The sequence below is a fragment of the Bidens hawaiensis genome, unplaced genomic scaffold (genome assembly GCF_021521415.1).
Source record: "Bidens hawaiensis isolate Kalapana, Puna unplaced genomic scaffold, B.hawaiensis_p1.1 tig00029329_1, whole genome shotgun sequence".
In the NCBI taxonomy this organism is placed as follows: Eukaryota; Viridiplantae; Streptophyta; class Magnoliopsida; order Asterales; family Asteraceae; genus Bidens; species Bidens hawaiensis.
In genome coordinates, this window is record NW_027494850.1 from 134788 (window position 1) to 278966 (window position 144179).

General features: G+C 36.5%; 6 protein-coding genes and 1 long non-coding RNA gene across 10 annotated transcripts; 3 read left to right on the forward strand and 4 right to left on the reverse strand.

Annotated features, from left to right (window-relative positions):
* Positions 1–31057: 31057 nt before the first annotated feature.
* LOC143578732 (calcium-transporting ATPase 1, endoplasmic reticulum-type-like) lies at positions 31058–37474 on the forward strand. 2 transcript variants are annotated; one of them, XM_077062214.1, is made up of 9 exons: positions 31058–31076; positions 32434–33924; positions 33998–34070; positions 34152–34273; positions 34495–34776; positions 35511–35888; positions 36119–36228; positions 36328–36556; positions 36650–37474. In XM_077062214.1, exons 2-9 carry the CDS (start codon positions 32512–32514, stop codon positions 37226–37228), a joined length of 3186 nt encoding a protein of 1061 aa, XP_076918329.1. In that variant the 5' UTR covers positions 31058–31076; positions 32434–32511; the 3' UTR covers positions 37229–37474. The 2 variants fall into 2 exon arrangements, with proteins under 2 accessions (XP_076918329.1, XP_076918328.1); XM_077062213.1 differs by lacking the exon at positions 31058–31076 and having other exon boundaries at positions 31894–33924.
* A 2891-nt stretch (positions 37475–40365) lies between these two features.
* LOC143578743 (uncharacterized) lies at positions 40366–44239 on the forward strand. The gene is made up of 3 exons (XR_013143326.1): positions 40366–40403; positions 43129–43467; positions 44202–44239. It is a non-coding gene; the product is annotated as an uncharacterized LOC143578743 (long non-coding RNA).
* A 5494-nt stretch (positions 44240–49733) lies between these two features.
* On the forward strand, positions 49734–55430 carry LOC143578734 (protein GAMETOPHYTE DEFECTIVE 1-like). The gene is made up of 9 exons (XM_077062218.1): positions 49734–50185; positions 50853–50927; positions 51355–51432; positions 51764–51918; positions 52020–52468; positions 52517–52716; positions 53631–53640; positions 54106–54753; positions 55206–55430. The coding sequence occupies exons 1-9, from the start codon at positions 49760–49762 to the stop codon at positions 55325–55327; spliced, it is 2163 nt and encodes a 720-aa protein (XP_076918333.1). The 5' UTR covers positions 49734–49759; the 3' UTR covers positions 55328–55430.
* A 1025-nt stretch (positions 55431–56455) lies between these two features.
* LOC143578733 (uncharacterized) lies at positions 56456–61343 on the reverse strand. Of its 3 annotated transcripts, none has more exons than XM_077062216.1 (4): positions 60915–61343; positions 59744–60810; positions 56809–58658; positions 56456–56748 (listed from the first exon to the last, which is right to left on the reverse strand). In XM_077062216.1, exons 2-4 carry the CDS (start codon positions 60799–60801, stop codon positions 56588–56590), a joined length of 3069 nt encoding a protein of 1022 aa, XP_076918331.1. In that variant the 5' UTR covers positions 60802–60810; positions 60915–61343; the 3' UTR covers positions 56456–56587. The 3 variants fall into 3 exon arrangements, with proteins under 3 accessions (XP_076918331.1, XP_076918330.1, XP_076918332.1); XM_077062217.1 differs by having other exon boundaries at positions 56457–56658; positions 56782–58658; XM_077062215.1 differs by having other exon boundaries at positions 56456–58658.
* A 2111-nt stretch (positions 61344–63454) lies between these two features.
* LOC143578740 (uncharacterized) lies at positions 63455–65054 on the reverse strand. The gene is made up of 2 exons (XM_077062223.1): positions 64456–65054; positions 63455–63703 (listed from the first exon to the last, which is right to left on the reverse strand). The coding sequence occupies exons 1-2, from the start codon at positions 64771–64773 to the stop codon at positions 63455–63457; spliced, it is 567 nt and encodes a 188-aa protein (XP_076918338.1). The 5' UTR covers positions 64774–65054.
* Positions 65055–74225: 9171 nt separating this feature from the next.
* On the reverse strand, positions 74226–84229 carry LOC143578735 (phototropin-1-like). The gene is made up of 22 exons (XM_077062219.1): positions 83587–84229; positions 83309–83480; positions 81798–81980; positions 80149–80240; positions 79382–79691; positions 78417–78672; positions 78145–78215; positions 77955–78061; positions 77806–77855; positions 77452–77556; positions 77315–77374; positions 76774–76863; positions 76505–76666; positions 76244–76324; positions 76055–76158; positions 75813–75862; positions 75612–75718; positions 75363–75488; positions 75219–75270; positions 75018–75130; positions 74480–74620; positions 74226–74389 (listed from the first exon to the last, which is right to left on the reverse strand). The coding sequence occupies exons 1-22, from the start codon at positions 84107–84109 to the stop codon at positions 74288–74290; spliced, it is 3057 nt and encodes a 1018-aa protein (XP_076918334.1). The 5' UTR covers positions 84110–84229; the 3' UTR covers positions 74226–74287.
* A 19498-nt stretch (positions 84230–103727) lies between these two features.
* Positions 103728–105969, reverse strand: LOC143578744 (putative serine/threonine-protein kinase PBL5). The gene is made up of 3 exons (XM_077062226.1): positions 105660–105969; positions 105379–105568; positions 103728–104293 (listed from the first exon to the last, which is right to left on the reverse strand). Exons 1-3 carry the CDS (start codon positions 105906–105908, stop codon positions 103860–103862), a joined length of 873 nt encoding a protein of 290 aa, XP_076918341.1. The 5' UTR covers positions 105909–105969; the 3' UTR covers positions 103728–103859.
* Between the last annotated feature and the right edge of the window lie 38210 nt (positions 105970–144179).

The window sequence follows — 144179 nt, forward strand, 5'->3', positions numbered from 1 at the left end:
ATCTGTACCAGCCTTTCTCCCTGACATGCACACGATCATGATATGCATGAGAAAGCGCCACTGGTCCAGAAAGAACCCCTTCCGTCTCTGAGTGTCCCCCAAGGGACCAGAGTATCCCATTCTCAGAAACGCTCCATCACGGAATGGAGCCACAAAATCTGTCGGGTCATCCCTCGTCTCATCTCCAAACCGCAAAGCCGCCCGGATCTGTTCAGATGAGAACTGAACAATCTGATTGTTGACCGTTGCTCGCATCACCGAGGGCTCGACGCGACAGTCATACTCCACGGTCTGCCAAAAATCCTCAATGTTAGGCAAGGATATCGGCAGCGTTGTGGTAATCGAGTGGAATATACGCGAGCGTAGAAGAAACGTGATGATTTCGCGGAAATCATCAACTCCGCTCGCCTCCGGGTCTAATGTTATGTACATGTTATGACCCGGAAAGAACTGTCGTTGGTTGTCACCACCATCATCACCGCCTGCGCCACCTGCTCCAGCTACAGCAGCCATATCTGCAACAAACAGACTAAGTTAGATAAACGTCAAGGCAAATCACAAGTTCGCCTGTTACCATGAGCGAAGTTGTGATTTATTCTGTATAGGCGAAGTTAGAGGTGGGGCGAAGTTGGGAACAACTTCGCCTCAACTTGAACTTCGCTGGATAACAGTTAAGTAAAAAGGTCCAGGCGAAGTTAATGATAACTTCGCCTAACCACAACATCGCCTCAAGTACAGTTACATAATTAATTATAAGGCGAAGTTAAACCTCAGGCGAAATTACGGATAACTTCGCCGAATTTGAAACGGCAACAGTTAGGTTTTTTCAAACGAGGTGAATAGGGTCAATTTGGAGAATGCGGACTCCGTAAAACTTGATTTTATGATGATCTAGACGTTAAGTTGAGTATGACCACGTAAAAATAAGTTTAAAAACGGATGTTAAGGTTTCGAAAGTTCGAGGTCACGAAACGAGTCGATACGACCTCTGAATAACATCAATTACGGTGAATATTCGACACACTAACCCTACACACCTTTAATCGGAGTTGAAATCGAAAAAGATTAACACAGATGAGATCGATACGATAAGTTCGCTTAGGGTTTAGGAAGTAAGTTCGCTTGGTTAACGAAAGATAAGTTCGCTTGTTTTTGAAATAATGAACAGTTTGACCTTTAATTTCCTTTATATAGGGTCAGAGTTGTACCGGCGAAGTTATGGATAACTTCGCCTATTGCAGGCGAAGTTAAGGATAAGTTCGCCGATATATTAAAATTTTCAAAACAAACCCCTATAATTTGAACAATTTGCAATTAAGTTTTAAAACAACCTTTAAAGCGTTAAATGATACGATCAAGACCAAGTAACCAGGTATAAAATCAAACAACTACATAAGTAGAAAAATATTTTAACTATAAAGTACACGGGATCAAATTTCAGTCTCGATAGGGACTACCATGTTTTAGAAAAGATCCGAACAGGAATCATACTAATTGAGTGACTGTCACACAGATCCGTGTTCAGCTGTATTATGACATAAAGAAACAGGTTGTAAGCAGGTAAATAACTTAGAATGGTTTTCATTGTTTCTGTGATACGGGTTAGATTCAATTAAGCTCAAAACTTAAATGGGCAACAACTCAGAAATTATGATGCCTCCTATCTATTCTCAAGGCGTATTTGGCTTTCCCCAAGTCACCCCGAGTTGACCTCGACCCGTAGTGTCTGATTAAATAGTAATTACTCTTCGATCTTCAGACTCTTCTTCCCGTTCTCTTTCTTACATCTTGATTGAGAAGTATTAATATTATGAACTCTGAAATGTCTCAATAACACACATTTTTTTTTAAGTATTTACACAAACTTCAGAGTAGTAAACAACTGCAAGTCCCGAATCTGGATCACTGCAGTTTCTTGACACGCTATCTTCACGGGAATCAGAACACTCACGGGCTCGTGTATGACTGGGTAATCGCTTTTCTACCTATCAATCGGAAAGATATATATGGAGACATGCACAACTCGTAAGGAGTTTCCACGTAAAATCGAGTAGATTTAGTTAGTATCACTTATACTTTTACGCACCATAAAAAAGCTACCATGACATACAATTACTGTTCTAAAGTCTTTTAGGCCTTATAACTTCACTAGTTAAGCACACAGAATCAGTATATCTATCACTTTCCAAGGTTGGATCAATTTTCTGTTAAACATAGTAAAGGAACTTCTTACGAAGTAGTAGACTTGAAAAATAATTTCATCTCCCGAAAAAAAAAATTTAACTTCTATCGCCCCGATCAAATTGAAGTTTTCAGGTAAACGGCTATCCTGAAGATCCAATGGATCAGCTGGACCGACCACATACAAGTATGTGTCCTTCTAACTAAGTATGATCGACTAATTTTCAGCGAAAGAATAAAAACACATCATAAACCGCCCCGGTCACTTTCAGTCATCTGGTTAATGACTATCCTTATATTCGACAGGTAGAAATGAGGACCAAACATATCCGATGATATGTCCTTCAAACTGAGGTAACCGACATAATTCTAAGCGATAGTGACGTATTTTTTTTTTTTTTTTTTTTTATATATATGCACAAAAAGCATGGTTACTCGGGATTGATCATCCCATTCAACTCAACAAGGTTTTGAAATCTTGATTTGTCAAACGCTTTAGTATATAAATCAGCGAAATTATCAAGCGTATCCACCTTTTCAAGCACAATCAGTTTCTTCTCAGCACAATCCCGTATAAAATGATGACGTATGTTAATATGTTTAGTTTTACTGTGCTTCACGGGATTGTTAGTTACTGAGATAGCAGCTGTGTTATCAATGCAAATAGCAGTAAGTGAGAAATTCAGACCATAGTCGCGTAACTGTTGTTGAATCCACAGAACCTGGGAGCAGCAGTTGGATGCTGCCATGTATTCTGCCTCACATGTTGAAATGGCGACTGATGTCTGCTTCTTGCATTGCCAGGACACTAATCTGCCTCCTAGAAACTGACATCCTCCAGTAGTTGACTTCCGACTCTGATTGCACCCTCCATAATCAGAATCTGTGTAAGCTACCAATTCCAAGTCTCCTCCCTTCGCGTACCACAACCCCAGCTTAGGTTTGCCTTTGAGATATCGCAAGATCCTCTTCACACCCTTCATGTGAGATTCCTTTGGGTTTTGCCTGAAAACGAGCACAAAGACAAACTGCAAACATAATATCAGGCCTAGAAGCAGTTAAGTACATTAAAGAACCTATAATAGCCCGATACTGAGTTGGGTCCACATCTGCGTCATTGTCTGTCTCAGCACCCAACTTGTGATTGACGCAGACTGGAGTATCGAATGGAGTGCTGTCCTCCATCCTGAAGCGTTTGAGCACATCATGGAGAGCTCGTCAATGGTTGTTCCTTGCTGAGAGTGAAACGGATTGAAAAATTCTTCTTCAGGAGAGGCAGCAGGGGTATCGATAGCATTTGATGAGGAAGGTTGACATTTATCAAACAGCTGTCTTTGCACTAGATTTTCTTCCTCATCAAGGATCATCTTCGTAGCAACTCTTTCTTCTACTTCTGCACTATCCAAATAAAGTATGTTAAAAGACTTAAAAAGTCTATCATAGTCGAAAAACTCAGCAGGTCCGTTGCTTGGTTTTGGCGGTTTGTTACTTGTGATATCGGTGTTACACACCACCTCAACCTTGCCGGTCGATGTATTAAAGACACGTCTGTTGGGAGTCCCAACAACATAACCGACTAAGATTCCTTCATCGGCTACTTCACCAAATTTAGAATTTGTCTTTAAAATCGAACAAGGGGACCCGAATGGTTCAAGACCACTCAAGTTGGGCTTCCTCCCATGCATAAGCTCATAACACGTTTTATTAAGTCTTTTAACAGTCAAGACTCTATTCAGGATATAACAGGCTGTAGCAACAGCTTCAGCCCAGAACACCACAGGAAGCTTCGAATCAGCCAGCATAGTTCTGGCTCCTTCAATTAACGTTCTATTCTTCCTCTCAGCCACTCCATTCTGTTGCGGAGTATACGGAGCGCTGTACTGGTGCTCAATCCCTTTCTGAAGGCAGAAGATCTCCATTTCAAAATTCTTGAACTCCGTTCCATTGTCACTTCTGATGAACTTAACCCTTTTATCCATAACGTTCTCAACTTTGGTAATCAAATTCTTCACCATCTGAGCCGTTTCATCTTTTGATTTCAGGAAATATACCCACGAATATCGTGAGTAATCATCAGTGATAACCAAGCAATAAGAAGTACCTCCTAGACTTTTTGCATTCACGGGACCGAAGAGATCCATGTGAAGCAATTCTAGAGTACTGACAATAGAATTGACCTTCTTGGTGTGATGGGATTTCTTGTGCTGCTTTCCCTTCTTGCACGCTAGACATTTGTCTTCAAAGTTAAAACTTTTCAAGGGAACGCCCAGCACAAGTCCATTCTTGACATTGTGGTTCATCTTCCGAAGATGAATGTGCCCCATTCTCCTATGCCACAATTCGGACTCCGATTCGCTCGCTTTTGTCATAAGGCATGATTCTTCCGTGGCCATTTCAGTCGACCTCATATCCATAATATACGTATTCCTCTCACGTGGAGCCTTCATCACAATCCACTCCTCTGGTATTTGAAAACCAGGATGCAACACAATCGCCTCATTCTTTGTAAAATGTACGGTGTACTCCTTATCACAGATCTGCGACACACTCAGCAGATTGTGCTTCAATTCTTCGACAAAGTTTACTTTCTCTAGAGTCATCTTTCCATTAGACACCGTTCCCATTCCTGTAATCTTGCCTCCACTTTCTCCAGCAAAGCTCACTCTCCCTCCTTGAACAGGTTTCAAATCGTGTAACAAGATTTTGTTACCCGTCATGTGCCGGAACAGCCGCTATCCACAACCCAAAGATTATTGGCAGCCCTGTTCAACTGTTCCTGCACGATTAAAGCAAAAGATTAGTATCTAGGGACCCAAGACCAATTGGTCTTGGATCTATACATCCCGAACTTTGGCTTTCTAAAGTTAGTATCTGTATAATTCCTGTAAGTCCTATTAGTATACCTCCTTGTAGATTGATTGTGAGGCCTTCCAAACCTTTGTGAATTGAAAGAATTATAACTTACTGTTTGGTTATCAGCAGTGTGAAACTGAGATTGGTTTCTTTGAAAACCTGAATTAGTCTGATTTCTGAATTTTGAATGGTTTTCACTTTTACCAGTATTATAATTACCATTAGGCTTAGTCTCAGTTTTGGTATGCCTCACACCTCTGAATCGCTGCTTCAGAGGGCAATCTGCAACTAGGTGCCCTAATTGATTACACCTAAAACAACACCTATGCTCAACTTTCTTTTCAACAGTTGTTTTGGATGTCGAGGCTGTACTACCGCCCGTTCGTCTCACATATGGTGGGACATAAGGGTTTAGCGGAGAACTCTTTTTAGTTGTTTTATCTTTCTCTCCACTATTTGGTAATACAACCTCCTCCTTTGTCTTACCCGACTCGAATGACTTATCCGAATCTGATGAGACCGGACTCGGAACAGAAATTTTAACACTTGACACAGGCGGACTTGTTTCGCCTCTACTAACATCTGGTTCTTTACTAGTTACCTTAATTGGAACTGTCTGAACAACCTCAAAGTCAACAGATTTCTGATTACTAGGATTAAAAGTGTAATTGTGATTATAAGGTGGTGGAACCTCATGATAACCGATTCCTCCCCTCTTAACTGAGGAACCTTGATCACTAACAAGGTGATCAAGAATAGCAGAGGAATTTCTGAACTGCTCAAGTTTTCTATTCAGTTCCACCACTTTCACCTGGTGATCAGCAATCTGTTTTTCTCTTTCAGCTATTAGTTTGGTTTTTTCTTCCAAAACTTCATAGCTTAGATCAATCACTTGAATGTTTCCAGCAAGTTTTGCTTTTAGACTTTTAATATCTTTTTCACAAGCTTTTATTTTAACTTTATAGCTATTTTCTCTTGCTTTTGTAAAATGATGATCTTCTTTTAGAGTTTTAAACTCAGCATCCAAACTAACATACTGATCAGTTATAGTTGCTAATTGCTCAAACAAGTTTTCACATTTAGAACAAGTAGGTTTAGAACATACCTCGGAGAGCTGGTCTTTAGCATCAGCCATGAAAGCTTTTTCTTCTCCAGTAGCTTTCTCACTTTCTTCATTTTCCACATTCGCCAAATTTGCGTGTTCAAAGATTTCTTCAGAATGCAGGTTCCAGTTATATTCACCATCTTCTCTGGAAATCATGGCACTATAATCTTTACTACCACCATTATGCTGTGTAGACTTGCCTTGACCACGTTCTACACGCTCATTTCTGCACTCCTTAGCAAAGTGGCTGTTTTGCTGACAGTTGTAGCATCTTACCTTCGTCTTGTCAAACCCTGGCCTTCCACCGACAAACTTTCTTCCGGTCTTTTTCATAAACCGTTTCACTCTTCTCACGATCATAGCCATCTGCCATTGCAGATCCATTTCTTCCAGATCATCAGCATCAATCTGGTCATAGTCTTCATCCAACATAGCTGGATCAACAATCTTCCCCTGAATGTAGTTCTCATAGGAAGCAATAAAAGAAGCATAGAGAGCAAACTGCTCTTCAGCAGATTTGACACTCATAGGCATCTTAGAGTAGTTGTTGCTAGGAATACTTGGAGAGCAACTACTCTTGCTTGCTTGCGGTTTAGATGCACTAGATCCACCTGCTACAAAGCAAACATCACCATTCGTGTTGACTGACACATGCCCCTCATGTGATGAGTTGGCGCTCGACTCTCCCTTCGAGTAGTAGGCAGCTGATTCAGTCTTCGAACCTGAACTAGAGTTGACTTTAGCACCATACATACCTGGATCTTGAACCTGATCCGTAGGTGTCTCCTTTCTAACCATGTTAAGCTCAAAGGTTCGGAGCTTGTTCACTGCTGTCTCAAGGTCATAGTCAGCAAAGTCTTTATCTTCTCTCATCAACACAGTATACATCTCCCATTTTGGTGGGAGAGCATCAAGAAGCTTCTTAACAAGCTCATCTTCTTTGTATGCAATTGAATAGTTGCTGAGTTCAGTCATCAGATGATAATATCTGGTGATCATATCATCAAGTGATTCGTTTTTCAGATACTTGAAGACCGAGAATTGAGTTTTGAGCAATTTGATCTTCGAAGCACGGATTCCCACATTTCCTTCAAATCGGTTCTCAAGAGCTTCCCAAAACTCTCTTGATGTCTTGTACTTTCTAAAAGTATGAAGGATCTCTTGTGGAAGAGCCATAGTGATAGCAGCATGAGCCTTGCTCTCGGCCTCATACATCTTTTTCTCTTCTTCTTCCATTTTGCTGTACTTTTTGATCTGATCACGACCTTCGTACTCCATAGTTGGTGGAATATAACCATCCTGGATGCATACCCACATTTTCGCATCCTAGTACTTGACATATTGTTCGAACCGATCCTTCCAAGCAACGAAGTCGGTTCCCTTAAGCAACTTTGGGGCCTTAGTAGCTGACCCTGCTTCTACTTCCATCTTAACTAACTCTGAGATGTTAATTGACGACATCTTTCTCAAAAACTAAGAAACCCGAAAAAAAAAAATTCTTCTGAAAAGTACTATAGGCGAAGTTACGGATAACTTCGCTTAAGTCTTAACTTCGCTGATTCTTAACTTCGCTTGAGGTAAGCGAACTTAGGAGGTAGACGGAGTTGTAGAGAACTTCGCTTGAGTTAGGCGAACTTGAGAAGGTAGGCGAAGTTGTGGATAACTTCGCTTAACCTTATATCTTCGCCGAAACCCTACGAACAGTGACGGCAACTTCGCCTGATGAACACGAAGTTTCTGCAGATCTGATTTATGGGTTTTTCGAGGTTTTTGACGGTGTAAAGGGTTGAATACGATGGTAGAAGGTAAGAATGACACAAAAACACAGAAAACACGTCCCGCGAATAGTCGAAACGGGACGACTTCTACACCCGCGTGAATATCCCGAACCACACAATCGAGCAAAAGCTTTGATACCAATTGTAGGTTCCCTGGATGGATCTGCATGGGATATCTCTATCTACACAGGTGCGGAATCCCTGCGTAGGTCGTTACGAGCGTAGAACACGAATCAAACAAACACACAATACGAATAAACACACGTTATATTATAACCGAAACACGTGATATAATCACTGAATACAGACTCAATACTCTCTGGTTCTCACGTCTCTCGACTCACACACGCTGTATACGATTACCTTCAACTACCTTAAACAAGCCGTATAAATACACGACAACTTCGCCTGATATGTTCAGGCGAAGTTGTTGCTAACTTCGCTTGACTAACAAGTTCGCCTGATAAGCGAACTTGTCAGTAACTTCGCTTAAACATAAACAAAACACAATTAACATTACATACTGGTTTGCAGACACTAGACTATGAACTACTGACATTATGCACCAACACTATCCAATCCTCTGGTATCTTGAAACCAGGATACAGCACGATCGCTTCATTCTTGGTAAAATGCATGGTGTATTCTTTGTCACAAATCTGTGATACACTCAGCAGATTAGGCTTCAGTTCTTCAACGAAATTTACTTTCTCTAACGTCATCTTTCCGTTAGTCACCGTCCCAATTCCAGTGATCCTTCCACCACTCTCTCCAGCAAAACTCACTCTTCCTCCCTGAACAGGTTTCCATTCGTGTAACAAACTCTTGTTACCCGTCATGTGCCGGGAACAGCCGCTATCCACAACCCATAGATTGTTTGCAGCCCTGTTCAACTGTTCCTGCACGATTAAAGCAAAGGATTAAAATCTGGGGACCCAAGACCTATTGGTCTTGGGTCGATACATCCCGTACTTTGGCTGTCCAAAGTTAGTATCGGAATAATTTTTGTAAGTCCTAAAAGGATACCTTCTTGTAGATTGACTATGAGGCCATCCATACCTTTGTGAATTATATGAATTATTACTTATGGTTTGGTTGTTAGCAGTGAAAAACTGAGATTGATTTCTTTGAAAACCAGGATTAGTCCTATTTCTGAACTTTGATGAGTTTTCATTTTTACCATTATAGTGATTACGGTTAGTTCTGTTCTCAGTTTTCGAAGGCCTCACACCTCTGAATCTCTGCTTCAGAGGGCAATCTGCAATTAGGTGTCCTAATTGATTACATCTGAAACAACTCCTGTATTCAACTTTCTTTTCAATAGTTGTTTTAGATGTTGAGGCTGCATTACTGCCCATTTGTCTCACATATGGTGGGACATATGGGTTTAGTGGAGATTTCTTTTCAGTTGTTTTATGTTTCTCTCCACTTTTTGGTAACACTGCCTCTTCCTTTGTCTCTCTCGACTCGGATGACTTGTCCGAGTTTGATGAGACAGGACTAGGAGCAGAAATCTTAACATTCGAAACAGGCTTACTTGTTTCGCCTTTACTAACTTCTGGTTCTTTAATAGTAACCTTAACCGGAACTGTCTGACCAAAATCAACATCAACAGATTTCTGATTACTAGGATCATAAGTGTAATTATGATTGTACGGTGGTGGAACTTCATGATATCCAATTCCTCCCCTTTTAACTGGGGAACCTTGATCACTAACGAGGTGATCAAGTATAGCAGAGGAATTTCTGAATTGCTCAAGTTTTCTGTTAAGTTCCACCACTTTCACCTGGTGATCAGCTATATGTTTATCCCTTTCAGCTATTAGTTTGATTTTCTCTTCTAATACTTCATAGCTAAGATCAATTACTTGTATTTTTTCAGCTAGATTGGCTTTAAGACTTCTGATATCTTTCTCACTAGCTTTTATTTTTACTTTGTAACTATTTTCTCTAGCTTTAGTGAAATGATGATCTTCTTTTAATGTTTTAAATTGAGCATCCAAACTAACAAACTGATCAGTTATAGTTGTCAATTGTTCAGACAGATTTTCACATTTAGTACAAGGGAGTTTAGTACTTACCTCGGAGAGCTGATCTGTCACATCGGCCATGAAAGCTTGATTTTCTCCAGTCACCTTCTCACTTTCTGCAGTTTCGATGTTCGCCAAATTGGTCTGTTCGAACACTTCTTCAACATGCAGATTCCAGTTGTACTCCCCGTTCTGTCTGGATATCATGGCTCTATTCTCATTACCACCCCCACTCTGCTGTGTAGACCTGTTCTGACTACGTTCAACACGTTCATTTGTGCACTCTTTTGCAAAGTGTCCATTTTGTTGACAGTTATAACATCGCACCTTTGACTTGTCAAAACCTGGTCTTTCACCAACAAACTTCCTACCAGTCTTCTTCATAAACCGTTTAACCCTTCTCACAATCATCGCCATCTGCCACTGCAGATCCATCTCTTCCAGATCATCAGCATCGATCTGATCATAGTCTTCGTCTAACGTTGCAGGATTAACAATCTTACCTTGAATGTAATTTTCATACGAAGCAATGAAAGATGCATAGAGAGCAAACTGCTGTTCAGCAGATTTAACACTCATGGGCATCTTTGAGTAGTTGTTGTTCGAAACACTTGGGGAAGAACTACTCTTGGTTGCTTGAGATTTAGAAGCATTTGATCCACCAGCTACAAAACACACATCACCATTCATGTTGAGAGATACATGACCTTCATGTGTTGAGTTAGCGCCCGAGTCTCCTTTTGAGTAGTACGCAGACGATTCAGACTTCGAACTTGAACTTGAGTTAACTTTTGCACCATACATTCCTAGATCCTGAACCTGATCAGTTGGTGTCTCTTTTCGAACCATGTTAAGTTCAAAAGTTCTTAGTTTGTTGACTGCTGTTTCCAAGTCATAGTCGGCAAACTCTTTGTCTTCTCTCATCAAGACAGTGTGTAGGTCCCCCGAGGGCGTCGCCGATCGATACGAGATCCGCACGAGGTCTAGGAGTGCGGAATCCTCCTAGACTCGTTAATGGTGTACAGATGAAGAACACAAACACGTACACGAACAAATACAAGAACGGGATAAACAAATCTGCAGATTCTTTATAATAATAATTAAACAAACACGTTACATACCGTAACATAAACAGAAACACGTCCGACCCGAGGTGAGCTCTACCTTGGGTCGTCCCTAACGACACTCTCTCTCTGTTTGTTCTCTCTCTAGCTAATTAAACTTATCACACAATACTCTGATTTCTAGATCCTTAACCCTAAACACGACACACATATATATATATAAACTTCACGGGCTTGGGCCTGTAGGCGAAGTTGTTACAACTTCGCCTATGGCGAAGTTGATATAACTTCGCCTATGGCAGAAGTTGTGCTAACTTCTCCTATGGCGAAGTTGTTATAACTTCGCCTATGGCGAAGTTGTTCTAACTTCGCCTGTGGCGTTCCGCTGGTCAGAATTGCATAGCGACGGTCACAAAATGCACCAACAGACTCCCCTTTGACCGTTGCTCTCAATTTTAACAAACACGAAAGATCATCTGTTACAAAAACATGCACCAACACAGTGTACATCTCCCATTTCGGTGGGAGAGCATCAAGAAGCTTTTCAACGATCTCATCTTCTTTGTAAGTAATGGAATAGTTGCTGAGTTCGGTCATCAGATGATAATATCTCGTGATGATATCATCAAGTGATTCATTCTTCAAGTACTTGAATACCGAGAATTGGGTTTTAAGTAGTTTAATCTTTGATGCACGAATCCCCACATTACCCTCAAAACGGTTTTCAAGTGCTTCCCAAAGCTCTCTAGCAGTTTTATACTTCCTGAAGGTGTGAAGAATCTCTTGTGGAAGAGCCATTGTTATCGCTGCATGAGCTTTGCTTTCAGCCTCATACATTTTCTTTTCTTCTTCTTCCATCTCTTTGTATTTTTTAATCTGATCACGACCCTCATACTCAGCAGTTGGTGGAATGTAACCGTCTTGTATGCACACCCACATCTTAGCATCTTGGTATTTGACATATTGCTCAAACCGATCCTTCCACGCCACAAAATCGGTTCCCTTAAGCATCTTCGGTGCCTTTGTAGCTGAACCCGCTTCCACTTCCATCTTCACCAGTTCCGTAATATTTATTGAAGACATCTTTCACAAAACACAAAGAAACCCGAAAAATAAAAATTTTATTTTTAACAGTACTGTAGGCGAAGTTGTGGATAACTTCGCTTAAGTCTGAACTTCGCTGATTCTGAACTTCGCTCCCCTTTTTTTTTAAATTCGCCTTATTCGGCGAAGTTATGTATAACTTCGCTTAAGGTAAGCGAACTTGTGAGGTAGGCGAAGTTGTGGGTAACTTCGCTTAGGCGAACTTGTGAGGTAGGCGAAGTTGTGGATAACTTCGCTTAACCTTATATCTTCGCCTAAACCCTACAAACAGTGACGGCAACTTCGCCTGATGAACACGATGGTTTTGCAGGTTTGATTTCTGGATTTTACGAGGTTTGTGAAGGTGTTATGGGTTGTTTATGATGGTGGGAGGTGAGTAGGACACAAAAACTCGGTAAACTCGTCCCGCGAATAGTCGAACGGAACGATTTCTACACCCGCATAATAATCCCGAACCACACAATCACGAGCAAAAGCTCTGATACCAATTGTAGGTTCCCAGCCGGATCTACACGGAATATCTCGTTCTACGTAGGTGCGGAATCCCTACGTAAAACGTTACGAGCGTAGAAGACGATATACCTTAACACGATCGAACACACGTTACAATAAGCAAAGACACGTTGTATATTGCAACTGGAAACACGTGATATCAATCACTGATTACACAACTCGTAAACACGTAAACTAAAAACTTCGTTTCTAACTCAGCCGTAACCTAAGGCTATATAACCACGACAACTTCGCCTGGCATGTTCAGGCGAAGTTGTCACTAACTTCGCTTATCTAACAAGTTCGCCTATATCAGCGAACTTGTTAGCTAACTTCGCTTAATACAAAATACAAATCTAAACGACTCGATTACAGACACTATATACTGAACTACTGACATCATGTACCAACAACTTGTCCTTTGATTGCCGGTCTTGGTTTGTATTCGATTAAGTGTTCACCCAATTCTATGGCCCACTTTGCTAGCCGACCGGACGATTCAGGCTTACTCAACACGTTCTTGAGTTTGTATCCGGTTAACACATTTATGGGATGACCCTGGAAATATCTGCGGAGTCGTCTGGCGGCATAGATCAGTGCCAGTACCAGCTTTTCCAACATCGAATATCTTGTTTCCGGGTCCGATAATGTTCTACTGACGTAATAAATTGAAGTTTGGACATTTTTCCTATCCGTCAATAGGACAGCCCCCACAGCAATGTCGGATGCCGACAAATATAGTGTTAATGGTTCACCTTCGTGTGGAGCAGTTAACATGGGTAATTCCATTAAACACTTCTTGACTTCTTGGAACGCTTGCTCGGCTTCCGGAGTCCATCTGAATTGTGCCTTTTTGAGGCAATTTCTCAGAGTTGAAATGAACGGATAAGATTTAACATCGTGGTTTGCCAAAAACCTATTTAATGCTACCAATCTCCCGTTAAGTGTTTGGACTTCTTTGAGGGATGCGGGGGATGGCATGCGGGCTACTGCTTGTATCTTGTCTGGATTAGCCTTGAAACCCGTGCCTGTAACGATTACCCCGAGGAACTTCCCTTCCTCCATCCCGAAGGAACACTTTGCTGGATTGAGTTTCATGTTGATACTTCTCAGTGTTTCGAAAGTTTCCTCTATGTCCCTCAGCATTTGATCTTCTTCGATGCTTTTGATCACTAAATCGTCCATGTAAACTTCGAGGTTTCGACTTATCTGACCTTTGAAGGCTTGATCCATCAGCCGTTGATACGTGGCCCTCGCGTTTTTTAACCCGAAAGGCATCATTTTGCAGCAGAATGTGCCCTGGTCAGTGCGGAACGCTGTCTTATCCTCATCACCAGCCGCCATATGAATCTGGTGATACCCTTTGTAGGCATCGAGGAAGCACTTGAATTTGAATGGGGCCACAACATCTACCTTTAAGTCAATTTCCGGAAGTGGGTAACAATCTTTCGGACATGCCTTGTTTAGATCTTTGTAATCTATACACATCCTCCATGTTCCATTACTTTTTGGGACCATCACCGGGTTAGCCACCCATGTTTGGTACTTGATTTCTTGGATGATTCCGGCGTGAAGAAGGTCTTCAAACTTGCTCGTTCATGGCTTTTGTCTGTTCGGGGCCCATTTTTCGCTTCTTTTGCACAATTGAGGTGATCAACCGATTCACCTTCAACTTGTGCTCTGAAATGTTCCGCAGGACACCTGTCATGTCTGCGGGTTGCCATGCAAAAATGTCGATATTCTTTGTCAATAATTGTTTCAGAAAAGTTCGGACGATTTCGGAGATAGCCGGACCAATTACTACGGTTTGATCGGGAAATTTCTTGTTGAGAACCCATTTCTCCGGTTCAGTCCTCTGGTTTTGTTTGGAAACTTTGTTCGGCCTTGAACTTTCAGTTGTGTAGCAATGTCGGTTAACATGGATTATTGCTACGTCAGTGCGGGTCGGGACCCCTACTGCTCCATGAGCTGTGGACGGATGGGCATTGAAATCACCAATTGCCTCTCGTCCGAGGATAATATCATGTTTAGAGGTTGCCGGTAAAACTAAGAATTCAACCTCTTCAGTTCTTGAGTGAACTCCATCACTAAGTGTGACCGGGAAAGTAATTACACCCCGCGGGAGCATTATTTCCCCACCAAACCCATAAACGGGTGCGTGAATAGGTCGTAATCGTTCTTTCTTCTCTTCCTCAGGCTGTTCAAAGCACTGTTCATACATAATGTCGGACGTACTACCGGTGTCGAAGAACACATATTGTGACTGGTAGTATCCGAATAAGGCAGTAATTATCAAAGGGTTTTTGTTACGTGGTCCTCCTTTGATACGAGGAAAAATGAATGGCTCATTTTTCCACTCTTCGTCCTCAAATTTTTTCCTCTTCCCGCTGGTCTGCTGGCCTCCCTGAATCATATGAACGTTCAGATCTTTTATTTGCCTTTTGGCTGGGCCCTGGTTGTCCTTTGCGGGAGGTTTACCAGCCCCTGGTCTTACATTCTTGACCAAATGGTTTAACTTCCCGTTTTTTACCGCTTCCTCTATTTCATTTCTTAAGGCCACACATTCGTTTGTGTTGTGCCCTATGTCATCATGGTACGTACAACGTTTATTAATGTCAAAGTATGATTTCCTTGGTAATGGTCGAGGCTTGCGGAAAGTCAGATTCTCTGTCGTGAGGATTTCTGATGGAGATTTTGACAACTGAGCTCAACTGTTATTGGAAGAACGTGCGGGAAAGTTACGTTTGTTCTTGTTGCTAATCAATGATCTCGCATCAAATTGCTTTGGTGCTTCTGTACTTGGTTGCAGTCTAGACCAAATTGGCCCCTTGGCCTGTCGATTTGGTCTTGGGGTTTGGAATTCGACTCTTGGCACTTGTTTTTGACTGCCGGATCCCAAGGTTTTCTCAGTTCTTGCGAATAGCTTAACTAACGTCATGATTTCGTCCCAAGATTTGGGCATACCATCTCTTCCGGTTAGAGTACGAATCAGAGCGTCACTATTTACATTCTTTCGAAATGCTCCCCTCAGCATGTCTTCACTAACCCCGCCAATATTAAGGCTCTCATTATTGAAACGGGTAATGAAATCCTCAATGGATTCATTATTTCGCCTTACTACATCAAGTATTTCAGATGGGTCACGAGTGTGTTTCTTTTGTTGACTAAAGTGTTGGGAAAACTTTGCTACGAAGTCTTTCCAACTCTTAATGTGTCCGCAAGGCAATTTTTCAAACCATTCTCGTGCAGCTCTAGTAAATGTCAATGCGAACATATGACACCAGTATGGAAGAGTCCAACCACTGACTCCTCCAACCGCTTCGAACCTCAGCAAGTGATCACTGGGGTCCGTCATCCCGTTATATGTCCCAACGGATGTTGGTATTTTTGCGTTTATCGGGAACGGAGCTGTCGCGATGGCCGGAATAAACTTTGATTTTTCTGCAAATGATTCCGGACGATATGGTTTGGAGAAATCATGTTCCGCGTTGCTATAATATTTTGTGTGGCGAATAGCCGATCGCGGGTAGCTAGCCTCTCCAAATGGAAGAAAACGGTTGTCCCCGTTGTAATAACTACCTCCCGGATGATATGTCGAGTCGTGTCCGTCTAGTTCTTCTTCGTAAGACGGTACTCTCATATTTACGCGTGAACGAGGACGTAACCTTGGAATTTCTTTCTGGTATTGTTCTTATGGATGACTGTACTGAATATGACTTCCTCTTATCGGAGGAGAAACAGATCTCCTAGGAGGGTCGTCATAGCTCAGGGTACGAGCATGAAATCGTTCATTCTGTACCCTTCGTCCATATTCAACGGCCATACTCTCTTGTTGGAGACGGTACCACTAATCTGAAGACAAAAGTTCTTCAGATCTATGGCTTGCTGTATGAGTTTTTGCCGGGGCTGAGTCACCTGAATTTTCCTCGAGGTCCAATTCTAGGTAAGTCCGGCGATTATTTCTCATAACCCGCCCAAGATCTCCCCAATTGGAACCTCTCTGAGCTGTGACTCCTCCTAGATCATTGGGAGGGGTACCAGGTGGTGTTACTACATTTCTCGTACCCACTGGAGCAGCGTCTGCCAGTGGGGTAAAATGTTTTCGAGTTGATGAACCACCCAAAGTAAAACCTCGGGGTGTCACAACATCATCTTGCTCATCAGGAGTAAGATTTTGAGCGAACAATGATGTTACTCTTTCACGTGTTTCTAGATTAGTAACACGTGGAGTTTGCTCTAAGGTCCCCGTCGGCCCTTTAAGAATTTGGCTCATATCGTAACTTCGAAAACAAAAATTATTGTTTTAATAAAAAAAACACGGATGACGCCAATGAAACAAAACAAAACATAAATCTAGAAGAATAATATAATGTTCTTGCATAATAAAACAAAACATCAAAGACTTGGAAAAAATAAAACTCAAAAAACTAGATTAAAAAATAACCAACATAAAAATAAAAACCAAGAAGTTGCCACCTTCAGATATTAAAAAAACGGTGGGTGGGATGCATGGGGGGCTTTGTTGTTAGGCCATAGAGCCCTTTTGCGTGGTTACCGCCTCCATTTCATACTTTATACACTCACAAAGCGGTGGGAAATTAAAAAAAATAAAAACAAACAAACAAAACGACCTACCAACAGCTGCAATATGACAACTGACAACACCGTCAAACCCAGCTAGGAAGGTTGCTAAGCATGAGGCAGCGTGTTTGGAGAATCAGCACGTGCTCATTCCATTTGCCTTCGACACTTTTGGATCCTTAGCCCCCGAGACGGTTCGCTTCTTGGAGCAGGTGCAGAAGGTGGTCCACAGTGACTCGCAAAGCCCGAGGAACCAAGGATTTATATTTAGTAGAATAGGCTTTGCGATTCAAAAGGGGATAGCGGCGAAGCTTTTTGCTCGCTTACCCATTATCCAGATGTAGCTCGGTTTGTGTTATATATAAAAGTTAATTATATTAAAAATCTGTGAATTATAGAAACAAAACCTACCAGGATGATCAAAATTGTATTCATGAACCAAAAAAAGAAAATTACAACTGTTATCCCATTTGTTGTACATAGTTAGAAATATTCAATCAATAGATAACAAAGAAGTCATTTCAAGTTAAAAAGTTTTATTATAAGTTAAACTCCAGTTTTGAATATCTACATGTTACTATGTTAGAATGAGTTCATGACTTCATTCCAACCGAATGACCGATGGGCTGAGTTTTAGCTTTTAGTGGGCCTCAATCCACTTTAGTAGTGAAAATAATTAAAGTTAGGAAAATTGGATTTAAATAATCCCACCTTTAATGGATTGGTCAATAATAATCTCATCTTCGGTATTTTCCGATGGCAGTCCCACCTTTTCAATATTTTTTGTTTTATAAACCAGCGTTAAAAAAACTTAACAGGGTTAAGTTTTTGCTTATGTGACGAGTGACATGGCTTTTTCAATATCCTACCTGGCTTTTCCCTTTATATTTTGTTTCCATCCTTATAGTTCAGGGATCTAATTGCAATTTCTGTTATATTATTATAGAAAACACTTGCAATATAAGAACCCTAAAAAGATCAATCGATTAATCCATTCATTGTTCAATCAATTAAGCATAGGGTTATTAATAAGGAAGAAACGACGATCATAACCATATAAAATAATACATGTAACAATTTTATTTGAAGGGTTTAACTGTTAACAACAGAGCCAACCAAAGAACAAATCAAGAACACCAACTAACGATTGTCATAACGCAATTCGGTAAAGGGGTTTGTTTGGCGATGGCACCAAGATGATGCAGGCCTGATTAATTGAATTATTATTGACGAAATAGGTATAAACCAGTTTTACTTTAAGGTCGGTTCGTTTAAATGAGCAATACGTATCATCCATGATTGTTATTACCAAATTAGAGAGGTCGGTGAGGCTGATTTGGCATAAAGAATAATTCCCCTAGATCAATTCCATAATTTGGACGAGAATTGTGCTTCAAGAATACTAAACGGGTCACGGGTTGGTACTTGGATCATGGGTACGGGCATATGGGTTCTGGGTAAATGGGTTAATAATATAATAATATAACAGAAATTGCAATTAGATCCCTGAACTATAAGGATGGAAACAATTAATAAGCAAAAACTTAACCCCGTTAAGTTTTTTTAACGCTGGTTTATAAAACAAAAAACATTGAAAAGGTGGGACTGCCAGCGGGAAATACCGGAGGTGAGATTATTATTGGTCAATCCATTAAAGGTGGAATTATTTAAATCCAATTTTCCTTAAATTTAAGAAACAATTTGGGCCGCTATTAGTGTAAAGTTTAAATTTTCTATTAACTTTGTTCTATGTTTTTAACTTGTATAAAATTTTGAATTACATAAGTTTTTCATATAAACATTCATCAGAGATCACTTAAATATTATTGTTCAATACATATTGCTAAAAGTAAAAAGTTCATAAAACACATCGAGTCGGTTGTCACATAAGACTTAAGAAATGCAGTTCTTCAAAAACAACCACTCTTGAATTAATTTATCACTAACAACCAATTACATCTTTTACATCTTTGTTATTTTTAATATCTAGTTAAACCAAGTTAAATTCACAAAAGTTGATTTAAAAGGTTGGCTAGTTAAAATCGCCTATGTGGTCGTGACTCGTGACATGGTGTTGATGAGTTGTTTTAACTAGCTTTTGCTAGTTAATCATAACACATAGCCTAATCAACACATGGAGTAAAATGTGAGGAAAATTATACGTTATCTGTTTAATATGATCAATACCACCACTTTAAAAACTTTTATCTGTTGTGAAGATAATTAAAATGAAGATGTGGATTAGTATTTATTGGCATGGTCTTGTTATGACTAACTGCATGCCATCTACTCATCATTGCATTTTCTTAGATTATTATTTATTAAAAAAGCATCACACTAAAATAAAAGGTATGCCATGGCTTTTATCTATAAAAATAGTAAATCTATTCATTTTTAATTTATCTTTTTATACATCTATAATTATTGATGACACACTTATATATTTCTTTCTCGTAAAAATTATTTTTTTTAAATCACAATTACTATTTTTCCTAACTTGTAAGAGCTCTTTTAAAAAGTGAGACTCGTGTAATTCTATCAAGATCTATTAATAATTATTTAAAGAAATAGTTACTCTTGCAAATCACAAGAAAAAAAGAAACAGTTGCATCATATTTAGTATTTTATCATTGTGTTATTCTACCTATGTTTCAATATAAATTATATTGGAAGGCGAACATTGTTACATTAAAGTACTAGCTTTAGAAACTCGTGTATTACACGAGATAAATTAATGTATAAATTATAATGAATAATTTAATATAAATAAAAAAAAGATAACTAAGCCTCTTTATATTATGTAAAAAAAAGTATTACAAATATAGTCGTATTAGATCATCAAATATATTTGACTTTTAAATCGAGAATGGGTTGTTCTACAATCGATATAAGATAATGAAGCAATGCCACTGAAGGAAAATTTAAAACAATAAGGTTTTTCGATGTGAAAGATATAGCTAAAGTTTTTCATAAATTTTCAATATTTAATAAACATGGTTTGTTGTATATTTTTTAATTTCACCAAGTACGTTGTGAAATATATTCTAACAATTTGCATTATTATAATATGTAAATATTTATTTGTATAAAAATGAATAGATATAATACAAAAGTTTAAATAAAAGTGAATAATTTAATTAAACATAATATAAATAGAGTGTAAAAGGAAAGTGAATAATTTTTTTATATTTGTCATATATAAGTTTTGGAGGGAAAAATTATAAGAATTAACCACAAATTGACATGTGTCATAATTATTTTACTTTATTAGAATAGTTAGATAGATTAGATTAGATTAGATTAGATTGGAAGCAAAACTTGTAATTATAGAAGGTAAGGAGAAAACATACGATATGCATAAACCATATGAATCATCCAAACTCGAAATATTATAATTCTACCTATATTAAACTAGGTTAAATACCCGTGTATACACGGGTTGGATAAATTATATTAACAAAAGAATGATACAATGTGAAATAATTTTACTAATTTGGTATTAGATGAATGAATATGAACATGTATTACAATGTTGAATAAAATAAAATTTTCATAAAATAAAAAAAGAAAAGAAAATTAGATGGTAAATTTTCAATAATCTCTAAAAATTTCTTCATATGCAACATTTTTGTAGTTACTCTTCATTGAATATTAGAATATTGACTCCATCTCTAGTATTAATTAGGGATGTGCAAGAAACAAAAAAAAAACGATCCGAAACCGAATTAACCGAATAATCCAAATCGGAAAACCGAACCAAAATGAAACTGACGGTTTGGTTTAATGTTTGTTTTAAAACCGCACTCAAGGTTCGGTTTTGGTTTTGCATGTAAAAAAACCGAAAAACCCGAACTAAACCGAATTCCTAAACTTTTGTTTTTTATATTAAGTAATTTATTAGAATTTAATAAATATGTTAACTCCAGTATTTTTGATCAAATGTATAACATTCTATTAATTTACAATTAACAAAATTATTTATACCTAAATTAATTATTTTTTGCTAACCTTTTAGGCCTAAAATTTTCAAGCTCAAATAGAAAAAACCAAAAAACCAAAACCGAACCGAAACCAAAATGAAAACCGAAAAAACCGAATTTTTTTGTAAAAACCGCACTCACGGTTCGGTTTTGGTTTTACATGTAAAAAAAACGAACTGAACCGAATTCTTAAATTTTTGCTTGTTTATATTTTATATTAAGTAATTTATTATTATTTAATATATATGTAACTCAAATATTATTGATCAAATGTATAATAATCTATTATTTTAAAATTAACAAAACTATTATACCTAAATTCATCAAAATTATTTATACCTAAATTCATTATTTTTTGCCAACTTTTTTTAAGGCCTAAAATTTGCAAGTTCAAATGGCAAAAACCGAAACCAAACTGAAAGCAAAGCGAAAACAAAAAACGAAGCCGAACAGTTTCAAAAACTCCAAAAAACGAAGTTTTTGTTTTCGGTTTGGTTTTAGTCAAAAACCACACCGAACCGTGCCATGCACTCCCCGCTAGTATTAATCTAGAAAAAGTGCGACATAAATCTCTAAAAACTTTCCTTCTATATAATGTTTAAAAACTTTCCTTCTATATAATGTTTAATAATAATAATAATAATAATAATAAATACTACAAAGCAAATTGGAAAGGCAAAAAAAAATATAATGTTTAAAATTATTTAATCAACTTTTGTTATTAATAACATACGATTGTTACTAAAAACATAAATTATTTAATATTAATATTAATTTAATATAAGGATTTATATTTTTAAGAATTATGATGTTTAAAAAAAGATTGATACAATTCATACAAATACTTACATAAAGTGTACTCAAAGTTTAAATAAATATATTATCTTATAAAACAATATAAGCTAATATTTGTGTTTAACATTCAAAAAAATATATATAATCAAAACATCGGATACTAAGAGTTTAAAACAATACTAATCTACAAAAATTGAAAAGGTACTTTAAAACATAAAAAACATTATCTTAAATATAAAAAACCGCTTCACTATTTCAAAACAACAAAACATCTCAAAGAATATGAAACCAATATAGGTTTTGGATAACATCGACTGTAAGATATTTTGGTCATATTCACATGTATTTTCCTGAAGGTATTTATATAGATTTGATGCATGTGAGCATTTTTCATGGCCGACAATGAATATTACCGTTGATGAATGGTTGTTCAAAACTTGTAACATTTAAACATTTGTTTTTTATGTGAAATAAACAAATGTTAATAAAGCACATAAGATAGTAAGATTATATAAAAATTAGTTTCTAAGCTTTTGACCATGATAACTATTATAATTTTTTTTAATATAATAGAAGTTATAATTATAGTCGAAAAGTGAAAGATTTTAAAAATTATAAATGGTTTTTAAAAATTAAAGTGTTAAATGTAGTTTATAGTTTAATTTAATAATAAGATTAAGTATAAATTTAATGCATTCACTTTTTAATATGAAATTATTAAGACTATTATTTGTATAAATCTAAAGAACAATGGAATGTTATATTCAAATTTTAAAACAAATATTGAAAAGAAAAATCATTAAGAACCATTTCATTTATTAAAAGTTAAATATTGGGGGGAAAACATTTATAATTTTGGTGTTTTGATAGGGATAAAGAGATAAGTTATGAAATGTTTTAAATGATTTATATAAATAAATAATTAAAAATTCAAGATGAAAAGCTAGAGGTGACACTTAGCAAATTATTAAGCTAATTAAAAGATATGTGGTTGAACAATCATTTTTGTTTATTATAATAGTAGATTAAAGCATCAAAGAAAGAAATTAACTTGGTATTCTTTTAAAAAATAAAATAAAGTATAACCCATGTGAACGTGTGTATGACTAAATATTACAAAGTAATCTTGTTGATACAGTCATACAGAGACCATTCTTGCTTTCTTAGTAGTATGTCTTTGACTTTATGTATAGAATCATCATTTCTTTTCTTCTTTTCTTTCTTATATTTTTCTTCTTTTTTATTTATTTTATGAGAAAAAGAAATACAAATGAGGGGATCACTCTATATGTATACACGAGAGGGTCAAACATAAAAGAAAAATATAAATAATCGTGGCACCAATCAAGGAGATAATGATGCAAACTATATGTAACTTAATCCCAGAGTAAATCTTGACCTTTGTATATTGACTTACGTATTTGCATAAATTCTTTCTACATGTATAAAACTAATGGAATTCGAGTATTCGACTACATGTTGCAACTTAATGGACCACCATGAACTTATAATGTATAATCTGATGACTAGTGATAAAGTCACTTTAATGGAGAAATAACTTCAAATGGTTTTGTTGGACAATGGAGAGCTTGGTTGGAGTTTAATTTAGATGGTGTATTGATGACTTGATGTAATATTTGTCTTTCTTTTTGACATTTTGTTTTAGGGTTGAGCTCAGTTTTTTGTTGGGCTTTTTTAATTTGCTTTGTGTTTTTTTTTGTTGAAATGAATGCATTGCATTTTCAAAAAAAAAAAAAAACCTTGAATAAACTTTGATCATAATCAAAATATAATAAATCGTTTTAAAAAGAGCAAAAACAAATTTGTGATTTTGGGGTATGAATATTAACTTCTTTAGAGTGGATTGCCCTTTGCAACATGTAAATATTATAATTATCGTTAGTTACATCATCAGTAAAATTTATTATCGATCATCAGTTACTCATAGTTTAGATTATTAAAAATTAATTTCTCTTATATATTATTTGAGTTGTATTAACATCAATAAGCATAAACAAATTAAAAAATAAAAACCATAAAATCAACTTGAAAAGGTAAATAATTAAAAAGAAGTCTAGATCAATATCAAAACTCAATCCACAACATCAACTTTTGTGGTGCAAGATAACAACCTACGAAATATAGAAGCCAAGGCAGCAAACGTTGTCTCCTTAGCCTTCATAACCATCGTGCACTTCTTCCTCCTCCTCCGCCTCCTCTTTCCACCGTTTCTCCGCCGCCCACCACCGTCACTACTCGGTTTTCGACTAACACTAGCACGTTCTCTAACTCTTCCAATACACTTCATGGTTCTCTCATTCAAACTCTCCTTTCTTGAAAACGTATAACTTCTAAGGTAAAGTTGGCGGCATGAGATACTATCCACCAACCTCGGGTGGCCCCCGCTTTCTCTGTTGTCCTTGTGACTGTTTCTACTAACTGACCGGACAAATTCTCGGTTAGAGTCAGGCCATTTGTAGAGGTTTACATATGTAGCCCGCATGGGTACGCGTGCATCATCAGCAATGCATTTTGACATGCATACCGAGGCCATGATGGTTTCGAAGACAAGGGTTTTTGAAGGTTGGTTTTGATGTGTTTAGAGAGAATGAAATTGAGAGAATGAATTGTAAAATGTGAAAGTGTGACTTTATCTCATTGTTTAGGATGGACGATGAGTGTGTAGGATAAAGTGAAAATGATTTGGCCTCATGGGTGTGCATGAGACATCATGAGGCCACCTTTATATATACTAAATAAATATCATGCATTGCTTAGAAGAAAATTTAAGTTTAAATTGTTATTGAAGTTCAGTTATTACAAAACTTATCATTATTGCAAATCATATCATTTGATGGATTTGATTCATTCATAATTGATGTTTTAATTACGAAGTTTCAAGAATTGAATTATATAATATATTAATATGTTATATAATATTTTTAAAAGTAAAAACAAACTTGTGTTAAACTTCTAAAAAAACTTTGAGGTTTGTTAGAAGTGTAGTTATGTGTTTGATATTTTGAAGTGGCTTTTGAGATAAGTTTAAAATCAAGTTTCAAGTAACATGCATCCCAAGATTCTCAATGAATTAGTTTTAACGTTTAACCACTTAAATCACAAACGGGTATATTTGTGAGCCTAGCTTGTTGATGATGAGTAATAAGTACTTGATAGAAATAAGAGCTTCTCCATATGAGGTAGGGGTGTGTTTTTTATCCGTACCCGAATAAGGAACCCGAACCGAAGCGGCCCAAGACCCGAATAACCCGATCCGAATTCACCCGAACCGATTAAATTCCTAACCCGAACCCGAGATAAAATATCAGGGTCGGTATTTGGGTTAAAATACCCTTATGTGGGTTGACCCGAATAACCCGAAGTATGATACATCGATGTATGTATCCTAATTTTTATAGCGTAGTTTAGCGGTGAAGTAACATAATAACCATATGTATTCTTGTTCGGCTGTTCTCAATCCAGTTAATATTTGGATCTATCACATTAGATCCCAATGTATTAATTATCATAAAGCATGTTGAAAATGTATCTTCAATTTAAAAACTTAAATAGTATAGTATTTGAAACCAATATATATCGGACATGTTTCTTCAATCTACACAAGTATTGATCCACACTCCATCCCGTCTAATGCATGCTTGTATGATAAATTTTAGGTTTGCTAAATAATATAATTCATTATTGAATATGGTTGTATATTACGGTTTTATAACGACTTAGAATATGTTTTTTTTATATTGTTAAAGGTGGATAAATTTTTTTAATTTGTTAAACCCGAAACCCGACCCGAATTAACCCGCCCATTTAGCCCGAAACCCGAACAAACCGAACTTGTTTGGGTCGGTTCTTGGATCAATTTGTTTTGAGCTCAAACCTAAACAACCCGATCCAAACAAACCGAAACCCGAATAAATAACCCGAATAACACCCCTAATATGAGGTCCAAACATATTGCCACATAACTACCCAAATCCCAAAACTTACACTCTCACAAGTCATAACACTCTTCCTGATCATATCATATTCTTTCATAATTTCATTCACAAAAGCCCGTTTAATAACATTCTTTCACAAAACCGAGTTTTTCTTCCCTCACCTCCATATCACATCCTCTCCCATTAAAGAATGCACAAACATCGACAAATGCTTCAAGACATGATTTTGTAATCAAATATTATGTTAACTTATTAAAACTCGTGTCATACTCATACCTATTGATTTTCTACAGAAAACTTTCACATGTTTGACATGTGGTGAGTTTTTATTATTTATTTTTATCTTCTGAAAACAATATCATATGATTTGCTTCCTCTTATATATCATATACTTTAGTTTATAAAAACATCTTTTAAGCCATAGTGTGTGTAGTAGCTTTCCCCCCTTTTTTTTAATAAAAAATTGAAGGGATAGAATTGTAGGTACAACATTAAAGAAAACTCTTACCTACAGTAGTAGACTAGTAGTTACACAAATAAATAGGGGATGTACATCCTTTGTTAGCAAAATGGTATTTGACAAATGGGGTTGTTGAACTAGTTCGATATCACAACTTTTGTGAACTTATAGATTATCATTGTAATCCCAACTACAATCCTACAAGTAGATCCTAACTAGAACTCCTTGTTCCCAGGTTCTATTAACAATTTTATGATTGATATTCAATTATCTCTCTCTTGTAGCGTGATTATTTCTGCTGTGATCTTTGTGAATATAAACGTTGTTCTTTTTTACTTAGATATCAGTATCAGAACATGTTTATTTTAATTAACAATACAGTGTGTTATTAAACATGTTTATAAAAATATTCTTCGTATATGCATATATCTGTAGTAAATCATATTTATGGTGCGAACATGGGAAAAAAGGGGGGGGGGGGGGACAGCTTTAAATTATTTATGTAACTTTTATTAGGTACGAATAATATTTTATTAGGCGGGCCGTTCTCGTGTCTTCTAAACGTGGGCTCCTAAGGGTTCAATTGCACCTCATGTTAGGTTTGTCATTTAATGGGTTAAATTATAATTATGAATTCATGTAAAGGCATAGCTTTGAAGAGGGACATATGAATGCATGCTTGGTATGTTGTCTTAATAATATATACTTGTCTTATTCTCAAAAACAAATTTCATACATATTTACCCGTATTAAAACTGTATACACTGTTACTGTTATATTATAAATTATAATACGGATAAAAAACTAAGAGACACATTCATCTAACTTGATTTTATCATACCACGTCATCGTCATCTTCTAAAAGTATCCGATGGTAATTAATGAGAGCCAAATGACTTGTCGACAAGTGTTTGGTACTGACTGATCAAAGAGCGAATCTAACAAGGGGATTCCATAGTATTACGTGGTAAACTAAATGGTGCATCTTATGTATGTCATTGTAAGAATCAACGTAAATGATTATCCAATTAAGGATACAAGATTCACTTGATTTAAAATATGTGTTGACTCTACAATGTGACATCTTTACCTTGTTTTATTAACTTGGATTATGTGATGAAGGTGTGTCGACCATGATGCCTTATGATTAGATTTTATCTATGTAAGATTTTGGATTTTCTTTCTGGAAGTTGTTAACCATATGTCCACAAGATTATTGTTCTGTATCGGTAATGAAACACACACAAAGGTAATAGACCAGTCACTTGTCACTACCTATAGTAAACAATAATCTAACTCATCTATAATATTGTTAGGGCATGAATTTTATACTGATGATCCTTTATCCTTGACTATCTTATGGATAGTTTATCTTTGAAATATGTATCAGGATATAAAGGATCGACGATCCTCGGTATTACCTGTTTACTAATGATTGTGTTTAGTATGGTGATATGTTAGACAGGTGTGACAACTTTAAGACGTACTTGCATTAACTATCCTCACAGAGTACTCTATAGCTGGAGTATGGATCCAGGATCCTAATTCAATGTAGCTGTTAATGGACGAACTCATGTGAAGATGGATGTTTAAATATCAACAACGGCTACAAGACTCGTTCTCCCGCTTATCTCGCTACTGGACGGCTATTGGCACGTGGTCAAAGGTCGTGGAGCGGCTAGTGGAAGACTTCCGGATAGTTAGGGATTTGTTAGTGATATTTTCTTATTTAATTGAGCTATGATCGAGTAGGAAGAACACATGTATTATCACACACACTAGAGCAGAAACAAACATTCTCTCTATTCACTAGCTTACTTTGTAATCTCGATCACTTACTCCACAACGATTGTAACACCCTTTTTATCTAATATAAACGACGGTGATAGTTTTCACCGTCCGGGGTTTTTTGTGTCGGAGATCACGATAATCACATACTCATCGACCAAAGGTTACCTAGTTGATCCTTGATCGAAGATATTCGACCAAAGATTACCTTGATAAGTTTTGACCGAAGTAAGACTATCTTGGTTAAGGGCTTTTCCCTCGTAATCACATCGCTGAGTTCAACAAGATTTCACTTATACATTAGTTATTATCGAGTTAGCACCTTACCTCACATTTACAAATTTGAATACTTGATCCTTAGCAGATTTTTGTCCAAAACAAATATAATAACACCAAGGGTGAATTGGTTGTATATAGACATATAGTTAATATAAAACCACTTAGCGCTCTCACCAACTTTAATGCTATTCACTTAAAAGTTCCAATAACTCAAACCTTTTTAAAAAAAAATAAAATAAAATAAAAAAATAAAAATCACAAGCACATTAAAAGTTCTTTTGTAATCAAACAAATATTCACAAAACAAACAATAATCGTTTCAGTAATCAAATACCTAACATAAACAAAAGACATCAGTGCTATTTTTATTTTTTATATACTTAATGTCAGCAATCAACGTAACATCACAATAATAGTAAACCGACTAACCTGTTAAATATTATAACTTAACACAATACCTGTTTATATAGGATATACATTTCAAATTTGCCAGTGTTTATCAAAGTGTAAACAAGTTTGTAACATATGCTCTTGTAACGTGCAAGATTATCATCGTAACTCGTAAGTCACATCAAAATGAGTTGTAAAGACAAAAACACCTAAATATACAGATTAATCCGTCTTCAACAAAACTGATTGCAAACTATTTTTTTTTTTTTGAAAAATAAACTTCATTCAACAAAAAACGACTTACAAAAAACTCAAAACGCAGACCGCAAGGAAAACCAAGTTACATCAAACGAAAAGGATATTTACACCATTCGCTCCATACTATAGATTTAAATCTAGACCTATTTCGAATCCAAAAATACGAGCAAGATTTAATCTTGGACACCACATCCAAAGCTTTAGCCTCTTTATCCTGAAAAATCTTCTCGTTCCTTGCATTCCATGTACTCCATAAAGTGGTAACCACTATACAATGAGCCACCCTTTTATCGAGTTTCGGCTTCTTTAAACCTTTCGCCAACACAAGAATATCCCGAACTTCAAACAAAAAAATAGGATCCAAACGGCACCACACGGCGATCCTATTCCAAATCTCAACAACAAAAATACAACCTGTGAAAATATGAATAGTGGATTCATGATGCGAGACAAACATTTAGAGTCATTTAGTTCATAAATATTGTATTTTTTTAATGATTGCACATCGTTCATAATAACTATCAATTTATTGTTTGGATGTAGAATACAATATTAGTTGTTAAAAAAATTGTATGGTTATTATTTTAAATCTAACCATGACATATGTAGCCTGATTTTATATGAGTAATAATGAACGATATTACAATAATAAAGACCAATATCAATCTCATTAACTAATTATATCAAGTTTTATTTTAATTTAAATAAAAAGGAATATACGGCGGATCGCCCGATCTGTTGTTTCAACAACTTGCACGGAAGTTTCTACGTCTCTTTCTGCAATTATTATTATAATCATTTATAATGAAAAGTAAAACCTAACCCTGGATCTAAATTAGGAGTTCACACGAGTTGCGCCGCTAGCGAGTTATTTGAGTTTGGATCGATAAAATAACACTAAACAATCAAAACCTGAGCATCAAATAAAACTCGTTTAGTTATCGAGCTCGAGTTCCCCTTGTATGGAAAGCTCGTTTAGGCTCGGCAAACCTTAACGAGTCTTGTGTATTTTTAAATTTTCCCTATTTTGGACTTCTAAGTATTACGTTCACATTGCATGGCTGAGCCAAACTTTGGCTCGTTCAAGGTACTAAATGAGCTCAAGCCAACTTAAGTTCGTTTAAGATTTTTCTCGAAATGTATAAATATAATTAAAAACATGTCTGAATTAATTAATAAATAATAAAATGAACCGAGACCGAGTATGAAAAAACAACTCATTAGTCGAACTCGAGCTTTAGAAAAGAAAATCAAGTTTGAAATGAGCCGAGTTCGAGCCCTTGCAAGTCAAAACGAGCCGAGCACGAGCAAAGCTTTGGCTCGTTTAGGACTCTACATGAGCTTGAGCCGAACTTAAGCTCGCTTAAGATTTTTTTCTCAAGAAATATAAAAACAATATATAAAATACATGTATAAATTAATTAATAAGATAAATGAGCTAGGTCCATGCTTAAAATAACACCTAATGAGTCGAACTCGAGCTTTTAAAAAATTGCTTGAAGTGAGCCAAGCTCAAGCTCTCGTAAATTAAAGCGAGCAAAGCTCGAGCTTTTTAAAAAGTGCTTGTAGCGAGCCAAACTCAAGCTCTCGTAAATTAAAACGATCCAAACTCAAAGCCTATTCAAGCTCAAACCTGATTCGGCGTGCCTAGTTTACACCCGGAATCTAAATTTAAATCACAAAATATGATAAACTTCACCAATGATATTCCACCACGTCACCTTTACCTACGTGTCACACTCTTACCGGACGAATGACACGGCCCACCACAAAGTAAGAGTCAGATGGAGGTCGCTTTCTTTTTCAAACATATTTTAAATTAATAGAATCATTAAATATTATTAACGAAGCTTCAACGAACCAAAGCCATTAAAAAAAATAACCCTAACTTTTTTTGTTGAAGATCGGCCTTTATTATGCAAGAATCAAACTCATAAACTCAAAACAGAGCATCATTTGCTCCAGAAAACTGTCAATTTTAGGTAGATTCAACAGTTTTACTTCTTTCAGTTGGTTATTGTATCATTATATGTGATTTTGTTGCTAATTACAGTATTGACTGTCAATTTTATCCTAATTTTGGATTATCTGCTTGATTTTATTTAGATTTAGGTAGATTTAACTGTTTTACTTGTTTCAGTTGGTTATTGTGTTATAATTTGTGATTTGGTTGCGTAATAGTATAATAGACTGTGATTGCTTCAAATAACTGGCAAGTTTATTCTAGTTTTGTTTGATTTTAGGTGATTATAACGGTTTTACTTGTTTTTGTTGGTTATTGTATCATATTTTGTGATTTTGTTGCGTAATGAACTGTGATTGATCTTATAACTGTCAATTTGATCATAATTTTGGATTATATGCTTTGATTTTAGGTAGATTTGACAGTTTTACTTGTTTCAGTTGGTTATTGTGTTATAATTTGTGATTTGGTTGTGTAATAGTATAATAGACTGTGATTGCTTTAGATTACTGTCAAATTGATACTTATTTTGGATTATCTGCTTGAATTGTGTACGATTTTAGGCGATTTTAACGGTTTTACTTGTTTCAGTTGGTTATTGTATAATACTTTTGAGTTTGTTGTATAATATGTTGTGATTGTTCCAGTTAACTGTCGGTTTCATCCTAATTTTTGATCATCTGCTCGAATTTGTTTCGGTATTAGGTGATTTTAACGGTTTTACTTGTTTCAGTTGGTTATCGTAGCATATTTGTGAGTTTTTTGCATAATCAACTGTGATTTCTTAGGTTTTTTTAGTGTTGATCTTCAGATTATTGGAGGTTTTGTTAAGTTGTGGTTTAGTTAGTTGGGTTATTACCGCGAGAGTGTTTTGATTGTTATGATTTACTATTGAATACGTATTGTTTCACGTTTGATAGTTTGAATCGCGTAAAATAAGCATGTTTTTTGTGTTTTCGTTTATTGAATTTGACAATGTTGAAATAATTGAAAGGTGGCACGTAAGATCTCAAGTGGCGGTCTTGAGGAGATCTGAAGTTCAGGAATCAAAGTGAATAACTTGGTTCCTAAGTTATCTTTTTATTTAAATTATTAAATTAAAAGTCTAGTGTGATTCTGTTTCCTGTTTTTAGCTTTCTTGTTTCTTATGTTTGTAGTTGCCTATAAATAAGGCTTAGAAATTATTTTCCTTGTATTCGGTGTTTGTTTCAATCAATCAAAAAGTGTCAAACGAGATTCTTCAAGATCTTCGTGTTTTCGGTTTGTGATATTAGATTGATAATTCAACATTTTTTACTTGACTTTAGTGATTATTTGTAATTTTGTATTGTTGTTTTCTGTAATCTGAACGTCTGAAGTTTTGTTCTTTGGTGCAGTTTTCTGCAGGTGATTAATCTGAGGAATTTTATTGTTACTGAAATCTGGTATTTATTGGTGATTTCAAGTGAGGATTAATGGGTAAAGGAGCCCAAAATTACAGTAAGAAAGAGAGTACAAGCACATCAGTTCTGGATCCAAATCAGTATCCTGCTTGGTCGAAGGACATTCAAGAATGTGAACAACACTACCAAGTGGATAGCAAATTTGGTCTTTCTGATGGTGAAGTTGTGAAGCGCCTGCAAAAATACGGGACAAACGAGTTGGAAAAGCATGAAGGCCAATCTATTTTCAGTCTAATTTTGGATCAATTTAATGATACTTTAGTTAGGATATTGCTTGCTGCAGCTGTGATTTCTTTTGTTCTAGCTTGGTATGATGGCGAAGAAGGCGGAGAGATGGAGATCACAGCATTTGTTGAGCCACTGGTGATTTTTCTCATATTGATTGTTAATGCAATTGTTGGTGTTTGGCAAGAAAGTAATGCAGAAAAGGCTTTAGAAGCTCTTAAAGAGATACAATCAGAACAAGCAACCGTCATCCGTAATGGGAAAAAGGTTTCTAGCCTTCTTGCAAAGGAGCTTGTTCCTGGTGATATCGTGGAGCTTTGTGTAGGTGATAAAATCCCTGCTGATATGAGGGTTATTAGTTTAATTAGTTCAACTCTTAGAGTTGAACAAGGTTCTTTGACTGGAGAAAGTGAAGCTGTTAGTAAAACTACTAAACCTGTGGCTGAAGAAACTGATATTCAAGGGAAGAAATGCATGGTGTTTGCTGGTACCACGGTTGTTAATGGTAACTGTATCTGTTTGGTTACAGAAACAGGAATGAAAACCGAGATTGGAAAAGTGCATTCTCAGATTCAAGAAGCAGCACAAAATGAAGAAGACACGCCTTTAAAGAAGAAACTAAACGAGTTTGGAGAAGTTTTAACTATGCTAATCGGGTTAATTTGTCTTCTCGTTTGGCTAATTAACGTGAAGTACTTTCTCACATGGGAAATTGTTGATGGCTGGCCTAGAAACTTCAAATTCTCATTTGAAAAATGCACTTATTACTTTGAAATTGCTGTAGCACTAGCAGTTGCTGCCATCCCAGAAGGCCTGCCAGCTGTCATTACCACTTGTTTGGCTCTTGGCACACGTAAGATGGCTCAAAAGAATGCACTTGTCAGGAAACTACCCAGTGTTGAGACTCTCGGGTGTACAACCGTAATTTGTTCTGACAAAACTGGCACTTTAACCACCAACCAGATGGCTGTGGCTAAGCTTGTTGCTATGGGTCATGGTCCAAATGTTCTCAGATCATTCAATGTTGAAGGGACCACATACAACCCGTTGGATGGGAGAATACAAGACTGGCCAGCTGGCAGATTGGATGCTAATCTTCAAACAATTGCAAAGATTGCTGCTTTGGCTAATGATGCTGGCATTGAACGATCTGAAAAAGGTTATGTAGCTACTGGAATGCCAACCGAAGCAGCATTAAAGGTATTGTAACCTTAAAAGGCCTGCATTTTTGTCTTATTAAGGATCATATATTAATCTTGTGTTTTTGTTTTAGGTTCTTGTTGAGAAAATGGGTCTTCCTGCTGGATTTGGTTCCCGCTCATCTACCGATAATAGTGACATTATGGGTTAGTCACCAGTGATCTCTTTTGTCTTTATTGTTCATGCACATTTACTAAAATGTCCCTATGTGATTTTGAGTTATGCAGTGTGTTCTAACGAGTGGAGTAAAGTTGAAAGCAGAATTGCCACTCTTGAGTTTGACCGTGATAGGAAGTCAATGGGGGTTATCGTGTCATCAAAATCTGGGAGAAACTCGCTACTTGTCAAGGTAATACATCATGTTATCTATAAAAAGTTCAAAATGTAGTCAACTGTTTGACATGTGTTGATCAAAATGTGGTCAACTGTCTGACATATGTTGCCAAATGTGGTAAACTGTTTGACATGCGTTGTCAAATGTGGTCAACTGTTTGACATGAATTGACCAAATATGGTCAATGGTTTGGACTCTTATGAGCATATTAATGAAGTAGAAGTTGACTTGTACAGGGTGCAGTTGAAAACTTACTGGAAAGGAGTTCACACATACAGTTGGTCGATGGGTCCGTTGTGGAACTTGACAGCAGGGCAAAAGCATCCATCTTAAATAGCCTTAATGAGCTGTCTTCGTCAGCATTACGTGTTTTGGGTTTTGCATACAAGGAGGACCCACCAGAATTCACAACATATAATGGCGATGAAGATCATCCAGCACATAATCTTTTACTTGATCCATCAAATTATTCCAAAATTGAAAGTAATTTAATCTTTGCTGGCTTGGCTGGACTCAGGGTGAGTTGACTTGTATTTTTTGGTCTTCCAATTAGGAAAATGATACAAATAAGTAAATAAAGATCAAGAAACTGTTGAATAAGATTTCAAAATAATTGTATCTTATATTTTCAGAAATAAGAAAATTTAATCTAAGTAGTTATTTTCAGAAAATAAGAAAATTGAACCAAAGTATATAAAAAAATAAAGGTTATTGCTAGTTTTCATTCCAGTCCTTTGATTCCGTCATACATAGGCTGTAAATGAACTGAATGTTCAACGAACCGTTCATTCACGTTCGTTCCTTTAATAAATGAATGAATGAACATGACCAAGTTACGTTCGTTCGTTTACGTTTGTCCATGTTCGTTTGTTTATGTTTGGTCATTAAAGATTTTTTAAAATTTTTATATTTTTAATTTTTAGTTTATGCCTTTAGATAATTATGACTAGTACTTATGTCTAAAGCTTGACTTTAAGAATCTTGATTATCCTTTTTCAAAGTAAGATATGTTCATTTGTGTTTGTTTATGAACTTTAACAAACAAACAAATGAACACAAACAAATCATTTCAATATTGAACAAACACGAACAAGAAGTTTTGTTCGGTATGTGTCCATGAACCGCCCATTTGTTTGATACATTGGTACATGCTTAATGAATGAACATGAACAATGTGTCTCTCAGTTTGGTTCGTTTACAGCCCTAACTCATACCAAAATACTAAATTGTTGATGCGATTGTATATTTCAAGGATCCCCCTCGTAAAGAAGTTCGTCAAGCAATTGAAGACTGCAGAGTAGCCGGAATTCAAGTTATTGTGATAACAGGAGATAACAAGAACACTGCAGAAGCAATATGCCGTGAAATCGGAGTTTTTGGTCAACATGAAGATATCAGGGCAAGAAGTTTGACCGGAAGAGAATTTATGGAACACCATGATCAAAAAGGACACCTGGCATACAAAGGTGGACTTTTGTTTTCTCGGGCTGAGCCACGTCACAAACAAGAAATAGTGAGACTGCTTAAAGATTTAGGTGAAGTGGTTGCAATGACTGGTGACGGGGTTAATGATGCACCTGCTTTGAAATTGGCTGATATTGGAATTGCAATGGGCATTGCTGGCACTGAGGTAGTTCTTTTTGTTCTTGAGATATCAGTGTTTGACTTGAATGTGTCAATATTGACCTTACTCACTTAGAACGGGTCAAAAATAAATAAATAAATAAATAAATATGAGACTAGATTTTAACCAATTTTTTATAAAGTATGAACAAAACTGTGTTTTAGATCATTCGAACCTAGTATTTTTTACATGTGTAATTTCTTGAAAAATAATATTATTTATTAATTTGTGGACAGGTTGCAAAGGAAGCTTCTGACATGGTTTTAGCAGATGATAACTTTAGCACAATTGTGGCTGCTGTTGGAGAAGGCAGGTCTATTTACAACAACATGAAGGCCTTTATCAGGTGGGACATTCCCTTCATAAATAAGTTAATTAATTAAATAATAAAAACAAAACAAAATTGGTTCAAAGTTATAAATTACTTTTTCTTTCTAATTTCTAGATATATGATTTCCTCAAATATTGGTGAGGTTGCCTCGATATTCTTGACTGCTGCAATCGGCATTCCAGAAGGCCTGATTCCCGTGCAGCTTTTATGGGTCAATCTGGTCACTGATGGCCCTCCCGCCACCGCCTTAGGTTTTAATCCACCTGATAAATACGTCATGAAAAAAGCTCCCCGCAGAAGTGATGATTCATTAATTAGTGCATGGATATTGTTCCGCTATCTGGTATTATTTCACTTTCATGCCAAATTGACATACGTTTGAATGTTCGTCATGTTTTGAGTTTTGACCATAAACTCTTATTTCGTTTACATGCAGGTAATTGGACTCTATGTTGGCATAGCAACCGTGGGTGTTTTCGTCATTTGGTACACACACGGCTCGTTTCTTGGTATTGACTTAAGTCAAGATGGCCATACTTTGGTAGCCTACTCTCAACTAGCAAACTGGGGTCAATGCAAAACATGGGGAAATTTCACGGTTTCGCCTTTTACAGCCGGAGACCGAGTTTTCAACTTTGACTCGAACCCGTGTGACTATTTCCAAGGCGGAAAGGTCAAAGCGATGACACTCTCACTCTCAGTATTGGTTGCAATTGAAATGTTTAATTCCTTGAATGCCCTTTCGGAAGACGAGAGCCTGTTGACCATGCCACCATGGGTCAACCCGTGGTTACTTATTGCAATGTCGATCTCATTTGGGCTTCATTTCTCGATCCTATATGTCCCGTTTCTTGCACAAGTGTTCGGGATAGTGCCTTTAAGCTTGAACGAGTGGTTGTTGGTTCTGGCGGTTGCTTTGCCCGTTATATTGATCGATGAGGTTCTTAAATTTGTGGGTCGGTTGACAAGTGGGAGTCAGACGGGCCAAAGGTCTTCAAAGCGGAAGACAGAGTGATGAATGTACTAAAATACCCTTGATATTGTGGGCTGACAGTATAAGTATACTGATTGTGGTTCGACCTTGGTCGGGTTGAAAACCACAAGGGTAGTTCGGACCATTTAATAAGATTATAGTAATAGTTTTGGTAGACGTTAGCGTAATCTGTTTCTTTTGTTCTTTTCTTTGTTATGTGTTCGTACTCTAATATTCGTTGGAACGAGAACATTAACAAAACCGGATTCATGTTGATCTCTTTGAATTGCATGTGTTTTGAACCGAGTTTTTTCCTTCTTTTTTTTTAAATTGTAATCTTGATTGATCTGTCCATGTTGATATACCCTTTTATAAAATTCACATCCAAATCATTCAAATGTCTTTTAAGTGTTAACACGTAAGATTTAATGCAACGGATGTCATCTAACCTAACACCCGGTTTGTGATCATGAGATGTTCGAAGGTGCATTGACATGATTGAATGATAAGATGTGCGATATTGTCTGTAAAAGAAGCAAATGCTCGTTGAACCATTTGGAGAGGTTTGTTATAAGTGAACGAGTGCAGGCAAACATTTTTTTATTCACATATATAAACGGACGAAAATGAAAACTGTGCCATTCGTGAGTGGTCGTATATGTTTGTTAGTTTATATTTGTTAGTTGATGTTTGTTTATGATAGTTTGTGTGCATAGTCTTATTAAATATATCGCCTTTTCTAATGTTAATCAAAGCCCTTCATATCTTCATGGTCAGCCAGCTTTTGAAAACCAAACCTTATTTTGTAAAGAAGAAACGCATATGTAACATGTGTAAAAGTTCTTCTATGTTATTTTTTTCCCAATTTTCTTTTACTTTTGTTTTTTTCTCTTTTGAGTTCTTTTAAAAAAAATTATTTCTTTATATAAAAAACTTGAAAATTAAGTAAACACGTTTTACACGGTTTCATATTACATGTTGCAAAAGTTACGACACAACTTATAAATGATCAGAGTTAACACGCTGTAACACGCTGCAACGCCTGATAGGTTCAATGCTTTTATGTCTATTTTTCCTGTTTAACGCCTCCCTATTAACACACAAGTTCTCAATAGAATTTTAGTTTTTTCACGGTTTTACACCACACCGCCACATCACGGTCTTAAACTCTTAATACTAGTTTAAACTTAATTAAGCCTTTTGTTGTTTGCTTTATGCCATGTGGAAAATATCAGGCGCAAACAATTATAAATGATGCGAGTTAACACGTTGCAACGCCCGACACAATTATTTCTTTAAACTTCACCAAACATCACAGTTTGTGGCCTCCATTTGAAAATTTAATCAAATTTCTTATTTCAACCATGAATTACTAAACCCGTTTGTGAAGATACATCAACTAATTAGCACTTTCGATTTACTCCAGTGTGTTTTTATGTAATTTACCAACTTCAAAATGAAATTACTCATTTTAAGTGGTTACGTGTAACTTAAACCATTCGATATCAATATTTTTTAATCTTGAGACCTCTCATATGAAACTTAGAATCTTTATGTCTTTAACGATTTTGTTTGGGCATGTATTAATTCCTTAGAATATCTTATTGTTTCTCGCTTTCCATATGCTCCAAAAGTTTAACCCGGAAAATAACTTGAACATGCTTTCTTTTGAGTTTGGTTCCGTCCCAAATAGTTTAAGCATGCTATGACATCACAACTTAAGAAACCATAAAAAGGTGAAAGTTTACACCAACGCACAATACTTTTCCATCCCAAACCCGCCAACGAGCAAGTCATAAGCATTCGCTCGGCCGAATTCCGAAGAAAACAAACAGGCACTCTTCGGTTTCCACATCATGTAGGTATGTGCAAGAAACCAAAAAAACTGATTCGCAACCGAAAAAACCGAACCGAAACAAAAGCCGATGATTTGGTTTTATGTTTTTGTAAAAACCGCACTAACGGTTCAGTTTTGGTTTTGCATGTTAATAAAACCGAAAAAACCGAACTGAACCAAACCGAATTCCTAAATTTTTATTTTTTTATATTTTATGTTATGATTTATAATAATTTAATAAATATGTAACTCCAATATTTTTAATCAAATGTATAGTAGTCTATTATTTTACAATTAACAAAATTATTTATACCTAAATTCATTACTTTAACTTTTTTTCGGCCTAAAATTTTCAAGCTTAAATGGCAAAAACCGAAAACCAAAACAAAAACCGAGACCAAAAAAATGAAACTGAACGGTTTCAAAAACTCTAAAAACCAAATGTTTGGTTTTCGATTTGATATTACCCAAAAACTACACCGAACCACGTCAGTAGAGGTGCACAAATCGGGTTTTCTAAATACCCGGGTTCGGGTATGACCGGGTACGGGTATGACCGGGTATTGGTAATAATCGGGTAGGGTTCGGGTCGGGTATTGTCTCTAAAAATCATACCCTATGCATCGGGTTCGAGTCGGGTATAGAACCGGTATTCTAAAACCGGGTATTTGAATACCCTATTATCGGGTATTGAAAAAACTCTATTTACGGGTTTTTTTCTGGTATTTTTTTATATAGATTGGATTTTTTAAAAGTTTACACTTTTTATGTGTATTATTCGGGTATTTTTAAGGTATTTTTTGGGTATACATAGGGTATTTGAAATACCCGGTTTCGGGTATTGGAAAACCTCGGTTCAGTTCGGGTATTACCAGGTACAAATCGGGTTTTCGGGTATTACCGGGTATAAATCGGGTCCGGTTCGGGTTCGGGTTTTAGTGCCAAAATGCATACCCTATCCGTACCCTACGGGTAGGGTCGGGTTCGGGTTCGGGTATTAAAAGCCCGGGTATTAGAAAAACCGGTTCCGGATATTTATTTCGGGTCCGGTTCCAGGTTCGGGTTTTTTGTGCACCTCTACACGTCAGTCACACCCCTAACATATTGTATGTTTCTCCTCTAGGCCCAACCCATACTCGGTGACCCGAAAGTCGAAAACGATTCAAAAACCCGCCCATATTCCCAACAAAAATCACGCTTGCCACGTCACCGATCCGCGTGACTAATCCTACATATCCACCATCCATTCTTATTAATCGTACGGTCACAAAACGTACACCACATTTTACCCCCACTATATATATATAGTTATACACACCCAATCTTCCATCAAACATAAATCTATCTGCCATTAACATCTTCCGATCTTCAAAGCTTCAGGTTAGCAATTCCTTCAATTATTCCACTTGATTCATCACATTTCGTCTAATTCCAAACAATTTTGTGCATATTTTAAACCCAATTTCGGTTTAATTAATCATTTCTTCAATTAATACTGTTCATCAATTTCATTTAAATTCAAAACAATTTTGTACCCATTTTATAAGCAATTTCAGCTGATTATTTCTTCAATCAATATACCCAGTGTTGGCCCAGATGAATCAAACAATCGAATCAAGCAAACTTAACAAACCAATGAACACGAGATATCGGATGACAACCCACGACTCTTTTCATATAATCAAACGAACATAACAAACGAACTTCACGAACTTATCAAACGTACATGGAGATGAGACTCCTTGACTCTCTCTTAACTCTCTCTCAACTCTCTCTTTACTCTCATAAATAAAACTAATAATCTAGACCCTATATATAGACTTATTAAACTTGCTCACCAAGACATACCTTTCCTAAACTTACTACAATTCAAATAACTAAATTATAACTTAACAAAATAAACCTTTAACTTTACTAATAATTCAAGATTAATCCTTCATTCACCCTCTTAATCTTGAAGTTGTACCACCAAGGTCTTGAATTCCCAATAACGCTCTCAACTCTTCAATTTTAATCACTGGTTCATCTTTACCCTTTCTTTTCAGTTGTTTGTAACAGACCTGTTTAACAGGTTCTTCACGCTCATCATTCAAACCATCCACATTGATCTCACATACCACTTCATTCTTCACATTCTTCTTTTTCACTTTTCTTTTCATTATTTGCTTATCAAAACTTGCAGATGGGCTATTCATTCCTTCTTTATCAGACCCTACTAGGCCTTCCATTCTAAGAATTCTTCTCAACCTTTCATTCGATTCTGACTTTTCATCAACAAATGCTCGATTGTTGACTTTCACATACGCTTCAAAATCTGCAGACTTGTTAGCTGCATCATTCCTTTCATTCAGTATCACATCCTTTCTCTCATCATCATGATCAAAAGCAAATTCATTGCTTCGTTTTTCCTCACTTATCTTAACAGTTTTCTCATCTTCATGGTTGTTTGCCTCAGAACATACCTGAAGATTCACCATATTCTCTTCTTCTTCTTCTGAAGAAATTCTCTCATTTTCTTTATTCAATCTTTCTTTTCCTTCTCTTCTCAAAACAGCTTGCAAAGCTTCTTCATTCTCAACAGCTTCATGAACTTCCTTCTTACGTGTTTGTTCTTCTTGAACAATCACATCTAATATTTCCTTCTCAACATTTTCATCCAATCTTTCTTTCTTAACGGCTTCTTGAGCTGCTTTTTGTTCTTCTACTTTTCGTACATAATCAATTCCTAGAAATCGAATCTTCAAAGCAAGCCATGCTTCCTTAGCATTCATGAGCATGCCAACTTGTACCAAGATGTCTTCCGGTAGGGCTTGACATATGAATCCCAATGCTGTGTACATCTTCCTTTCATCTACAACTATGCCGACTGTAGGTTCAACAACTTCCCAAAGACCATATTCTTTCAGAAACCCCTCCATTGTGGTCGACCATGCTTTGTAGTTCGATTTCGTTAATACTGGAAGTCCCCCAAACACCATAGCGTCTTTCCTATCTTTACTTTTTTATGCTATTCTAGTTGGAATTGACTCCCAATCTCGAAACCAATCTCCAATAAATAACCAAACCTGACAAACTGTTGTTCTCTTTTACTTGATTGATAAGTCGGTTAACTTAGCATGAACAAATTAATTCTTTGCTAGAATCAATTTTATTCTTAATTAATTCTTCGAACTTGCTGTGTTGTTTTGAATCTCACAACAAAAGAAAATAACCTCTGTTGGTTTCTTTATATAATTTTGACTTCTTTTTCAAATTGCAAAGCAAGCATCTATCGGTTTAATAATAAAACACCGACCGACACTATTCCAAATTTGCACCGACTTTAATTAACTTTTTTTGTTGAAAAAGAAACCACACCCTGCTTAATCTTGCTATCGGTTGCCCTTGGTATGAACGTACACCACCCAATAATTTGCTGCTTAACGATTCTTCCAAACTCTTCAAACAGGAAGCCCACAAACTTCTACGAACAACGAGCCTAAGCTCTGATACCAATTGTTGGCCCAGACGGATCAAATAATCGAATCAAACAAACTTATCAAACCAACGAACACGAGATATTGGGTGACAACCCACGACTCTTTTCATATAATCAAATGAACATAACAAACGAACTTCACGAACTTATCAGTACATGGAGATGAGACTCCTTGACTTTCTCTTAACTCTCTCTTTACTCTCACAAATAAAACTAATAATCTAGACCCTATATATAGACTTATTAAATTTGCTCACCAAGACATACCTTTCCTAAACTTACTAAAATTCAAATAACTAAATTATAACTTAACAAAATAAACCTTTAACTTTACTAATAATTCAAGATTAATCCTTCACCCAGTTCATCAAATTTGTTTAATTAATCAAATTTCAGCTGATTATTTCTTCAATCAATCTATACCCAGCTCATCAATTTCATTCAGTTCCTCAGTTTTGTTTAATTCATCAAATTTCAATCATTTAGTCATCCGATCTACCTAATTCATCAATTTCATTACATTAATCAAATTTCAGTTAATTGTTTCTTTCTAGTTCATCAGTTCGTTTAATTTATCGAATTTAAGCCAATTATTAATTTCATTTAATTGTAAACAATTTTTTACAGGTTCCAACCACAATCAACAATGTCATGCAGAGGTAAAGGAGGCAAAGGGTTAGGCAAGGGCGGAGCAAAAAGACACCGTAAGGTACTCCGTGAAAACATTCAGGGAATCACAAAGCCTGCAATCCGAAGACTGGCTCGCAGAGGGGGCGTGAAGCATATCAGCGGGTTGATATATGAGGAGACACGTGGGGTGTTGAAGATATTCTTGGAGAATGTGATTAGAGAAGCGGTTACCTATACCGAGCATGCTCGCAGGAAGACTGTTACCGCCATGGATGTGGTTTACGCGTTGAAGAGACAAGGAAGGACTTTGTACGGGTTTGGGGGTTAAGACCACCCGTAGTGGCAGCTTTGCCACCCACGTTATGGAGGAAAACGCGGGGGGTACACCGCCCCCCCCCTGCGTTATGTAATTTTTGTTTTCCCCGGCGTTTTCTACAAAACGCAAGAATGGCTCAAAAATCAAAAAAGAAATCCGTTATATTACGTGACAATGGCGGTTTGTGTTTGTGAGCCTGAGGATCCATCGCCGGAGATTAACGGTGGCGGTTTTTTCCGGCTTCGTTTTTTCCGTTCTCGATTTTCCGATTTGCTTCATCGCCGGAGGGATTTGAGATCTGGGTGGGGATTGACGGTGGCGGTTTTTTCCGGCTTCGTTTTTTCTGTTCTCGATCTTCCGATTTGCTTCATCGCCGGAGGGATTTGAGATGGGGATTGACGGTGGGATTGTGTTGTGATTGTGATTTGAGGTTTAAAAGTATTTTATATACATAAGTTTTGCGATTGTATTGTAAAAAAACAAACAAAAAAGTGTACAAGTGGGTTTCGTGGGTTTTCATGTTGGCCGGAATAATTAGATCCGGTGAGTTTCGTGGTGGCCGGAATAATTGGATCCGGTGGTGGGTGCAAAAAAGTGTAAACGTGACTGGGCGTCACGTGGTGCTTAATGTCTGGGGGTGGAGAGTTATGACTACAGCCTGTTTTTGTAAAAAATCATAACTCTGACCGGGCGCCACGTGGCGCATAATGCCTGGATGTGGAGAGTTATGACTACACATGGTCTAAGGGTTTAGGCGGTGTGTGTTATCAAGTCTTGCTATCAAGAAAAGAATTAGGAGTGTGTTTGGTTCGGTTCGGGTCGGGTCGAGTTAGGATAGTAGAGATGGGCTGGGTTTGGGGTTTTTGTTGTGTAATTTGATGTAAGAATTGTGTTGGTTAATGATGAATTTACTTTCTTATTATTTTTGTTAGCGAGTTTTGATATTCTAACAAAATAATCCTTGTTACAAGGATAATTGTGATGGGCTAATGCTGGGGTGTTATATGGTTTGAGTAAAAGGTCAACCTAAACGTTGGAGGGGTTGATCGGGTGGTGGCGTTATTCCACAATACATAGCTTATTATACATAGGATGTTAACTTTGTCAGGTTAAATAAGTGGAGCAGACGCATATATTCATTCTTGTGGTGTTTTGTGTTTGACGGACTTGAGGGTAGAGGTGCACAAACCGGTTTAGTTTAGTCAACAAAAGTCAAAACCGGTTTATGATCGGTTTCGGTTCGGTTAACCGGTTTAGATGGAAAAAATTACAAACCGGTTCTAAACCGACGGTTTCAATCGGTTTCTATATAATCGGTTTCAAATTGGTGCGGTTTCGGGTTGGTTCTGTTAACCGGTTTATTTGCCCACATCTAGTTGAGGGTGTGATTCTTGTTGGGTTTTAGGAATGATATTTATTTAGTGATTACTAGGTTACTAACCCGTGTAGTACACGGGTGGAAATTAGAAAATTCGTAACGTAAAGAAATATGATTATATATTTGAATATTATATTATTTATTTTTTTAACCATTATAAAATGTTTTTTTATAGCTTCATATAAGATATATTTTTTTCTATATAATTAAATAAATTTATACATGTTAATTAACATAAAAATAAATTTAGATTGGGCCAAAGATAAAATTAATAAACGTTTGTAATATTAATAAACTTTTGATGAATCCCATAAACAAATTAGAATCTTGAACTATTCATAAAAATTGGAATCACAAAACTGTTGGAAATTTTAAATAACAGATTAATGATTACAAAATGTTATTCGAAGTTAAAAATCAGCCATTAAATATTTTCCAATATCAAAATATTATTAAGACTTTTTTAGAATTCTATTAAAATACCAATTAATGATTACATGATTCTAATTGAATTTGAATTCAATATTATACTATAATAATATGTCAATTATGTCAAAATTATTGCTTAAAATAAAACCCCATGTTCCTTAATTTATGCATTATTATGCGTATAATAGTTGTAATGTTAAAACCTTTTAATTATGTGAAATTGAATGCTTAAAATAAAACTCCCATTACAAGTTTTTAAATCTTAAAATACTTTCCAGGTTAATGTTATTTGAATAATTTAAGATAAAATTAAAATATTTTAATTATTTCAAAAATGTTGCTTAAAATAAAACTACATAATCCTTTATACATAATTATGCATATAATAGTTGTAAAATGAAATTTTGAATCTTTTAAATATGGAAAAATTAATTGTAAAAATAAAACTCGTATTAAAACTTTTCCATCCTCAAAATAGTTTTCATATTTTTATTAAAATTTTATTTAAATACCAGTTAATCGTTATATAATATTGTTAGAATTTTAATGCAAGATTATAATAAAGTCTTTTAATTATGTCAAAATTAAGGCTTAAAATAAAACCATTTAGTTCTTAATTTGTTCATATAATAGTGGTAAGAAGATTAAAACATTTTAATTATGTCAAAATGAATGTAATATCTATGTTTCTTTATATAAAAAAAATAAATGTTTAAAATATACACAAATATTTTTAACTGATCCTTAATTTATGCATAATCTAAGTATACTATTAAAACAAAATGATTTTTCCACATAGCATCAAGAGTGTACACACTGGGATCCACATACGCAATTCCCTTAAATACATTTTCCACCTAATTAACATTTATTAAAATGTATAACAATTCATTAAATGCAAAAAATCCTTCATCCATTGTTTTTCATTTAATTATTATTCTAAAATTATATCAACTTATTCATATAAATTTAGAAAGACTAATCTTTGATCTTTTACAATTCTATATAAAATTCTTCATTCATTTTATTTTATAATAATTTAATTCAATAACTTGACTTATAGCAAATTTCATTTGCGGATTATATAATAATCAATTGAATTACATAAATTGTGAAAAATAAATAAATACATGAATACTAACAAAAATATACATCAATATTAAACAAAAATAAAAGGCATCTTAACAAACAATCTTCTATCCATGAAATTAGCCATATCAAGTTTGGGACAATAACCTGAAATGGTAAAATTAAATATTAATATTAATATCAAATAATAAATAAATTACAAATTATGAAAAATTTGAATCATGTGAAAAGATGTAAAATTGATGTTATAATTTACAATCGGAAAATTTGAATCGCGTTACCGGAAAAACGAAATAGTGAAGATCTCCATTGAATCTTCGATTTTGTTATATAACCTAAAGAGATTATAAGAAAAGAAATCATATAATTATTAATATAAATACAAACAAAAACGAAAAACAAAATTAATTGTAATTGATATAAAACCTTACCGAAATAATATGATAAGAGTATCAAAATGAGTATGAAATATAATTACTGGAATAACATATAACAAAACAATAGAACCTTACCGGAAAATCAAATAACAAAATCGGAAAACAATAGAACCTTACCGGAAAAACATAGAACAAAATCGACCATTACCGGAATATAAGAGACGGTGAAAGAATAAGCTTAATTTAGGAATTTACATATATATCGATGGACCAATCTTCTTCGGGCTTTGAATTATCCTTGAGACGCCAAAGTTTCAGAATACGCACCTTCAGGATATCGTCACTGTTAAGAACATCCAATTAATTCAACACGGTGATGTTTGTTGGCTCCATCTTCCTGGTGGTGAAAATTTAAAAATAAACAAAACATTAATTGGTACAATAACACTTTTAACCAAAAAACTAAAAAAAACGAATGATATAAACAACAACAAATATAAACCTTAGAAACAAAAAAAATCCTTTAAGCTATATTTGGTGTGATAGTGTAAGAATTGTTGTGTGAAAGAGAAGTATTTATATATAGTTCATAGTAAATGATTGAATTTGAGAGATTTGAATAAAGAAGGAATGCATATAGGGAATGAATGAAAAACATAAAATTAGGGAAATTCAATTACCTTGAATCATGGACGAAAAATAAGGTATGATGATTAAGGGATTTTCAAAATTTGAATTACTAAAATTTAATGTTGTTAAAGTATATTATAAATACAAAATAATTCAATTAACATCTTTAATCTTTAAATCGATACTATATTTAAACATACGGAATTAACTAATTAATGTGGAAAATAAGTAACTAATATATTTACATGAATATAACTAATTATCAATTCAAACAATTAAATAATTACCGTATATCTTAATGATAGTTAATTAAATAAAATTTACATTCATTTAGACCATAATTTAGACAATAATTAATTCAAATGGAAAGGAGGGAATATCAAATTTAAAAATATAGAAATCCGTAATTATACATTTCCTTAATAAAATGGGTCATACTTTCCTAATTTCCTTAATCTCCTTACGAATTTGACAAATTTAATTTAAATAATATAATATTTTAAGAATTATAATATTTTATATCGGTATCTCTATGTATATAATATTTTATATTATATGTTATTATTTTGAGTAAATACATACAATTTTGGAGATTATAAACTATTTATCATATTTCATTAAACTATTTATCAATTTTGGAGATTATCTCTATATTAAATCCGTAATCTCTTCTGCTGATGAAATAACAAATAATTAATTAAATTATTTATTATATATTATAGTAAAACTTAATTCAAATAGGAAGGAAGTAATATCAAATTTAAAAATTTACAAATCCGTAATTAAACTTTTCCTTAATAAAATGGGTCATCCTTTCCTAATTTCCTTAATTTCCTTACGAATTTGACAAATTTAATTTAAATAATATAATATTTTAACTCAATTATAATATTTTATATCGGTATCTCAATCTCTATATTATATATATCTCAATCTCAATCTCTATATTATATATATATATATATATATATATATATTATCCGTAATCTCTATATTAAATCCGTAATTTCTTCTATTGATGAAATAACAAATAATTAATTAAATTTTTTATTATATATTATCTATAAAATTAACATAGGTGGTGAATGAAATCAACAAAAAAATAACAAAGGTGGTGAATGAAACAACAAAAAATAATTAATTTTTCAAAAAGAAATTTGGAATATTTCGTATTCGAACTATAGCTACGATTTTAAAATATTACATTAATTAGAATATTTTGTATTGTTATTTAATTAATCTAAATTTACACTTTTAGCTAAATGTAATATTAAAAAATTACATTATTACATTATTATTTAAGTATTCAAAATGAAAAATTAAAAATTAAAGGAAAGAGGAAAGATAATAATTTAATAGCATTGATGAATCTTAATTTAATATATTATTGATTTATTTTATTAACTTGAAAATTATAGAAGGCATTGATATAAATGGAAACTATGAAAATCAACCAATAAGAAGGAGGTATATGGACTTAAAGCTTATTGCTTTAATAGTATAGTTAGATGTAATTAAAATCACTCAAGCTAAAATAAACATCATGGTTGATATCTACTTAATTATTTTTGTTTTTAGAACTTACTATTTGTTCTACACTGTGTAGGGGCGAGTTTGGACGTCATTTACATTGGTACTAACATGCAAAAGAAATTCATGTCAAAATGTTAATAAAAATAAGCGCGTAACCATGAGTTAAAGAAAAAAAAGCTAAATAAACTTTGATAACTTGTTTGTATATGTTTAGATGACTTGTATATTATCACACACAACTATGTTTTGAATGGAAATTATATTGAAATATAAATAAAAATATGGATATTACACGGTATATTCATGGAGTTTTATAAAATCGTATTTTAAAAGTCATAAACAAGAAACAAAAAGAAATATAAAAGGTTATGAGTAAGACGACTATGACAGTGTAGTTGAGAAAAAAAACATATAGAAAAGTATAGGTCTTAAATGGTAAGGGTATTCGGTGTGGTCACCGAAGGAAGCTGACAAGGATCCAACCACTGGAAGACAACTCACGGAAAACCGAAGGAACCCGCTGGCAACTATAACCCGGTGGCGGTGTTACCACCTACTCACGCGCACACATAATCGCTCTTCGTCTCTCCACTTCTTTCGTCACAAAAATCTCACTTTTAACCGAACCCGCCCACTCTACCTGGCGCAGGTGGCAAACCCGCTAGCGGTTTAACGATAGCACCCCTACTCGCAAGGTTAACTAAATATTAAACGAACTTAGTGTAACAAAAACAAATAGAGGGACTAAAACTGGACTCACACAATACTTTAAACCTCTAATAAACCTTATTATTCTCTTCTCTTCTCTTCTCTTCTTCGTCTTCTTCTTTTCTTCAATAAAAATAAAACCCTAATTGCTTAATTTCTTCTGTAACTATGGCGTTTTTCGATCTTAACATACCGTACACAGAATCAACCAAACACAACTCCACCACGGCCAAATCCACACGCTTAAAACTCACAATCAAAGCCATGGAGCTAGGCTACTCCGGCGTAGCATACAACCGCACCATCACCGGCGTAATGTCCGAAGCTGACCGTTGTTCAATCGCTTTGTTTCCTCTTGAATCCGTCCTTAAAGTGTCTCCGTCAATTTCTAACGCCGTCAGTTTTCACCGACGTGTTCTTAATGTGCCAAGTACGACGCCGTTTCGGCAGTATACTAGGATAACAGTGGTTGTGGAGAATCCGGCGCAAGGAGCGTGTTTGAATAGTGGGAATCCGGTGTTGAAAAGTTATAATATTGTGGCGGTTAGGCCGTTGAAGCAGGAGGTGTTTGATTTAGCTTGTAAAAGTTATGAGGTATTGTTTTGTTGGGGGTATGCGTGGGTCAGTTCGGTTTTGGGAGCTTTTTTGGTGTCGGTTTGGTTTTGGGCTAAAACTGAATAAAAACCGGAATGCTGGTTTTTGAGTTTTTATATATATAAACCGTTCGGTTTCTGTTTTTAGTTGGGTATTGTTGGGTTTTGATTGAGCTGAAACTAAACCAAAAACCGAAATTATCGGTTTTTTGTGTTCTTTTAAAAGTGTTCTGTTTCAGCTTTTTTAGTTTTGGTTTTTTGTTTGTTTGGTTCAGTTTTGGGTTAAAACTTTTAAAAACCGCTCAGTTTCTCAGCCTTTTCAGTTTTTTGTTGGGTAACTCATTTTCGGCTTTTTTTGGTTTCGGTTTTGGTTTTCCGGTTTTGACATTTGGGTTTGAAAATTTTGGGCCATAAAAAAGGCTGTCTTTAAAAATAATGATAATGAATTTAGGTCAAAATCTTTTTATTTGCATTAATTGTATTTAATAATTATACTTTTTTGTTAGTTAATTGTTTTTACTTGGGTTGGGTTCTTTTTTAATAAGGAATTGTTTGATCTATCTAGCTTGTAAAAATTATGAGGTGTTGTTTTGTTTAGAGCCCTAGAAAGTAGAAATGTATGATACTGGTGATGTTGCTGATATGCTGTTGTGTATGTTTATGTTTAGGTTGATATAATTGCCATTGATTTCTCGGAGACGCGGTTTAGGTTGAAACAGCCACTGATTAAAGCTGCAATTGAGGTCATTGTTTTATACATCTTATAGATAGCGTTGTAGAACTCACTATCGCGATTAATCGGATTGGAAGTTTATGTATTTTTTCAAACACACTTATACACACATACATGCAAAGTTTTCAAAATTTTATATAATTGTTCAAACTTATAAATTGAATTGGTCTAATGAGTATAATTTTCCAATACTTTAAAGCTTTTGACCAGTTTTGACAATTTTACCGAAATTTGACCGATTTTTGAACAATTTGGGCCAATCTAGACCGGCTTCGACCAACTACTGATTTGTTAGTCCGATTGGGTGAAATCGAATTGGTTGCAATACCAATTAGCGATTATTTGGTGACTAATCGCGATTTTTACAACACTGCTTTCTATTTTTGAACATGTTTATAGATCTGTGGGTTAATATTCATATACTTAATAGTATGCAGAGAGGAGTATGTTTTGAAATTACATACTCAGGTCTTCTGGATGCTCAATTGAGAAGACAGATGATATCCAATGCTAAGGTATAAGTGTGTAGCATGTTATGTTTTCTGTTTTTGAGTGTAGTTTGATGTGATTTTGTAAGAACATAGCTTAAATGAAATGAAAACTTGCAGAGTTTGATTGAACCTGAATATGAATCAAACTTTTTTGGTTTATGAAAACAGTCTTTAACTGTGCATGTTCTTAATCTTGTCATTGTAATCACTCACATAACAAAATGATAATTTGATCAACATAAAGTAAATGCAGTCTTGTTGCATTACACTTGATACAAGCATTAGCTATCTTCATAGCTTGTTATACACACAGACATATAAATACATTATATAACTCACGAAATGCTATTTGCAGCTTTTGGTGGATTGGACAAGAGGGAAAAATATAATATTTTCAAGCGCTGCTGCTTCTGTAACTGAATTTAGAGGACCATATGATGTTGCAAATCTAGCATGTTTACTTGGTTTCTCAATGGAGGGTGCGAAAGTATCCGTTTCAAAAACATGTAGGTATGATTATCATATTATGAACACCGACAAAAGACAATTTGAAATGTGGAATTTGCTAGCACAATTAATATCAATTCATGTTTAAAATACACATCCTGCAGAACATTACTAGAGAATTCTTTAAGGAAGAAGAAGTTCCACAAAGAAGCCATCAAGGCTGAATTAATCTCATCAAACGATGATGGTTTTGATGACTGGCTTAAGTGGGACCCGATTTCCAGTGGCGAAGGCGATTTACAACTAGATGACATGGCAAAATCATTTGCGGATTCGAATAAAGAACCGAAAACGGTCAACAAAGCAATTGACTTTGTTTCAGTTATTAATGAATTGCCATCGCATGGGTTGCAAATTACTGATATGGTAACCGAAACAAAACTAGATTCTAATTTGCATGATTCTCATGAGAAAGATAGGTTATTAAAAGTTGGGAATTGTGATATCTCATCAAAAAATGAAAATCTTGAAACTTTGGCGAGTGTGGAAGCGGATGAAACTTGTTCTATGATTATAGATGAACCCGAGCAGCAAAATCTGTCATTAAAAGTTCGTGAGGATATACATGAAGAAATTGTTATTGTTGAAGAAGAAAGAAAAGGGCATGAAGACATGCATGAAGAAATTGCTATTGTTGAAAAAGAAAGTGAAAGTATGTGTAATGGTGTTCCAAATCCAGTTGTTTTGGTCTCATTTGAGGATAATTGTTCTTCTATTCAGGGTGAGGAAGCCAACAAATTGTCTCCCAATGCCTCTATGTTTCAACCAATGCCGGCGTTAAGTGAAGCAGGTATTAGCAAAGTAGGAGGAATAGTATTACAAATTCATACCCTGATTTCTTAATGCTTAAATAATTGGACATACAAAATTTCATTCTTATTTCTTCCAATAAACATGCACAAAATAGTTGCTTTCATAACAGTGGAAGCTACATAATACATATATAGTTGCTTTCATTTGGTACAAGCCTGCAACTAGGGGTGTTTACAGCTAAGAGTGTAAATGAGCCGAGTCAAATCCAAGCTCGACTAGGCTTAAGCGCGGCTCGTTTAACTTACTAGAGCTTGAGCACGAGCTTGAGCTTGGCTTGTTTCAAGCTCTCTATTTCTAAAGCTCAAGCTCGGCTTGTGAGTAGTTTTTCGTGCTCGAGCTCAGTATGTTTATTATTTATTATATGTTAATTAGTTTATATACATTTATAATAATTTTTTGTATATATATTTAGTATAATCTTTTATAAATGATTTAATTATTTTTTTATATCTAATAATTATTATATAAATATTAGTAAATAATGCTAATAGGCTTGTTTCAAGCTCTCTATTTCTAAAGCTCAAGCTCGGCTTGTGAGTAGTTTTTCGTGCTCGAGCTCAGTATGTTTATTATTTATTATATGTTAATTAGTTTATATACATTTATAATAATTTTTTGTATATATATTTAGTATAATCTTTTATAAATGATTTAATTATTTTTTTATATCTAATAATTATTATATAAATATTAGTAAATAATGCTAATAGGCTTGTCTAGGCTCGCAAGCCAGCTCGAGTTCGTTTATTGAACAAGCTCATTTTTGGGCTCGAGCCCGGGCTCGCTTAAACTCAGTTTGATTTTAGCTTTTAGCGAGCCGATCTCGAGTACGTCATGAGCGTCTTGACTCATTTATTCTCTTATTCAGGGTCCTGTTTGACTGGTTTTGACAAATTAAATAGACCGTGTTAGGTGGGTTATTCAGTTACCAGTTTGGTGGTCTGAACGAAATTTTTTGTTTTTTGTTCTTTTTCAAAATCATTAGTTTGTATGTAAACATTTAGAAATAATAAAGATGGTTTGTGATTATAAAACATAATACATAAAAATAATATTCCAAATATGAAAACAAAACTATAAATAACAAAGGTTATAAGGCTGGTTCCAAGTTCCAAATCGGACTGAACCGTTTGAATCTCAAACCGGTCGAGTTGGTTCGGTTTGGACAGTGTGGTGTCGGTTTCAACGGTTTATGAACACCCCTAGCTACAACAACTATAAAAAAATTAAAAGTAATTAATAAAGTTTAAGCTTCTAAAAAAAGTTTGCTTTCTTCTAGATAAGATGTTCCCTTCCTCTGATGCATGTTTACCTAAAAAGGTTCTAGAAGAACACACGAGTGATACAAAAGAAGCATACTTACCTGAAAAGGTTCAGAAGAACACATGAGTGATACAAAAGAAGCATGTTTACCGGAAGAGGTTTTAGAAGAACACATAAGCAATACAAAAGATGATGTTACGGCTACACCTGTTACGTCATGTTTTGTCTCTTCTTGTGTCTCTTCAAATGAAAAGGTTCTAGAAGAAAACACAAGTGTTATAAGGGAAAACGTTTCAACTGCACCGTCTAGTGTATTAGCCAATTTGAGACCTCATGATGAGTTGCAAATCAACGGTTGTAGTTCAGTTGTTCATGAGCCTTTGGAAGACTTGTCAATGGAAGTCAACACAGAGGTCAAAGATGATTGTCATACGAATAATTTGTCTGCACCACAGTCTTCATCAATTGTTCATGAGCCGTCTGAAGATGTGTCGATGGAAGTCAACGTAGAGGTCCAAGATGATAGTCATATGAATAATTTGTCTGCACAGCAGTCTTACTCAGTTGTTCATGAGCCATCAGAAGATGTGTCGATAGAAGTCAACGCAGAGGTCAAAGATGATAGTCATATGAATAATTTGTCTGCACAGCAGGCTTCATCAATTGTTCATGAGCCATCAGAAGATGTGTCGATGGAAGTCAACGTGGAGGTCAAAGATGATAGTCGTATGAGTCATTTGTCTGCACAGGAGTCTTCATCAGGTAATTAAATTATTATTTCAATCTCATATAAACTGTGTAATTATATCATTAAAACCTAATTTATATTTTATAAATCAAGTTCATAAAGCTGGCTTTTTCTAAAATTATATTTCTTTTATATTATTTTATAGACAAATTAGTGAAAGTGACCATGAGATGCAGGGTGTTAACTCTATACATGAATAGTAATACATCCATAATTCTATACACAACACAAATCTATTCTATACATGATATGGCGCGTGCATCACTTTACTTTTAAGTAATTATTGATGGGAAAAAGTCCATAGACTGTTGGTTGCATTCTGACATCACTTATGCCTACATCGCACCCAAAAAAAATTTTATGCTGATTTTCGTCACAACATTTCACCACTGACGGTCCCAAAAAAAACTTTTATTACCAAATAAGGCCAACAACAAGTTTACTTACTTGAAAAGTTTGTATGCAGGGAGAGTTAGAAGAAAGCATGGAGGTTCGCAGCGACTAGTATCATTTCCTTTTAAAAGTTTGTTAAAACGTTCACATTTCAAGAAAACTCTAAAGATGAGAAGAAAACACATGTTTTTATAAGCGATTTTATAGAAAGTTTAGTTCAGGGAATGTTTTTGATGGAACAGAATTCTAAATTATGTTTTTTTTTTTTTTATCCTTTTATTCATATTCATATTTGATAATTTTTTATAGAGATCCCTTTATTCATATTTGATAATTTTTATATTATTGTGTTTGGTTTGTGAATTTGTTTTAAGTGGCCTTTTAAAAAGTAAAATGAAGAAGATGAATGAATGGATAATACAATACCCGAACATCACCCATATGTATGTATGTATATATATTTTTGTGTAAAAGAACAATCCTAATCCGCACTCTTTAAATTATGTAAGACATGATTTGTTATGCATTTATCTAAACGCGTAGTAATTAGGTCTGTAAATGTGTTAATCGGGTTGATAGATTGTAAAAGTTCAAAATTTGTATTAAATGAGTTAGGTGGTTAGCCTCTTTAGTTGAACAACTCGGCAAGTCGACTGGTTTAATTAAGCAAGTCAAGCCAAACACGATCCTTTTTATTAACCGGTTAAATATAGCATCATATCTCAATTTTGGAAAATAAAACAGTCTCATTCATATATTGGGACTATATGGCTATAGAGTTAAGGGGGGAAATTTATTTACTGAATTTTACATCTATTGAAGAATTACAAACACCATTACTTGAGGAGCTCATAAAACATTTTTGGGAATTCAATATCTTTATCAAAGCTGCAGATTAAGCATCTTGTGATTCTCGTCTTCCGCTTGTTGCTATCAAGACCGAGAAAAATATGGACGATTCCCGTAATATGAAGCCCAAGTTCGAGCCTTGTGTATTTTTAAGTTTTACTCCTTTGAACTTCTATGTATTAATCTCACAATACACAGCTGACTGGAGCTACGTCTTGGCTTGTGTAAGGTATTGCATAAAAGCTCGAGCCGAGTTTAGGCTTTGTTAAAGGTTTTATCAAGATATATCTAATAATTAAAAATGTGTATACCTTCAAAGAATAAACTAAAGATGAGTTAAGCTTGAGTTTGAGAAAAGTATCACGAGCCACGAGTAGCTCGTGCTCAAGCTCTCATAATTCAAAACGAGCCGAGCATGAGCTCTGGCTCGTTTAGTGACATATTAACTATCCCCAACTAGTACATCAAAAATTCATTCCTTTCTGTGCATTTCTTTTATTATTACTTACAAAAACACCAAAACAAACATTAATTAACCAACCAACCAACCATCAATAAAATCATTATTACTAAACCAAAACATCCATTACCTTAAACCAAAACTCATCAAGAAACACAAATCTCAACATCTTCATCATCATCCCCTCTCCCATCCTCAAAATTATCATTGTTAACACCTGACGATTCGATACTCAAATCAAACCCCGTTGGCTTCTCCGTCCCATCATTATTAACACCTCCCGACGGTTCGATACTCAAATCAAACCCTGTTGGCTCCCCGGTCCCATCATTATTAACACCTGATGGGTCGACACTCAAATCAAAACCCGTTGGCTCCCCGGTCCCATCATTATTGACATCAGACGGTTCAGCCACTTCTTTCTTCTGGCCGCGTTTCCATTTCTTAGTAGACGAAGTCCCGTCATCATCGAAATCCTCTTCTTCTTTCTCGCGATGCAAATAAACCCATAGTTTCCGTTCACCGTCAAACTGCACACACGGGTCCTGCTCATAATGCAAACGGTCCAATGCACCACTAATCACTTGGTTCACTTGCGCATCCGAAACATCTTCTACTATGTATTGTGAATCACGAATTAATGTGCAAACATCGGCGCGTGTCCCGATGCTTCCTGGTAACCGTGCAGCCGCGTCCCGAACCAAACAGAGAATGGTCACGTGAGGTGGTCGGTCACGTTTCAACATGAAATGGTCACGGGCTTTCGATGTCGGTTTTCCCGCACCCTTTTTTGACGGGGCCACCGTTGACTTTTTACCGTCGACTGCAGTGTACGCAAAAGCCCGGTCTGGTAGTAAATACCGTAGAACTTCTTCCTTACGGAAATAATCGCGAACTTCATCCGAACTCGGGTTTATCGTGTTGAGACTTTTTTGAGCCCGTAAATCTCGGAACCGTTCTTTTTCGTCTAAGTTGGCTTGCATTAAAGTCAAAGGCGGAGGGGGCAGACTTCCGATTTGTTGCAATGGTTCTTCAGCGCTTTTTAGCCAGTTAGCAAACGAGTCAACTAGTTTGACCAACATCTTGTGTGGAAGTTTCCATGTGTCTGGAGACGTTACTTCTTCGACAAGCTCATGATCGGGTGAAACTTGAGAAACGGGCCCTACCCATAACCAAGTTTTAGCGGGCTTATTATACGAAACAAGCGCTTTCCATCCTTTTGCTCCTAAAGGTGCGGTTTTTGAAGCGAATATCTTTAAAACCCCTCTTACTAACTCTTGAAGCGGTACTTGGGTTTCGAGAATGCACGGGTCGCCCGGGTTTGACTGGACCCGGTTGACTATATCCTTAACGGTCAAAGATGGGACGGTTGGGTTTTCAACTTCCGGTTTTGCCTCATCATTTATATTATCTTCTGGAAGTAAAGTTACCATTGCCATTCTTACGGCTGATAAAAGGTGTATAATCGAGAACGAAAATCCCGTGTGGACAGTAGGAGTAATTAAGATAAACGGTTTCTTCTGCGGTTTATTTTCAAAATTTTCGAAATCTGCATCTTCTTTGGTTATATCAATTACCGCTGGCTCGGGAATCACATTCTCGAAAGAAATATCCTCGACCCATTTCCTTTTCCCGAAAGTGAGTTGACTTTGACCTTCTTGATAGCGATCATCCATGTACATCAATTCATCCTTTACTTTTCGTTTCTTGGACCCCGAATGATCTTGACCATACACGTCAATCATTTGACCTCTTTTGGCGGGCCTTACGGATTCATCAGTGGCATACTCGTTAATGTGCATAAACGGAAGGGTAGAATAGTCATTTTCGAATTCTCCTTTTCTCTTCTTCCCGTACGGTTTTCTTGAAAACATGCCTTCAATATATCCATCCCCATTCGGCTCGTTAAAAAGATTGTTACCGTGCGTTTTACCCTTCTTTCTTGAATTTTGTAACGACCGATCAAGATCTTTAAATGTTCTATTATTGTTATTGCCACCAAGTTTTGGTTTTTTGAATTGTGGCCCGGATTTCACACCACTCGGGTAAGCCCATTTGCTTCTCATTAGAGGGTTATTATCGTCATCTTCACCAAATTGTTCAGATGAATCTGATTCTGTTTCTTCGCCTTTTGCTAACATTTTCATTCCATCAGCAGCTGTCACAACTCGTCCTCCATTTTGTGTATTGACCATTTTACCCTTTTTCATTCCCATCCTGTGGTTCATATGCCAAAAATTAGTAGTTTGCACTGGTCAGTTTGGAGCTCAAACCCAACTTGGTCAAATTGGGTCGGTTTTGGGCTCAATTTAAAAATTCAGTTTTTGGGTTTCACCATTTTGGCTTGAAAATTTCGGTCCAAATATGGCCTAAAATAATGAACTTGGGCCTGAAACTTTGGGCCCAATTTTTTGTTAATTAATGAATGATTGATTATTACACATTTGGACCTAACATTTTTGGGCAACACTATAAATTGGTGCTTATCAATTACATAAAATTGGGTTTTCGTTTTTTTGGTTCAATTTGGTGCAGTTCAGTTTTTGCTAGATAGCGAAACCAAAATCGAACAAGATAATTGGTTTTTGAAAAAACATAAAACAAAACCATCAGTTTTTTATTGGGTTCGGTTATTTCAGTTTGGTTATTCCGGTTACGTTTCAGTTATTTCGGTTTCGTGCACACACCTGCCAAAAATCATAACCTTTAATACAGTGTTTTGGATGTATGTTTTAAAGCCGATTGCTATTTTGAATCATCATCATCATCATCATCATCATCATCATCATCATCATCGTACTCAGTATATCCCACCAATAGCAATGCTCATGGTAGGGTCTGAGGAGGGTAAGATGTAGACAGTCTTACCTCTATCCCATAGGGATAGAGAGGCTGCTTCCGGTGAGACCCCCGGCTCGATAGTAGTTTTGCATCAAGCCTTGGACATAAGGCACATAGCACTCAATCATCAGGGACACCGGCTGATTGGTGCATGTGCCCTTGTCTTTCGGCTATCAACGCCACCACATGATGCCTGATTAACCTTCCGCCACTTTTAACGTTATTTTCACGAGATTAGTAAAATAAAGTCAAAATTAGTGCACTTTTACTTTTGCCCACCCGAGGGTTCACACATATATACATTATATGCGCGCACCGCAAGCAGGGCGTAGCTATTTTGAATAATCAAAATCATAATTCAGTGTTCGTGCAATTTTAACTATTTATGAAAATAATAAATACAATAACAAAAATGACCTTAAGTAAATGCGATGGACAACTTAACATTTAAACCAACATACCCGTATAGATCAACAGACTCCCCTAATGATTGATTCCAAAACATATCCTGTTGATTGTCATACTGATTATACTCCGCCCGTTTGCCTTTCTTCCCATAATTATAACCAAATTTTGAGCTAGACGGTTTTGCAGTCAACACTTTAATATCCGATAACTGATTTACAACCCTATTTCTACCCATAAACGTTTCTTGAAATTCTTCACCACTAAAACCCTTATACTTCTTCCCAAATTTATCATTCAAATTAGCATCTGGATGTACAGTCACATCATACATTGACTTTTCTTCAAGAAACGATGATGAACCCAAAGACCCGTGCTTTACTTCAAGATACTGACCCCGACCCGAACCCATACCCGCAATCTTCTTGTTATTCCATAACCCGTCTGCAGATTCTTCTTCAGATTCGGTTTCAAATTCATGCGTTTTTTCATTCATTAAGCTCTTTTGACTTTTCAAAATATTCAAAACACGAATCTTTTCATCAATGCTGTACCCTCTGCACTTTGACCAAGCGTCACGGGTCTGAACCAGATTACTGACCATCGTGTTTTGATGCTTTCTAATAACATGATAATGCAAATGCTTTTGAAAGGACACGAGCCCTTGTCGGTAAAGCGACACTCTCGGTTCACATAACCCTCCTTTCATCATATTAAAAAGTTTGTTAATCGGAACACCAAAGTGAAAATTAGAACCCGTAAAAAGATCTTTCACGGTTCTCATGAAATGTTCTTGGTCCATATCCGGGAGATACTTCGTAAGATTCAACCGTTCGGATTCGGTTAAAACATTGTTCCAAACATCCATGGAAAGAATATCTTCTAACCCGGGAAGATCATATAACTCAAACGGAACGCTACACGTTTGATCCCCGATTTGACAAAACTCCTCACCGGTTTCACCGAGCTCAAGTAAATCAAACTCATCGGAACCCGCACCCGAATCACAATCATCTTCATATTGATTAAATTCAACACCTTTTCTCTTAATTTCATCTTCTTCACTTGACATACTATCTACAGACTCTAATCTAGCAATCTTTTCAATCACCATCAAAAACCCCTAAATAAAGATTACAAATTTATAACATTAAACCAAGAATTACTCTTTTTTTCAAATTAGGGTTTGATTCAAATTAGGGTATTGAAATTGGACCGATTGATTACCTGAAATTGGCTAATACATGATGAGAATCGAAGACTAGAGTGTTAATTTTGGTTAATTGATGTCGATTTTGCAAGAGGTTTGAGGGTTTTGAAAACCCTAAAAAGGGGATCTTGAATGTTGGTGAATTGAATTGGTATTGGAATTGGTGAGGTGATAAGAGATGAGTGAAGAAGAAAGATGATGAAGATGGAGATGTGGGTGGGTTAATAATAATATGGGCCGTTGGATTGTGGGCTTTAATTGAAAAGATTAAAAAGGTGGGATATTTTAGGGTTAGTGATAGAGAAAGGTGTAAGTTTTGTAGATGGTGAGTTTTGGTGGTGTTGGAAGAGGAGACTGAGTTGATTCAGTTGAGTTGGTGATGGAAACTCAGTTGTGTCATGTAAGGTACTTCTATTTTGTAAATGTTGTCATTTTGGTTCAACTTATTTTAGGTCTATTTATGTTCATGGTTGTTGATTAAAAACATGTTTGGGATTGCTTCTTTAAAATGTTTTTTGCTAATATTTAGGTGCTTTTGGAGGGTCATTTTGAACATTTTGCCTCTCCAAAAAGCAAAAAGCATTTTAAAAAACAATCCTAAACACCATCAGAACGGAAACTAGAGTGATGAAAAATTACGGAGCGGAGATTGAATTGTTATGTGGTTGGTCGGTTATGATTAAGTATGGTTTGGTTGACGTTTTAACTATCAATTTGGGTAGCGTGGTGATTTAAATAGTTTAATTACAAGTTTTGACTAAAAGAAGATGAGTTTGTACATTAGAAGAATATACTTGAAATGTTGTGGTTCTCCTTGTTGTCAAATGTTTTCATTGCTTCAAAGCAAGATTCATGAAAGGAAAAAAAAACAAATGTGTTGTTTAGGCTTAATACGTATTATCATGTTGTAAAATTTCTTCCACTTGATCATGCTTGTTACAAGTTTTGAATCAGAGCAACAAACGTGGTAGTGGTGGTGATTATGAGGTGACGAGGGCGATGGCCAATGGGAAATTGGGATATTTTAGTTTCTTTGTTGAATTCGTATACAACTCAGAAAAAATGATGAGTTGTGTTACGTACGAACTGAAATCATTGCAATGTATAAGACTTGTCTCACATCGGTTATATAAGCAACTGATGTAAGGTTTATAAGACAAATGAGTTCCTTCACTCATTAGACTATTATTTTGGGTTGAATTCTTCTGTATGGTTCAACCGAACGTTTTATACCTTCAATTCAAAAGTCAATTCCAATGAACTCTAAAATTATAAATTATATTTTCCTCTTTCCATTAGTCATTATCATGTTATTTCGTGACACTTATAACTCATCTCATGTTTCCATTAAGTACACAATCTTCAATTTCAATTGATGGAATTGAACATGCACGTCAGCACGTGTTAGTTACTATTCTATAATGTTCCCCCGTTCTTAAACTCAAAGTGTTGTGGTAATATTCTATTAATTGATATTAATTTATGTGAAGTTCTTTCTTTTCTTTCTTGTTCTTATGGTCTCATTTGGTTCAAATCAACAAATACTTGTATTATATTATTTCATGGTAGGAGCGGTTAGAGGTTAGTATTGAGTCCACGGGCCTATTTATCTCTATATATTGTAATCATATATTGAATAGAAATCGATAAGCATTTTACCTTACATTACAATAAATTTACAGTTGAGGAGAGAAACTTAGAGATAGATTGCGACGATCATAACTTCATTTCTCTTTCATAATATAGTTCCACCTCAATTCAATATAGTCGTTAATCGTTGGTGTGGTCAATTTCTATTCACTTCAAGTTTTTATTCCTTAATCCGTTGTTCTTTGATAATTTTGAAAAGATTAATACCGCGGCTCACTTACAACACAATTTTCTTAATATAATCTAAAAGACTTGAGCCTCATTCTTATAAGTTATAACTAATCTTTATATATATGCATATATATGTTTATTGTTAAACACATTTATGCTCTGTATTAAAGATTAGAAGTTGTATGCTTGTTTGTTGTTATGAATGGATTGTAGTGGGGTGGATTTTGCATTTGTGTCCGATACTATTGACTTTACTTTGCTGTTGCTGACAGTCTTGTAAGACAAGCAAATTAATGCTGACTTTATCAGGACATGTCTACACAAATCATAAAGTACTGATGACCATCTGAAACTTTACCACCAACCATAGAGCTAGCTAGGTACCACAACTCTCCACATTGTCTTATTTATACATTGTGTCTAATATCAACAATTTACACACAGACACCATCATAACCAAACAATGAAGTTTTGTGCATACTCCAAGATTATGAAAGAGACACTTCAATTTCATCTATAAAACATACTGAATGCTAGCTTTTAGGCAATTCAGATCTTTCATCTTTGTTTATATATAGTACTAGTACTGCCATATGCTATGCAAAGGTCTAGTGACATAACAGAAACCCACAACTTATTTTTAAAACCCTAGCCCTAACTAGCTTACCCTAGCTAGCTTACCCTAATTGATTTTCATATTTTAATATAAAATCAAGAATTGTAAGTCAAATGCATATTAGGGTTTGGAGGGTGTTGACTTGGACTGGACATCTTCATTGAGATGTGTGGTGTTGAATGGAAATAGTTGTAGGGTTTTGGGTGGTACCCTGCTGCTTGTGGTAGTATTTGGAATTGTACCATGATGATCCATCAGCATCATTGTCATGAGTGGGCAATCACACATGAGTTTGCAGGTCTGATGATGATCCACATTCCAGTTGTTGATTATTGGTTGGCATTTTGATACATCTTCTCCAACTCCAACCTATTCACATGTTACATAAAATTATCAAGGAAAGTTTAATAAGAACATTTTTATTGTAGTCTTTAGATGATCATAAACAGGTGTTTCATATTAAACAATCTATTACAGTTGTTGATAGATATGATTAAAACTTAAAGCATTGAGCTTTTTTAACAATAATTTACCAAGGAATTTTCTTTAATTTTATTAACATGGATTAATAATAAAGCTTAATGATTTCTTTGTTTTCATTCTTATGCAATCATATTAATTCCTTCAATTCTTTTTTAAAGATTACAACTTTATATATAAAGATAAGAAGTATATAATATTTCCCTTGGCACCAAAAATATAATATATAAGAAACAAGAAAGTGAACCAATTAAACTTTGAAATCAAGAAACACTAAAAAATCCTGATAAGTTTTATACTTATTTACAGACACACACACACACACACATCTTACAAAATTTAGCCACCTTACAAAAGTTTATACTTGTTTAGCCACCTTACAAAAATATATATAATCAAGAAACCCTGAAATTCATGTAGCCACCTTACAAAAATTGAAAGAATGAAAGTTTTATGTGTAATGCACAAAAATGAAAGAAGAATTGTGATAAGTACCATAGTAACTAGTTATGTAAGAAGAAAAAAAACAAATAATAAAAGTATATATATTGGTGTAATTAACCTGATAATTTACAAACTAAGCCATTTTGAAAAAAAAATAATTTGTAACAAAATCAGAAGTTGAATAAATTAATATATACCGGATGAAGAGGAAGAAATGGATGATCATGAGTAGGATAAAGGTGATGTTGCTGATACAAAGCCATTAATTTCTTTCGAAGTTTTTGACGGTCACGAGCTTTATGATTTTGAAACCAATAGAAGACATTTTTGCCTTGAATTTTGCCGTAAATTGATAACCTTGATGTGATTTGTTGTATCTGAGTAGCAGTTGGTGTTTTCAAACCACTTCTATACATTCCCTCTAACAACATCACTTGCTCCGGTGTCGGACACCACCTGCTTCCACTGCCACCACCGCCGCTTGATGTCACTTGAACCGGGACTGATGGTGTCATGTTTTTGGTCTAATATATTTTTTGTTGTTATTTTGGTTAGTGGTTTTTGTTTGTGTGAGAGTTGAGCTATTTATAGAGGAGTTGAACTAGTGATGATGTGATATTTAAGTGAGTGGATGATGTAGTATTATTATTATGTACTTTTTGGCAAATAAATAAAAATAAAAAATGGATGGATCTTTGATTAGATTGATGTAGCCATGCATCCATTGTTTTTAGTTTAGATTCCTGGATTTAACGGCAAGTCGTTAATTAAAGTTGATTGTAAAGATGTTATTCTGTCTCTTTCTAATACCTTTAGAAAATCAACATAGATATTTATGGTATATGTTAACTATTTGTTTTTAAACATGTTCAGTTTCAGAATGTATATTGTTAAAAGTAGGTTAGTTAGATGATACTCGACCGATCGATGTGTTAGAGGCATTAGTTATGTAATGCTGGTATATTGTGTTAGTTATGCAACTTATGATAAGAAAACAAAAACACTTAACATATTAATGTCTTATAACATTAAATCTTGTTAGTTAATGTTAAATTTTGATAGTTTATTAATTAGCTAATGCCAATATTTATAACAGAAAATTATATATATGTAGTATATGTGTTAAATATGTTGTATATATATCTTGTATATATGCAGTATATCATATTATGATACATATTACTAATATTTTATGTGTAATATGATGTATTGCATACAAGTAGTGTAAAATTATCTAATTCTCTCATGAAAAATGAGTTGTCTTATGTACGATTAGTTACTTAGTACGTATACTATAGTTTATTAGACAAACTATTAGGCTATGCGTAGTAGAGGGGCCACAAATTGGGACGAATTGCGACACGTGACGCCCAGTCAACAAGGGGTGAGAATTTGTTTTTGGGGTGTAATGGTGTATATGCTACAAATAGTAATATATATATATATATATATATATATATATATATAACACATAGTAATATAATAATAATATTTTTTACCTCCTTCCGGCGACAAAACCCTCCCACCCCCACCCCCGCCCCCGCCCCATTTCGCCCCAATATCGCCCAGGGGGGCGGTGCCACCCCCTTCCAAATCGCCCCAGTCGCCCCACCAAAATCACCCACTACGTTAAGCCTTAAAGGTATCTATGTATTCTTGATTGGTTATTGTTTTTTCTTAGTATTTAAATTACTGAAAAATATTAACAATTTAACTTATGATAATACAAGCTGTTAAATATAGGTATCCTATGTTGCTTCATGCAGTAAGTAAATTATATAACATAGCAAAACTTTAAGCTTACTATTTCTGAGCATATCAAGATGTTACAAAGTCTTCACATGCTAGCAGTAACTAAAGAAATTCAGAATGAGATATGGCAAAAATAATTAAAAATGATATAATAAACTGTATTATTTAAAAAGTCAATGTCAGAATATTAAAAAATTCAGAAAAGTTCAACAATTTGATTGATGGATCATAGTCCAGTAGCAGGAGAGGTTACTAGAACCTTAACCTAGACCTTTAATTTCTTATTTCACAGTTTCAGCTGGTACATGCTAGTATACTTGCCCAGGTATACTTTTCCTAAAATAACTCTCTTAGTCTCTTTGTTCTACACATTTTCAGTTGCATGTTCTGCTTCTGTAAAAATACAGTGTGTAATTTATTTATATCGATAACATTTATATATTTGTATATATAATATTTAAATTAGTTCACGCACTCAAAAAAGCTCAATATATATTACTAACATCACACAGCCTGAAGCTTTGTGAAATACAAATTCATGCAATCAATGGTTTAGACAGGGGTGTGTACAATTCGATTTAATTTGGTTATTAGGCTCAACCAAATTAATCAGTTTCCGGTTTTTCAGTTAGTTTTTCGGTTAATACAAAATTCAAATTTGGGTAAAAATTTATAGTTGAAGCATATGAAATTGATACATAAATACATGAAATGAAATAAAGGTATATTTACGTTAAATGTATATATGAATGCACGAGATGGTGGTATGATACATTAAATGTATGTATAAAAGCTATATATATGAAAAGATTAATGGCTCGGGATGGTTAATTTCAGTTAACCGAGGATAAAAAAAGAACCGATTCTCAATTAATTTTTGTCCGATTTCATTGGTTTTCGGTTCAGTTATTGCTCATCCTTAACTTTAGACTAGAATGAATGGGTTGGCAAGAATTACATACACTCAAGTCTGGTCAAATACTTCTACATCGCTTTCATTTATTTGATGAGTGGTAAAAGTTGTTTGATGGCGATATCTAGGTGTAAACGTTTGTCACAACTTTTAAGTCAAATCACATCTTCCTCTAGATGCGAGCGTAATTGGAAAAAAGAAACTCGTACTAAGTATATGTGTTGTTCGCTAACTACGAAGTGTATAATGCAATGTCACGTAGACGAAGAGCTTTAACTCATCTATCATTTAGCTATCACGTTGTTGTTTAACTAATATTTAAATAAAAGAAAAAACATGTATATGTGTGTTTACGTGTGATTTGTGGAGAGAAGTGTACCCCATCCACCCGCTCTTGTTGCTTGATGGACGAAGTCTTGTTAAAATGGTAGTGAGGTGACGGTTGCCACCCCACACGGATAGCCTACAAGGTGGACCAGCTAACGTGTTCATTATTGTTACTTGCCTCTACAAAATATGTATAGGCCATAGTATACCAGATCTTTGTTATTTTAATATTTTGAAAGATGTTAACGAAAATACTAACATTTGAATTAGTTAGTCTCAAGGAAGTTAAATGATTCGTTTGATTGCAATTTTTTTTTTCTGATAGATCAAATTATAGGTGGTTCATTTATTTAAAATCCCTATCCCATAGAATTTAACACTAATAAACAATTTTCAAACAGAAAATCAATTTAATTTTTTATAATATATTTTTCAAAATTTTTGGTGAGACCATTAAAAACAGTGAGACAAGAAAGACAAATAACAAATATGTCTAGTCCTAGGGCGGACAGAAATCTTGTTCCAACAACCGAATTAAGCTCTAGGTAATGTCACTCTTGCATATACATATCAATTTATGATTTTTTTTAATGAATTAATTATCTAACTATCTATATAACTGCCTACCATAAAAACCTACGTGTCACTCTCAGGTTGTTCCCCCCCCATTCTCTAAAGCCACCAGATTGCTTGATTTCTAAATGGAGGCTTCTCATGCATTTAACCCGAATTCATGGGTATGGGTCTCACCAAACCCGGATAGTATTTAAATGGGTTATAACATCTCATATATTTATGAAACTGTTTCATAATCAAACAACAATTTTTGCGGGTCATGAGTCTCACCAAACCCAGATAACTCATAAACGGGTTATAACATCTCATTTATTTGCGAAATAATCTCTTAACCATCAAAGAATAATTTCCATGGGTTATGAGTCTTACCAAACCCTAATAACCCTCAAATGGGTTATAAAATCTCATTTATTGATAAACACTTTCATCATTAAACCCTAATTTAATCTATCTCTTTTACATGTTCTCTGTTGCTGTTCATCTTCATCGCCGGTTAACTTCCGATACTACCCACCATTGTCAACAACATTAAAGCCCCCTTTTTCATTAGACAAATTTTTGTGTTCATGTTTGTTCATTTAAAAAAATCAACATGCTTGTGTACGTTTATGTTTGTTCGTTATAAATCTAAAAAACTACACATCTCAATTGAGAAAACCCAAACGCTAAAAAATATAATAACAAACTACTATATATGTATTAAATTAAAACAAAACTACGTTAAATGAAATATATCATCATAATATCAAAACGATTAAAACAAAAACTTAAATAAACCCTCGTAACACGGGAGGATTAAACTAGTTTATAATATAATTAGTAACTTCTGTTTATTATAAATTTACAGTAGAATAACTAGTTTATTATATTGTGATATTTGTTTGAATTAATTAATTAATTAGTTAGTTAATGGTTTTGGGTGGGTAGAATGATCTAGTGATGATATTTCAATGATTTTGGGATCTGATTAAATGAGATGGAAAACTATATTGTAGCGATGATGATGTGAAATGTGAATGAGATAGACACAGGTATGTTGCATGCATTATTTAATTGACTATTTCAATTCAGTTTCTTCTTTCTAATAAAATTATAATAAGTTAATATAAAATGTTCACTGACACTAATTTTATATATAGATTCAAAAGAATAAATAATATCGTTATATAAATGATTATAAATGAACCGATGTTCACTTCTTCGTTAATAATTCATCAGAAGTTTGTTTCAATCATTTACGCTCGTCAAATTTGTTTGTTAATTAAGGTTTCAACTTTTAACTAAAGAACAAATCACGTAAGTTTCTAAGTTCTAACTATCCCACTAAACTCAATTCAAAAAACTTTGAACTCACTTATATTATGTTACACAAAAGCAAAATCTATATTTTTTTAACAAACAAACTTATTATGTTTATTGCCTAGTTACTAGTAGCCTAGTAGGGACATGCATTTGAATTTGGTTCGATCACATGTTATATATGCTCCAACAACCCCAGTAAACAAGGCCAACATTTAACCGTCTAAAGTGGCCCACTTGGTCACTCCTCTAAGTCCATTTCACAATATTGAACCCCCCCCCCCCCACCCCAAAAAAAAAAAAAAAAAAAAATTATAGTTAACTTTTCGTTTTCTTTTTTCCTTCTAAAATAGGTCTCATTATCTCAAGGTTTACTCTAAATATATAAAAATAATAAAAGGCAGCGTTGATATTATACTTTCATAAAGGCTATGAACATAAAAGAACTTGATTTTAATGACAAAAATTTTAGATGCTTTGATTAATTAATATAGAATTCGTTGAACATAGATTGCATCTTAATTAATAAGTGTTTGATCAAACAAATGCTTTACTTAAAGACTAGGCTTTAACAATATTATAAGAGTGTGTAAATTAGTGTTTCCCTTATTACCTATTTACGTTTAGTCTGCATTCAACCAATTTGGATAACATAAGAGCGTCTCTAACGTGTACTGAAACCCAAGGTCAACATGACATGGAGGAGACCCGAGCAAGAGGAGAGGGACTTGTATGCGTTATAGAGCTCAAGTCCGGGAGCTTGGTTTGTGGGTGCATATCACTCTCACATACACATATATACATCATATACAAACAGTTTTAATAATTTTTTTAGCATGGTTTGTGTGGAGTCATGGTGTTATGGAGAAACCAGAGGCTTTTTAGAGAAGTTTGAAATCTGATGTGATATGCTAAAGTGGATGTTTGTATGTTTTAACGTTGAGATGCTCTAAGTTTAAAGTCATGTTGCACATGTTTACCTAGTACCTACATATATATAGATTTATATAATATTTCGATGCACAAGTGTTAACGGTGAAACTTATTCTGGCCGAAACCAGAGGTAAAAGATACCTAGCTCATGGTAAAGAGAGATTATTTTATTTTTTTATAAACATAAGTTTCTAGATTAACTGAAAAGAAAAAAACTAAATGTTTCTAAGAAAGAATGTTATGAAAATTAGATTTAAGGTACGTGACGGGCATGGTAAATTCCTTGTACGAAAAGTGCTGTCACACGTTAAATATACAACTTCTGATGCACGTCCCAAAGCTTATGACATGTGGTATGTGTTGAATTTGATGGTTGAAAACAATAATTCTTTTAGCATCCAAAAATAAATGCAAATCTTTTCAAGTACACTATGTGTTAACAAGTTTTATTTAATAAGGAAAAAGAAAGAAGTCCAAAGGATTTTGAAAACATAATGTGCCACAACTCTTTTCTATATGAAACGATACTAATTAAAAATATACATAGCGATTATATGAAGGGTTAATCCTAATGGGTTAACACATGAAAGACTGAAAAGGCTAAGCGGTTAATTAAACTAAGAAAGAAGATGGTTAAAGATTAAAAGTTGATGATAAAACTAATCATGAATGAGAAGAGATAATGATGTAATTTGTAGAGATAATTATTAGAATTAGAGTTTTAGTATAAACCATCCCCCCCCCCGATACGAACAGAGGGTTTACTTTTGTTCAGTAGACACAAAAGTAAACTCTCTGTTCGTATCACCCCCCCCCCCCCCGGACACCGTGGCATTGTGGCGAAGGTGTAAAATTCTGGAAAAGGTAATGTTAGAAACGTTTTATCGAACCTGTGTGTTGAAGGGGGGGGGGGGGTTGGACCCGTGCTTTGTGGCATGATTAAATCGAACGAAAGCAAATGTAAAAACATTAAACCACACACGTTTATGCGACATGTTAACACACATAAAATAGACCGAAACATAAAGCATAGAAAACAATAACTAAGACGAGTTAGGACTCACGTGTTGCAGCGTGTAAACTCGCAAAATTTAAAATCTACATTGTAATGTAATTTATAAAACACGTGATCTGAAACTGTGCAAGACGTGTTGAATTAAATTTTAGGTTTCTTTTTTTATTAAAAAAGAAATAGAAAGAATATTTTATAAAATGCAAAAGAATTCAAACTAAATAAAGGAGAGACCAACAAAGTAAGAGAAAATAAGAAATTTGGGAAGAGAACTGGAAAGAACAAAAAAGATGAAGTCAACGGGGTTTGAATATTTCACCAACGAAGCGAAGGTCGAAAGCTTTATCATTAACTAACTTAAACTATTTGGGAAGCATATGGTACTAAGTAACGAAGCATAACTAATTTCATAAAAAGTATATATAAATAGATGGTTTAGAGTTATTGTTTTTGTGTATTTTTAATCTTAATAATAATAAAAGAGTCGTTTTCTCAAGTTGGACCATAAAACCCTATTGTTATTCTGCGTGTTTGATCCAGTTAATTCCAACAAAATATTGATATAGCCACAAAATAAAAGTATCTCTATGTAAGTTCCTAGTTTGTATATACTTTCTATTTTTCAACTATACTTTCCTAACATGGTAAAAGCTAAAATCCCTAAATTTGTTTAAACATGAAAATTCCTAAACTTCTTTTAACATCTAGATTTAATTACCCAGATGTCATGTTCATATCACAAATTCGGTTCCTATTTTGAGATATCACATCTATGGTTAGCAATAGTTTGAAAGTGTAACATAAATAAGAGCCTTTGCTTGAATAAACTACTCCCCGAGCTCGATCTTTAGAAAAAGAGCTCGAAAGAACCCGAACTTGAGCGTGAGCTTTGGTAAGTTAGAAACGGGCGGAACTAGAATGTAGTCGAGCTCGGGCTCAGCTCGTTTATAACCCCTATTAGCCACGATGCAAATGTTTGATATGATTGCATGATCCAATACAAGCATAAAATTGATGCAAGTATCATATTTTCTTAAAATTGAAGAGCTAACTTAAATATGCCAACCAAATTATTGATGTTCTTATCATCAACATATTAAATAACAAAATTAAAATCATATTGTTTAATTCAGGAAACGAGTGATATAAATAGGATGGTTAGTAATCAATATTAATGAAACAAACACACGCGTGTGTTAGAGGGGGAGGGGCCGACCCACACACAATCTATTTGGTTATGTGTACATATATTTTGTTAAAAAAACGAAGAATTTCTTGTATTTAAGGTACCGTACTCTTTAAATTTGGAGAGCCTCAATGCCCTACATTTTGGCCAGACTATGTTGTCTTAAATGGGTTCACGCTGGCTTCAGAGTTTGGCTTGGGCGTTTCCCGGAAACCATACCGCCGACTGTCACTTGACAATCGTGTGCCACCACAAGAGCAGAACCCTCTGGCGTAACACACGGTGGGACGAAAATCCGGGTGGGCTCAGGGTCTAAACTGACAACCTTTGGACAGGTCTAGCTCAAATTCTTTATTGTCAATATTCACCAAAATGTGACTCGTGGGATTCAAATTTGAGTCTCCACTGAAAAACCCAAGCCTCTTACCACTATGTCACAAGTGGGGGGATTATGTGTACATATTGATTTTAAAAAATTACGTAAAAGTGTAGAACTAATATATAAATAAAAAGTGAACCCATAGTAACAAGTTTGATGTTGTTCAATTCATGTCATACCATTTATATATTTAGTAATTTTTATAATTTGCCATGCTGAGAACCAATCTATGGCGTCAAATGTTCACTGGATATTTGCATAAGAGAATCAAGATTTTAACGGGATTCAAACAATTTGTCATGTAACATTATGATCATATATTGATGATGAATATTTATGATTATGTCATTATGAATAGGAGTTAAGACAGAAAATTATATGACATTATTGAAGGGTTGACAGATAAAAATTTAATGAAAATAACAATGCACCTTAATTACGTCCATTATATTGTCTTTCAATTAATTAGTTTCCATTATTCGAAACTTTGAATGGATTTTTTTTAAATTGGGACAACTATTTAAAAAATGCTAACTTTTATATTATTTTATGTTAAGTTTTATATACTTTATTATTTATTAAAAATCAGTATAAAATAAAAAAATTCTTATATTTATTTTGGATTAAGTATTCTTATATGTAGCAAAGATATTATTTCTTGATGTTAATACACACTATAATGGTATGTCTAATTAGTTACAATGGTATGTCCGAAGAGTCCAATTATAACAATTTGTTAAACTAATTACAACGATGCATATAACTTATAACTTTACAGATGACACATGAATTGTTATTAATGATACCAGTAAACCATTACAACAATGAAAAACACTTGTAATTTAATCGGCGCATCCTAAAAATTTTGTACAATTCACAATAAAAATGAAAAATATCCTACATATACGTATTTTAAGCTAAGATATTTTTATATTGTATTTTTTAGTAGAGATGAGGTCAAACCTGGACCGGCCCGGCTCAAACCGGGTTAGGGTTCATGAGACTGGTTTTGTGAAGAGTTGAGTACCGGACCATATGGTGATGCTTGGTCCGGATTTTGTCGGGTTTTAAGTCGTGTTAGCCAGTAACCAGTAATTATCAGGTCAAACCGAATTTTTTGTTAGGTTTCTGGTTTTCTGTTGGGCTGATGGGCTGGGCTCAACAACTTTGTATTGATAAGATTCGAATGTGTAAAGAAGTACTAAGAAGCTACCTTCTTTAGTACATTCAATTCATAAATTTCATTACTTAAACGTAACACAAAAGGAGAGTTTGTAAACAAACGTGTGAAATATGTATTGATCAAATGAATGTTGTAGACACCCTTTGAATGCCGTAACTGGCATGACGATTTTTGTTGCTAATCATAACTACCCTAAAATACATGTTTTGAACATCTAGACCCGGACATAATGACATAATAATAATGTGACCTATTTAGAGGCAAAGACGAGTGTTACAAAATAAATAAATGGAACTCGTAACAAATAATAATATGATACAAACCAGAAAAATAACAAATATTACAGTAAATATAATGTTGATTTGATTCGACCATTAATTAAGCTAGAAATTATTTAAAATCCAAAATATCATGAAAATAAAACTCACAAACTTAAGCAAAAAGCACACACAAAACACTTCCATAAATTTCAAAAAACATTATTCTCCAAATCTTTAAGTCCAGGGTCAACCTCTTTGACTTTTTCATCTTCATTCTCTCCAAACACAGGAGTATCTAGCTTAGGAGGGTTCTGAAAGAAATATACAAAATATAAATATAAAGTATGTAAACTTTTTATAAATACAACTTTTAGTAAGCCTGTTGGAGTTAAAAGGTTTACCTCGCAACGAACTAATGCCCAATTAATGCCACGAAAAAATGGGTGTCGTTTCACTTCACTTGCGCCTTCGCGTGAGCCCAAACGATTCTTTGGATCCCTATGCAACAATCTGTAAATCAACTGTTTGGCTGAAAGGCTTACCTGCATTGCATTCAAATTCTTTGTGATCGGTTTCTTGTCATATGATATTTATCTTATATTGACACATGAATTTATACTACATGTGCCGAACATATGAAGTTAACTATATGTGATAAGGAGCTGATTCGAACGTTAGCCGACTTCTATGTGTACCATCTAGGCGGGACATAAAAGACCCAACATACTAATGGTATAACTTGGGCTACAAATGAAGTTATGGGCCCAAAAAGTAGGGAACAGAAAGGCCTCGACAAGTCAAATCATGTGGCAAATGACCGAGCTTTTGAACCAAAATTCAATCAATTAGAGCTCTTATTTTGTCATTGAGAATTTCCCCTGGATTTTTGTCATCTCAAAATTACCACCTCTAAAACACACGCTTGTGGAAAAAACATACCGCTATGCTACTAGGAAACTTTAGATCTTTATGAAGAATGTTAGCGAATGTTCGTTGCCTCGTCTTTCCTCTAAACGGTGTGTACCCATAAAACATCTCATATAGAAGAATACCTAGAACACCACATATGGATCTTTCAACTTTTTAAATACTAGAAAATTTTCTTAACCAAAAATATGTATAGAAGCGCGAAGTTTTTACCAAAAGCCCACCAATCTACTGCACTAGAATGCCCAACTCCACTTATAATCTCCTGAAAAAAATGCAAAAAGTTAAAATAAAAATCTGTATATTATAGGAAACTTGACTTGCAAGCTAAATAAAAATTGTAATAACTACACGAACCGGAGCTATATACTCTTCTGTTCCAACAAACGAGTTCGATGCACGAACTGGTTCGGCCATGAAAATTGGAGTCTGTTGATTTTTCTGATGCCTCTTCTTCTTTTCACTTATTTCAGAAGTCAAAAGCTGAATCAAGAAATTAAGTACTTTATTAAAATACAAAGTTAATTGAACCACATTTTAGAATGTAATTTATCATGTTTTTATCGCGTTACAAAATGAAATCAAAGAATTATTGATTAGAGATACCTGAGGTTTGCAAGATGTCAAGCAAGAAAGATCAAAATCTGTCAAAGCTACATGTCCAGTGCTTTGTATCAATACATTTTCTGGCTTCAGATCTCTATATATAATACCTACACCACCAAATATGACAGTTTGGTCACTAAAAGGTTCGTTGGCATAATCCAATGTTTCATTCACTCGTAAATGATCATATACAACATGTACCTTGACAATGAAGGTACTCCAATGCCACGAGCACCTCGGCAGCATAGAATCTGTACGGAAAACATAAGATATTTTGTTTGCTCAAATTTAGTCACTAAAAGCAAAATATATGTGGTTAAGACCGATTTAGTGACTACTTGGTTGTTGATACATTAGCGACTGAACAAAGAATTTGGTCACTAATTAGGAATTTTGTTATTCGTGTCGGTTAAAAAAAATCAAGTTCGAATTAGGTTTTATACCTTACGGCATCCTCCTTCAAGACTTTCATCGTCTGTCTGTCTAAAAGCATAAAAAGCTCTCCGCCAGGACAATAATCAGTGATCAAACAGACATGAGTCGGTGTCTGCAGAGATACACTACTAAACAAATGAGTATCACTGACAAAACATAAAATCCAGGAACTATGAAAACCAGACATGGTATTTGACCTGAAACGAAGCATATAATGCTGGAAGAAAAGGATGGTCTAAGACATCTAAGATCTCCCGTTCAGCGCACGCTCTATGCACCTATTTTATGTAAAGAAATGTTTTAGTCGCAAAACGTAACGACGAAAATGGAGTACTAGAAGCGGTAGGAAACCTTCATGGTGGAGTATTATTATTATTATTATTATTATTATTATTATTATTATTATTATTATTATTATGAGCTATGACATAAAAGAACAACATATGCAATGTGTTTACCTTGTTACGGTTAATCATGACGCCTTTATCCATTGCTTTCATCGCGAAAAATTCACCAGTTCCACATAACTCGACTAGGTGAACGCTTCCCGTATCACCAGAACCTAGAGGCTTTATGGGCCTAAAATGCCTTAATCCTAACTTTTCTCCACTCTCAATAACCTAAATAAAACACCAGAAATGGTTAGATGTCTCGGTACTCAGAGGATCCGAACGTGTATAATTACTAGCGACGGATCAAATCCGAGACAATTTTAAAGATAGACTACCTTTAAAATAGCCTTCCATGCTGATGTGTCCCTTCGATGAGGCTTTGGTTGAACTGTATTCGAGTGTTTTGCCCATAGATCTTCTGGGGTCTGTGTATCATCATGAACTTTAACTCAGAAATTGTTGACATATTGATCCAAACATTAAAAACAATCTATATTTTGACAAGTGCTTACAGGTTGGAAGATTTATTTTATAAATACATGTAACGACTTTTATTCTCACTACTAGAAAACTTGGTATCGCTAGCAATTTCGGTCGTAAATGAGTGTTGCAGTAATCAAAGTTGCGACTTTTTCACGACTAGTGAATACTTTTGTGATTGTTTTTATCAACCAATATATCGGTCCTAAATATGTGACCGGTGAATGGTCATAAATTTTGCAACTTTGTGATTTTTGTCACAAAACAGTCGCTAAATTTACATTTTTTGTGGTAAATTTCGGTCACAATTACTACAACCACATCTTTGTATTAAAAGCGCGCGTGGAAAATTATGTGGAAATCCCATATCTACTTTTCTAGTTACTAGAGTTTTACCATATTAGCATCTGGAAGTTCTCGCACTGCTACATCAATATTTTCCGCAGCCTCTTTCACCTGAAACAACCAAAACCTGACAATTTAGTGACCATCTACATGCGGGAAAATATTGGTGTATATAGGCTTGTGATTACCAGAACCGAACCATCTTTAACAGTGGTTTCAGGGATACAATTATGAAGTGGCTCAACATGCTGACTTCCATCTAGTTGTACTCCAATGAAGTATTGTACTTCTCCCTACACAACAAAAAAGGTACATAGAATCTTTATTTATACACATGCTTTTACTTAAACATAAAGTTATATTTCGTGAAATGCGTTAAATAACTAGAAACCAAACGGTTCATTTTGTCACTACTAGAAAACTGACTGTCACTGACTAACATATCAGTCGGTATTCACAATGGATAGTTCATGAAGAGACCACCGACGGACTGATTAATATTGTGTAACTAAATTTTGGGCATTTCCTAGAATATATAGTACCTTTTGGTCACGCATAGGTTGTAGATGAAACAGGTTCCAAAATTTTTTGCCTGATAAATTGTCACAAAGATATTTAACATAAACAATTCATATCAGTGGATACATATATACTTGCCACAAAAGATACGTGAATGTGTGTATTTATATACCGCTTTTCGTATAATTGATGAGTTGTACGGTAACCTCTGTTTGGTTATCGATTGCTTCTCGAATTTTTTTCACGGTCGATGGATCAGTTTCAGGCCCTTGAAGAAACCTTCATAAAATTAAATATAGAGAAATTACCAATGGATCATAGATGTATAATTTCTTACCACTTTTTATTCTGTTTTTGCATACCTGCAATTTCTTCCCAGGATCTCTTCACGGCTATACTCTGTCAACTCCAAGAAACTATCGGATGCGAAAATCTAGTGATAGAGATCAATAAAGTGTTGGTACTTTTGAATATTCTAACGAAAGATTAAAATGCATAGCAAAATCATGTACTAAAATCTTTTGTGTGACTAATTTTTGTCGCAACTCATAGCGACGGAATTTGGCTACTAGTTAACAACGACTTGATTGTCATACTGATAAAAGTTTTCGAATAACGACAGCTAAAGACTTACAATGGGATTGTCGGGAAGTCGTGGGTCAGTAATGACGAAATTTTTCTCGATACGCTCAAGAGTTGTCGCTAAATCGATACCCTTTCTCATTTCTTTCTTTCGTACTTTGTCATCTAAACTCTCTGGCCTCGTGTCATCCTTCTTAAACACATAATCGTCTTCATCATCAGCCTCACCATCCGTATCCTGAATGTTAACGTCTCCTTCGAATCCATCATCAAATGCTTCGCTACTTTTTCGGTTTTTCTTCTTAATCCTACATCATAATGTTATACATTATTCTTAATACTATATCATAATCATGTACATTACTACATAAATATTAAATAGCATATAGCATAACTACCCTGACTTGTAAACTTGTATGTATAGTAAAAACGGTACATAGACAATCTAAGCAAAACTATTTAACTAAAAATAGGCTGTGAATGAAACCGAACTAAAATGAACCCAACTGAACCAATACAATTGAACTCTTTTAGAACATCAATTTTTTGTTTCGCTTTTTTTATGATCTAAAATCCGAATAAACCGAACTGACTAAACCGACTGGAACCATAAAAAACATATTTTAACTAGTTTATAAAAAAATTATAATTGATGTAGCCCGAAGTTGTAAAAATCAATTATTCATTAAAAAATAAAAATAAAGAAAACAAAAAAATTATGTTATAAAAACGGACATTTAAAGTCCGATTCAATAGTTGTAGGCTTAGGCCCAACCCGATAGTTATGGGCTTTTCGGTACTTTGGTCATTATTTTCAACCCCAAATGGTAAAACTTAATGTTAAAATATATTATTTTTGGTCATTTTCAGCCAAATGTTTTCAACCCCAAATGGTAAAACCGAAAAAAATAAAACGAACCAAACCCATTGTAAGTTTTAACCACAAAACTCGAAACCTAACGGTTTTAAAAATCTAAAAATTCGGAACTTAAAAAAAAAGACTCTATTTTGAAGTACCCCATAAAAGAAAGTCGCATTGATTTTTTCTGCTTCTTTTCCGGGAGTTCATCAATCGGTTGCATTGTTGTTAATGTTCGGACACCGGGATGAGAGTTCCGTCTCGGGCGTGGTGGTGGTGGCGGAGGAGCCGCAGTTTCTGCAGATCTTCGACGGCCTAAATTGAAAACACCGGGTTTGTCTTTGTCGCTATTGTTTCGTGAGTCTGTTGCGAATGGGTGACGGTTGGTGGATTCACTTAGCGATCTTGGTCGTTTCACTGCCTCCACTAACTCGGTCACTGAACTAGTCGCCATGTCCTTTTGCCGGGCTGCAACATTTTAATTAAACACATAAGTAAACATATTAAAATTAAAAATTGTCAATTTTCATCTATTTATAAGAAAACAAGCTAGTTAAACTTGTATTTATTTGATAAAAATGGTTACAAATGAAATGGGTTGATTTTGTAGAACAAGTTATTATTATTTTAGCAACTTTTTGTTTGTAAGTTTAAACTTAACAAAAGTAGAGTTAATTATAAGGATAAAAGGTTATATCGTGATTTTATTCTCATTGTCAAAAATTACATCCTTATTTTGGGCATTATTCCAAGTTTTATCCAGGCTTGCAAGACAAAATGTGAAGAAAAATGAGGGAATCGCAAGTGATCCGTGGGTTTTGATCTGGGAGAAGGTGTGACCCCCCCCCCCCCCCTTCCAAAAAAAAAAAATAATAATCTACTTTTTTATTCATGACTAGAATCTTAAAATAAATAAATACAGTACCATCATATCGAATTAAAGATTCAGGCAACCCGTTAGGCCGAAGTGTCTTCTCTTTCGTGCCTTCGGTGTGCTTACTCACCTCAACTTGCATTCTGTTATAATCCACACAAAAAACAAATGTAAATGAACGAATTATTCATTAACACAAGTAAAGCGTTCAAGTTCACGGCCTGGTGAAAAAAATCTAGAAACATGTATATGTTCTTCGAACATAAAGTTAGTGTCAAACTTGGATACTACGTTCAAGTGCACACATGATAATTAAGTGTCAAACTTCAACTAATTTTAACTAAGTTTCGACTAATCTTCTTGTAGTAACTCCACGTGTACAGTATCAATTGACTTACTTTGATTAGAAGAGTTTGTATTGGTCAAACTGATAAATTTAAACACAAAACGTTTAGCAGTGTTTTGTCTTTCTAAGTAATGAGTGATAAAATCAAATGCGTTACAAAAATAAATTAAAAAAGGTTGTTGAAAAAATGTTTTGTAGTAGTGTGCATGCCAACAAACATGTGACAGTCATGTGCTAAATATTGGACCTTTTATGTTGGATGAAAAAGTAACCTAACATGATAAAACAAGTAGTCCTATAACAACATTATTGACAAATTCAATTAGAAATAAAGTGCACCCTATAGGGTCATATGGATAATAAAGACTAGACCCATCACTCACCATCTCCTAGTAACATCACTCACAAATATGCTCTCAATTAAATGGTCCATATATTAAAGGGCCACCATAGATATCCCTCCTTGATCTTATCTAATGAGCTAAAAAACAAATTGAATAAATTAAATTACGAATAAGCTTGTTAAAATGTTTTGCTATATGTGAATTTGGTAGGGCATATACACGAGTCATCTCTATCACCTTACTCGTGTGTAGTTGATAGAAAACCCGATGAGGGCATGTTAGTCTTTTCACGAAAAGTGATAACTGTTTAATATCATAACAAAATACTACAAGACACATTGGGATACTTTGTTAGGATTTTAGGATTACAAGATGCTAAAGAAGAATTTGTTCGTATCCATTGTACGTGAAACATGAGATACTAGGCATGTGACACAGTCCTATACTCGATGATAAATCTCGTATATAATATCGCGGTCTAAAATAATCAAACTTAAGGACCTGTATTAATTAGATGAGGGCATGTTAGTCTCTTCAGATACGAAAAGTGGAAACTATCTAACAACACGACAAAGTGATACAACTCACGTTGCGAACGATAGCTTTGTTAGGGCGACACTAGAGTTGTCATCATGCTAAAGAGGAATTTGTCTGTATTCATGGTACGTTATACATGAGGCATAGGGCATGTGACATAGTATATATACACGATGATAAATCTGGCATATTATATCGCAGTCTTAAATAACCAAACCAAAGGACCTATATTAATTAGATGAGGGCATGCTAGTCTTTTCAGATACGAAAAGTGGAAACTATTTAACAACACGACAAAATGATACAACTCACGTTGCGATAGCTTTGTTAGGGCGACACTAGAATTGTCACCAGGCTAAAGAATAATTTGTTTGTATCCATTGTATGTTAATCACGAGTTACCAGACACGTGACACAATCATATACTCGATGATAAATGTGGCATATAATATCACGGTTTAAAATAAACATACCCGATGAATTTGAGGATGTTGCCGGATTCATCTTTGATGGGGGAGACTGTGAGAAGGTTCCAAAAGGGTGAACCATCTTTCTTGTAGTTAAGGAGCCTGCCACAATATGTTGAACCCTTTTGCAATGCTTCCCTGATTTTAGCCACATCTTCCGGGTTCGTGTCCGCACCCTGTAGGAACCGGCTGCAGCCCAACCAAGTCAACCGACATATTTAATATGTTCATATGTTAAAAAGGTTAAAAGTATAAAAGTTCAGTTTCAGTTTCACGTTTTTAGGCTAAAATATATAACTTTAAAGTTCAACCCACACCGAGCATGCTTATTTGTCACCTTTTGGAGACTACTACAAAGATGTCATAATCTCACGGGTCAAAGACTCAAAGCTAGCGCCTAAGAAAAAGGTCATAAAATTAGCGACGGGAACCAAACTGTCGCAAATTTGACTGAATCGCCGTAAGAACATTGTTGTTGAAAATAAGATAAATATAAGTCAGTTAAAGAAAAAGTCTCATGAGCTTTTAAAAGTCTAAAGTCAAATAAACGTAGTTTTTAAATGTTTTAAGTATAATAAAACATAACGTGGTCCAAAAATGATGAAAATATTTTTCTAAAAACTCAAGAAAATTACAATAAGCCGGTCTTGAAAACTATTGAAATATCTTTTAGATCAAAAGGTACGTAGTCTAACAGTATCAATGTTTATATAAGAATATTTTTTTCTAAATAATTGAGAATTCAAGTTCTATAGTTGGATAATGGTATAAATGTACCGGTCGGTTTAAAAAGAGCGTGATAAAACATATTTAATTAATAAATAAGAAATATGCGGGTTGGCAAAATAATAGTACATAATATTCAATCATAGAATCGTCGCTAACTTTGAGAGTGAAACTTTTGTCGCAAAACTAAGTTACGATAAGAGTTTAATCGGTTGTCAAAAACTGGCTGTAAAAAACTTTTAAAACGTTTTAACGGTGAAAAAAACCTTTCCGGTTTTAACATTCGCAAATGCTTGTTTTCTAGTTAGTAGCAAGTATAATGTATATGAAGGGGGGTGTTTGGCCTAGCTTTTTATTTTTAAGCTTATGTTTATATATAAAATTAGCTTATAGCTTTTTTTTTGTTATTTGATAAGCTTTTTTTAAGTGTTTGGATTAGCTTATATTCTACAAGTTAATTATGTGTCTTAATAAGTTGTTAAATTTAACATTCTTTAATTTGTTAGAGTAATAATTACTAATCCACCACCATTTGAGGGCAAATGAATAATTTACACCCTTAAACAAATAAGCTAAAAAACCATCTTCAAATAAGCTTCTTCAAATGAGCTTATATGAGCTAATAAGCATAAGCTTAAAAAGTTAAACCAAACACCAAGTTAAGCTTATTTTGTAAAAAAAAAAAGCTATAAGCTTTGTTAAAAAAGCTAGGCCAAACACCCCGAAGGTGTATTTTCGAGTTCAACTCAACAAAAACAAAAGGATAACAAAGGTAGAAAAGCGATCTATACCAGTTTCTACCGATAACTTCTTTAGAAGTATAGCCGGTCATCTTGAAGAAACCCGCACTCGCATACAAAATCGGATAGTCGGGTTTCGTGGCATCAGAGACCACAAATGTCTGTTGAAATGTCGATAACGCGTCTTTCAAGTCCTCAGATACTTTTAATCCTCCTTCGGTACCTTAAATAGAGTACCATATGAAATATATTAGTTAGAGTTTATTGTAATTAATATTTTTACCATAATTAAAACATAACATATGGCACAAGTGTAATAATAATATTACCTGACCCATCATCTGATATATCACTAGAACTCTGAACCGAGGTACCCGAATCCCTCCGGTTCGTACCCGGTTTAGCATTGGGGTCCTCGCCCGAGGTCCTAACTTTAACCCCTTGCGGTTTCCCAGTCTCGGCGTCGGTTTTCAAAACCAACCCCCACTCGGCCGCTCGTTGTTCGGCCGCACCTACAATTCCACCAAGCGAGGCTGGACTCGGAACAAACGGTGGTACCTCAAACGGTTTAGGATCTTTGAGGGCCATCCATGACTTGATCTCAGTATCGGGCAGTCTGCCCGACTGAGAGGTGGAGATGCCAGTGTTGACATTGTTAATACTGGCATCTACTGATGGAGCTGGGTGGTTCTGTGATGGCTCCACCCAGCTCCGCCAAGTGGGTTGTGACCGGACTGGAGTGGTCGTGTTGTGGGTTGATGGGTTGAATACTTCAAGTGATTCACGGACGTCCCTTTGACCAGGTTGGAATAATGGTGTTGGGTTGTTTTCTGCATGTTGTTTTGGCTCCATTTTCTGGATAAGATAAGTATACAAACTTGTGATATATATATGATGGTATATGAAGTGATATGAGTGTTAAAGATTCAGGGCAGTTTTGTCATTTTTAGTAGCAAAGATATGATCTAGAGTAAGGGAGTTTAGTTATAAATAAACAGGAGAAACTATTGAAGTGTTGACATTTTGAATATAAAAATGTTAATAATTATATGAATAAATATAATTATCCTCGTTTAGAAGATCTGATGTTTAATTGTTTATTGTCTAGGTAGTCCATGCGAAGCTAAGTACGTAATAAACAAAGTGCTTACAAATATAAACATAAATAGTTATTAAAAGAGACATAACAATTCTCATAAAGTACAGAAATTAGTAGCATGTATATGTATATAAAAACATTAACTAATCCAATGTTCACCGTATGCAGTGTGAACAAATTGATTGTTGGTATAGAGAAGTTTGTGTTTCTACACTCTTGTAATTTTTTAAATGTACACAAATAAGCTGTATGGGATGCAATCTAGACAAATTTGATTTTAAAAATTAAAATTATAACTCAATAACTGATAATAATTCATACTGATAATTTAATATGTGTCACTTCTAACCTTCATTTACATTGTCAAAAGAAACATGACTCAGACAATCATCATAGATTTACGTTTGATATCACTTTATTTCATTTATAAGTAAGGTTCCTCACTGCTCATAATCATATCCTTAGGCGAAATAAAATGAAAAAGAAGTATAAATGTATGATGGTTATGTGAGTGTAAACGCCCTCAGCCCATAACTCCTGGGCGTCACATGACGCATAATTATGAATAGGGGTAGAAAGTTATGACTACACATGGTATTGGTATTAGTAATTTAAAACAATTAAAAAGATATTAAAATATTTTAAAAAAATCAGAAAGCTAATGCTATTATTATTTGTGTCGGATAAAGTAGCTATAAGGCTGAGGGGTGTGGGGGGCTCTAATAGGGGCGCGAGTGGGGGCTCCAGCCAATAATATTATGACGTGTGGCAGAGAGAGAAACTGGATAAGAGGGGTGTTGGAGCCCCCGTTGGAGCCCCTGGCCCTGGTGTGGAGGGGCTCCAGCAGGGGATCCAGCGGATTTTTTTTTTATTTTTTTATAAATATATTCAAAAAACGTATTATTAAAAAAACTCATAAATTATTAAAAAAAACACACATGTTTTTAAATCTGAATCTAGGTTTGGGTACCAATTTCCAGACATGTTTTTAAAAAAAAGTTTGGAAGATGGGTTGATTTTGGGTTTTTTTTTGAAGTTGTGGTAATTGTTTTATGTGAAATGGGTTATATATAGGAAGAAAAAACTTTTTTTTTAATTAAATAAGAGCCCAACGGCTCATTTTAAATGTCCAACGGCTCTTTCACACTTTCCCATGTCTCTTTACGCCATATTCGTCCCGCGAACAGGCTTGCGCCTGCTTTGTTTTTCGTGCTCGCGCCCCGGGGGTGTGGTGCTAGCGCCTGGGGGCGCGAGCGGAGGGGCTCTAACGCCCCCGTTGAAGCCCCACACCCCTCAGCCTAAGCCATGTGTTCGCAAGCCAATGAGAATGAGATGTGAATATATGTCTTACATCAACATTTATTTTTTAAAAATTTTATTTAAGAACACACATGCATCCAAATTTTTGTCAAAAAATCATTGAATTTTATTTTTATGTTGTTCTGAAACCCGCAGTCGAATGTGAGTGAGCAGAAAGGATGTAAGTTTACATATATGTTTGTTAGTGTAAAATTATTTTTATTATCATTACTATTATTATAGTTTATAAACATATATTGCTTATTAGATAGTTTCAACAAAAGTTAATAAATTCGTTCCATTAAAATAGGAATATAAGAACTAAGGAGATGTTGCTCAAATGAATTACGAATATAATCAATGGGGATGGTGATCCAACCATTGAGAAAGATACAGTCTATAAACACCTGAGTTTGAGAGTGAGGGTATTAAGATTTCACGTACGACAAGAATTTAAAAAAAAAAATCATCATTAAAAAAATGAATTATGGATGTAAATCTTGAAAATAGGGAACTTTCCCTTATTCGGAGCTAACGCAAACCCAAGAGATCATTGTGGAGAAAGAGAGATAGGGACACATTAGTTGACAAATATCTAACTTCAAATAATCATAACTATTTATCATTAAAATTAGACAGAATTACAAATTTTGTCCTTTAAAAAAAGCCAAAAACCGGTTCGTGTCCTTTTCTAAGTTTCCTTGCAGGCGGTGTACTTTAAACTTTTTTTTTCTACACGTTATGTCCTTTACGCTAACTGGGTTAGAAAAACTCAGTTAAATGCCCTCACGTGAGACGCATGTGAGGGCATTTTTGTCTTTTCACCACCTGCAACTCCTTCCTTCTCTTCCTCTTCCTCCCTCGACGCTTAACCCCCTCAGGCTCCATTTCCCCCAACCGATTCAGATCCAAATTCAATCAAAACCTAATCCAATCAACAATGACATCACTTATACATTTTCACAGATCCCAAACATAAATCAATGGTTCATAAACAACAAGAAACACTCAAAATCCAACCTTTAACAAAAATCAAAAACACCCAGATTGCAAACGACCCAGAACAAACGACCCAGAAACAATAAAGATCCAAGCTTTAACAAAAATCAAGAACACCCGTAAAGATCCAAGCTTTAACAAACAAAAATCAATAACACCCAGATGAAATTGACCCACAAAGATTAAATCGAATGGTAACCTAAAACGATGCATAAATCGATCGATGTAGAAATTGAATCGTACCTTGTGAAGAACAGTTAGCCGCCGGTAATAGATCTACGGCGGTTGTATGGCGGTGGTGATGATGGAATGGGAGGTACAGGCGGAGCGTTTTTCCGGTGGGCTCTCCGGCTGCCGGAAAACGGCGCCGACTCGGAAGCTGAGGTTGTATGGCGGCGGACGTTGAAGCGGCGTTGAGGGAGGTTGGTGTGGTACTGGCGGTGGAGGCGGCTGTTGGAGGTTGGTGGTGGGAGGAGGCGGCGGGAGAGGAAGAGGAGAGGTGGCCGGAATTTATGGCTTAGAGAGAAGAAGAGAGAAAGAAAAGAAAATATATATAATATATTCCCCTGCTAAAATTACAATTATGCCCATCACATGTCTGGCACATGTCATACTTAACTGACTTTTTCTAACCCAGTTAGCGTAAAGGACAAAACTTGTAGGAAAAAAAAGTTTAAAGGACACCGCCTGCAAGGAAAGGACACGAACCGTAATTTGGCTTTTTTTAAAGGACAAAATTTGTAATTGGGTCTTAAAATTATAACTATTTATATAAAAAGCTATTAACGCAAGAGGAGGTCACATTCAGTAAACTGTAAACATAACCAAAAGTTAGTCCAAATAAAAAGATTGAAACACATGCAAATAGTGTTGGCTATGTAATATAATGCCCCAATAGACCGATATGTGGTTATTAAGGAATGCAGACATACATGGTTGATTGCATTGCCAACCATTGACCACAATTGCATATGATATCATAAACATGACCTAATAACATTTTTATAAATGCATTGGGTAATGTCACCAGCCCTTTAATCATTTTTTCGTAATATATATCTTCACCATTCTTAAATCTTAGTGTTTAAATTTTGATCAATGAAATGAATACAATAAATGATACTAGTATGTCTCATCTCATATCCATGTCACATAAGCTGGAAACTAAAAATGGAATTTATGTCTACTTATATTTCGTAACATGTGTAATACAATATCTAAAAATTTATATATTTTTTACAAACAAATGAAGATAAACCCTAGTGTAATAGTATAGAAAGTGATATACCTTTCTGTGCAAATGAGTTGAACAGGTTCAAATGATCTTTGAGTACTCACTTGTTCTTTGAGTAGTCTATTTCTTCAGGTGGTATATATGATCACTAGAGAGATGACAGAAAATGGTGGCATAGCCAGTGCCCATACTCATGCCCATGAAAATACAAATTCACATGTTTCCTACACCATTTCCAACATCCCCATCATCAATCACACTTATCTTCTACCATAATATAATTATCAATTATTTCATTGATCAATGTCATGGTATATATGTAGATATATATCTAAACACACTTTGGTTCCTCATTCATCTTATAAAACTGTGGTGGTCAAGATCATGAATGTTCATTACTAGATATATTCAGTAAATTTCTTTTTTTTTGATGTTATCATGTTTCAATATTTAGATATTTATCAATTTGAAGAAAAAACCATATCAGCCGGGTCAAAATTAATTGAAATTTTGCAATAATATTGTATATTGTAATCACATAGACAATATATCCTAATCGACTTATGTTAAGGGTTTGTCAAGTGATCATCTTTTGAAAGTATTCGGTATGATCGTTCGAAATATACAGTGTCACTAGATACAGCTACAAAATAGGTGATAAAAAACAGGGTTAGGTTGAAAAATAGAGTTTTGGTCTTGGTCTTGGTCTTGTCTGCTTGTCGTATATTATTGTGTAAATGTAGTTTAGTGATATGAGACGCAGAAACATTTCATTGTATCTCGGTTTCTAATGATAATTTTAAAAGATGGATAAAGCTTTTAACTTTTGTATACACTTTCAAAGTATTGGTGCCATAAAGGTATTAACATGTATTATAGATATCTTATCTTGCATTTCCCAAGCAAAGATCTAATCTAACTAACCACTAATATCCTCATATGACAAATCAAGTTTGCAACACAACTCATTGTAACCGTTCATGAAAATGTCTATTAGACTATGAGGTATACATTCATGACCTTACTCTATGTAGACATCACCATCACCCATTTTACCAATTTTTTACTTCATTTCACTTAAAGGAAATGGTTTAACCCGGCTTAACACCCCTTAACTTAAATTAAAAACAATTCTTAAATTAATGTGTGTTTGTGTAGAGGATTTTAAAGCTCGTTAAAACCTTAACCCATCTTGCCTTTAACGTTGTTTAACTCATGAAAGGAATTGTATTCCACTCTCATTAGTCTTTACCAAAGCAGCTTTAACGTTTGGGCGTTAAGGCATATCTCAGGGCCTTAGCCCCTATGCTTATGCAACCTATCCCTTTGTGTAATGTTTCAACCTTGAAACATTCATCCTAACAGCGTGAACCTTTTTAGGCGCCATTTAAACGCATTGATCACTAAACACCATGCCTCACCTCCTCCGGTCCAAGTCTATTACTTTTGCACAGCTAGTATACTCTAGACATACAATGAATTGGTCTACCTCACAAAATCATTGATCAACTAGTAAACTGGTTCAATTCACAATAAGAATATGAATGAGTTTGTAGTATAATCATGTTGTTCGAGGCAAAGAACTTTTAAAAATTATATAAATGTCTTTATCAGTTTATAAAAAGAAAAGAAGTTTTGGAAAAAAATCTTATCTAAAATATGCTTACCAAAATGCGTGAACCCGGTTATTCATTCCAATCAATGATGATTTAACTTATACAAACCGAATCACATGATTCACAGCCTAATCGGTCTGATTTTAACAACACTGAGAAAAAACCTACAAGGGGTCACCAACCCTAGACATGCGCTCCGGCCTAGTGAACTATTTATAAGTGTAGAAAAATGCAACATTTCTCAAACGTGCACTAATGTAATAATTTTTTTTTTAAATGTATAGATTAATAAGTTAAATAAAATTCACGACAACTAATAGATTGAAATAGCATACTACTTTATTTCAAGTGATCAGTTGATAAGTATTTGGCCTCGAGGTTGGTGCACTCCAGTGATGAGAATAAAGTCTTTTAAACACCTAAAAATCTTGAATTCAAGTTCTGGGTTAAATAAAAATTGCCTAGTAAATTGCAATTGAACATATTTAGCAAAAAGTGATTTGTATAAATAAAGAGTGTTTGTAAATATTATAATGTGGCAAATGCAAGACATTAAAAAGAAACATATTATTTATGTTTTTTTTATATATGTAAGTTGGATGAAGGAAATCTATTCAAACCCGAGCCATATTTTTTGAATTTGAATCCATATTTAAGATTATGATATTAATATTTATTCAAATTCAGCTTTAAATATTTTTTTATTATTATTAAAATAACCTAAATAACCAAGTAACATAATTACAAGAGCATGTGTTATACCTAGCATGATGAAAGAGAGCGTATTACCACACAAGCGTCACATAAGTATAAAACTCACTCACTTATTTATCATGTCTTAGACCAAGTAAATGATAACAACTTTAACAAGAAAAAAAAAGGCTAAGGTTCGTGCATGATATTTGGAAGCTCACGAGCATAAGTGAGCTCACCGAACGCTCATACAAGAACGATGCTGTGTTCGAATGAGCTCACGTGACGCTTCCCTCGATCTCCCCATTACCTAATGAAATATCTTTAACATAATGATGGCAATAAGTAATGAGTATAACATGTCCCAATTTAATCTGACATGTACAATAGTTGATTGGATAAGTTATAATATAAAAAGAAAAATGATGGTAGTAGATATCTATCTGGATTTCATTTCATATATCATGGATATACATTTATGTTATACATGTACAAAAAAGGTGGTGAAAACATGTGGAATGGGGCCATATCACGTGAACGGCACGTATCTTGGCTCTTTTGCAGTTTTGAATGTGTTTCAATTATTATTCTCGGATTAAATGTATAGATAATAACGCATTTTACAGGTTTGAACGGTGAGTAACCAGTTAACCATGAAACTAGCTACTTTTTATATATATATTTTTATGAAAATTAAAAAAGAATAACAAAGAAAAAAGAACATTATATGTGTTGTAAGATATACAGCTGATGTTATATTTTAATCTCATAAATATTATAGGTTTTGGAATTCAAAGTCTAGATATATGTTATGAGTCATGTACAAATCTCTTTCGTATTGAAATATATCGTTGGAACATATGAACGTTCAATCGGATAATTAGTAAGAAATAATAAAACGAATATGTATAGTTTATTATGAAAACAACATGCCAATGATGCCATAATTAGGCCGAAGACTTTCATTATGTGAGGAACACACCATCACAGCGTTTTAGTTAACAGTTATTATAAATATTGATACTTAGATCGGAGTTAAACCCTTCGCAAATTCCAACTGACAACCTTATTATCGCTAATGTTTAGTTACCACTTACCACTGATCATCAACATACCACTAGTGAGTGATGACCAGTTAATTGACATTGGGAATCATTTGCCACTTAAGATACTTGCATTGATAGATCAGGTTTGTGTTGGCCATATTAACCACTAATGGTCAGTAACAACTTTTCATCAGAGCGGCTCCCACCAAAAACATTGTCCCTCGGACGCTACCCGGACTATCCCTTCTTGGAACTCATGGTTACTAGAATTCGCCCCCCTTGAACAACAGGATTCGAATGCAAATGAATATTCGTTTCTTTCTTTTTTTTCTTTCGCTAACGTATTAAGTTACTATCAAATATAATGTCCCTATAAGGACATGTTATCAAATATTTAACTTTTATTAATTTTAACTCTAGTTTATATCAGGGTTTTTTTTTTTCATAAATGAAATTTAAAGTTGTTTTTAATTTTTGCATTTAACCAATTATTTGATAATTTGTTGATTGTGTCGTGGGGGTGATCACATCAGTCCCCTAATTCCATACTGGATTGTTGGCCCATTTTGTTATCTCCCTTTTCATATTTACCCCACAACCACCTCATTTCCCTTTCTTCAACTCATCATGATATTAACTTCTTAAAGATATAATAAACCTATTCTTATAATTGATATAATATTTTTAAATAAGTTACATTATATAACTATATAACGACGGGGCAATAGTGGTGAGCGGTGTTGGTCGGTGTTGCAGATGCAGTGGTTTTGGTGGCGGTGATAGATCAGGGATGCGATGGCTGGCGATGAAAGGTGTGGATCTAAGGTTGCTATGGTTTATGGATTATTGGATTACCTTTCAAACATGTAACAGTTCTTTTCATTAAAAATAAAAATTTTAATATACTTTCAACAAAAAATTAATTTATTTTTATCAACAACCACTAGCTTGATCTAGTGATAAAAGTGTTTGTCTTTCAACTAAATGATTGTGGAATCTAGTCTCACTTAAGAAATGAGGGTAATGTATGTGAAAAAAAAAAGTGGATGTTAAAAATGTTTATCAAACAAGTTTGAGGTGAGTGGCATGGGCTTTAGCCATGATTTATTAAAAACTAGTGGTGTGCACATGGGCTTTAGCCAATGGGCTTAGTATATATTCTTAATGAGAATAAGTATTTCTTTTTTATATATTTATACATTTTTAAATATTACTTTGCCGTAATAAAATATTTCCGTTTAATATTTGTTGTATTATGTTTTTGTCATTTGTATTGTTATATTATTTTAATAATAATAATAATATGATTTTTTAAACATTCAATAAAAATATTTAAGAAATTTTGTACGTCAAAATTAAACTTCTAGCAACTTTCAAAATGTTTGCTTAGAAAGCAAATTTTATCATTCAACAAGTTCCACCTAAAGACCGATCAACCGAATCAAAACCAAAACTAATCAACAAAGCCTCATCAAAATAATTGACTCAACGAATAACCAGTTAATCAATTATGTTTTCATATGTTTTTTTATATATATAGAAAGTGGCGGTTCGACTTCAATTACATCTCGTTCCATCCCAGAATCACATCGAGTTAACCGAACTTGCCAACTAAACTGCACCAAACTAATTTCAAGGAGCCATCTCCACCGAACAATCAGCCATCATCTTCACCTTTAATTGGCGATGACAACTAGGGGTATGCAAATATTGGGTCAGCCCGAGAAAAACCGAAACCCAACCCGAAAAAAAACCAAAACAGGACCAAACCCGTATGTATCGGTCAGAACTCGGTTCTTATTCTAACTAATTTTCGGTTTCGGGTTCGGTCTCGGTCTTGGACTGAAATGAACCAAAGCAGACCGACCCTACCCGAAATAGTCAAAAGTACAGCAACAAGATCTTCTAGTAGTGAGAGTATGTAATCCATTCTTCTCATCACCGAAATGGATTGAAAAACAAGACAAAAGAAATAGTGAAACAAAGAAATCAAGTAACCCGTAGAGCAAATACAAGGCTGGCCATGGCATATGGCAGGGTAGTCGACGGCCATAGGCCCGACTACCCGCTAGGCCCGGAATTTAAAAAAAAAAAATTTTTACGAAAATCTATATCTATACTTAATGTTTCAACACAATTACATAATAACTAACTTGGTCTAGTGGCAAAGATGTATAACTTCCAAACAAAAGGTTGTGGATTCTAGCCTCATTTGAGACACGTTTTAGCCCATTTTTATACATTAGTTTTTTAAACAAACCAAATCATAATCAAGGAAGCCAATTTAAAAATTAAATTATTTAAACTCAACAAAATCTCTTTTAACTTTAGGCCCAAAATATTTTTTGCCTTCACCCCAAAATATTTTTTCAGTTCTCGGAATCGGCCCTAAGCAAACACACACTGGTATGTGTTCGAGAGAGAGTAAAAGATAACTAAAGTGAGAGAGATAATAGTTAGTATTGAATTAATACTTTTTTAGTTAAAAGTACACTTGACAATGACTCAACAATGAATTTGCAGCCTTTTTTGAAACACCCAACGTGCATCAACTCATCACACACCCTTTCTATACATATTAATTAAATCAGGTCCACTACTTTGTATATTTGTGATATTCAATAATCAACAACACCACCATGAAGACACCAGACTGCCAGAGCATCTACATGAAGCCACCGTGTAAATTTCTTGAAATCTCATGAACGACGGTGAACGAAAGCAGATGGGGTACAGAATGCAGGTTCGGTATCGGTCTTTTCTTGATACCCGAGCACTGAAACCGACACCATCCAATACCTGAAACGAACTAACAGGTGCAGTCTTCGGTTCTTGAATTTACATCTATCTCGGTTTCGGGTCGGGTCGGTTTTAATGCGGTTCGGGTTGGGTTGCTTCTGTTGCACAACCCTACGATAGTAGAAAACTATAACTCAGGTACCTGGAGAGTGTGAATGTGTGGTATCTTTAGCCATTTTTTTGTCCCGAAATCCCCTAGACTTCATGATAACAACATATGCCTCCGCTAACCTCAGGATACAGTGTTTTGTCAAAACCAAGATGCTTTGTTGTAACATCCCAAAATTTCCATAAATAATATTAAAATATTATTTACGTTGGAAGAGTTAAATTGAGCTAGTAGAAAATAATAATATTATAATAATAAAGATATAAGGATGGTAGGCTAAAATAAATAGAATTAGATCATGGACTTATAATGAAGATGGGTCTAAGGTTCATGGGCTTGGGAAGTATAAATACCCCCCTTAAACCCTAAACCCTTCCCATCTTCATCATTCTACACCTTAGCCTACACCATAAAAAACACATACTTAAGCCAAACACTCTCTACACTATTGTATTCAACGATCCAAGACCAACCGAAGTCAGTCGTGCACAGCTGAGGAAGGGGATTACGATTAACTCTGAACGTAACAGAATCTAGGTGAGTTTCTAGCCCCTTTTTCTGTTTATGTTTTCGGGGTTGTGTGCATACTTAATGTGGTAGTTTGATATTATATATTGCTTGTTTAGTAATATATTTGGATGAAGAATGTAGAACGTGTATACCTGTTTAATTATTTATGTTGGTACGCTATATATATTTATTGTATATATGGTACGCCTAAGCAGGTGTATGTACGGTATGCGAGCTTTGCGTCCGTTATAGCAAGTTAGGATGGCAAATCCCTCTAACTTCCATTGAACATAGACGTGGCATGTTATAGCTTTGTTAAGGACTGTGGACCTTATACGTGTTATAGATGATAGATGCCAACTTAGATAAGGACCGTGGACCTTATACGTATTGTAAATAGGTGTCAGCATTGGAAAGGACTGCGGACCTTAAACATGATCGAAATGTAATGTGGTAGCATAGGGGAGGATTGCGGACCTCGTACGTGCTATGATATAGGTTTCAGCATAGGAAAGGACTGCGAACCTTATTCGTGTGTAAATGTAATGTGGTAGCATAGGGGAGGACTGCAGACCTCGTACATGCTATGATATAGGAGACAACATAGGGAAGGACGGTGGACCTTATACGTGTTGTTAATGTAAGATGGTACAGGGAAGGATCGCGAACCTTGTACGTACCATGAATGGTGAACATAGGTAAGGGCTGGGGACTTGTTACGTGTTCACGACCTCGAGTATAGGTATAGACGGCGGATTATGAACATAATCTTGGTTGTCTAAGGTAAGTGTTGAGAATGAATGTATGTAAGTATGAAAGAAAAGTAACATGCTAAGTATGAATATGTATCTTCGGATACGTATATGTATGTAAGTATGTGAACATATTGTATGTTGTCTGATTAACTAGAACTCACTCAGCGTAGCTGACTTTTTGTATGCGCGCAGGTAAATAGGTTTAAAAGAGCTAGCATGAGGAAGACACATGACATGGCTTGAACGGCTAGCATCTAAAGATGGAAGAAATGATGTTTTACCTTACGGCAAGTATTTAATGTTTTGCAAGAAAATGTTGACTTAAATAATTTCGCGAAAGTTTTAATTCACTATGATATTTAGAACTGTGTTTATGGGTAAATCCAACGTCAATGTAGGGCACCCGAACTGGGGCTTTACATCTGGGCATTTGTAAAACGACGAGCGGGCCAAAAATTGAATTTTTTTAGAACTCGATTTGAAAAAGTGGGGATTAAGGTAAAAGGTCGTGGCGTGAAGATGTTGTTTCTTCCATATCGGATCAATTAAGTCGATCTTGTCACTAAGATTTTTTTTACTGCCTCCCAGGTACGATACACGGATGCACACACGTACGGAAGTTCGGATCCTAAATCACCTTGGGCGATCGTGAGCAGCCTTAAAAGAGGTCCCAGCAACGAGGCAACGAGTTTACACCCGGAAATCAACTGACCATCGCTGACTATGTGATTTCGAACAAGGCAGCCCTCCGGTTGGTTGCATTTCACACATTGAGACCATTCGGGCGAGTTTACCATGACTATGAGATTATCGAACACGAATGTGAATTGCTGTAAAGTCAAAAAGTCAGTGGAAGCACGGGTGTGGCCAACAACTACCAAATCAACTTCACTGGTTACATATCTTATCATGTTTAATACATCAACGTTACCAAAGATGAAACGTGTAACAATTTTTCCTCGGTTGGTTATGTCACATATCCATTCAAGTTCCTTAAAGTCTTGGAGATTCATGTCCACACATTCTACGACGCATGGGGTTGCCATGACATCGGGAAACATAACTTGGATGCTTTACATAACTGATTTGTACGGCTCGGCGTTGTTGATAACTACCTGAAAGACTTTATCACTTCCAACTTTTACAATCATTTTTCCGAAAGCGGAGAGTAATTGATGTTCTGAAATAGAGGCGTTGTCGAAGGACTCGAGTATACGAACGAGGCTTCACCATGAGCATGTGCTAGTATAGTAGCTTCTTTATCTTCACAAGAGGCGATGGCTCTTTCAACATCATGATGCATTTCAACAATAATCTCTCTTAAGATTGAGTATCTCAGTGCAGCACATGATGGTATTGAAGATTTGTGTGACATTTGTCATTTTCGGTCTAACTTGTATTTGTATTATATCAAAAACCCGACCCGTTTTGATATTTCGGATCCGTTGTTATTAATAAAATGTTGGGTTTTATGTTCGTGTATGTTACACATGTGTCGGATCAATAAAACATCTTTTTCGGTGCGTTAAGACACATCTTTATGGCTTAAAATTATTTAAAACAAACTTAAAGGACTAATTTTGTCAAACACCTCTTATTGTTTTGTGCATTGTTTGACCATTTTAACCAATCACTTGCATGTTACCTCTTATGTGTAAACCATACTTTTTCCACTATAAAAACAAGCCTCTTGCATCCATTTTGGTTGCTCATTTTTCTCCAAATTCTCTAAAACTAAGATCCAACAATCCATTATTCAAGTTCTTATAGTTTACTCTTCAAGGTCAAACTAATACTAATCTTTGTTTCTAACTAATTATTGTTACTTAAAGCTTGATGTTGCAATATATATATATATATATATATATATATATATATATATATATATATATATATATACACCCCTTGTTTCCTTCGGCTTTCACTTCTCCGGTCACGGTTGATTGAAGTGTTGTGCTACAAGGCAAGGCTACATGGAGGACTATTATAGTCCTTGATAAATACTTTAGTTTATGCTTTAATGTATGCTTACTAATGTTGTTTAGTTTCTAATTACTTTAGTTTACAAATCATTTTAATAAGTTATATGGTATTGGGTATGTGGCCACCATTCTCGGTTTCATCCCGAATCAAGAGCCGAACCAAAACCGAACTTTTGTTTAGATATTTTATTGTTAACATATTGTATGTAAGACATGAGTATTATTATTTTTAAGTTTATTTTAATGAGTTCTATGGTATTGGATATGTGGCAACCATCCTCGGTTTCATTCCGAGTCAAGGACCGAACCGAAACCGAACTCTTGTTTAAACACTTTAATTTAACATGTTGTATGTAAACTTGGGTATTATTATTTCTAAGTTGTTTTAATAAAGTTCCATGGTATTGGGTATGTGGTAACCATCCTCAGTCTTATTCCGAGTCAAGGACCGAACCAAGCCCGAACTAAACCGAGTTCACTCGCTTAAGACACACTAGTGTGTTTTGAGCCACCGAATCTCATATTTTCTCTAAAACTATTTTATAAACTAATTTTAAATTGTTTTCTTAAAACACTTGGTATGTTGGATCTAACTTGATCTTATAACAAGTTTGGACCGACAAAACCAAGCACTCGCTTAACGAACGTCGAGGTTCTTCTTAATAGAACTACACACTAGGTTAAGCTTCTTTTGATTTCATTGAGTTATCTCATAACATTTTGGAATCTCGGCTTCGAGCTTGTTCAATTATCAAGACTCGAACCGACAAATCCGAACACTCGTAAAATATCGTTTTGGCATCTATTTAACTTTGCAATATTGCAATTATACCCAAATATTTACTTAACAAAGGTTAAGTAAAAACTAATAAATAGAATACCGAGACCCGACTTTGAATAACTTACTTTTCAAAAATCATTATTTTAATTCCTTATGTATTTACATTTTAGCCTTCAAACTTTAATTATTTATGTTACTAGTCAAGTTATTGTACTTTAAAGCTTTTAAAAACCATCTACTAACTCAAGACCCGTTGTACTTACCCTTCCCCCGTTTTATCGCAAACCATCCTTCAATTTACTTATTTCACGTGAGTACATTTCATCCCCCGTTTTCATTTATATATTTTTTGGGGTAGCATGCATATTTATTCAAAACAATAATGATTTAATACACTCTATCCTCAAACCACAAACTCTAGGGTGTATGATACTTAGAATACTTGCTCTATTGTGTGTTATATGTTTCATATGTTTTACGTGCACAAGTGTTTATTTTTATGTTGTTGTGGAGCCTCAATAAGTATGATCATACGCACCCCTAACTACTTTAGCCTTGTGCTAGTAATATAGGGCCTCATTATCCGAGTATGTCAGTTGCTACCGATTAGAAAGGATCCTCATTTACTTATGATTTATATACCGCAATTGTTGCTTTTATTTATAGTCTCATATACGATTGTGGATTTCGCCTCATGTTATATATACTCAAAACTATGAAATTGCTCACCAACATTTCATGCTAACAAATATTATTTTATGCATTGTTACAGGTTTGATTATTGGTTGATTGGAGTTTGAAGATACCATTTCGTTTGAGACCGTTTAGGTTATTAGAAGAATAAACAATATATTTCTAATGTTTGATGTTATTTTGTATGAACAAGTTGTGTTATTTGGTTGATTGAATGAAATGAATGAGTTGTTTAAATATTGTCACTTTAATAGTGTCTTGTGTTCTTGGGCAATCCGTTACACCCCGGCATGTTCCGCCGCCTTTGCTCGGGGTGTGACAATTTGGGGTAAATGACTGAATCAGTTACCTAAAATGGGGAGAATTGGCAGTGCTAGACTTTAAACCTTCAGCTAAAAAGGATCGTCCAATTGCAAACCCTAATTTTCTAGATTCAGTATCCACCGCACCACCAGGATTACTACTACTATTATTAACAACCAACTCCAGGTTAACAGACTCACCAACCTTAGGGTTTGCTATGGCCGATTGTTTGATCCTCTTCTTCTTCTTTCCTTCCCGTTCTTCGTTCCTCTTCTTTCTAGTTGCTGCCTCTTCTTCGTCTTTCACTATGATCTGTTGCATTAGCTCCCTAACCTCGGCAGTCACTTTCTTACATTTACCGATTTGTGTGTTGCCATCAACAATGTGATGTTTCATTCGTCCGATCCCGCCTCTAACGAAGAAACGTCCGCATACTTTGCACCTAAAACCAACATCAGCCTGAGTTTCAGATTTTTCTACTCTTTCAATAGAGGATCGACAGCTGGAGGAGGCTCATCGGACATCTTTAGGGTTTTTGAGAGCGATTGGTGAGAAAGGGAGAAATTAGGGTTTCTTTAGAGAGGGTGATAATGAATACGATGAGTTTGGTTATTTGGGTTGGTTTAACTTTTCTCAAATTTATTTCATCAATATAGTAAATATCCATTATTTTTCCTTTACTTAATCCATACCGGGTAAAATGTTATTTTCGTTCTTGTGGTTTGACAAATAATGCGAATTTAGTTAAAAAGTTTATTTTTGCATACGGACCATCCACGTTTCCCAATTTTTTCCAATTACATCCAAATCACTAACCCCATTAAATTTAATCTTTAAGTTAGGGGTAGACATGTCTTTTCACTCATTCATTATTATAATATTTATTTCAGTGAACTACGGTTTTCGTCATTGTGGTTTGTCCAAATATGCGGTTATAGTCTAATAGTTTCAAATTTGCAATTTTCGTCCCTATAATTTCTTTTCACTTGCAATTAAACCTAAATTCACTAACCCCGTTAAGTCTGGTCGTTACACCCATGAGCGTGCCCTTCATGTGAGGGGCATGTTTGTCCTTTTTTTTCCTTTTTCCCCAAATACACCCTAGCCCCACGTGAGGGGCTTGTGAAATAGGACTGAGGTTTATTTGGGGAGAATAACAACAAAACTAGTCGTCACATGAGGGGCACACAAATGGGTTGACGACCAAACTTAACGGGGTTAGTGAATTCAAATTTAATTTCAAGTGAAATGAAACTACATGGAAGAAAATCGTAAATTTGCAACTATTGGACTAAGGTAGCATATTTGGACAAACCATAGGGACGAAAATCGTAGTTCACTGAAATAAATATTATAGTAAAGAAAGAGTGAAAAGACATGTCTACCCCTGACTTAACGATTAATTTTAGCGGGGTTAGTGATTTGGATGTAATTGGCAATAATTGGAAAATGTGGATGGTTTATATGCAAAAAATAAACATTTTGGACTAAATTTGCATTATTTGCCAAACCACAAGGACAAAAATGACACTTTACTCATCCATACTAGCATGGAAGCCCGTACTTCGTGACGGAGTCGTATGAGAGTGTTAGAATATAACAATGACAATTTATTCCTTTCTTATAAACATATTTCATACCACATACATGTGTAAAATGTATGTGTAAAAGTTTCACATTTCCACCGACAATGTTAGCTCCACTGCTCTACACAATCAACAAACCAGTATAATTAATATTCCATTACTGTATCAATAATCCAAATCATGAGCAACAAATTCAGTAATCCATAAGATCTAACCAAATACAATGTATTATAGCTTCCAGTTGTAGATGATCTCTTATATCTTATTGGACAAAATAATGCATTAAATATGGACAATATAGGTAAATTTGCTTAAAAGGAGTAAAGTAACAAAGAAACATCACAAATTTACAATGTGGTAGAAAAACTATATGAGTTAATAATAAATTTACTTAATATATCATCACGCCTTAAGCCAACACAAATTCAGAAACTTGTATCATTTTACATGATTATGATCAAATTATGTACAAAATCTTCGATATACAAAGAACTGATGCGTTACCATTGTTACCCTACAATTTGAAAAAAAAAACAATAAGAAAAGAAAGGACAAGTTTGTTTTGTAGGCATTGTAACACACGATCTCATTCAAATTAGGTCTCTTAATCCAGTTTCCATATCCAAGTTCCAAGAACATTTTAAAAACATTTATGGCATGAGAAAACTGCTCTTGAGTTTTTTTTAAAGAGAGAAATAAAAGGAAAATTATAGACAGTTCAAAGATGGGTGTTCTTGAGTTTTTTTAGGATGGAAAGGAAAGGAGTAGGAGGGTTTAAATTGATGTTTTTTTCCAATAAGTTATCCTCCCAAAAATGGGATGATTACTAAGAATAGTTATTTCCCAATAGTTATCCTTTCCGTTCTTCTAATTTTCTTCCAACTCAAGAACACACATAATTAAAAAATTTCCTTTATTTCCCTTCCCTTTCTTATCCTTCCCTCTCCTTTCCTTTTATTTCCTTGGTTAAAAAACTCAAGAACATGGCGTAAATCATCCATATGTCATCAGTCTTGTTTTTTTTTTTTTTCCCAAATTTTCGCTTCGTTTCGGTTTAAGTTTTTACGGTTTTGTTACGGCAGGATTTTTTTTGTTGTTGTTGGTTTCATTGTCGTTTTTTGGTTTTGCGTTCTTTGATTTCGTTTCGGTTAGGGTTGTATTAGATTTTTGGTTTCGGTTGGGGTTTCATTTTTTTGGCTCATTTTAGTTCGAATTTAGTTTATTTGGTTGTTTAGGCTCAGTTTCGGTTTTCTGAATATAAAATTTGTTTTAAAGGATCTGATGGAATGAGTATGAGTTAAAGTAATCACCTAATAATTAATAAAAAATATTCAGTTCGATCCTTAACTGATTCACAAACACCCTAGGTAGCGATGCTCTCCGCTCAATAGCATTAATTCCAAATTAATTAGCTAATAACAACATTTTATCAGCTCCCATCCTTTTGGCATCTATCATCAGCACTACTTGTATGAAACGAAATATGTGAGTGTAGTAGGTGCATTACATCATGATCATGCACCATCGACCATACACATGGTTGCATGAGTTAAAACTTGGAATTTAACTACTAATTAATAATATATATATATATATATATATATATATATATATATATATATGGATGAGATGATTATTATTTTGCCAAATGCAACCCCAAATTCAATACACCAGTCAATACTCCAACCTTTAAAGCTTCCAAGACTAATTATAAAAGAATTCTAAGAAATAACAAGCTGCAAGCTAGCTTTGGTTTCAAAGTTTCAAGCTTAATATCCTCCTTTCTTTCCTCTAAAAGCTATATTACAAGTTTATATATGCTTATAAACCTCACCCCATGTAGTACGTGTCTTTAACTTGTTATTGACACATTCACCTTATATAAACTCCAACATGCTTGACAAGTACGTGCCCGGTCAGCCCGAAATTCATTTTGTCCAACAATTTTCAAAAATCATTTTGAAGACATATTTGTTGTCATGATGCTTGTTTTAATTTTTCAAAAAGCTGATTACACTTCATGTAATAAAATTATTCATAAGTCTCAGCTATCAGATCATATAGGGTGACAAATTGAACAGATCTTGATCAAATTTTATGAAACTTCATTTTCAACAAAAAGGTATAAGAAACTATATCATATATGCTGTCATAATTCTCCAAAACTTTTCTAACCCTAAACCGAAAAATCAGTGTCAAATGTTTTAGTTACCGACTTCATCACGATGCCAAAAACAGCACCAAACGTCCTTTTCGTTTCAAGTATTAACAACACAAAAACGCAAAACTACCTGTCAACATTTACACCTCAGGTTTCTTTCCATTTCCATCGATGGACCCTTGACCACCAGAAGAACTAGACCCTTGAACACCAGAAGAACTAGACCCTTGACCACCAGAAGAACTAGCTCCTTGACCAGGGTTAGTTGAGGGATCATATGGTCGGGAAGCCAAGTAATTAACAGCAGTGACCACATCAGCAATTGAAGGTCTCATGCCTGCTTGTTCCTGAACACACATTGCAGCTACAACTACTGCTTGATATAATACTCGTTCCGGATATTCGCCCTTTAGAGCCGGGTCTGCCATTTCCCCCCACTTCCTCTTATCTTTAAAAAACGGCCGCGCCTATTAAAAAAGGTTAAATATTAGTTTCTGTAAACATTTTTTTTTAAATTGACAAATAGTAAACATAAAAATTAATGCAATATATGAAAACAGTAAATGATGAAACTTGGTTGTTATCATTATTATTATTATTTTCAAGAAAGAGATTATCAAGGGTGTGAACATTATGCACACAATGCAGTTCTTTTTTAGTTAAGTTACAAGACATAAAAATTAATACTTGATCAAAAAACCACGCTCCTGACCCGTTTAACTACACGGGTCAAATGGGTCAAACACCGTATTTTATGATTATGACCAAAAACATGATTAATATTGAAAAGTTGCTATATTAAATTTCGATCGTATTCGGTATTCCTCCATTTAAATAAAAATGTTCCTATCAACTTTTAAATTATAAAAAAACATTTTTTTTATTCTAAAGAGTCAAACGTTGACTTTTATGTTAGTATTTCCTTCAAATTAGCATCTTATAACGAAAAACAGAACAAAACTATATATAAAAAACATACCCACGCAACAAGATATTGATCTGACTCAGGTTTTGTCGTATCATGTGGTTTTCGGCCCGTAATCAGCTCTAATAACAAGACCCCAAAGCTATATATATCCGACTTGTACGTGAGTTTACCCGTCATTGCATACTCAGGAGAACAATACCCGTAAGTCCCCATAATTTGAGTCGTAACATGAGTTTTGCCTCCAACCAGGCCCACCCTTGCCAACCCGAAATCTGATAACTTTGCATGATAACCCTCACTTAACAAAATATTTGAAGCTTTCATATCTCGATATATAACCGCTGGCTTCATTTTGTCGTGTAAATACTCCAGCCCTCTTGCTGCACCAGCTGCAATATTGATCCTGGTGTTCCAATCGAGCCCCTTTCTGGTTGCCCGATAACCTGGCAAAAGGGTAAAATCGTCACTTAAAAACTAAACAAAACTTTTAACAAGCACCCGTTTTAAAGACCACAAGCGTTATCATGTTTCAAAATTAGTAAACATTTTCAAATTAGTAAACATTTTCAAATTTACGCCCTGCTTGCGGTGCGCACATATAATGTATATATGTGTGAACCCTTGGGTGGGAAAAAGTAAAATTGCACTAATTTTGACGTTATTTTACTAATCACGTGAAAATAACGTTAAAAGTGGCGGAAGGTTAATCAGGCATCATGTGGTGGCGTTGATAGCCGAAAGACAAGGGCACATGCACCAATTAGCCGGTGTCCCGATGATTGAGTGTTATGTGTCTTATGTCCAAGGCTTGATTCAAAACTACTATCGAGCCGGGGGTCTTACCGGAAGCAGCCTCTCTATCCCTATGGGATAGAGGTAAGGCTGTCTACATCTTACCCTCCTCAGACCCTACCATAGCATTGCTATTGGTGGGATATACAGAGTACGATGATGATGATTTTCAAATTTGGATCCTAGAATAACCCATTTGTGTGTTTTACTCAATAAGAACTAATATTAAAGAAGTATACATATTTTATTGCTGTTCCAATCGAGCCGTTTCTGTGGGCCCGATGAGTAGGCAAAAGGGTAAAATTTGTCATCTTAAATAAATTATCAAAACTGTTAACAGACATTCATTAGTGTTCCAACTGAGCCGTTTTCTGTGGGCCCGAATACCTAAGAAAAGGGTAAAATTGTCATTTTAAAAAACTCAACAAAACTTATATCAGGGCATCCATTATGTTCCAGTCGAGCCGTTTTCAGTGGGCCTGATGAGCTGGCAAAAGCGTAAAATTGCCAATTCAAAATATGTAACAAAACTTTTAAGAGACACCCGTAAGTGTTCCAACCGAGTCGTTTTCAGTGGGCCCGATGACCTAGCAAAAGGGTAAAACCGTGCTTCTAAAAATTTAACAAAATCACATTTAGAGACTGTGATCCTTTACATATTTCAAAATTTGTGTCTTTTACTCGAAAAGAATTAATATTAAACAAACAAATATATTTTAGAGGATGAAAAAAATACCGTGTAGATGATCCTCTAACGAGCCTAAAGCCATATACTCATACACCAGCAATCTATGTTCTCTCTCAGCACAATAACCGATTAGTTTCACTAGATTTGGGTGATCCACCCTGTTTAACGTCTTAACCTCCATGACGAATTCCCTAACTCCTTGTTCTCCGTTTGGATCTAACTGCTTAATAGCCACAATCTGTAACTAACAAAAAAAAATATATAACACGTTAACATAACGTTACAAAACAAAAAAATCAAAAATGTAACTAAGACTGATTTTCACTAACCTGACCAGAATCTTCAAATCTTCCTCTATAAACTTTGCCGAATCCGCCTTGACCCAAAATATATCTAGATCTGAAATTTTCAGTTGCGTTCACTAACTGTTCATATGTGAACGTTCGTGCTTGGTTCACACCCCTTTGTTCTTCATGGAGTACATTCTTCTCATCAGACTCGTTTGAAGCCGATGCTTTATCGACAATTTGTTTATTCTTTTCATCAGACTCGTTTGAAGCCGATGCTTGCTCAACCATTGGTGCTTTTCCTTTCTTCACTTCATTACCTTGTTCAACATTTGTTGAATCTAAATCTTTAAAAAACAACAATAAATTTCAATCAAAATTACTTAAAAAGACACTTAAACCACTAAAGGTTAAAACTTTAATGATCTTATAAGAAAAAGAACATGCCAATTATTAAACATTGTTCAAATAAATAAATATATATTCACTCAATTTAGTGAACTGACACATCAAAACATCCCTAGCTATCCAATGATCCTATTCTAACAAAAAAAAAATCAAGAACTTTATAATTTTAATATTATAGGTAATTTTCAAGTGCAAATTGATCCTACTATAATATAAGAAAGCCAAGATATTTATACTTTTAATATTATAAGTAATTTCAAGAGCAAACTGATTATAATTTTCTAAATTTTTTGAAGCATGTGTTCTTGATTCATAATAACTGTTTTATTAAAGTTGTAATTGATGACAAAAGATTAGCCATTATTTGAATTAAGATCAAAAGTTACAAACCTGTAATCATTTGATGAGGTCACTGGTGATGACAAATAATCAAATATATGAACTACAAAACCGATCCATAACCAAAAAATACCGGAAAAAAACCGAATCGGACCCAAAACCAAAACCTACAGTTTGATTTTATGTTTATGTAAAAATCGAACTTACGGTTTGGTTTTAGTTTTATATGTGATAAAAAGCGAACCGAATTTTTAAACTTTCGTTTTATTTTTATTTTAAGTAATTTATAATAAATTATTAAAAATATGTAACTCAAATGTTTAAACGAAATGTATAATATTATTTACATTTTGGGCCAAAAAAATTTTCGGCCCAAAAATTTTTCAAACTCAAATGACAACCAAAAAAGATCAAAACCGAACCCAAACCGAAAACTCGAAACAAATAAAACAGAACGGTATTCAAAAAATTGTTAACCAAAGTTTCAGTTTTCGATTCCTTTGTTTTTGCCCAAAATTATCAATATCAAATGACAAAACCGAGAAAAACTAAAACCAAAAACCCAAAACCGAACGGTTATCAAAATTCAAATACTGACCCAAAACCGAAAACCCGGAACCGAACCGTTTTCAAAATTCAGATACCTAATTTTCAGTTTTCTATACGGTTTCAGCCCAAAGTCGACCCAAACCGAAAACCCGGAACCAAACGGTTTTCAAAATCCAGAAACCGAATTGTCAGTTTTGATTCGGTTTTAGCCCAGAACCAGTAATCATCTAATGACGTTACTGATCACAACAAATACGAACTACAAACTTTCAACAAGAACACAATTAAAGAATCAAACAGAAATGCATGTTTCACATCGTCAAAACAAACCCCAATCAAGAAACTATAAATGAAACTCCAATGATCACAGAACAATAATAATAATAATAATAATATGGAAATGAAGAAATGAAAGGCATTACACATACCAGGAGGAGTTTCAGTATCCGACTCATCATTTCGCTTGTTCTTGGATGATTTTGAACTTCCACCAATGCAACTGAAACAACCCACCATGTTTATTATTATTATTGTTGGTTAAAATTGTTGCAGGTTTTAGAGCGAGAGAGAGAGTAGTTAATTGGAGGTTTTAGAGAGAGAAAGAAAGAATGGAAATCAAAAGGCGTTTATATATTTAGTTGGTTAGTTATTGTTTTAGTCCTTTTCGGTTTCAACAATAACTTATGGGTCCTCTAAGTTTATACATGTTTTACTCTTGATAGAGGTTTATGCGGGTGGAGGGTATGGAGCGCGAAATCGGTAGGTGAATCCATGTCGTCGTATCTCTGGGAGTGAAGCGGGAAGGGGTAATTGAGAGCAAAAAATTTGTGCGGGGTGGGATGGGTATCGGAACGAAGGGGGCCGGGACCCAAGAGGGGAAGGTAAACGAGTCGAGCAGAAGCTTCAAATAAAGCTTGTTTAGTTATTGAGTCGAGTCCGAGCTTTAAAAAAATGACTCATGAACCCGAGCTCGGCTATATCATTGTTTATCATGGATTACAAAATATGGTCGTGATAAGTATTATACATCACCAAATAGTTAATCAAATCTAGACAACTCTATTAATGTTAACAAAAAAATCTTGAGCACTAAAAAACATTAGAGCTTGTGTACTTATGAGATTACTCGTTGTGGAGGTGAAGTCTGCGGACGAGATCTTCTTTTGTAGAGGATCTTAGGGACGGCTCGTGCCCCCTCCCCTTTTTCTCAATATACATGTTACATAATATATAATTTTAATATTTTTTTAATGAAGTTTGTGTAAGTTGTAAAATTTGTGTTTTTAAAAAAAAAGTTGGAATATGATGTCACTTAATGAGGTGGAGGTTTGTGGAGTGTATCTTTGGTGATGCTATAAGGCACGGTTTTGTTCAAATGGAATAATAATATTAACAAGAAGCATGGAATTAAAAATACACAATAAAACTTGTACAACAAATTTTTTACACTTAAAACTCATCTAAATTTTCACTTTCAAGGATTTCTTATCATTTGAACCACTAAGTAAATAAGACAGACAAGCAGTGTGTTTGGTTAATGATGATTAAAGTATGTGTTGTTAAGTTTCCTATTTATGGTTATGGAGTACATGAGTTTAGATGGTATACATTGTGTTACGCCTCAATTTTTGAACCAAAGTTTTATTTATAATTTTCTTTATAATACAACATATAAACAATATAAACTCTTGAGTTTATGAAACACTGAATTGATGATAATATCTTTACATACTCTTTATTGAAAAGTCATGTCTTTAATAGATTTATGGTGTGGCCCATTTGTACTTGATGATTTTTCAAGGCTTTTAACTTAGCTTTGCCTTTTTTTCAACATTTAGAAAATTTGTGTCCTGACTATATATTCTCACCTAAGACTTCACCACGACTACATGAATTTAACCAACTTGATTCTGAAAATCATCTATGGGGTAAGCTCATGTACAATGAGTTTACATGTCATGTGATTTGCTTTTATATCTTGGTTAAAGTTGATTTACCTAAGCACATATCAAGACCGTCCAGAGGAGTGGCAAGGTGGGCGGCCATTCAGGGTCCACTCTTCCTGGTGGTCGAAATTTCTAATTTACTATTATTATTATTATTATTATTATTATTATTATTATTATTATATTTTAAGTTTTTTTGTTTATGTTATAAAAGCTTATGTATTTTAGGGCCCTATTTCTTTCTACTTGCCTTATATACTTATATATCACGGGACTATCCGAGTACCCCGGATTTACAAGGATTTTCGGGGACGGTCCTAGTACATATCTTGCACCTAGCTTTCCCAAACAAAATTTCCGCCAAATGTAAACTTAATGATGTACTTGAACATTTGAAATCATGTGAAGTGACAATCAAATGTGCTCTCAGTGAAATACTTGACCATTTGAATTACATGGGTAAGGTGTTGAATATTACACAGTAGAGTCGACTATCAAGAACTGATCTTGATGTTTATTTGCAGAACACTAGACTATGTTTCCTTTTTCTTGTACAAACTGAATAGTGTTATAATATTAGCTCTAATAACAAGATTATTGAAGTGATAATTGAACTTTATTATAACTAAGAGAGTAAAGAAATATGAGATTCTCAATTCTACTGGATGTCCACGTTACTTACAATCACACAATATTTATAATAAATATACTATTCGAAAATACTATTAGGGAGACATATGCATATAATTGGTTTGAAAATGTCATCCACCACTTGCATGTTTCGGTGTTTCGCATTCTTGAAAGTGATCTAACATCTCATCTTCGACCGTTGTTTTTAACACGAACATCGCTCTCCCGACTTTTACTCGCCACTTCCCGATGGCACCACCGGTGTCGTTTCTTGGCACCTGCGTTTCGGTTCCGTTGGTTACCTCCAAAGGTCCTGACCTTGAAGGTATGACATAACACATGTCGACCAACCCCGGTAATTAGTTTGGTTCAAACGCTTGATTCCGGCGACAAACGACGTATCGGCCATCGTTTACTTCTTCGTCGGCTTCTTTTCTCACCACTTCGATCGACTAAACTCGATTACGTACGGACGTTCGGTGACCGGCTCTGATACCACTTGTTGAATATTACACAGTAGAGTCGACTATCAAGAACTGATCTTGATGTTTATATGCAGAACACTAGACTATGTTTCCTTTTTCTTGTACAAACTGAATAGAAAGAATAATATTAATATTCTTTTTGTTTGTTGATGCTGTACGTACAGCAAGAACAAGAGGACAAAAACTCCAATATGGGTTGCACACAATTAACTTGAATCACACACAGTTGAAGAACAAAAACTCTGACCACTTTTAATGGAACCCACCAAGATGTATTATTTGACAAACAAAATAAACTCTCTCTATTAAGAAAACCAACGAATGGAAAAACTTAATAAACCGATGTGAACCAAGGGTTTATATAACACCCTTAATTCGAGTCCCACTCGTATTCAAATACACAATTTGAATCTAACTCAAATATGTTTTAGGATAAGACTAACTTAATAAAAATAAGACAAACTTATTAATAAATAATAAACGAATTATTATTTAAATCTCCTCCAAGCCACCCCATGAGATTTACCGAACCACCCTTAAATATCGTCTCGTTTAACATAAGGTTCATTGAATCAATTAGCAAGGCTCTTAGCATTCAAGTACATGTGTTAGGTTCATTGATCCCGTAAATGAAAGTCGTAACCTTCATTAATCTTACTTAGAGTCTTAGATGTTGGTTTTATATCTCTAGCATCAATTGCTCCAGGTTAGATTTTAATTATTTTGTTATGGTTTTATGTGTTTTGATGTTAAAGACGTGCTAGAAGATGTCTTGTTACATTGTTTATTACCTCATATATATGCATGTTATTTTAGATCAATATCATTATTTATTTATTTGACAATAGGTTAGAATTTTAAATAGGAATCATGGATAGAATGGGCATAAAAGGGTTATAGGTACATATTTCATACATCCAATTTTTAAGGATGAAGAAACACGGATCTAATCTTCTTAACGGGTCTTAGATCTAATGAGTCCACAGGGTAGGATACAAACAACAACCAACAACGATACGAGTTCAATTTCCCAAAGTCCAGTGACAGAAACCTGCAAAACAGACACCGTGAGCTCGTTACGGGAAGGACAAGAGGGGGGGTCTTCCCGTAACCACCCTCTGGCGTGAGAATAAGTACAATTTCGGTGAAGATAAAGTACTTAGAGTATTTAGAGTAGATCATTGGGAGTGAATGAATACCTCATGAAGATTATGAATGTATTTACAGCCGAAGGATGTGGGAATATGATTGGTTCAACTGTCCCTTTCTAGAAGATTCCTTCGTAACCGTTTGGACACGTGCCCTTATGTGATAGGTTGAGCTATACGTCTCATGTACATGGTTATAACAACCTGAACATGTGTCTTCTTGTGATAGGATGGACTAAAACTGACCATGTGCATTGTTATAACAACTTGGCCACATGTCCTTCTCCTATTGGTTAGGGAATTACGTATTCTCCAAGAAAGGATCTTGGTAAATCTTCTAGAAGACATTTGATTGATTACAGCTGTCCTATGATGTTGCCTTTTGGTCATGTTGCCTTTTGGTCATCTTTGCGGGTGAGAATACTATTATGTAGATGACTTGTGAGGGCGTCTAGATGTTCCGCACATAGTCTTTAGGAAGTATCATTGTTCTTCTTTTATTGAACCATGTGGGTGATTTGTTTGCCCTACGGGTGGCATATGGGAAGTTTCCCTCTGACCCGCGGGTGATAGTTAAGGGTATTTGAGTCGTTTTGGTACGCTACGTCCATAAAGGAGACATTCTCTTCCCAATACTATAAGAGTATATAAGGGTACGTGTTCACATAACCATATAACTTAAAGGTGTAGGCATGTGTTTTCTAAGAACATACTGACTACTGAGTGGGATTTAGAGGGGTTTTTTTTGGTGTAATTCGGCAGGAAAACATGTTTACAAAGTACCAATAATTGATTGCCACGTCACTTAAATGACAAATGTCGGTTTATTGGTTGACTCTTCAACAAGAAATACTCACGTAAGCTTATTTGTTGGGATTTGAGAATGACTTCACCTTTGTTACGTATAAATTATAATATAAAACACATTTCCAAAATTTATGTATTAATTATTATAATAAATTATTAATATGAATTAATATACAGAAAAGTTGGTAGAAAGTTATGCTTTCTTAGATGTTGAAGAAATATATTCTATAAACTTTTTGTTGTTTTAGATATAACTCAAACTCTAAAAAAAATTGCTGCTAAAAAGAATATATTCACATACATTCTACATAACATAAGTTGTTATTGTTCAACTTCTGACATTATTCGCTCTTAGAACACATAAGTTACAACTCCTAATGAAGAAAGAAGAATGTGTATTCACCTTCGGTTTGCAACTTCGCATAAAGCTATACTTGTGAAGCAAAAAATCTAAGGGCCCATTGGTATCCGTCATCTACGAATAGGCATCCCCAAATCTTTAAAAAGTGTGTTACGAGTGTTCTAATATATTCCATGTCATCAATAGTGTTGTTTAATCTCGTTTTAATCACACTATTTTTATAAAGACAGTATAACGGTCATTTCATAAAAAAAATTAACATATTTTTAGTGCTAGTTAGCGTGAAAGACCATCTATGTTATAATTGAGTGAACTATGAAAATGGTTAGGTAATATCTAGAAAAACCTTAGAAAAGAAAACTGTAATATTATCTCTAGTTATATTATATGTATAATTAACTCTAAATTTTATTTTATATTCGCTATCAAATTTCGGTACGAAGGAATATTATTATTGAATAACAAAATAAAGATTACAATATGTTCACAAGTTGATATAATAAGTTGATATAATCTTGATTAATCCTTGGATACGGGTTTACCTTTATGATCTTAGACGACCAAAGCAAACACAAAACATATTATCACCATTTTATTGTAATAAAATTCTACAATCTAGTCATTATGATGAAGTCGAAATCCAAATAAAAAATTGATTATAAAATGTTCTTTCAATCTTTTAAATATTATGTACCATGTTAATATCAATATATTCGCTTTTAGTACATGTAAGCAAGTTTAATACTAGTATTGGATAGTCGGATCATGGATAAAATACGATTCATAACCTTAATATACAGAAAAAAAAATTATAACAATTTTTTTAAAAGGTCTCGTATTAAAAATCTAGACCGATATGACTTAAATATATATAATACTATGTTTTCTTTATCGATTATAAGTTATTTATATCGACCCAGAAAATCATAGCTAAGAATCGAGTAAAACACATCAAAGTGTTCAAAAGTCTCAACTCAACTGGCAACCAAGTGACCAACATCTAGATTGTTTGAAATTTAAAATTAGTTAAATTTTTATAAATATTATTTTAATATTTAACATATTAATTGCTATTAGCTTTAAAATTTAGGAAAGAAATCAACATGTCAACCAACTTCTCTAACTCTTTAATACCTTGGCTCGTTCTAGAATTGTAACACCCCGACCAAAGGCGGATTATACATCGGGGCGCCACATATTGTTTCATTACTCGTGACACTATTGGGTGTCAATATTTAATAAATATATTCATTCACGCACGCGCAACGTAAACACAAGATAGCATAAATCAACATAATTCAATATATTATAAGGCAAAATATTCGAACAACAATAACTTGTCTTGATACATTTTAATCTAGGTCCAAAAGTAAAAACGTCCTACGTGTCCACAAGCTCCAAAAACAGCTACAGCAAACCTGAACATGTGTTAAAATAAACGTCAAACACTTGCGTGTTGGTGAGAAATCAAGTTTAATAGATAATAATAGATAACAATAATCACTGTGCGCAACACGTGTATGTCTGGTGTTTAACAAGGGTGTAATCAGATTGTGATCAAGCCTAAATAGATCATAGCTCATAGTTCAACCCGTGCTCCCAATTGAGCACAAAAACAAGAAAACATCTGTGCAAGTGTAAACAAAGAAAACCGTAAACGATAGGTCTCCCGTGTTCATCTAATGGATCCATGAAAACTTCGGAATAGGCCGAACAAAGCGGTTAATGATACACACATACAAATAAATAGCCAAGTAAACGTCCTCAACACATGGGATACTGCGCGACTAAAGTTCATAAACAAGTTTAAGACTCTAAGTTTGTACGAACACATGAACATCCCAAAACATTAAAAATAAAAAGGGATTAGGTACGAGATTACTCACTTGATAAACGATGCGGTGTAAGATAAAGCAAGAACCAACTTTAAACAAGCACAAGTTAACCTATAAACAAGATTATTGTTTTAATGATTGATTTTTAGTCTTGATTACAAGTTAGCATAATTAATAAGTAAATTATTATATAATATATATTATATATTACCGTAAAAGCAGGGCAGAAGACGAAGGCAAAGAGAGAGGAGGCGGCAGAGGAAGAACAACGGCAAGGAGCAAGAGAGAACAGGAGAGTTTAAGTGCTTTGTGTGTGTAGTGTTAGGAAATTAACATTATTATTTATAGGGAAACCCTAGGGAACACAATCCCTAGAAAAGGGGAGAAGATCTCCAAAAAAGTAAAAGATTCCAAAAGCAAAAGATATCAAAAGATATGGCAGCTGCTGGGGACAAGAGAAAGCTGACAGGGAACAGTAAACAGGCATGGGAGGGTCAGATAAAGGTACTGGTCAAGCATGGAAAAAGCAGATCTCAAAAGATAATGTCAGTCACTTTTTCTGTCAACCAATGGGGTTGGTGCGCATGCTGCGCCAAAAGTGGCTTTTCAGACATAAGACAGGTTAGGTCAACAGCACAAAAGATAAGATATCAAAAGCAAACAAGCAAGTTAAAACAGAAGAAAGGACACAAGACAGCGCGAGAAAGCTTCGAGCGCGAAGGCAGACACAGAAGGTCAAGAGAGCGCGAGCGCGAAGGCAGACAGAACCAACCTTTGCGCGCCGCGGAAAGAACTATATTTCTAAGCGCGCCGCGGGAAGAACTTCAATTCTAAGCGCGTCGCGAGAAGAACTATATTCCTTAGCGCGTCGCGGGAAGAACGGTATCCATAGCGCGCCGCGGGAAGAACTAAAATCCTTAGCGCGCTGCGGGGACAGTTCGTCTCGCATATCGCAGTAACAGGTGGTCTTCACGCAGGCTTCCTTGTAAGGAGTCTGGCGCGTGGAGCTGCGCAGACAACCTTAGGTGGGAAGGAACAAATGACGGGTTCAAGACTTAAGGGCGGGACGGCGACAAGAGGGAAAAGAAGGCGGAAAGAGAGAAGAGGGACGGGACGGCGGAAAGAAAGAGAGAGAAAGAGGCGGGAAGGAAAAATTATTATTATTAAAAGTAAAATATAAGTATAAATAAATATTAAATCATAACAGAAAGAGATCGGATCGGAAAACGGGTACCTGGGTCGGGTCGGATCGAGGCAGATGTCACAAGAATCATTTTAAATTAGTTATCTTTTTAGATAAAATAACTCATATAGTAATACATTCTTTAATTATACTCCTATCATATGTCATCGTCTATCAAAAGACTTGAAACCCCAACCACTTACGAAGAAACGCCATAATGTACCACTATGCTACAAATTAATTACTTTTTAACCGTCGATTGTTATGTGTTATTAAACAATAAACCCAAATTGATATGTCATGAAGTTACACGTGACACGAGTAGATTGTTTGTGACCTTTAGGAAAATATGAACCGTAAAAGATTAGTAACACGCGTAGGGCGGTTGGGATGAGTGTTTTTTTTCTTTTTGGAGTTTGGATTGTCTAAAACCGGGTACCAGACCAAATGATTAAAGAGACTAGTTCCGACATCATAATTCGTTGATTCACTCGTTAATTAAAAATGTCACCTACATATTAACGATTTGTTGAATACCATATCAACTTAAATTATTAGATCTTTATTTATATATTTTTTTAATTATTTCTTTTATATGTAATTAGAACTATAATTATGCTATCATTTATTAATAAACTAGTTTTATCCCGCGTGTTACGCGGGTTACTTTCCAAATCATTGAAACTTAAAATTGTGTTGCATGAGCTTTGAGCTTCATCATGACATTCGTGGCTGCAAGTTGTAGGAATGCACACACATTAGGACTTTCCAAATCATCACAACTTGGTTTTGTACCTTTATGCTTGCATGGAAGTTAAAGTTGTAACACAGGAGTCGAAGCTTACCAACCACATCAAGTTTGTTCATTCAAAGTGCGAGAGAATAATCCTTTTCGCATTTAAATTCTATTAAACCACACTTGTTAAACATCAACATGTTATCTAACTTAACTCAATATAATGCGTTCAAGTATTCAACTCCATATCGATACCACATAATAGAGAAGCTAAACACGTTTATATATGAAAGTGATTATTTGTGATTATGTTAATTTAAAACATTTTAGTTAATTATAAAGATTGACAATTAATCGATTATAACAATCATTTAAGTGTTAATATAAAATCACAAATCATGGTTTTTCAATTGCCAACAAAAAGGTAGTTACGTAAAAAAGTGATGTGACTTAAAGCATATTAATGTACTATTTAGGCAGGTGTAAAACAACCATAATTTAACATGTAAGAATACAAAAAAAATCATAAATAAAAAAATCATAAATATATATTTATAAATATGAGTTTTTATAACTATTAAAATTAATTTCTCTCTCTTTTTTCTTTCTTTTTAACTTTACCTAGCCTCGGTGTCTTTGTATTTTATAAATTAATATCTTTTTTAAATTCAAAGTTCAAACATCATTCATGCAGACAGAATGCAAACAGACAACGAGCTACACCGTTATTCTTTTTTTCAATTACAAAACCAACAGTTTTTTAAAAACAACATTGATAGATTTACCCTATTTAAATTAAAGTTTCCCAAGGTAGAAAACGTGTAAGTCAAACATTGTTCTCGTCAATTCCAATCTAGTCTTTTAACATATGTGATTATGTGTTATGTAATCTTTAGATTATTATTTAATTCAATGATATGAAATAAAAAAAGAAATATTAAAAAAAAAACAAATTATTGACACGTAAGTAGAATTAACATCAATCAATGACCCGTACATAATATTGAGTTTCTTTTGAAATATTCAGAAAGCTTCTTTTATTCCAAAACATGTCGATCGATGTCGTGCTCAACATCAACTCTAACACGTGGACACAAACAAATCATCAAATGATTTATCTTTGTTTTTTTTGTTTTACTTAAACATCCATGAATTCATCCAAACAAGAGTAGTGGAGCTAAAAAAAATTAGTATGGGTTCAGAATTTGTCGATGCTTGTATTTATTACCATTCGGCGTTAAAGTTATTGGGTTCGATAGAAACCGTATCGCATAATAAAAATGCAATATCATAATAAAAGTATATCGTCAACATTTGATAAATACATAATCACTTGAAATAAAAGAAATTACATACTTTAAAAAACATTGCCATTGTGGACCGCTCGTCATCTTTTGATCACATATCTTAATTGTAATTCGATATTCACATGACGATCACAAGTTCAACTATGATTCAGTCTTGATATTAGGATCACAAACTTCATTTTAATTAGATTCACCTTAAAAAGATTACAATAAATCATATACATACCATTGTGATTCCTTCATCTCCTATGTGTGCTTTGATTTCATGTGTGGTTTTTAATTGTGTTCAACTTTGATTTCATACTTGGGTTTGCTTATCAAGTTTTTGCTCCGTAGCGCACCGAGATATACATTATTTTTAGAAGCGTTTTTAGTATCCATGTAATAAACACTCAACATGATTATGTGAAAAGAAAGAGATAATCTTGAGTGAGTAACTTTGTAAAAGTTTTCAACAACTGAACGCGCATTTCTTTTGCCGTCGTCTTTTAAAGTAGACATGGGGACAAAACTTAAAGCTTCAAGTAGCAAGATGGATAGGTTAACGGATCTAAATGGAACAATGTTAGTGTAGGTTGAATTGGGTCGGTTTAGGTTGGGTTGACCGGGATATTCATATTTAAGGTCTCATGCACGAATTAACATACTTTTGGGACAACTTGCCATGTTGACAAAATAGTCGAAGAACCAATCTACTATAAATGCTTGCTACAATTCTCTAGGCATACTTATTCTTATGTCGGAGTTAATTGCCTTGTACAAATTACAGATAGTACATTCTCTAATCGAAGCTCTAGCGATTCGACATTGTTACATAGCTCTCATGTCATTCTTTAAGAAAACCTCAAGTATAGAAGGTTGAGGAAGGGGAAGGGATCAGACTTTAAACCAATTATCACTTGATGAACACTTTATCATGAATGTGTTTTCCCAAAGTTGTTATATTATCCCACCTAAACTTTGTCCAAAAATGGTTATTGAAAGAAAAGACTTGGTGAATTTGTGGTTGAAAAAGGTTAGTTGTTTAGTTAAGATTGTTTGGACCCATAAGGCCCTAATAAGCCCATCTTTTGAATTCAAAGACATAATAAGCCCGTATATATATATTTTTTAACTTTATAGGCTATCGCAACTTTATAAGGCACCAAGTCATGTGACTCATCATCCTTTCCACGTCCCTGTAATCGAGCTAACGTGTTGGGTCTATTCTTGTATTATACTTTATTTATGAAGCTCAAAAATGAATTGAGGTAGGTTGACCCGGCCCCATGACCCTCTCTTACTAATACTTCTATTTCTGCCAGTCACGTATGACCATGTCTCCAGTCCCAAGTCATCTTAACGAAAAGTCTGTCTCCAATCCCAAGGCATCCAAAACAACACATCTTGAGTTTTATATTAGTTACATTAATTTTAAGTTTTATTTTAACTGTCTAGCATTTAAAGTTTCACCTTATCTTGCATTTCCAGTTATTTAAACCCACAACCATATTTATAAGAGGCGGACACAATACCGGTAAGTAGATGAATACATCATGGTTAATTTTCATATTAATATATTCAGAATATTATAGTTTAAGCGAATAATGCAATCTAAAGGGCCTACTCATTCTAGTCCTAAGAAATCAACAGTCAAAAGTCAAAACATCAACTGAAAACGTGAACAACCAATAAGTTTCTAGAAGGTTGCAAGTTATACGTACTTATCCTATAGTTGAATTTTATTAAATAGTTATTTTATTCAAACTATGTCTAGTAAAATGCTAAAACAAAGTTAAAGCTATACTAGAAGGATTAGATTACACCAATCACCTTTATTTTAACAAATTTATTAAAGGGGGTTTTCAAGAGACACCAACGCTCCTGTATAGGGGTATATGAGACGTATATGGCCCCATATACCTCCTCGTATAGCCCTATACGTGACATATTGACCTATATATAAGAGGATGTTTGAGTGTCCCTGATAAAACTCTTTATTAAATTTAGCAAGACCGTTATGAACAAAACAATCAAAACATTTAATGACAATTAACATGTTTCCAATCAACCCAATCAATTAATATTCACTAAATTTGCCACCGTTGATGATCCCAATATAACTCAAAACTTTTACCTCGTTCAAGTTTTTTGACGTTTGAAGGGGATAATTTTTATGCCAGTGAAAACCAGATTGCTTACCGCTCTCCATACACACTAAGTCACTGAAAGGAATCAACCGAATGGCATGATGAATCTTTTAGTTAATCATTTACTCAAAATCTATTTTTTTTTTAATTATATGATTTAAACAAACTATTTAAACTTTTACTTATTTCTAGAAACACCGAAAATATCATGCAATTTACATGTAAAGTCCGTGCCGTCTTTAGACAGTGGATATGCTACTAGATTCACTTGTACCGTACAACATTCGAATAGAAATAGAATATGAAATCTATGTCGGCGGCTTCCAAGAAGAGCATAAAATCTAAGAAATTTACACGAATTACATAACGTTAAAATAATATAAACTCATGAAACAAAGAACAAACGTACAGGTAACAAAGCGTATAGCATAACTGATCAAATATACCAACTTATAACTAATGTGATAACAATCATAGCCAGTAAATCTTATAAAACCAAATATACTCCCACTACTAATAACCATATACTCATTGGATCCCATAAATCCGAATATACCAACATAACAACTATACGAAATCCCAAATATATTCCCGAACTAAAAGTCGAAAAGACGACCTACAAGTCGAAACACAACAAAAGGAACGGAGCGAGTTACGTCATAAATCAGCGATCATTGTTTCCCAGTGCCGAAATTCCACCTCCGCCACCGGGACGGCCGTTGGTGGCGGTGCCTATGAGACCAACAGCTTCGGCTACTTTGATGGCGAAAGAAAATAAAAGGACGGAAACATCTCCGAACACTTGAGCTCTGATCTTGCCTCTTTGAATTGCCGGAGCCATTATCGGAGATGATCGGAATCCGGTGAGGAGTGGAATGTAATTTGGAGTTGAGAATTATGTGGTGGGGACAATGGCTTTTATAAGCGGATAAAATCTTACTTGTCATTTATTAATTAATTAAATCTAAATGCCATTTTTTTCTTTCCAACTTATTATATGTTTTGTACTGATTTTTGTCAACGCAGTTAAATACTTATCTAGTTTGCATGACTTGCTAGTCTTGCTTCGTAATAAGTTATAAGATTGTTGGGTTCTTTATTTAGAAAGTAAAAAACTTATTTTCATTCAAATTAAATTTAAACTATCATATAAGTTTAATTGGTTTTTAAAAAACTAGCTAGTAATATGAATTTAACTATTTATTTATTTTACAAGGTTATAGTATAAATGTACGTATTACGTTTAAGAATGAATAAAAATGGTAAAAGAAAACAATGAAAAAATAAAAATTATTCATAAACATTCTTTTCTCTCTAAATCCCTCTTAATTTCCCTTTCTCTCCAGGGATCTCTAAGAGAGTTGTCAACCTCAACTAACGTCCATGTTAGTGGCCCGGACATGTTTCGGGATGCCGTTGCCCGCTAGTAACCAAACTTAATATCCTCATCAAACGAATGACATCTTATTCGTTCAAGAAAAAAAAAGTCCTTGTAGTTTCTTCAAACCAGAGCATCTATAATACTCAAAGTTTGATATCTTGGCATCATTTCTAGTAACTCCTCAACATGAAGTTCCACCAGATGAAACAATTGGTGTTATTCAACCTTGACAGATACATAGGGCTGCAAATACTTATAGAAAGAATAAGACATTTCAATTTTCATATTTGACTTAGTTTTCAGATTGTTGGCTTAGGAGGAAAATGAATGGACTCTTTTTCTTTCTTTCTCTATATATCACCGCAAACTGAAAGGAAAAATGGCATCACTCATCCATACGTGGTCGATTCACATTTGTGCGTAAAAAACAGGCAATGATATACACCCACAATACGACATCTTTAGGTGTTTATTTGTTACCGCTAGCGTGCTCATTCATTACGTTCATGGAAGACCTATGCGACTTATAAGCTTGATTCCTATGATAGGAATCAATAATCATAGATGAAAATTTAACTTATGTTCTAATCCGATTGAATTATATATAAAATAATCCGATAAGACCATTCGATTTTCTGAAATATTTTATTTCAAGCCAGTTATAGTTTCGACGTTAATAAAAGAGGTTAAAAGCTATATAACTATTTTATATTAATAGAACAAAGATATAATATTTTATTATTAGAATACTTGCAAATTAAATACCAAAAGGCACATAACAAAAAAACAATTCTAAGTCCTCAAATTTCAACATTCATTAATGTTTCGTACTTTCGTTACATGTTGGTGGGGCTACTTGTCACACCCGGCCCTGAACGGCGGAAACAGCCGGACGCGCGCGAGTGGGGATTGATAATTAAGCACGGGCCATTGCAACCATTCAAAGTAAGATTTTCATTGCGCATGAAATGTTTAATACAAATACATTACATTGTTTAAAAATTACATAAAAACATCCAAGTATGAAAACTGTTGAAGATTTCCACGCCATATCCCCTTGCGCGGCGGGAACAACCGTGCGCATCGAAGGGATAGAACTAAAATCTTCCAAAAAGCTAGTTTTAGATGTTCAGCGTGAGGTGCTCTAAGTGTGACTCCATGCGTTACCTAGTTATCTCCTGAAAGACACGTAAAACATTTGAATCAGTATAAACTGAGTGAGTTCACAAGTTTTAGTAACTTGATAAATCGTATTGCATCATAATCTTGATAAAAATCATTCTGAAACATAATTCTGATAGCATCATTAAACACATGCTTGGTAAAACATAGTTCTATCAACATATTCTGATAAAATCGTTCCGCGGGTTACGCGCGAACATTCCTGGGAACTGTGCTCGTCTGTGTAAGTGGCGCTGCCACTACGAGCGAAATAAGTAATACCGTCCCGCGGGTTACGCGCGGACACTTCTGAAAAACCGTGCTCGTCTGTGTAAGTGGCGCTGCCACTACGAGCGAAATAATACCGTCCCGCGGGTTACGCGCGGACGTTGTGCCGGAAAACAAGGCGCTCATCTGCGTAAGAGGAGCGACCTCTACGAGCGGGCTCAATCCCATAGTACTGCCCCGTGACATGCTAGGCACTCGTCTGTGTAAGAGGTGCGACCCCTACGAGTGGGTGGATCAAACCAGCAGTCCCTACCCTTAGAGTTCCAATGGTAAAGTGATCACTTACTCGTATCTTGCGCACTCATATCGAAACCCATAGATAACCGTTTGCATTGCTCGTAAATATACCATAATGAAACATTATTTAAACACATAATTGCTTGCATTGCTTGTAAGAGTATCATGATAAAACATAATTTAGGTACGTGTCCCTCGCCCCGAAAACAGTTTAAAATAGTGAAAACAGTGAAAATAGGGGCTGTGAGACTCACCTGTGGTTCTTGTTAAGGGATTAATCGAGATTCGGGTTTTCTTGGTGTTGGCCTTTGAATTGAAGGTCTAGAATACGATTAAATTACAAGAAGTATATATAAGAAATAGGAGAATATAAGGGTTGGAAAGTAGATCTCAAGGTTATAATCTCGGCTTACCTAGTAACAGGATCGGAAATGAAAACAACGGATGCTTGGGAGATGATTAGTGCAAGTTTGCAGTTCTTAAGAGAGAAGTTTGAAGTGTGTTTTGGGTGATAATTTAGGTTACATATTTATAGGCAAACTCAAGGGAACACAATCCCTTGCTTTAGGGGATTGTAATCTTTTCATATCTAGGTGTAATGATGATAAAGTATGGAAATTATTATTATTTATTTAAAAGTGGAGGAGTGGATAAAAGATTTTGATTTGATTTGGACAGGGCATGCAGGTCTGTGGTTGGTGGGAGTAGGGTGGCTGACAGTTGACTTTTCATGTTACAGTATGCTTTTTCAGGTGCTTTTGTCAGTGTACAGTTAAAAAGTAGAAATTTCTGAAACACGCTACTGTTTCCTTTTGGGCGGGAATAATCCTCCTTAAATCTGGAGATTAGGCTAAGTGTTCTGCGCGTATAACTTTGTGCGCATAGCTTTCAGCGTGAAGGACATTTCTTTGCTGCGGGTAGGTGCGTAACCTTCTCGCAGTTAGGGACATTGAGTTTCATTTGTAGATTCTCCAGGTGGTCTTGGTATTTCAACATAGTGATCAGTCATGTTGAAGTCAATTCCATCTTGGAGCTTCAGGCAAACTAGCTCTCAATGTTCCCGCCATGCGGGGAGGTTAGTTCCCCTTCCGCATGCGCATAAACGTTTTGGGATGCACCCGCCTTAGCATCATGCGGGATGGTCAACCCATTAGACAACATAACGTTAAGTTACATGAAAACATAAAGCCAAAACATTCGCGCATGGCGCATATAACATATGCCCACGCTGGTTCTTACATCGCGCGCTCGCGCAGGGCGCACATAACGTGCCCATGCTGACTCTAACATAGCGCGCTCGCGCAGGGCGCACATAACACATGCCCGCGCTGATTCTGACATAGCGCGCTCGCGCAGGGCGCACATAACATGCCCGCGCTGACTCTAATATAGCGCACATAATATTCACAATCACCTAATTATTAGGTTGATTACTTAGTTTATAGGGTTGGGAAATTACCGGGTGTCACATTTTCCCCTTGTTAAGAGAATTTCGTCCCGAAATTTAGGAGACGTCGCTGGCAGAAGCCATGCTCTGAAAGAGGTGTGGGTATTTCATGCGCATCTGGTCTTCTCTTTCCCAAGTGAATTCAGGCCCACGCCTTGAGTTCCATTGAACCTTTACTAACTTGATTCTGCTTCTGCGTAACTTTTGTTCTTTCCAATCGGTTACTGCTATAGGTTCTTCTACGAAGTGCAGTTGTTTGTCGATGTGAATCTCTTCCAACGGCAAAATCAACGTTTCGTCAGATAAGCACTTTTTGAGGTTGGACACATGAAACGTATCATGAACTCCACTGAGTTCGGCGGGTAAACGGAGTTTATAAGCAACCGGACCGATCCTTTCCAGGATCTCAAATGGTCCAACGTAGCGCGGATTCAACTTTCCTCGCTTGCCGAAACGGGGGACTCCTTTCCATGGAGACTTTCAAAAGTACTCTATCCCCTACTTGAAACTCCAACGGTTTCCTTCGCACATCTGCGTAGCTCTTCTGTCTGTCGCGCGCTGTCTTAAGGCGATCCCGTATCTGAAAAATCTTGTCTGTTGTTTCTTGGATCAATTCTGGACCAGTCATTTGCTTGTAACCCACTTCAGCCCAGCACAGTGGGGATCTACACTTGCGCCCATACAAAGCTTCAAACGGCGCAGCCTTGAGGCTTGTGTGATAACTGTTGTTGTAAGAAAATTCAACCAATGGGAGATGAGTATCCCAGCTACCTCCGAAATCGATTGCGCACGCGCGCAGCATATCTTCCAATGTCTGGATTGTTCGCTCGCTTTGTCCATCCGTTTGGGGATGATATGCCGTACTCATGTCAAGACGAGTACCTAAAGCCCCTTGTAACGATCTCCAAAACCTCGAGGTGAACCGACTATCTCTATCAGAAATGATGGACACTGGGACTCCATGTTTTGAAACTACTTCTCGAATATACAATCGGGCTAACTTTTCCATCTTATCGGTTTCCTTGATCGGCAGGAAGTGCGCTGACTTAGTTAGCCGATCCACAATAACCCAGATCGTGTCATAACCCCCAGGTGTCCTTGGCAGTTTGGTGATGAAGTCCATAGAGATTTGTTCCCACTTCCACATAGGAATTTCTGGCTGTTGAAGCAACCCTGATGGTTTCTGGTATTCAGCCTTCACCTTCGAACACGTCAGGCATTTACTGACATACGTCGCGATGGCGCCCTTCAGATTGGGCCACCAATACAACGCTTTAACATCTTGGTACATCTTGTCTGCGCCAGGATGTACGGAATACCGCGTCTTGTGAGCTTCGTTTAATACTTGCTCGCGCAATCCTCCCTTGAGAGGGACCCGTATGCGGTTAGCGAAATATAGATTGCCGTTCTCTTTAAGTTCCAAACTCTTAATCATACCCCCAAGGCATTCGTTTTTAACAAACTCTGGTTTTAAGGCTTCTTGCTGAGCATCTCGGATGCGGGTAGAGAGATATGCGCGAATGGTCAACCTTAGAGCCTTGACTCGTAGCGTTTTTATTCGCTCCTTCCTACTTAGCGCGTCTGCTACCACATTCGCCTTTCCAGGGTGGTACTTAATTTCACAATCATAATCATTTAACAACTCCACCCATCTTCGTTGCCTCATGTTTAAATCCTTTTGATCAAATATATGTTGAAGGCTCTTGTGATCCGTAAAGATTATACACTTTGTACCATAGAGGTAATGGCGCCAAATCTTTAGCGCGAAGACAACCGCTCCAAGTTCCAGATCATGCGTTGTGTAGTTCTTTTCATTGGTCTTGAGTTGGCGCGAGGCATATGCTATGACTTTGTCTCGCTGCATAAGGACACATCCGAGTCCCTGGTGTGAAGCGTCGCAGTAAACGACGATGTCATCCGTCCCCTCGGGCAGAGACAAAATTGGCGCACTACATAACTTCTGTTTTAACATTTGAAATGCTGCTTCCTGATTTTCGCCCCAAACAAACTTCTTGTCTTTCTGAGTTAGCGCGGTCAGTGGTAGAGTTATCTTGGAGAAGTTCTCAATGAAGCGTCGATAGTAGCCAGCTAGTCCTAGGAATTGCCTCACCTCAGTTGGGGTTTTTGGCGCTTCCCAGTTTTCGATGGCCTTGACCTTGGAAGGATCGACGTGTATTCCTTTCTCGTTTACAACGTGACCGAGAAAGTGAACTTCTCTAAGCCAAAACTCACACTTGGAAAACTTCGCATACAACTTTTCTTTCCTCAACAATTCCAAAATCAATCTCAGGTGTTGCTCATGCTCGGCCTTGGTCCGAGAGTAAATCAGAATATCATCTATAAACACAATTACAAATTTATCCAAGTATGGTTTGCACACACGGTTCATCAGATCCATGAATACAGCCGGCGCATTAGTTAGCCCGAAAGGCATCACTAAGAACTCATAATGGCCGTATCTAGTTCGGAAGGCTGTTTTCGGCACATCTTCCTCATGGACCCTAAGTTGGTGGTATCCTGACCGTAGATCTATCTTCGAATAATAACTGGATCCCTGCAACTGGTCAAATAAGTCGTCAATCATCGGTAAGGGGTACCGATTCTTGACTGTCAGCTTGTTCAGCTCCCTATAGTCAATACACATTCTGAACGAACCATCCTTCTTCTTAACAAACAGTACTGGAGCTCCCCAAGGTGAAAAGCTTGGGCGTATGAAACCCTTGTCCAATAGTTCCTGTAACTGATTGGATAGCTCTTGCATCTCAGATGGAGCTAATCGATAAGGCGCTCGAGCTACTGGCGCAGCTCCTGGGACTAAATCAATACGAAATTCGACTTGTCGCGGCGGCGGTAATCCGGGCAAATCTTCAGGAAAAACTTCTGGAAATTCGCGCACTACTGGTAAGTCTTCAATTCTTCGCTCATCTCCTTCCTTCTCTACTACATGCGCCAGGAAGGCGTAGCACCCTTTCCTTAGGCACTTGCGCGCCTTTAGGCACGAAATCAGTTTCGTCGCAACTCCCCTTCTTTCCCCTTGAATTACCAAGGTTTCTCCGTTCAACAGTGGGATCCGAACCTGCTTCTCATGGCAAATAACCTCTGCGTGGTTCTCGACTAACCAATCCATACCTACCACAATGTCAAAACTTCCCAAGTCTATTGGCAACAAGTTAATATTGAACCCGTGACCTCCCATGACTATTACACATTGTTCAGTCTTTTCGTTCGCGCATAACTGCCTACCATTGGCTAGTTCTATAGTATAAGGTGTGTCTAGCCTACTGGTTGCTAGGCCTAGGGAGTTTTAAACTCAGCAGATATAAAACTTAGGTCAGCGCCAGTATCAAATAAGACAGATGCAAAATGGCCGTTAAGCAAAAACGTACCGGTCACCACATTCGGCTCTTCTTTAGCTTCGCTTGCGCCGATCACAAAAGCTCTCCCGCGAGCTTGGTTTCCCTTTTGTGGGCAATCCCGACTGAAATGCCCTGGTTTTCCGCATGCGTAGCAGTTGTCACTGGCTCCAGCTTCTTTAGCATGGCAATTCACCGTCTTGTGCCCTGGCCTGTTACATTTGGCGCACGTGACGCTCGCGCATTCACCCTCGTGGTGAAACTTGCATTTGTTGCACCATGGGTAAGGCCCGCTGTATCCTTTCCTTGATGGCTCCGCGGCTTGGATCGCGTAAACCCTTGCGCTTTCCTGCTTCTTGAACGGTGGCTGCTTGGAGTCGGACCCTCGGTGGTGAGTTCCATTTCCTCTTGGAGTCAGAGGTTCGCTGCTCGTTTCCGCACGTAGTCAACATACCCGCACGGACCGTATCCCTTGTAAGGGTGATGGCCCGCGCTACCGCCTCATCAAAGGTTGGAGGCGCTGCGGCGTTGAGCGGAACCCTAACAACAGGAGGTAACCCAAAGATATACCTCTCAATCTTCTTTTCCTCCGTGTTTGCCATGTCTGGCACCAACTGGCAAAGCTCGTTGAACCGGTTGTTGTAGGCGTCGATATCCGTTCCTACCATGGTGTGGTTCCAGAATTCCTGTTGTAGGCTCTGAATTTCTGCGCGAGAGCAGAACTTTCTTATCATCATTTCCTTCAGCTCCTCCCAGGTCTTGTGAAGAGCAACTTCTCGCCCCAAGGTCTTCACTTGAAGCTTCCACCAAGACGAAGCTGCTTCTTGAAACATGCAGGTCGCGTAAAGGACCTTCTGGTTCTCACTACATCTGCTAATGGAGAGAACTGTCTCCATCTTGTCAATCCAGTTGTAGAGCCCAATGGCCCCTTCGGTACCCTTGAATGGCCAAGGCCTACAGGCCATAAACGTCTTATAGGAGCACCCTTTGTCCAAGGCTCCTGATTCGGGTTCTGGGGTCTCGTTCTGACGACCCTGACTTGATTCGGCCTTGCTGGCCTCATGTGTCGCGATCGCTTGCGCGATTATTTCCGCGAGTTCCTCGGGTGTCATGGTAATTCCCTTGGCTCTGGTTGGAGGCATTCTCGCTTTAAAAAAGTGAAAATATATTAAACTTAGCGCATATACTCTGAGCACATAATGTTCTTATCTTTATTCACTAGACACTGTGTGACCCGTGTTCCTAAGTGTGTGTATAGTTTCTTTTAAAAATATTTTCTTTGAAAAAATATTTCATGCGATCTCCCCAACGGTTATAGTCTAGGTTAAAACTTCTTTTCCTAGTTCGCTATAACCAGTGCTCTGATACCAATCTGTCACACCCGGCCCTGAACGGCGGAAACAGCCGGGCGCGCGCGAGTGGGGATTGATAATTAAGCACGGGCCATTGCAACCATTCAAAGTAAGATTTTCATTGCGCATGAAATGTTTAATACAAATACATTACATTGTTTAAAAATTACATAAAAACATCCAAGTATGAAAACTGTTGAAGATTTCCACGCCATATCCCCTTGCGCGGCGGGAACAACCGTGCGCATCGAAGGGATAGAACTAAAATCTTCCAAAAAGCTAGTTTTAGATGTTCAGCGTGAGGTGCTCTAAGTGTGACTCCATGCGTTACCTAGTTATCTCCTGAAAGACACGTAAAACATTTGAATCAGTATAAACTGAGTGAGTTCACAAGTTTTAGTAACTTGATAAATCGTATTGCATCATAATCTTGATAAAAATCATTCTGAAACATAATTCTGATAGCATCATTAAACACATGCTTGGTAAAACATAGTTCTATCAACATATTCTGATAAAATCGTTCCGCGGGTTACGCGCGAACATTCCTGGGAACTGTGCTCGTCTGTGTAAGTGGCGCTGCCACTACGAGCGAAATAAGTAATACCGTCCCGCGGGTTACGCGCGGACACTTCTGAAAAACCGTGCTCGTCTGTGTAAGTGGCGCTGCCACTACGAGCGAAATAATACCGTCCCGCGGGTTACGCGCGGACGTTGTGCCGGAAAACAAGGCGCTCATCTGCGTAAGAGGAGCGACCTCTACGAGCGGGCTCAATCCCATAGTACTGCCCCGTGACATGCTAGGCACTCGTCTGTGTAAGAGGTGCGGCCCCTACGAGTGGGTGGATCAAACCAGCAGTCCCTACCCTTAGAGTTCCAATGGTAAAGTGATCACTTACTCGTATCTTGCGCACTCATATCGAAACCCATAGATAACCGTTTGCATTGCTCGTAAATATACCATAATGAAACATTATTTAAACACATAATTGCTTGCATTGCTTGTAAGAGTATCATGATAAAACATAATTTAGGTACGTATCCCTCGCCCCGAAAACAGTATAAAATAGTGAAAACAGTGAAAATAGGGGCTGTGAGACTCACCTGTGGTTCTTGTTAAGGGATTAATCGAGATTCGGGTTTTCTTGGTGTTGGCCTTTGAATTGAAGGTCTAGAATACGATTAAATAACAAGAAGTATATATAAGAAATAGGAGAATATAAGGGTTGGAAAGTAGATCTCAAGGTTATAATCTCGGCTTACCTAGTAACAGGATCGGAAATGAAAACAACGGATGCTTGGGAGATGATTAGTGCAAGTTTGCAGTTCTTAAGAGAGAAGTTTGAAGTGTGTTTTGGGTGATAATTTAGGTTACATATTTATAGGCAAACTCAAGGGAACACAATCCCTTGCTTTAGGGGATTGTAATCTTTTCATATCTAGGTGTAATGATGATAAAGTATGGAAATTATTATTATTTATTTAAAAGTGGAGGAGTGGATAAAAGATTTTGATTTGATTTGGACAGGGCATGCAGGTCTGTGGTTGGTGGGAGTAGGGTGGCTGACAGTTGACTTTTCATGTTACAGTATGCTTTTTCAGGTGCTTTTGTCAGTGTACAGTTAAAAAGTAGAAATTTCTGAAACACGCTACTGTTTCCTTTTGGGCGGGAATAATCCTCCTTAAATCTAGAGATTAGGCTAAGTGTTCTGCGCGTATAACTTTGTGCGCATAGCTTTCAGCGTGAAGGACATTTCTTTGCTGCGGGTAGGTGCGTAACCTTCTCGCAGTTAGGGACATTGAGTTTCATTTGTAGATTCTCCAGGTGGTCTTGGTATTTCAACATAGTGATCAGTCATGTTGAAGTCAATTCCATCTTGGAGCTTCAGGCAAACTAGCTCTCAATGTTCCCGCCATGCGGGGAGGTTAGTTCCCCTTCCGCATGCGCATAAACGTTTTGGGATGCACCCGCCTTAGCATCATGCGGGATGGTCAACCCATTAGACAACATAACGTTAAGTTACATGAAAACATAAAGCCAAAACATTCGCGCATGGCGCATATAACATATGCCCACGCTGGTTCTTACATCGCGCGCTCGCGCAGGGCGCACATAACGTGCCCATGCTGACTCTAACATAGCGCGCTCGCGCAGGGCGCACATAACACATGCCCGCGCTGATTCTGACATAGCGCGCTCGCGCAGGGCGCACATAACATGCCCGCGCTGACTCTAATATAGCGCACATAATATTCACAATCACCTAATTATTAGGTTGATTACTTAGTTTATAGGGTTGGGAAATTACCGGGTGTCACACTACTCTCATGCACAATTTTCTTGGTTGCCGGCCCATTGCGTAGAGTATGACGACATGAGTAAGAGTTGGTAAGAGCGGGGAAAATGCCGGCATTGGATAGGAATTTCACCCTTTCAAATTAGCCTAGATCCATTTTCACCAAATGTCGGTGATTGCAAGCAGATTTTCCTCGGAATTTGAGGCAAAGCAAAAACAAAAATTGAGAAGTACGGATGTACCCCCACCCCCCACCCCCGGTGGCACGGGGAGGGGGTGAATTTTTTGGATAAAACGGGAGTCATGGGACTTCGTATGCTCTAACAACATAGGTGTTTATTTAAGATTTTACTAAGTAGTAAAGTACATTTTATAACGGAAAAAATAGGTTAATAAGTGAAGAAACACTAAGTGAACCCACGGGCAGATTATAGATAATCTGGGGGTTAAGTAATGTTTCCCACGAGGATGAGGTCCAGCAGAGAAGGTTGTTCTTCTGGAGACCTGCAAAACAGACACCGTAAGCTCGTCACTGAGAAGGGGGGGGTTCCTCCTTGTGACCACCCTCCGGCGTGAGAATCAGACTAGATTGCTCTGAATATAAGTGTATATTAAGAGATTGCTAGATAAGATTGAGATATCAGATCATGTCCTTACCATTCCAAGGTGTTGGAGTATTTATAGCCGAAGGTAGGTTTCCTAGAAGGTACAGCCAGCTGAATAGTATTCATGTTCCACCAACAGTGGACTACGCACAGGCCATGCTGGTTGGTGGATAGGCTACGGCCAACAGTAAAGGTCGGCTGTATACTGTTCCTTTACTGCCGGCTACGCACTGTTCCACCAACTGTAGGCTGCGCACGTCCCATCATAAGGGTTGGTGAGTAGGCAGCGGCTAATAGTGACAAACAGTACTAGAGGGTGCTCCTCCTCGTATTGTTGTTGGTGAGCTGTCACCCTGTGATTGGTTCATGGGCTGCTCTGGTCAAATTGTCTGTTCCGCCCATACCTTAGTAGGTATAGTACGAAAGACCTTCCAGAAGCATACGGACTGGCTCATTTAGGCGGGAGTATTCCCGCCTTGCTCATTCCTTCATGTGACTACTGAAGTGGCTAATGCCTTGTGCGTGTAGCCTTGCTGTTAGTGCGGGTAGCCTTCCCTGATGGCTTGTTTCCGCAGCTGCGGGAACAGGCGGGGTACTTCACCATTGGGAGGCTTTCCCTGCGGGTACAGCTGGCGTACTGCGCGTAAGGTTCTTTGAGCATGGTGGGTCCTGCTGGAGCAGTTGGTCATTGCGCAGACGTCCCTGTTCAAGGTGAGTCTTGCGGGTCCAACTGGGCTCTGCTGGGACCTACCTCTTCAAGTCCCCCCAGTCCAATGTTCTTCTCATGAATTATTAATAAGTGAGGTGAACTTTTGGACTTAGCAAGGGGTTTTGAAAAGGGTTTAGTTTTTAGGTTTTCCGTGGTGATTCTTCCCGCGGTTTTCCTGATGTCACGCAGAAATTCCCGACTTTTCTGCTTGATCTTTGGGTGTGAAGCGGGTAGGTTTGTAACCTCCTCGCACGTCAGGAGCGTTGAGTCCCACTTGTGTGGATTCTCCATGGGGTCTTGGTAGTTTTCAACATAGTGATCAATTATGCTAAAACCACCAATTACATCTTGGAGTTTCAAACAATATAGTTCTCGACGTTCCCGTCGTGCGGGGATGTTATTCCCGTTTTTGCAAGCATGGCCCAGAAGATCCTTCTTGGTTTGAATTCCCTGCAGAGTGCTAAGTATGTGAAGGGTTTTGCCTTGACACTGTACCCGCACTCGTCTTACGGTTACTTTACTTCCAAGGTATTCCTGGCGTCAATTCCCTGCGGGTGCTAAGTATGTGAAGGGTTTTGCCTTGACACTGTACCCGCACTCGTCTTACGGTTACTTGGTTGCCAAGGTAAGGGGTATTTGTGACATCTGCCCCGATCCGACCCGACCCAGGTACCCGTTTCTCCGATCCGATCTCTTTCTTTTATGAATTAATATTTATTTTTACTTATATTTTACTTTTAATAATAATATATATTTTTCTTCCCGCCTCTTTCTCTCTTTTCCTTCCCGCCGTCCCTCTTTTTCTTTCCGCCTTCTTTTCCCTCTTGTCGCCGTCCCGCCCTTAAGCCTTGAACCTCTGTCCTTTGTCCCTTCCCGCCTAAGGTTGTCTGCGCAGCTCCACGCGCCAGACTCTTTACAAGGAAGCCTGCGTGAAGACCACCTGTTACTGCGATACGCGAGACGAACTGTCCCCGCAGCGCGCTAAGGATTTTAGTTCTTCCCGCGGCGCGCTATGGATACTGTTCTTCCCGCGACGCGCTAAGGAATATAGTTCTTCTCGCGACGCGCTTAGAATTGAAGTTCTTCCCGCGGCGCGCTTAGAAATATAATTCTTCCCGCGACGCGTTAAGGTTGGTTCTGTCTGCCTTCGCACTCGCGCACTTTTGCCTTCGCGCTCGATGCCTTCTCGCGTTTAACCCTTGAGTCTTTTCTCCTGTTTAATCTAGCCGTTTACTTTTGTGATGTCTTATCTTCTGTGCTGTTGACCTGACCTATCTTGTCTGAAAAGTTACTTTCGGCGCAGCATGCGCACCAACCCCATTGGTTGGCAGAAAAAGTGACTGACGTTATCTTTTGGAGATCTGCTTTTTCCATGCTTGACCAGTACCTTTATCTGAACCGCCCATGCCTTTTTACTGTTCCCTGTCAGCTTTATCTTGCCCCCTGCAGCTGCCATATCTTTTGTTATCTTTTGTTTTGTCTTGTTCTGTTTGTCTTGGAATCTTTTCCCCTTTTTCTGGATTCATGTCTCCTAGGGTTTCTCTATAAATAATAATATTATTTTTCCTAACACATCACACACAAACACTTAATTTAAATCTTCTCCTTGCTCTCGTCCTTGTCCTCTGCCGTCTCCTCTCTTTGCCTCCGTCTTCCTCCATGTTCTACCCTGCTTTTCCGGTAATATATATTATATAATAATTTACTTATTAATTATGCTAACTTATAATCAAGACATTAAAACAAATCGTTAAAACAATAATCTTTAATTATAGGTTAACTTTGCTTGTTTGGTTCTTGCTTTACCTATCTTCACACCGATTATCAAGTGAGTAATCTCGTACCTAATCCCTTTTATTTTTAATGTTTTGGGATGTTCATGTGTTCATACAAACTTAGAGTCTTAAACTGTTTATGAACTTTAGTCGCGCAGTATCCCATGTGTTGAGGACGTAGACTTGGCTGTTTATTTGTATGTGTGGATCATTAACCGTCTTGTCGGTCTATTCCGCAGTTCTCATGGTACCATTAGATGAACACGGGAGAACTATCGTTTATGATTTTCTCTTTTGTTTACACATGCACAGTTTGTCTTGTTTGTGAGCTCAATTGTGAGCACTGGCAGTCTATGAATCTTAGAGTTGGTCCCGATCAGATTACACCCCTGTTGAAAACCAGACATACACATGTTGCGCGCAGATTTATTGTTATCTATGTATTAACTATTAAACTTGATTTCTCACCAACACGCAAGTGTTTGACGTTTTATTTTAACACATGTTCAGGTTTGCAGTAGCTGTTTTGGAGCTCGAGATAACCTAGGAAGTTTTCTTTATTTTGGACCTAGATTAAAATGTATCAAGACAAGTTATTGCTGTTCGAATATTATGATTTATAATATATTGATTTATGATGATTATGTTATCTTCTGTCTACCTTGCGTGTGCGCGAATGAATGTATTTATTAAATATTGACACCCAATAGTGTCACGAGTAATGAAACAATATGTGGCGCCCCGATGTATAATCCGCCTTTGGTCGGGGTGTTACAGTATTTTCCCGCTTACTTTTGAATCTTTTTGAATTTTGAATTTTGAAATTCGAAGGGTTGGTGGAAGGATAAGAACAGTCCAAACCTCTGAAACGTCGTGCGACGGTTTCTTCTGACTGTGTCAGGACGTGCAGGAAGTTATGGTGACGTGACAGTACATGGTCATTCCAGATGCTTTTTCAGGCGCGTGGGCGCGATTTTTCGGGCGCGTGGCCGCGAAATTAATATTATGCGTCCTGTCAACAGCTGTTGCCAGCTTGCTTTTTGCCACGTGTCATAGTTTCATTGCACCTTCGTTTTCTCTCTCTTCCGCATTAATTTCATCGCATTAATTGCGATTAGTATATAAAGGGGGAGAGGGTTCTTTGTAATCCACACTTTCACTCTTCTCTTTATCTTCTTTGCGATTTCCGGCGAATACTCACCTTTTCAGGCAAGCATTCTCCCGAAATCGTTTTGTTCTTCTTTTACAAGATGTCTCGTGATCTCGAATCTACAGCTGACGACAAGAGTACTGCTGGCGAGTGCCAGTGTGCTCTGCCTGGCGATCTGTATCGGTACGTCGTCAGGAAGTTCATGCTCGAGTCTCTCGAGCCTGAGTTTCCTGAACCCCACCAGACGGTGTACGATGCCCCCAGAGGCAAGATCGGGGTTTATGCTGCATTCTTTGTTTATGGGAATCTTAGGTTCCCATTGACAAAGTTTGTTTACCGTGTCCTTGAGAGGCACGGTGTTCATTTGACCGAGTTGCACCCCATGGCGATCGCCAAGATTCGCCACTTCGAGTGGGTGTGCCGGATTTTGGGCATTGAGCCCTATGTTGACCGCCTGATGACCTTCTACACTTGGAGGTGCATCCAGGGGTGGTACACGTTGATAACCCGGATCAAGGGTTTGAAGATTTGCGCAACCGAGCGCAGTCTTCGCGCATGGAAGCGGGAGTTCTTCTACATCTCCGCTCGCGCCATCCCCCTTGCCATGAAATTCAAGAACGGGCAAGCCCTTCCTAGCCTTCACGCCTCCAACTACGAGGAGGCGGAATGGTTTTCGAAGATTTCCAGGGTACAATCTCCGGTTTACCGGTTTGCGGAGTCCGGGATGGTGATGCTGGGGATGAGCCGGGTGTGGAAGGAGGCTGATGCGCGAAAGATTCCGATCGTCCTCGAATACGGTTCGAACTCTGTTCATTACGGTATGCTTTGTTTCTTTTTGTTGATTTTGAATTTCTTCTAACTTCTTTCCTGTTTATTTCAGAGGGGAACGACTTGCAGTCGCTCCTGAACCCGCGGGAGGCTGACGGTCCCGCACGGATGGGTACTCGCGCTCTAGATGAGAACGAGTTGCCCATCCTAGAACAAATGGCGGATCGGTTCGTGGAGGTCTATCCGCTAGGCCATGAGATCCTTAGCGCCCGTCGGCCAGGTAAGGCGCTATTCGACCCTCGACCCCTCAATGTTGAAACCTCTGCTGGAATTCCTTTAATCGTATGCTCTGATGAGGAATCCGCAGATGGTCCTCCGTTGGTGCAGAAGAAGAAGGCTGCCGGCGGGAAGGGGAAGGAGAAGGCCTCCACTGCCGATCCAGCGCCTCGGTCTGATTCGGAGACCGAGAGCGAAGAGGTGGCGGGGAATCCCGGTGGTGATAAGACCACCGCTCCGGAGGTTGCGACTGTCACCTCCGGAGAGCCAAAGAAGACGACGGTGACCGGCGCAAAGAGGCCGGCTCCATCGGGTTCGTCCCCGCCTCTCCGTACCTTTATGCTCAAGAAAACCCGTAAGTACAAACTTCCTTTATCTTTATCTTCATAGCTTATCATTTAACACTTATCTTCTTTGTGCAGGCGTGGATGTTGACGCATTCCAGGGTGGAGCGCAGAGGAGTACCTCCCCGCCAATGACGGTAGGCCCGGTCAGCCTACATGAGGCGACGACCCAGGCGCCTGCGCCTGCTTCCGCTGGTTCAGTTGCTCACTCCTTTGAGCCGACTGTTCCAGCTGTGATGACGTCACCGCCGGCTGTGAGTGCTATTTTTACAGCATCTTTCACCGAGCCGGCGGTTACTATTGCTGCGGATTCCGCGGCGGCGACCGCGGCGGCTGCCACCATGCCCCCGCCATCGGCAACGACGGCCGATCCATCAGGTACGCATGGGGCTTCTCGCCAATCTCTGCCACCTTCCCATCTGCCTGACCTCTTGGATGGATTTCCCTTGGGTTCAGGTGATGGGTTCGGCGGCTATCGGCCTGTTATTGACCCTACAGGTGCGTAGGGTTCTTTTGGCCTATTTTATATATATATATATATATATATATATATATATATATATATATATATATTTTTTTTTATATATATCATCTTTTCCTAACTGCTTTATGTTTTTTGCAGTGTCGGATTCCAATGAAGTGTATGTTCCACGATGGAACATTCGCCGAGGAACAACCCTTCGCACCCCTGTGGAGTGCGTGGAGTGGGCTCGTCACGCTGCTCCTAGTGGTGCGTTGGGGGAAGCCATGGCTAGCTACCAGGAGGGTAGGCTAAGCAATGAGCTTCGGGTTCTCCTGGCCCGGATGCAGCCGCGCGTCGAGCTGCTTTGTCGTGAAAACGACAAGTTGAAAGCAGCTCGCGTTAAAGAAGTAGCTCAGGCGCGGGCTGTCCGGGAGGAGAACCAAAAACTTACCGCAGTGGCTGCGGAGAAGGAGAAGGCCTTCAAGGCCCTCGAGGTTGAAGTTCAGGCCCGGCTCGAGGCCCGTTCCAAGGCTGCCCAAGCTGTTAATGAACAGCTTCGGCTGGCTAAGGAAACTGCAAGGAACGCAACCGAGAGGGCCACCAAGGCTGAAGCTGTTGCTGAGCCTCTACGCGTGGAGAATGAGGAGCTTAAAGCCAAATTAGAGGCTCTCCAGCAGGCTCATGATGCCTTGGCGATGGAAGACGCCAAAAAGCTCCAAGAAATCCTGGACCAGAGGGGGGTGCTTGACCATGCTGAGCGTAAGCTGAAGGGCGTCGAAGAGGCTGCGGCTAAAGAAGTGTTGCTTGCCAACCTCAACAAGAGTGAAGCCGATCGCGCCCATAACGAAGCTCAAGCTGCCCTCCAAGAAGCCCTGGTTGCCAAGGAATGGCTTCTTCGAGAAGCGTTGTCTCAGGTAAGCTTTTCTTGTCTTTACGCTTTTCTTTGTAAATAGAAAAGGTTTTGACACTTGTATATTTTCTTTTGTAGGTTGTGCATCGGGTCTTTGCTGAGACCTCTTATGATGATGCTATGAGCGCAGCCCTCAACGCTTCTCACGAGGATGGGGAAAAGGTCGGCTTCCTGCTTGGTCTAGGGTTCGTTGAGAAAGGCGTCCCGCCTTCCAACTTCCCTTTGTACAATGTTGATACTGAAGCTGTTTATGACCAAGCAGTGAACCAGTATGCCGCCTTCCCGCATCCTGTGGTGGAGAAGGTGAACGAAGTCGCTGCTGCTGATGATGGGCTAGCTATTCTTAAAGCCTTCCTTGAACCACCACGCTCTACTGATGGAGCGGGTCCAAGTGGAAGTGGTCCTGAAGCCTGATTCTGAAGATCCCTTTCCACCATTAGCGTAGATTTTTGCTTTTGTATAGCTATCTTTGTAATATTTGAATTTGATGAAATAAAGATTGTGTTTGTTCTTTGCCTTGTTTATTTTACGCATGTTTTGATCTAACTTAGTAATTTCTTTAGTACTTAGATAAGTTAACTTTTTAACGTGGTAAATTATAAGTTTGTTTCGCTTCCTCTTTCATGATTGTGCGGGTGTGACCGTCACTTACACTTAGTAGGATGGCTTAACTTTACTTATATCTGACCTGCGTGGAAGTTTTCCTCATCTTTTCCTTTGAAATTTTCTAAGTGTTCAGAATAAGTTAACCTTTGAACGTGGTAGATGATAGGTTGAAGTTTTGCTTCCTTGTTCGTGATTGTGCGGGTAAGACCGTCACTTGCACTTATAAGGATGGCTAAACTTTACTTACATCTGACCTGCGTGTAGGTTTTCCTTATTTTTAGCGTTGTGTTTATGCGGGTTTTGCCGCCTTCCACACGTAACGACTTACTTCTTCCCCCATTTATGCGGTGAATACCGGCACCAGTGTGGGAAGTTCATAAGTATAAAGGTAAGGCTATCAACACATTGTGAAAGGAGAATCATTTCCATTAGAAGTGGCTCTAGGCCTTTTCTTTACAAGTTTGGAATTGATCTACATATAACATTTGCGTAATTGAGCTCCATTCCATGTTCTTGGGATGGGAGTGCCATCGAGCCTTTCGAGCCGGTATGCGCCCTTTCCCAGGACTTCTTTGATAATGTATGGCCCTTCCCAGACCGGGGCCAGCTTTCCTGGGCGTTCTTGGTTCGAAGCCTCGTTGTTACGCAGTATGTAGTCTCCTACATTGAAGTTGCAGAGTTTTACCCGCGTGTTGTAGTACTTTTGCATTTGTCGCTTGTAGTTCTCTTCACGCACTGCGGCTAAGTCTCTGCGTTCCTCGGTTAGCATAAGATCCAACCGTCTTTCCGCATCATTGTCTTCTGGCTGAATCAAGACCCTTGGTGAGGGTAAACCAATTTCGACCGGGACCATGGCTTCCGTGCCATAAGTGAGGCTGAACGGGGTTTCTCCCGTACTGGCCTTCTTCAGCGTTCTGTTTGCCCAAAGGACGTGCGGAAGCTCGTCCACCCAGCCGGATCTGTGTTCCAAGAGTCTTTTCTTGATGCCTTCGACGATGCTCTTATTTGCTCTTTCCACCTCACCATTACCTTGCGGGTGCGCCACTGAGGTAAAGGTGTGGGTGATTTGAAGTTCTTTCAGCCACTGTTGTAGCTTCTTGTCAGCAAAGTTGGTGCCGTTATCGCTCACCAAATTCTGTGGAAGTCCAAAACGACAAATAATAAATTCCCAAATAAATTTTTTGATATGTTTTGCGGTTGTTTGGGCTAAGGGTTTTGCTTCTATCCACTTGGTGAAGTAGTCGATGGCTACCACTAGGAACTGAACATTTCCTGCTGCTGTAGGAAATGGGCCTGTCACATCGATGGCCCACTTCTGAAATGGCCATGAAGAAGTGACTGGAACAAGTTCATTCTTCGGGCGGTGCGTGTTGGGTGCGTAAAGCTGGCAAGACCTGCATTTTCTGATGTATGCCAGTGCATCCGTATGCATCCCCGGCCAAAAGTATCTCGCGTTGTTTAGCTTAGCTACAACAGCGCGGGGACCTGCGTGTACTCCACAGATGCCTTCGTGTACTTCCCTTAGGAGGTAGTCAGCATCTTGGTTGTCCACGCATCTTAAGAGTGGGCCAAGAAAGTTACGTCTGTAAAGGATGTCATCGATGAGTTGATAATTCAGTGCTTTACAGCGTAGTTTTCTTGCCTGTGTTTTGGATTCTGGTAGTGTACCTGCCGCAAGGTATTTTATTAATGGTGTCATCCATGTTTCCGTGCCGGTTTGGATGACACAAATTTCCTTGTGCGGGACCGAAGGTGTCTCGAGGAGTTCAATGCGGATATCCTTTCCTAAGTGGGTGAAGGCTAATGATGCAAGCTTGCTTAACGCATCCGCAGATTTGTTTTCACTTCGCTTGACGTGTATGACTTTGCAGTCATTGAAATCGCGCATAAGGGATTTTGCTTGTGCGAGGTACAGGGCCATTGTGTCGTTCACGGCCGTGTACGTCCCGTTGATTTGATTGGCTACTAACATGGAATCCACGTGGGCTTCCAAGTTTTTCACTCCCATCTTACGCGCAATTCTCAGCCCAGCCAAGAATGCCTCATACTCGGCTTCGTTATTCGTACTTGGAAAATCCAGTCGAATAGCGTAAGTGTATTCTTGGCCCGCTGGGTTGGTTAGTTTTAGCCCTGCGCCTGAACCCTCGTTATTGGCTGCCCCATCAGTGTAGAGTCGCCAGACATCATTGATGTCTTGTGCTGGAGAGGGTTGAGCCTCTTCCTGGCACTCTTTTTCCCGCGATGCAGGCACTTCTGCAATAAAGTCGGCCAGAACCTGGCCTTTTATGGCTGGTCTTGGCTTATACTTTATCGCGTATTCTCCCAACTCAATTGCCCATTTGGCTAGGCATCCCGATAACTCGGGTTTGCCTAGAACGTTTGCAAGTTTGAAGTTGGAGAGAATGGTGATTGGGTGACCCTGGAAATATCGTCTTAACCTGCGTGAAGCGTGTATAAGTGCTAAGACTAATTTTTCGAGGGTAGAGTACCGGGTTTCTACGTCTGTTAGGATACGGCTGACATAATAGATTGGCATCTGGATGCCTTTTCGCTCTACTAGCAGGACTGCCCCGGTTGCTCTATCTGTTGCGGAAAGGTATAGGATTAACTCCTCTCCCGCTTCTGGTGCTGTGAGTGTTGGGAGTTCGATCAAGTGTGACCGAATTCCTGAAAAGCTGCTTCCGCTTCTGGTGTCCAGCGGAAGTGCGTTTTCTTTAAACAGTTTCTCAACGTTGACACGAAGGGAAACGACTTATCCGCGTGGTTTGCCAAAAAGCGATTAAGTGCCACTAGTCGTCCATTCAGTGTCTGAGCCTGTTTGATGGTAGTAGGTGATTCCATTTTGATAATGGCTTCGACCTTTTCAGGGTTCGCTCTGAAGCCATCTTTAGTGACGATGACCCCCAAGAACTTCCTTTCTTCCATTCCAAAGGCACATTTGCTCGGGTTGAGCTTCATGTTTATCTTCCTGAGCGTGTTGAAAGTCTCTTCGATGTCTTTCAACATCGCTTCTGGGTCAGGGCTTTTGATGACCAAGTCATCCATGTAGACTTCCAAGTTCCTCCCAATTTGGGCATGAAACTGGTTGTCCATCAGGCGTTGGTATGTGGACCCGGCATTCTTAAGTCCGAATGGCATCATTTGGTAACAAAATGTGCCATCGGGCGTCCGAAAAGCGGTTTTGTCCTGATCATCAACGGCCATGTGTATTTGATGGTACCCCTTATACGCGTCCAGGAAGCATTTAAGGCGGAACGGTGCCAACGAGTCCACCTTAAGATCAATTTCGGGTAACGGATAACAATCTTTGGGGCATGCTTTGTTAAAGTCCTTGAAATCTATGCACATGCGCCATTGTTTGTTATTCTTCGGTACCATAACGGGATTTGCAACCCAAGTTTGATATCTACTAACGCGTACGATGCCTGCGTCAAGGAGTTCCTTGACTTGGGTTCTACACGCGTTAGTTTGTTCTGGCCCCATTACTCTGCGCTTTTGTACGATCGGCGTAACAGCCGGATCGCATTTGAGCTTATGCTCTGCCTTACTTCGGGGTACACCAGTCATGTCAGCTGGTGTCCACGCGAAGATGTCAGCGTTTTTTTGTAATAAGCGCTTGAGTAAGGTGCGTGTAGGATCAACAATTGTTGGGCCAATGGAGACGGCCTGGTCAGGGTACTTGCCGTTGAAGGCCCATCTTTCTGGTTCGGTGATGGTTGGTTTAGCCATCTTTGGTTTGGGTTTAGATGAGACAGATGCGATGCATACCTGGGGAATGCCGGTGATCATCGCTACACCCTCAGCTGTTGGCCATCCCATCATGCCGTGGACTGAGGATACCACGGCGTTGAATCTTGCCATCCCGTCTCTCCCGAAGAGAATGTCGTATGTGTGGTGTGGCTTCCTCATCACGACAAAGTCCACATCTTCTGTGCGGGAGTGTTTCCCATCCGTAAGAGTGACGGGGAAAGATAGGATACCCAGGGGGGTGTTTGTGCTGCCATCAAACCCTTCCATCGAGGCGCAGATCGTTTCCAGGCGTTCCTTGTCTTCGTCATCTAGCTTGTCGAAGAACTGCCTGTACATCACCGTTGACGAGGCGCCGTTGTCAGCAAGAGTGCAAGAAGTGATGTAGTGCCCCAGCTGGATTTTGATGACGATAGGGCCTTCTTTGCTGGGTCCTCCTGGCACTCGCGGGAAGCGCACCTCAGCTTCCTTCCACGCACATGGTTCTGGCGTTCGCCTTTTTCTTCCTCTGATGCTACCATGAACCATGTTGATGCTGATGTCCACGGGCTTTCGTCCGTTGCCTCGGTACCGGTTGTCGTTCCTTCCTCCCTTCTTGATTGATGCCACCAGGTGTGCCAGTCTTCCATCCTTGACGAATGCTTCAACAATATCCTTCAAGGATGTACACTCTTCTGTACCATGACCTTTTGTCCCGTGGAAGTCACAGGATTTGCTCTGATCCGCATTAGGTCGCTGTCGGATCATTGGAGGTTTTGGCCATGGTAGCTTTTCAGTGGCAAATATCTCCGTGACGCTTTTGGTGAGTGGCGTCCACCGGTGCTTTTGGCTTGAAGGGTGTGTGTGATTTCTTCCGCCAACAAGAGGGTGAGAGCTGGATGAGGTGTCAAAGTTTACCCTTGACTGCCAGATACCTAGCTTCCTCTTTTTGTTCTGCCGGGCGATCCGAACATTGTTCTCTCTTGTCCTCTGCGTGTAGAGGTGTGTACTCTGGGGAAGATCCCTTCCCAGTTGCTTCTCCGTCTCGGCAAAGCGCTTGGCCGCCGTCATGATGGCATCCCATGTTGATGGCATGCCATCCTTACCCGTCAATGTGCGGATAAGCTCTGGGTATTCGGCGCCTTGGATGAAAGCGGCGCGAACCAGATCTTCACTTATGTTGCCGAGACTTAGCTTTTTGGAGTTGAAGCGGGTGATGAAGTCTAGTAAAGATTCATCCTCTTCTCTAACGCAGTTGAGGATCGTCCACTGTTCTTTAGTATATTTCCTCTGTTGGCTGAAATTAAATAATTAATCGATAAAGAATTTTACAGCCATGCCAATTGATGACCTCGCTGTTCATAAAGAATTTTACATTAATCGATAACTCGAGTCGCAACAATTAAATAACAACATGCAGAAATTTTAAGAATTTTACACGAAATCAAGTAATACAATACAATACAATAAATACTGACACAAAAACTTCCAGAATTACACAGACAACAATGAACAAACACACCAAATCCCCAATTATTATTCACTAATTATACACCAATAATAATAGGTCGTCTGGCTAACCGATACGCCAATAATACGAGGGGACTATAAGTCGAAACACGACAGACGTAACCCGAACGAGTTACGCCATCAATCAGCGCCCGGAATTCCACCTCCGTTGGTGGCGGTTGTGAAGGCGCGGAGACCAACGGCTTCCGCTACTTTGGTAGCGAATGAAGCTAAAAGAACGGATACATCTCCGAACACTTGAGCTCTGATCTTTCCTCTTTGAATTGCCGGAGCCATTGCCTGATCGGAATCCGGTGAGGAGTAGAAAGTTATTAGGAATTG

Bases quoted from the DNA above. Each gene is read 5' to 3' on its own strand.
- LOC143578744 (XM_077062226.1), bottom strand. From the start codon at position 105,908: ATGGTTGAGCAAGCATCGGCTTCAAACGAGTCTGATGAAAAGAATAAA. The intron at 105,569-105,659 runs GTTAGTGAAAAT...TGTTAGTTACAG, and splicing joins GATTTGAAGATTCTGGTCAG to ATTGTGGCTATTAAGCAGTT. The intron at 104,294-105,378 runs GTATTTTTTTCA...CCCTTTTGCCAG, and splicing joins GTTAGAGGATCATCTACACG to GTTATCGGGCAACCAGAAAG.
- LOC143578740 (XM_077062223.1), bottom strand. From the start codon at position 64,773: ATGACACCATCAGTCCCGGTTCAAGTGACATCAAGCGGCGGTGGTGGC. The intron at 63,704-64,455 runs GTATATATTAAT...ACATGTGAATAG, and splicing joins CATTTCTTCCTCTTCATCCG to GTTGGAGTTGGAGAAGATGT.
- LOC143578733 (XM_077062215.1), bottom strand. From the start codon at position 60,801: ATGGTGATTGAAAAGATTGCTAGATTAGAGTCTGTAGATAGTATGTCA. The intron at 58,659-59,743 runs GTATGTTGGTTT...TATGAACCACAG, and splicing joins GAGTCTGTTGATCTATACGG to GATGGGAATGAAAAAGGGTA.
- LOC143578735 (XM_077062219.1), bottom strand. From the start codon at position 84,109: ATGGAGCCAAAACAACATGCAGAAAACAACCCAACACCATTATTCCAA. The intron at 77,856-77,954 runs GTATATAAATAC...ACAATTTATCAG, and splicing joins CATCAATTATACGAAAAGCG to GCAAAAAATTTTGGAACCTG. The intron at 77,557-77,805 runs GTACTATATATT...TTTGTTGTGTAG, and splicing joins AACCTATGCGTGACCAAAAG to GGAGAAGTACAATACTTCAT.
- LOC143578732 (XM_077062214.1), top strand. From the start codon at position 32,512: ATGGGTAAAGGAGCCCAAAATTACAGTAAGAAAGAGAGTACAAGCACA. The intron at 35,889-36,118 runs GTAGTTCTTTTT...ATTTGTGGACAG, and splicing joins TGGGCATTGCTGGCACTGAG to GTTGCAAAGGAAGCTTCTGA. The intron at 36,557-36,649 runs GTATTATTTCAC...GTTTACATGCAG, and splicing joins GGATATTGTTCCGCTATCTG to GTAATTGGACTCTATGTTGG.
- LOC143578734 (XM_077062218.1), top strand. From the start codon at position 49,760: ATGGCGTTTTTCGATCTTAACATACCGTACACAGAATCAACCAAACAC. The intron at 50,186-50,852 runs GTATTGTTTTGT...GTTTATGTTTAG, and splicing joins TAGCTTGTAAAAGTTATGAG to GTTGATATAATTGCCATTGA. The intron at 51,433-51,763 runs GTATAAGTGTGT...TGCTATTTGCAG, and splicing joins AGATGATATCCAATGCTAAG to CTTTTGGTGGATTGGACAAG.